This window comes from Blennius ocellaris (assembly GCF_963422515.1).
Source record: "Blennius ocellaris genome assembly, chromosome: 5".
Taxonomy (NCBI): domain Eukaryota; kingdom Metazoa; phylum Chordata; class Actinopteri; order Blenniiformes; family Blenniidae; genus Blennius; species Blennius ocellaris.
In genome coordinates this window covers 22,469,555-22,607,073 of record NC_137654.1, presented here as the reverse complement: position 1 = coordinate 22,607,073, position 137,519 = coordinate 22,469,555, and the positions used below count along the sequence as shown (strand labels likewise).

Here is a 137,519-nt window from a genome sequence, read left to right as displayed (position 1 = left end):
TGTGTGTGTGTGTGTGTGTGTGTGTGTGTGTGTGTGTGTGTGTGTGTGTGTGTGTGTGTGTGTGTGTGTGTGTGTGTGTGTGTGTGTGTTGTATGTGTGTACTCCTTCAGGAGCTCATTTAGTATCCCCAAAGGCCCCCCTTCCCGTGGCAGTACCCAGAGACGAGGGTTTCCGCATAAGAAACAACCAACAGCGTGGAGCTACGGACACAAAGTGCATGTCAGCAGCCTCCCGCAGCATCGCAACCCCGTCTACATGAATTCCAGTCAGTGACAAGGCCAACCGAGCAGACACCTGAGAAAATACAAGCCGTCGTCCTCATTGGTGGAGCGGAGATCACCTCACAGATGCACCCACAGACAGGCAGGCAGGCACTCAGTCAGCTCCAGCTTCCCTGCAGCATCAATAGCTGCTCCCATTGAGGGCAACAAAACAAGCATGGCAGGAACATTCGGTGCCCTGGGGAGGGGCGGTTTTATACTCAAACTATATTCCTTTGGCTGCACTGTCAGGTTATCAGAGGAACACAAAACTGCATGAAGTACATACAGACAGGGTATTAGGAATGGCGCATGTGCTATAACTCTTCCTATAAGGTTGTTATACGTTTACTTTAGACATCTGTTAACGGTCTGCAGGCTCGAGCCCTGAAAATGCTTCTCACATCCATCCATCTTCTTCATAGTCAATATGGGGTCGCGGTGAGAGTATACGTGGAGAACAAAGAAGCCCAGACATCCCTGTCCCCCCGCATTTTCCTCCAGCTGTCCTTGGGTGACCTCAAGCCGCTCCCACACCAAACCAGAGATATAATCTCTCTGGCGAGTTCCCCGGGCCAGCCTCGGGGACACTTCCCAGTCGGACGTGCCAAGTGAACCTCCAATAGGAGGCGACCAGGGGGACTCCTATTCAGACCCGGACCACCTCAACAAGCTCCCCTCAATGTGGAGGAGTAGAGCGGCTCGACTGAGGTCCTCGCACCGTCGTGAACAGTGACTCCCGTCACCCTGTGGAGAAAACTCATCTCAGCTGCTTTTATCCGGTATCTCACTCTTTCGTTCATGACCCGAAGTGCATGACCATAGGTGAGGGTGGGGACGTAGACCGACCGGTAAACAGAGAGCTTTGCTTTACAGCTCGGCTCCCGGTACTGTGACTGCTTCACTGCAACCGCCTGTCAGAATCTGTGGTGGATCACTCTTGAATAAAAAGCTTGAGGTACTTGAATTCCTCCACCAGGGGAAGGTGGATTAAAAGCACAGGAACATATTCACCCTTTTTTTTTTTAATGCTCATTGTAAAGAGACAAAGATAAATAGACTCATGTTTACATGTCTGCTCACTCAGATGAAATGTCTGTGGTGATGTGTATTTTCCATGTGGCTAAGCTTTCCAAATTGAGAATTTTCTCATAGAGTGTGATTAGTCATGCATTAAAATGCGACATAATCATGTTTACATATATACTTGATTATGGATGCATGCATGCACACTTCACTGGCACGAGAAGTGGCACGAGAAGTGACAGTGAAGTGTGAGTCATTTTGACGAGGCTCGATGCAGGGGAGTTGTTTTTTTTTTTTAGAGCTGTCGAGTGGAAGGGTAAACCTGCGTTAATCCTGTCCTGAAGCTGAAGCCGAACCTAAAGTCCTGACCCGACCCATGGTACCCATCCCTGCCTTTTGTGTCAATAAATCCCCTGCTTCATCCCCCAGGCTGATCCAACGCTGGATTGGATTGGATGCTTTCTTGATTGCCTGTGGTTGTATTTGCAAATGAAATCCTCTTTCCAGAGCCCTCGGTACACAACGCTTTATTGTTAAAACTTTGTGACTACACTGGCATCTTTGTTAAGATTTAGCAAGCACTGATGAGCCACCTTAATGAAATGATGCCACGAGAACAAACATCGGATGAATCTTTAATGACAACTGTTCTGTTCTAACCTGTTCTGCTTTGCTTTGAGACATTATGCTATTCTGACAGTGAAGCTACATACAAACTCCACAATGAAAATACCATTGAGCACTTTGTTGCCATACTGCTGAAAATGTTGCTTATAGTTTCTAAAAACAATGCCATTTACCAGTTTTATCATACACATACAAGCGAGCAAGCCCCTCGTTTCCTATTCAAATGGCGCTGGCACACCATGCAAGTGAAGGGATGTGCATTGGTGAATTTAATCCCTGTCCGGCACTGAAACAGATCAGTGATTATCTGTGTTGAACAGAGTCAGGGACCGCCTGGGTCAGTGACCTCAATGAGTCAGCATCTTTCACAGCAAATGTCTGAACGTCGTCAAAGGTAAAATACAAATAACCATGTGGCCTCTTTAGATCTAGCCATCATAGAAATACACACAACATCCATAGTTTTGTGTCCTAATCCAGAAGCCCTGCCATTTGTCAGACTGTCAGCGTTTTGACCCCAAACAAAACACAAAATAAAAAAATTAAAAATGCTCTTGAGCTGGACAGATGGATTTAAATTCTACAAACAATGACATTGCATTACCTACTTGGAAACGACCGTCAATCTCTTTTGGCTATATTTTAACAGGCCTGGTCGGGTCATAGCATTTGACAATCAATTACACGGCATCCTGTAAATCAAATCGGTATAAACTGTACTCTCCGGATTGATGGCGTCGACAGCTTCATTTAGGCAGAGAGGCTTCAGAAAAATAAGTGGCACCAACATGTTCTGCAATCAGACATGTCGTATAAATGAGAGCTTGCCTCGCACATTGAGATTACATAGATTCAAATATAAAGAAAAAAATTGAAATCCTCATCCATCATGGTTGCTGAGCAAAAAAAGACAGTCACCGGTGATTATTTCAAAGGGTATTAATCCCCTGCTTAACACAAATAGTGGGTTATGGTTATTTGCATGAAAGCAGAATATAAGGGAAAGTATACGTGTTTTTATAAGTGCATTTTGATTATAGCAGGTACCGGCACAATAACCCTGCCCTATTTATTCTTTTGCTTTATTTTCTTATACTCGACATTAAAGCACAAACAAAGCTTGACCAATCCCGAGTGGAGGTCAATCTGGCCTGTGTGCGCTGACACAGAAGCAGGCATGCTGTTGCTTTTTGCTGAGCACATAGTTGGTGGACTCAAAATATGGCTATAGATTTAACAAGCCAAAGCAGTGTTTCCAGAAGAGTGTGAGAGCTGGCGTGGAATAGACTGCTCTTTGTTTCCTGCCAGCACATACACAGGCCCATCACTGCTCTTTGTGCTACGCCTCTTTCACTGACAGACACACATCAATAAAAGGAGAATTAGGCCAGAGGGTTCTGTCAGTGAGCTTTGTGTTTCAGTGCATGCACGAATATGTGCGCGTTTTTCGTATCAGACAGAAACGGAAACCGGGAGGGAAAAAAAAAAGAAGAAAAAAAAAAAGTTTGCGGGAAATATGTTGTGTGGAAATGTGAATGTGGTAGGATGTCTGCATGCGAGTGTTTGTATCTGGTGTCTTTTACGAATGGAAAAGTGAACCATATCTCATTCAACAGCTGCATAATGACAGCATAGCCAGGAAACAGGAACAATCGTTATTGTATTTACGTGTGTGTGTGTGTGTGTGTGTGTGTGTGTGTGTGTGTGTGTGTGTGTGTGTGTGTGTGTGTGTGTGTGTGTGTGTGTGTGTGTGTGTGTGTGTGTGTGTGTAGGCCCTGCGAGACGGAGAGAATAGCACGGTTGTGTCAGCTGTGACAGTGAAGGAGATGACTTCAGCATACTGGACAAAGTGTGATAAGAGACACGTCTCTTTGTATCAGACAAGGGACGAGTAAGTGAAAGAAGAGAGACAGAGGGCTACAGAGGGAGTGAGAGAGGCCCGGACGTGGATCAAAGGCGTTCCGCGGTCCGTGCCGCGTTTCGCCCGGCCGTGTCAGGTTCAACTCCGGGTGTTCGGCGCAGGGCGTGCATGAATGAGGAGGTGTACCGCAGGTAGTTCCCTGAAAGAGGGAGGCACAACGCCCTATTGTGCAAGCTGAAACCCACAGGGAGGCCCCGAAGCCAGAAGTTGTGCTCAGCTTTCCAGGAACAGGACAGACAAGAAGATATGGTCAAACATCAACTCCCGCACATGTAGACATAGGGTAACACATATGTGTTTGCTCAGTGGCACCACACGTTTTTTTTAGGGGAGTCATGCACATTTGCTTTTTCTATAAAACTGACCTATTAAACAGTGCATACTCTTTCAGCGTGGAAAAGCAGTTTTGCTTTAATACGCTTTTTATTTCTGGCCATTTGGCTTACATAATAGAGACCATTTTAAGAGTTAAAAAAGAAAAAAGAAAAAAAAAAACACAAAACCACTCTCACAAAAGTGAGAAACAGGTGGTTAACTGGGAGTAAAGCAAATCTGAGTCATGCGAGAGTACCTCACACTTTGTGAGGTGGGAGGAGAACAGACGGACTGTGGTACTGATCTATTGTGGTTGTGCAGAACTACAAAAAATCGTGTTATTCTCGAAGGTATCGGTTACACAACTATGTTGGTCAGTAACACAAGGTAGAACAGTGATGTGAAAACTTAAGTTGAAGACCAGTCATGACCATGCTGGACCTGAAGCCTTACGCAGACAAGGCTGGAAGATTTCGTTGCAAAACTTTCGCATTAAATACTTGACATTGCTAATGGCACTGACACTGGTCCAGGTTGACAACAACACTGATCACACAAGACGAAGGATCAGATTCAAGGTGTTCACAGAGTTTACACCTCACCAGCCTTAAACATTAAAGATATCCTAACTCCATAATCACAATTGGAGTAAAAATGTCATTTGTGTAGCCCCATCTTGACGGGGAAAACCAGTGCTCATGAAATATTGGCTCAGAGAAATGCAACTGCTGTAAACAAAAGCTGCAACGATTCACATCTTTGTGGTTCAACTCCAATCCAGTGACTCGAAGCATCGTCGCCGGAACTGGTTTCTTGTCACGAGAAACTTTAACATAGTGTAAATATTGTATGTTTAATATTCTAAACAGAAGTATCATAAAATTTTGAAATATAAGTGAAATGTTTAGTTGGGGTTTTTTTTGCATTGCGTAAAATTCCTTTCAAAATTTTAAAAAAGCACAAGCTCCAGGTTGATGATTCAGCCACTGACAGTAATCCTTTACTGACCTGGTGGCACCCCAGGCAAGTCACAATCACTAGTACAGCGGGCAGATTTTGTGAGAATTCTTTCAAGTGAACTCTTTCCTCAGCAACACTTGATTTTTTTTTTATTATTATTATTATTATTCCTGGGGTTGGATTTACTAGTGTGGCGAACAAAAAAAACAAGCCTTCATGGATGTTGAGCTACAGTACAGTATACTAGATACAGGTTTGAGCCCAGATCAGGATGGGAGTCACTGCCCCCGGGGCGAGTATGTCGACAACTGATTTGAAAAGTGGAAGAGTGACCATGAAAATTCTATATCCACATCGCGTGCCTAACATGGGATCATGAGCTTTTGGATAACGACTGCAAGAATTACAACGCAGACACAAGTGGCTGAAACATTTGCTTTAAATCAATCCAAGATCATCTCGAGGAATTATTATCCTTCAGTTTGTGTGGAAGAGGTTTGGAGTCTCCTATGATGTCTGGACTTCTGCGCTCTTTGTAATGCCATTGTGACGTTATGTGGACTGAGCGGGAAAGAAGGACAAAAAGCGGAAGAAAAAAAATAATAACTGTACGCCATGTACAATATCTTAAGGCCTGTAAAGGTGGCCTTCACTTACTAACCTGACGGGTGTTTAAACAGCAGTCAGGCCTCCAACTTGGCCAACATAGCTCATATTCCTCAAGCCCTGGCATGGCATCATCAACTGTCAGCAGGCGGGAAACCACCTCCACCACACCAGCTGAAATCCCATCCCAGAAACCGCTAACGGCACACAGCCGTATGAAATAGGAAAAGGTATGCAGGTCACGGTTGGCGCACACTTTGTCACACAGAAGAACCCGCCAGGGTGCCAGGCTGGGGCTATTTACCTCTCGTTGGCGTCAGCAGGTGAGAGCACACACGTCAGACATGAATCACCCTCATCAGCACCTATTTAAATAACTCCTTAGTCACAGCTCTGGGTTCAGGTAACCAGACACCCCTCAAAGCCCACTACAGGGATCAGTGGGGGGATCGGCGCATCCAAGCGTTTGGGTATGAAGGATCGTATCGGGCTCACCGTGTAGGCTGAGGGTCACCAACAGCCAAGTCCGCTCTCTTAGAAAGCATTAAGGTTGGAGAACCTCGACAGAGAAACTCAAGTGCAGGAATGGTAGAAAATTCAACGCAAGCTTCTTAAGGAGTATCTTCGTCATAATGAACTTAGAATGTTTCAATATTGTAGATAACCAATATCTTAAGCAAACACAATATTTCAGTTTTCCATATTAGTTTTATCAAGTGAGTTTACCTTACAAAGTTACATGTTTAACACTACAGTTCAACTGGACACACTCCTAATTTAGACTCCAGAAACTTCGCGTAAGGCGGGAATAAACTTTAAACGGCAGATATATATCACGTCACTTACACCGAGACTGCATCAGAATGAATGAAAGAATCAATCAATGAACCATATTCCACTCTTTAAATACACACCTTACTATTGTTTAAGGCGACGGCTTAATAAGAAGCCGTCCATTTTCACTGGACCTCGGCCCAATTTTAAAGCAAACTCTTGAGACACTGTTGTGACCTCTGCCTTGTTTCAGCCTCTGCCTTTTAAGCAGGAAGGGATCAGAGGGAGGCAGGCAGCCCGTTGCCACGAGAAACGACAGCCTTTTTAGAGGAATTTCACCTTCACTCTGGAAGTGTGGGAGTCAGTTCTGTTTGGGGGGGTGGGGGGGGGATTGACCCGGTGTGTTCACACTCGCAGCGTTAACTGAATAAATGGATGAGAGAAAATTTTTAATCAGCATGTAATGCGTGAACTTCAATCTGCAGTAGCGTCAGGAAGAAAAAGGCAACATGCGAGGTGTGAATTGAGCTACACCTTTACATATCGGCTACGCTGTGGGCTTTCAAACTGCAAATCTGCTGGAGGCCGAAGAAGGTGAGAGGAGGAGGAGGAGGAGTGTGGCACAGTGAGCCAGAGCCAGAGTCATGGTTGACTGGAGGCAAATATCTGTCTGGGCGATGCTGAGATTGTTGAGACTCCGCGTAGCTAAAAGAAAGGGATTATCTGAATCCTTTTGAATCCTTCACTAATCATTTTTACAGCATCTGTTGTGGAACGAGAAACTTGTTGCGTGTCACAACTTTACGACGACAACCACAGACTGTGACTTCTTTCTTCTTTTTTTTCTACATTTGTAATTTTAGGTGTTTATGTTGTTGGTGTTAAGTTTGTGTTGCTACTTTTTTAATGCGCTTGTAGCTCATTGAGATTTTTAAATGAAAAGTGCATTAGAAATAAAAAAATATATATTATTCTTATTATTATCATCATCATCAGATTATTCTGTGCAGATTTTGCATGTTCCTCCTGTGTATGCATGGGTTTTCTCAAGGCACGGTGTCTAAAATCACGTTTGAGGATAAACTGTGACTCTCAAATGCCTTGCGTTTGGACTGCAGACCCTTTAAGGAAGTACCCTGCTAAGATTGGCTCAAGCACAACACAACCATACACCGGATAAGGCGGTAAAGATAAAGCATGATAGATGTATATTAGATCACAATATGTTCTCTATGAAGCTCTGCAGTTTCATATTGCTTGACGAGCATGGCGTGAATGAAGTGACCGAATGGAGTATTAACATTCTTACACACTTCACCATGCAGAAGTCATCTTAAAAGATACAGGAATGCATGAATGTACAATACTAAAAAGTTCAAAAGATAGTTTATTGCTCAATAAGCAATCGATATGTCCTTTGCTTGTGTTTTCTTTAGGAACAGTATGATGCTTTTTAAAAATTAAAACAATAACATTATAGACAGTTTAGGCATTAGCCTTTAGCATCGACCACTGAAAAAATAAGCATGAGTTGTACAACATTCCTCTTGTGAGACACACTTCCGTCCTAACGTCCTCACCAGCCAGAAGGACACTAGTGCAGCAACAAAGACGTGATCACTCACCAGCTTCCCACTGGCACACATTGCTGAAAGTACTGTACGGCTGCCAAGAACTGAACCTCGAGCTTTTGGAGGAGCCTGCCTCTCTGTTTCTGTCTCCACAAAACATACCGTGTTTTCTGCTGCAGTCGGTGATAAGATGGACAAACTACAACACATTTCCCTCAAGGTCTCTTTTCCTGAACAAATGTCTGCAGTTGGAATATTTTGCATGTGAAACTTCCTTTCATCCATCTCCTTTCCCACTCGTCCTATTCAGATGTGCTGAAGCTTAAAGCCTTTTTTGCACGGCTGCTTGTTGGCATGTGTACGGAGTGAGATGCCGGGCACAACATAAACACAGTACGGTGTTGCCCCGACAAGAGAGAGAAATCCAAGCATTTAAAGGCGACTTGAAGACTTTTCGTGACGTTGGGGAACACTAAATGAGCTCCACCTTTGAACAGAAAGACTATTGTGTCCGAAAAATGTTCATTATAGAAAACAGGAATACCTGATCCAAAGACAAATTGTGTTTTGTTTTTCTGTAAATATTTCCAAAAGTGTAATGAATCACATCAAAAATTAAGCTACTTTTGACATTACATTTATAATGACATTACCTTGATATACATCAAGATGATGAAAATGAAAGTAGTTTTGATTATCATAGTAACAGAAAAAACAGTAGTGTGATACTATCCCATCTTTGTTTGTAAACTCTGTATAAACTCTGAAAAAAAAAAAAAAAACATCAGCAGAAAAGAGCGTGTCACTTCTGCTCTTCGCGTTGCGGTGCAGTTCTAATTATAGGCTGGATAATTAATGAAGTTAGGGCTGTTGTGCCATGTGTGGGAAGGTACAGCTCTCTTGCGCTGGATGCACATTTAGACCCTACTGCTGCTTGATGCTGCAAGTCGCTGCTTTGTTTGGACAAAAGTGCCGCAAACAAACAGCTGGAAGCAACAGAAAGGAATATCAGTTTATGTTATTGTGTCGTCAAAAAACCCGCAGACGTTCATTTACTTTGTCTTCTTCACAGTAGATTTAGAATTCTCTTGGTATTTCAATTTGTGTGACTCGTGTAAAACTGTGACGTAAAACTGAGAGAATACATGTAATTCATTTGCCTATTTCCTAGTCAAATAGGACAAACCCAAAGTGAGGGAGATCCACGTTGAGCCTGCCTTTAGATTGAGTAATTTCTTTTTATTTTTTTTATAAAACCATACCCATCTTAAAGGAATTTTTATGTTAAAAAGCTCATGTGAGGCATTTCCTGGTTGGACTTGCAGGATTCTCAAGTACTTCAAGTCCAACAATTAATTTTGTTAGTTGCATAAAATGATGCCATTATGACTTATTAGACTTATGAATGCTGGTGGAAATTTGCCTGATAAAGTCTACAATGTTGTCCAGCTGTGAAAAAAACTTCTGGTGTTTCTACAAAAGGGAATAATGCAACATCGAAGATGGATGGCTTATTCCCAGTCTCCCACTGTCTATCAAAACAAATGAAGATTCTTTACAACACCAATGTCTCGTAAAACAGAACACATAAAAATCCTTCACACGCATGTCTTATTTCTGACCCGGTCTGCAGCTCTGTGCGAACAAACACATGCGTCCTATGCACATGGACAATTAATAAAACTCCTCTGACAGTCACAAGTAATCTTGTGATCTGATTTGGTATGAGGGCATCTTCATCGCATCCTATGAAGGAGGGTTGCGTGAAGCTCCATCATCAGGTGACACCAAGGTCTGTTGTGTAAGCACAAATACATACACACAAACAGCCAATTCAATGACGCTCCACTCTAAGCTCAGCTCCCGACAGGGAAGAAACAACGTGAGTGCAGCAGGAGGAGGAGGAGGAGGAGGAGGAGGAGGAGGAGGAGGAGGAGGGCAGCGTCATCATGGTGGTCTGACCATCGGAGTGAGACATGAATGGCTGTGTTAGCAGTGCCCTGAAGGGGCAGCCAAGCTCTCCGCCACTTAACAGCGTAACGCTGAACAGATAGAGGCACACATCATGTCATAGCAGACCCACATCCAAACCCCCGTGCCGCCCTGCAGAGATGGAAACAGTGATCAGAGCGGACGAGTAGAGTAAGGGGATGAAAACAAACCTTTCAGTCCATCGTAGTGATGCTGCCGTCGCGGCTTCCCATCACTGCAGAGGAGATAACAGGCTGCTACATCCAACCCGCGGGTCTTAGGTGGAGAAGAGAAAAAAGTGAGATGGAAAATGTGATCATTTAAATGCTTCCCTGGCACGTCTGTGCGCCTGTCTGACAGACTGTACGCCTGTTTACAGAGAGTGTGTGTGTGTCTCCTAGACAATGGTAATAACAAGCTCCAAAAAAAAATGCAAGATTATTAGGCTTCATAAAGAATAAAGCTTGAGTTATCCATCCGTATTGGCCCATCAGACTGCATTAAGCTTGGAGGGAGGGAATAAACCCAACTCAGTCAGGGCATTTTCAAACTTATCCAACATGCAAGGCACTGACTGATTACATCACGATGACATCCATCTGACAGCAACATAATGAGAGAGTCTCTCGCAATTTATAGTTTGCTCCACAAACAGAATATATTCCCAGAAGCCCCAAAACTGAAACTTTGCTGGTGTTATCTATAACAGCACAAAACTGTTGTCAACAACACCCGTCAAAAAGCCTCAACAAAAACAAGCATCGAGTTGACACCGTGAGACCTAAAGATAATTGAATAACACACAGATTGTACTTTACAAATACACAAAGTAACGATTCGCCAGCCTGCGCGTGTGTGTGATGAATTTACAATAAAAAAAAAAAAAAATTTAAAGACAGCAAACCAATAAAATCGGTAGAAACGTTAGTTGAGCCCGAGACAAGTGTTGTCAGTGAGCAGCAGCGGAGTGTTTAACGGGACTCAGGTTGACAGTCCCGTTACAGTGTCATTGTGCGAGGCTGCAAATACGATCAAATATCTACAAGCGCGCTCTAACAGACTCGATCTCCACGAGCATTACAAACACGCACAAACCGGCGATCAAAACGACCCCAGCCCCCACCCCCCAACTGGAAAATAACTGAGGTGGATATATATTTTGTCACTTACACGGGTGATAGCAAACTGTTGGAGCTGGCACAGACGTTGAGAGCGCGACACTCCTCCTCTGAGAGCTCGAGCGCCCGCCCCGGCCGTGTAAGAACCTCCCTTGCCCAGCGCCGACGTCATGACGTCAGACGTAACGTGACGCAAGCGCGGAAAGGACGGAGCGCAGAGATCGTGGCGCCGCGTCGAGATGAGTCACTCTTGGCCTGTGTCTGAAAACGAGGTAGTGGGAAGAAGTGCGCAAAAGCTCCCCCAGCACTTTAAAGGAGAAATGCAAGTTAAAAAAAAAATAATAATAATAAAGCAAATAAGCAAAAACTTCTTAGAAAAGAAGCCGAGTCCTCAGTTTGTTGTGTTTAGCTTAATTTAATCCTTTCTGTACCTATATTAGTCCCCATCAAGCCTTGTCAATATTACTATATAAAATTATTGATTTAATTCAGTTGTGGTGCTAATAAAGTATTTCTATTCTAAGCAATCCTATTCTAAAATATCAAAATTGTCCGAAAGATGCTGGAATGCGGGAAAATGTATATATGAAACTATAGAAGCTGTGTTAGTTTAATTTAAATTTGAAAGGTTCTTTGAAGCTCCAGATAAATTTGATTTGGTGGAAAATCTCAAAAATGCAGACCACTGTCCTCTGGACCAGTGGTTCCCAAACCCAAGCAAAGGAGATGTAAAACGCAAACGATGAAAATAAACCCTTTTTTTTTTTTCTTTTACGTTATGGAATACAGATGTCTCATCTGTAATTTGATGCATTTTGGAGATATGTTCAGCTTCCCTTGGCTTCATTATTCACATTTATATACATTTTGCCCAAACTTTCCATCCCCACTGTATAAAAAAATTAAACGTGTCAAAAACATAAAAATACTGCTGCATGAAGATGAGCCTTGTTAGAGCCCAGTATGTAACAAAGACTCAAAAGTGTTATAAAATATACTGTAATAAAACTGATGATTGGAGAAATATTAATGGATTACAGATGATAGAGGAGATAAGACTATAAATGACTTGGGCAACAGAAATCATACATACATACCATAAACTATATATAGATCATTGACGTGCAGTCGGGGCAGGCAGTGCCTACTTAAGGCTGAATTGAAATGAATGAAAAGTTGATTTTGATTATTTGTTTTAATTGTAATATGATTATAATTTATTTCTTAATTTCCGGTAGCTCAGAGCACCTATAGGTTAAAAAGTATCAGCATTTTGTGTTTTTCATAGCCCCAATGACTCGACACTGCTATTTACTGGTACGACAGTCACTCACTCCTGCACTGTCTTACTGTGAAGGCCACACCGTCTGCGAGTTGGAAGAAGTGATTATATGTAGAAAAGAAAAAAAGTTTAGGATGATCATCGTGAGGGATCTTATCCTTCGCTCCCATCCTTCAAATTGAACCCAACACGTCAACCTCTCAGTATGTTGCTGCAGCTTTATTTAGAGATTTCTTTGGGACTCCATGCAAACAGACTGGGGATTGAAAGTGGAGAAATTAAATGTCAACACAATTTATCCCAGATCAAAAACTAATTGCTTATCATACCAATCCTGGCACAACTTAAATATTTCCGCTGCTGCCTGCTGAGCGGGTAACACGCTGTGCTGGTAGAAACATTTCATCTCCGGATAATAAGTCTGAGGGCCCCATTCGAGTAACCGTGGTTGCTATGGTAACATGAATTGTATTGCAACAATCAGAGCAGAGAATTGTTCTTTTTATCCATGTGTGTGATTTCTGCCTTTGAGGTTTCAAGATAATGGGATTTGATGGAACACAGCTTTTCACAAGGCAACCTTTATAATTTACTGTCAAAAACTCAGTTTGTCACTTTAAATATAGTTTTTTATATATATATATATAGATCATATAGAGATCTTGAATATTGAGTTAAACATATTTGTATTCACAATGTCATTCAAAACTATTGGCTACACAATTACATTCTTCACTTACAAGAGAAGAGTCTCTTTTCCTATGTAAGATTTCAGGGCCTTTTATTGTGCAGTTTGCATGTTGTCCCTGTGTGCGAGGGGGTTTGTCTGCATGCTCCCGTTTCCATTCTTGTCCAGTTGGTCTAATCTTGGGTCACGATGTGCTGGAGCCAATATATTATGTAGAATTTAGGGTCACTGCTTGAGTACTTAGGGGAAATTCATGCCCACACGAGGAGAACAACATGCACACTCCGCAGAGAGAGGCCCAGGTCAGGCTCAAACCTCAATATTCTCACTCTGAGGCGATCACTCGACCAGTAAAACAGCCAGACCTCCTCACAAAATTATAAGACATACTTGGAAAGTCAGATTAGTGTCATTGATGGTTCCAGAGTATACCCTGCCTTTTGTATTTTGTTATCAGGGATCAGCTTCGGACTCTCGTGACGTAATAAAGCAGTTAAAGAAAGTCGATGAATGGTGGATGGACGTATACTTGATGCACTTGTTTCTGCTCCACTAGATGGCAACATTGCTGCAGGCCAGTTTGCAACTGCATCTGCTGATAACAGTCTGAAGCTTCTTTTCTTGTTCGGGTTTCTGAGACATAATTGAAACGTCCCGCATGTGCAGGCCAAATGCGCTCCATTTTCCAATTCTAAAGACTTCTGCTATAATTTATTCAATTAAACTGAGAAGAGGAATGTGAAAAATGAGGGCATGACGTGTAAGCTTGAGACACGTTGTTAGTGTCAGTGTGAATAAAACTGGAATTGTGTGTATTTCATTTCTCTCCCATCTACTGACTTGACTTTGTCGGTGGTTCGTATCTATAAATTTAAATAGTTTTACTTCTTTATTCAGAATTATGTTAACATATGCTTTCTGGTTCATAAAGGAAATATTTGGTTGTTTTTGGTTGTTTCCCCACTTCTATTGTTACTTATGCCATCCCCACCTTAAAAAAAAAACAGCTCTCAATTTTAATATGGCTTCTGTGTGTTTCTGCGTGCAAGAACTTTAAGATAAGTTCGAGAGGTCATGTGCGGAGCCAGGGTTTCAAATCTCATGCAAGTGTGTCTCCAAAGTTTATTCAAAGTATAAATAAGAATAGAACAAATTGATTGATTTGTATACCAGTGTTTAAGGTGTGTAGTATAGTGGCTTACATAGCTCGCTTAGATGCCAGCCAGGGATTGTAGAACAAGGGTTTAATATCCACCCTACCTCTTGCTTTTCTATTTTGCACATTTAATATAAAAACAGGCCTTCCTTAGAGAGATAATAAAAGCTAAACCAAGTCCAATACATATGTAGGTTCTGAGTGTTTCTGTGTACTATCAGTTAAAAAGAAGGACTGCGGCACTCACGGGGTAGTAATATGCAGGATCAGGTGAAATCTCTATCTATTTAAAAAGGTACAGCTTTAGTGTGATCCCTCCTTTCTATGTTGTAGTTTAACTATTGAAATACATTTTCGATGTGCAGGAATTATGGCCACACGACTTTTTACAAAAATAGAGACATTGAATATTTTTCATTGTCCGTTGGTTTGATGATAGATAGATAGATAGATAGATAGATAGATAGATAGATAGATAGATAGATAGATAGATAGATAGATAGATAGATAGATAGATAGATAGATAGATAGATAGATAGATAGATAGATAGATAGAAAGATAGATAGATAGATAGATAAATACTTTAATGATCTCCAAGAGAAATTCACACCCTATAGAAGCCCTATAGAACAACTGTTAGGTTTTTGTTTGTTTGTTTTTAAATGGCTTTGGTTTGTTTACCTTGCTGAGGCACTAAAACTGTTTGGAATTATTAGCTAGTGTCCTGCAACCGCGAATTAGCTAAAGTAGTGTAGAAAAGACATGGATTATTATTAAATTGAAATACCATTCTTAAGAAAACAGATAAGGCCAAGCACAAAAAAAAACATGTTCCCTCTTTATAACCTCTTGAGAAGTTATTCTTAGTATTGAATTTGCTGCTCAGAACTATTTCAGGCCTCATCTCGCTTTTTCTGCCCATAAGATCCATACGTTCTGCTGTCACTGATGACATGAAGGATGCCTCACTATACATTCAGAGATTGTAACCGACCGTGCAAATGATTATTAGCATGGTGCTGGTTGCTTTAATTCCTAAATTAAATGGTTAATTATCATGATTAAGCATTGAAATGAGATCATAGAGTGGTATGAATCATAAGGGAGCTGTGGCGGAAGATGAGCCAATAGTGAGACTCATACAGCAAACAAGGTGTTTATGTACAACTTGGCAACGGAAGCTCCTCGTGTCTGTTTGTGTCAGAGTTCCTCACAAACAGGAAATGCACTGGTACTAAATGAAGGTCATATATATTAAAAAAAAAAAAAAAAAAAACACCCCACAGAAAAAGGGGGCCTCAAATGTTGTCAACAAGTGTTTTAGAAGGGTGCAATGATGTTGTTTTTCACATGATCTAATCGGACCTCCCATTAGCCGGAGAACTCACACAAAGCTCATGGACAGTCACACATAAAAAAAACAGAGACGTGGACTGATGCAAGATACACATGAACTACAGGCTGTTTTTTTCCTGTTCCCACAGTAGCGCAGAGGATAATGGGGAAGATTAGTGTGAGCGGCTGATGCCTCGCGACCGTTTCTCTGAGAGCATCGCAGACGAGGATGCTGGCTCTCAGTGGCCCTTGTCAATTAGAGCGCACACTTGAGCAGGCCGGGCCTAATGAAGAGTCCGAAGCGTGGAAGTGGAGTCAGACGGGCGGGGATTGATCCCAGCCATATGAGGGCACAGCTGGGGGGCAGCACGGGAAAGCCTGGGGACCACTGCACCTCGATGTCTTCTGTGTTTATCATACATATAGTCCACTGAGAGATGTGGCTTCCTCTTTATCCGTCCTCTGTTTGACACCTCCACATCATTATATTCATTTGTTACACTGACTTCTTTTCACTTCAGACGTCGTCCTCCCTCTTCACATTCAAACCTCCAGTGCTGATGTGCGTCAACAGTGCAGAGCCTGCGCCGGTTGCTGGTGTGTCTTGTTGTGAAATCCCATGTGCCTCAGGCTTCCATATTTTAGAAGCAAGCGACTAGAAAAAGTGAGCTTGTCAAGTCTCTGCCCGTCAGAATAACCCTGACAAAGCAGTAATTGTTCATGTGGAGCAGGCGTTATTACAGCTCCTTCTTCCATTGTCTAATAACTAATTAGGTTGATTCTTTGAGTGACAGGTTGTCTGTAAGGCAAAGCTCCAGATTTTGGAGGATCTATTCAGTGAGTGTCGCATCTGAGGATTTAATTGTGAGACGTTCAGGGATGATTGGTGTCGTGTCACTTTTGCCCACTGGATGGCAGTGGTGAGCCTGACTCTCAGAGTTGTCACACTATTCAGAGATACAGTTATGAGTTTCAACACCTGTTTCATCCAGTATTGTTGGCCTGAAAACAAACTAGTTTACTATTAGTATCTGTTCAACCGTCGGTTCAAAACACAATTTTAAGGAACTTTTGTGACTGAGTGGCTCACAGGGATATAGGAGTGTTTGAGGGGTTGGAGTAAACAAGTTTTATACTTCTTCCTATACTCCTTTTCGATCATGCAGATATAGATCAGTGTTGTTTCTTTGATTTTGTTTTATTCATATAAATGTTATTTTTCATTTATTTCTTCTTCTTTCCATACTTGTATGTTCAAAATAGAGATTCAGAACTATGACTATAACTGTAACTAATGATTCAAGAGTGACTCGATGCACCATCTTGTGAAAGAAAGTAGTACTGCAGAGCAGCGCACATCTTTGAGATGGCTGAACGGATGTTTTCACACATTTAGGTAGTTCTTGTCATGCTTTAGCCAAGAAACAATGTACATATAATATACTGAATAAAACTGAAATTGTTGCGTGCATTGAGATTACTTTGTTGATCCACAAATTCAATCTCCATCTGATTTATTATGTACACATTCAAGGTCCCCAAAGAGATAGTCCCCTGTATAGCATAATCCTCTGACGAACAGGTTTACTGAACACCACACTCTCTTTCTGTGATAAATAAACAAATAAATATACACGTATTCCATATTCTAAACATGCCCACCGTGTATCAGTCTTTGATAAGGTCAGGAACCCTCTGTCTCCTCCTCTGTGTTTCCGCACCTCCGAAGTGATCGGCATGCTAATGGGGCTAATTGCCATTTGTAGTTGTGGATTAGCATTCAAAAGAAAGAGCAAGCGGGCAGAACCGACAGCTGTTTTATCACCGGGTCTAAAATGTGGACTCCAGCGGTCTTTATTGGCCACTGAAGCATCTCTTATTTTACTGGACATCCATCATTTGATGTTTCCCTGGACTGTAAAAGTAATAATATCATTTCAGTTTTCTTTGACGTGTGCAAATCGAATTGTGGGAACTTCAGGGCCAATAGAGTCTTGTGCCACATTTCTGTGGCAGGGAAGATGGAGGGTGGGTCTCACACACACCAGGTTGGGATATTTGGTACAGATATTCATATCTCCTTCAGGATAAGTGGGCCCTTCATTTCTCATCAAGACAGAGTCATCAGCCGTCACTTGTAATCTGTTTTTTGAGATCATCAATCGATGTCAAAGTCTCTGAATTGTCTCTGTGTGAGTTAGAGTAACCTATATAAATAAAAGTATGTAAATTGTTACAAAGATATGTAATACAGCTTGTACTCTTTCTGAAACACTCCTACTTTATATGAAGGAGCTTGTATTTTTTCTAGATTTCCAGCCCAATCCTCCCACTGTCTTTTTTTGTTGTCCTTTATCTTGAGCGATTATAGCAAATTTATCCCAGTATTTGTTTATTTATGAAAACAAACAAGCAAATAAAAAATAATTTTTTCAACAAAAACTTCTCAGAGCAGAATTTAATTCTCCAAGGAAATGAGCTTCCATGACATCAGGAGTCTTCCCAAATGATCAATTTTACTTCCAGGTTTGCTATGAGACACAAACCCGAGCTAAATATTATCTGGCCAGAGGTGAAGTAATTTATAGTCATGGAATAGAGGAGAAGAGGTTCGTGAAATATTTTGAGAAATACATTGAAGATTAGGTCTAATTGCTTTTCTGTGAATGTGATTTGCAGCCGCGGGTTCTTATGGTTTCCCCCGTCACCAGAGAAAAGCGGTGGGTTGTGATACAAACACTTCATGTTACACCGAGTCACACAGATCACATCCGAAGGTAGACAAGAGGGATTTCCATTAATGATTACTGCATAGTCCCCGATGAACGTTCGACGCAAAGACACAAACAAGTGTTGAACCACAACAGTCCCTTCAAACCAAAGCTCAGGTCTCAATGTGAAACCTTCTGAATCCAAGAGTCCACTTTCATAGCCCATCTGAAATATGTTAAAAATCGTTTTTTAATGAGGTTGGTAACATAACTTAACTTGGCTTATCAACGTTCATGAGAAAGTACATTACAACTGAATGTGTGTGACAGTGAGCAGTGGTGGAATCAATTGATCTCAGAAAAAAAAGTAACAAGACCAGAACTGATCTATATGGCATCAATACCAATGTATTGAATCGGCAAGTCAATGCAAATGGCTAATTTAACATAAAAAGAGATCCTATTTTTGTATTTTTTTCCCAGTGTACAGTTGGTTGAGGCATTCAGCTCGAAAAACCACAGCAACATGTTTGTTCAAAAACATTACATACAAAATAAATGCAAGTCACAATATGCCAGTATTTAAACATCGAGCCAGGACATTTGAGAGTTATCTTTACGGGGTATGTTATGCAAGTGACACGAGGTGGAACAATGGTTGTGACTCTTTCTTCACAGCTAGAATGTCATGGGTTCAAGTATCAGCCGGTCCTTTCTGTCCGGAGTTTGCATGTTCGCTCCAAGTAGGTTTAGGTAGGTTTCCTCTGGTTTCCTCCCGCAGTGCAACAACATGCATGCGAGATTAATTGGTGACCTTAAATCACCCCTCGGTGTGAATATTAGATTGTGTAGTTGATTGGCTGTCGGCCTGTGACGGACCGGTGACCTGTCCATGGTGTATCCTGCCCTCGCCCATAGTTATTTGCTACAGAGTCCCGTAACGCTAAATGATTTGTTAAATCCATGATTGTGAAAACTGTGTGTAAAAATGTGATTCAATAAAAAATAAAAAATGGTATTGGAATTTTGGAGTATTTTAATAAAGGCCTTACAGTGGGTTATGTTTATTTCTGAAAGCGATAACTTTATCATTATTCCCGATAGGTGAGGACACCTTTAAGATCTAAACTTAGATTATCTAAATATTAAATAAAAATATGTCAGTCAAACACAGTGAAAATTTGCACGAGAAAGGATAATGCCTGCTCTCGGTCTGCTTTACGATTTTTGGTCATTGTCTAAGTGACAGGCTCATTTAACCTAATGTGCTTCAGTCTGTGCCGGTGACTCACTGAGATCCCCTCCTTCTCTTTACATTGTGCTAATAGGACATGCCACTTTGACTTTCACCCACATTCTGCCTTATTAAAACTCCTTGCTGAGATCTTGCAAATCCTTTTAGGGTATAACGGTGTGAGCAATTAAAAACTCTATTCACAGGCTCTGAGGAAAACTTCTTCCATCAGCCGTGTCTTATCAGACTCATTCAAACATTCGCCATGATTACCACTCTGAACACTCCTATAGTGACATACACAGGTCCACATATGTCAATCAATGTAAAGATTTATTCTACGTGTGAAGTAATTACATGTCATTCCGCACTGTAGATTCCTTCAAATTTAAAAAAAAATGAAAGACACACAGTCAAGGGGCAAACAGACATTACACCACATCAAACATATACAGTGTACTCGTCTGTGGACACGTGCAAAACGACTGCTGACGTGCATGAGGCAGCCCTGACCTTCCCGGTGAAAGCACCTCTGCACCTTCTGCCTTATTAGTTGGTTCGTTCAAAGGAGGAGAGTGAGCTGTAAGGGCGGAATGCAGTTGTGCGCTTTTCTAATGCAGATCTTTTATTTACCGTACACACCTACACTCCTGGCTTGGAATGTTGAAGCTTGAACCACAGAGCTAAACTGTGGTGCTGTCTAAAAATGGAGAAACTGCTCTGACGAGCCTGACCAAACATACTGGAGCAGGTTACATTCTTCTCGTCATCCTGGGATTCATGGCCGAAGCGGTTCGCTCCAAGTAGACAGTCAGGAGCAGGTTTTACAATCATACACCACCATTATTACCACATTGAAAATGTCAGTAGGTTACTGTCATAAAAGTGAAAAGGTTGTGCTCAAGACCGAAGTCAAAGCTGTCGGGCCGTAGCTTCAGTCCAGCAGTGGATTCCTTCATCACCTCGGTGCCGCGTTGGCACAAATTGTTTCCAGGGCTTCACCTCTCATCCTGTCTTCCTCAGCTTGGCTGCATCATCAAAAAGGAGGATGCATGTTGAATATAAAAGTTGCTTCCACCCGATAAGCCTTCCCTTTGCAAGTCATCGTCTCGAGTGCTGCATTTTTCTCCCATAAATGAACCTTGCGGTCGGACGCTGGCATTTTAACTGTAAAAATTAATGCGCGTCCTACTCGTTCTGCCAGCATTGCCAATGCCAATGTCCAATCAACGCTGAAAACGGCCCAAAACAATGGATCCATTGGGAAACTGTGGACAGATACACAACCAGATACTAATAGTTGCATAAGCAAAAAGCAAGATCGTACCAATGTGTTCTATCTTTTTCTAATCTTCAGTGCGCTCTGTTGGGCAAAGCTCAGGGTTAAGATGGGCCTTTGACACAAAACTGTCCCAATACATTTTTGGAGGTAACTCAAGGAAGAATAGTTCAGGTAATTGGAGTCTCTTACCGCCATTCATGCACCAAGACCCAGTAACACACTAATACACAATGCTGTGCAACAAAAGGTGCAATATTGTTATAATTTGCCAGTTTTATTCATTTATTCATGAAATAGCTCCTTAAGGGGGCTGGAGAACGACCATCGGCCCAGAGATGAATTCGCTTATACAGAAAACCCCACTGAGACCAGCGGACTGATGGAGAGATGCGAGGAGAAGAGGAGATCAGGTGCTGCTAATGGGAGCCATTTTTGGTTATATAAGACTCAGCAAGGAGGAAGATGGGATAGGAAGTGCAAATGGGAGGTGCAGGTTGTAGCCTGTGTTGTTAAATATTAAGTGTGTGCAGTTTTGGAGACGACGTGCAGATGCAGGAGCGGGAAAATGCTCTGGAGGCATTTGTGAATGATGTTACACAGACAGATGCATCTTTAACAAGCTTAAAGGACCAAATGGATCATATTTAAGAGCTGCCTTAAGTGGCGTGACAGGAAAGGACTTTCTCATACAGTATATTTATCCTTCAACACCTTCGCTTGCCAAACGCTGACTGAGATGAGCTGGTCTAATTGCAGCATGCTTCATAGCGAAAAGGTCCCTCGTTGGAGTCTGGGTTGGGTTTTGGGGGGGCCTTTATCTGTACAGTTTGCACGTTTCCAAAGTTTCCTCCCACGGTTAAGCATTCAGTGTGACTTGAAAAATGCTTCGTGCAGTGCCATAGTAGTGAATGAGTGAGTGTGACTGTCTGTCTCTGTGTTTTGACCTGTGATGGGGAGGTGACCCGTCCTGCCCCCAGCCTTTATAAGCCGGCTGGGATCGGCCCCGGTTCCCCACGTTGGATGACCGCAGTGCAGCAGACAGAGGAGCGAGGCGAGCTGCGCAATTTCATTGAAACCGTCGTTACATATGAAACTGGGCAGGAAGAAGTAAAAGAAAAGCAGAGATGAAGAGGCGGGAGAGAAACAGGGATTGTTTAGGTAGAGAGGATAAAAGGAGGTGTGACTCTCCTCTCACTCCGCTGATTACAGCCGGAGAGGACTCTGTGGAGTTGTGCTGCAAGTTCCTGCTGCCTCACTGTTGAGTGTGCCTAATGCTCTCTCTTCTCCATTACAGCCCACGGCCCGCACACACACGCACGCGTGCACGCACACACACGCACACGCACACACACAGAACAACAAGCCCTTGCTATCTTTTTCCTTTAAATTTTCTCTTGCCGACGCCACGCCGTTGCCTTCGAAACAATGTGAGCTCCTGCATGGCCTTTCTCTTCCCTCTGCTGTTAATGTTAAGTAATATGTGGGCGACCATTGCTGTCAGGAAGCCCTAATAATTGTTAGCTGCGTGAAAGCATACCTTACACCAACACCACCAGTGAAGACCTTCAATTAGGGAAACATTCTTCCGTAGCAGACCTTGCGTTCAAAATCCCCAGATGACACCGAAATACAGAGGCGCACATCTATTTACTTAGTCGGATGTGTTTAAAATAAAGAAAAGAGTTCTGTTTTTTTATCCCTCATTGTACTCCTCATGGTGGACATGTGATGATGCAGCTCAGGCGCTGACAAGAGAACATTTATTCACACCTGCACTTGCTGTGAAGTCTGCACACAAGCCTTTCAGTGTACGTTTGATTCAGTACATTTAATGTGCTCCTGATAGCCCAAACCTGCAGACACACTTAATTACTGTGTGTTTCAGGTTTTTTTTTAAAGTTCTTTTCTGATCCTGTAATTTCTGATTGAGCATTCAATGTAACTGACTCCGATCTCGAGGCAGCAGGAGCTCGCCAATGTTCACATTTATATGAATTGCCAACAATAAAATAACTTAAAGTGGACTTTTATGTGCATTTGTTCTGTTACTGTCTATTTATCATCTAATACTGATTTCACAGGATTGATTCTGTGTAGTTCCAGTGTTCTGGCCCGAGAAAGAGACAAACACACCAATTCTGGCATGTAAAGTCAATAATATTGTATTTTTTTTGGTCATATCATCAGTTAATGTGTGGGAAATTTCAGACAGATTCAAAGTAGATGTGTCACAAGCAGTAAAAAAATGAGAACGTGACAGGAATTGAGCAAGACAAGATCCAAATGTGTGATAACGGCAGTTCTTGTGTGGTGTTTTAGTCTGCAGTGGTCAGTATCTACCAAAAGTCCTCCAATGAAGGAAAAGCAATGAATCTGCAAGCGGGCCAGCAGTGGCCAAGGTGCACGAGGGCAGGTGGTTCGATAAATGCCCCACCGTGAAAACGACAGCGCCGAAAGGCTCTGCTGCCAATACTATTATATCAGAGCACATCTTCTCAGATCGAATGGAGTTTGCACATCAATACAAGTAAATGGGTGACGTACATGCCACTATGGCTGAGTGAATATGAGGCCACTAACGTACTTGAAGTATGTATTTTCAGTTTTTGGACACACAGATGTTTTTTTTCCTATGTTTTGTACTTTGGGTGATTAAAAGTGTTTCAGAACAGGTGAGTCACCTCCGGCTGTCAGGCGAGCTGCCCCCCCCCCCCTCCCCCCGCCCCCCCCCCCTCCTCCATTAGTGTGGCAGCAGGCAGGCGTCTGTTGGCAGGATGGCGGGGATTTGGGACAGTGACAGGGGTGTCTGACAGAGAGCAGAGACTGGAGGCCAGGGAGGCACAGGCTGGTGCAGGAGACTGACCACACAGCAGCATACATTACAGGCCATCGCTGTCTGTGATAACAACAAGGCAATGACGTGGCTGATTTCTTTTTCTTTATCTAAAATCTTCAGGTAATTAAGTCAGATGAAAACCATTTCAATTTTAGTTTGAGTGATTTTTCTATTACTGCAACTCCTATCATAACTATCGCTGAGCCATCACCTCAACTCTGCACTCCAATGGCTCATAACAAAAGTCTAACAGAGTTTTAACAGAAGATGAAGAATCAATCAGTGGGAATGTGGCTGCAATGAAAGACTGGAAGTCTATGTTCTTGGAGCACTGGACCTGATCGCATGGCTATTACCGTAAGAAAGCAAATTACAGCAGTAAATAAGTTTAGCAGGCCTGTATCTCTCATAAATACACCTCAGTACGGCAAATTGATTTTTAACAAAAATTTCCTCCAACTTCAGGTTGGAGGAAAAAAAAAAATGAGACTCAGAAAATGATGAAGGAGGCAAAGCATGTGAGGAATACAAAAGACATTCCTCTGACAGAGTCAGTATTTATATTTAACTTGACATTTGAACTTTTTTCCACATGGGAATAATTCCATCACACACAGACAGGAGAATAGGTCAGCCACAAATAAACAAGACACCACAGACATAATTCATTTTGAGCATCAGTTTGAATCAAAAAATTGATTCTGGTGTTATTTAGAAACTGCTTTGATGGGGGGGGGGGAAAGGAGAAAAATCCGTCCCTCAGTCACAGCATCAATCTCGTGAAATATTATTTGTTTGTGAGCGTGTGTGCACATGTGGTGCACATGTGGTGTGCTGGTGAACAGTACAAACCTTCGCTGCTCACAATGAGAAAGCCACCAACACCACAATCACCACAGCATTATGTTTCCTTCAGAGGCCTTTTTTAGTCAAATCAGTTTACTTTCTGTGCAGCTCAATGGTGTTTCAACAACAACAAAAGAAAAGTGATTTTGTAATTCAGTTGACTCACATTCACTGGAGTCACATCTGTCCCACTTTTGCCAGTTAAGCTTCCCGTCTTGGACAAAAAACGTACACCCCTCATTCATCTGTTACAAAGACCCAGGATTATGAGGCAGTCAGTGAATGTTTTAGACACTCAAGTCCTGAATATGAAGATGATTGTTGTCACAATGAATTTCCAAAAGCAGGAATGCCCAGGAAGGCTTCTCATAAAGGACTCGACTGACCACAATCACTTGATTCATGCAACATGAGTTGAGTGATTGTGCCTTTCAGTATGGTAACAGTCTTGCTCTGTAACGGAGGAAATTGAAATTTTGCTCCTGTTGTCATCCTTATGGAAACTTTTTGTGGTGTGAACGCACAGACTGGGACTCTGCATTGGAGACAAGAGTACGGACAGTAACTGTACCATTGATGTAAATGATCATAAATGTTCCCAGCAGTAGCAAAGTAGCAGCCGAGAGAGACAATAACCACATTGAAAACATCTAAATCAACAACATTAAATACCATAAGACCTTACTAACATTCTGCATCTGTTTAAGGTGGCAGGGAGGAAACACCGGCTTTCTTGGTGCGAGAGGATGAGGTCCTGGAAAGCGCACCACCGACGGACTCCACGGTCTCACTGGGTAACGGGGTTCAGCACAGAAAAGGTTAGAGACCGTGCCTAAAAAGATTTCAGCTCTCACCTCTATGAGAAATTCTCCCAGGTACCAGAGGAGGTTGGAGACGTGACGTCAGAGAAGACCTCGTTCAAAACCTCCATTGTGAAAGTGGCTATGCACAGCGGTAGCCAGAAGCATGTTGTTACCCGTCATGGCAGTAATCCAAGGATTTATTGGACACTATTGGTCCAGAGGCTTTTAGGGTCGAGATGTCGCAGGGGACTCAGCAGACAGGTATCGGCGGGCTGAAAGGGCTGCGGCTGGAGTGGTTTGCAGAAGCAACATTCTGTGGCATGAGAGGAGTTTGGAGAGGCCATGAAGAGGGACTTTTGTTGAGATGTGTGTGACATTTTCGGGTGGAATTAGTTGTTACTGTTGTGGGGGGCTCATAGCAGCACGCCTAACACCTTTGTTTCGCTTTAGTTTAAAAGTCTGGTGAATCGGTGACTGAAAAGCGGGTTCTCAACCTTTCTGTAAACTGGCTGGCAGTGGCCACCGAACCACTGCACAATTTATATGTCACCTGATTGTTTTTGCTGGTTAGTAATGTTGTGTTTTCCACCTGAGTATTCTGGAAGTCAAACAAGGATAAATAATGCAAAATAAATAAATAAATAAATAAATAAATAAATAGGATCAACTCATTTGCTGTAGTTTTTTCGGTGATGAGAGAGGAGAAATGACCCGTTATTCCTGAAAGCTGCTGACCCCTGGTTTATAGCATGGATTTGCTCTCATTGACTTAAAAAAAACAACAACAACAACCCACAAAAGACCAACAAAATCAACCGCTTAATGTTTGTAAGCATAGCAAATAATTACACGGGCCATTTGAAGGAGGCCAATGGTTTTTTAAATGGAGCTGCTCTCCAGGCACTTACAGTTTTGGTCAAGTACAGCAATTTCCTGTAGAGTTATTTGACTGTTAATCACAAGAAAAGCCTGGGGGGTCCTAGTGGAAGTGCAAAACAACTATTAGCAACTCTACAAAAGCCAGTATTTATAGCAAATTAAACTTTAGTTTAGTTTACTTAGGATATTATGAGGTTGCAATTAATGGTTGTTGAATTTTGATTTGTAATTAGATGGATTATAGAGGGCTAATGATTATTGCAATGTTCCACTTGACACAGTTTAATGATTAGGCTCAGCATTGCAATTTTTTAAAAACATATTCTACTTAGAATTTATTTTGGATCTTCAGTTTGAGTATGTTTTAATTGAGAAAGTTAGTGTTATGAAAATGATTGGTCTGTCCTGAAAAAATAAACCCAATTGATAAGAGTTCAAACAAATTTAAAAAAACTAAAATTGTGGTTGTTTCCTGCTCAACTCCTTAGTCTGACCTTTAACAACCTCTCCAAACCTCTCAAAGAGGCAGTGCGTCTTCATCCATACCTGCGGACAATTAGGTTGGGGGAACAAACGGCCCTGTCACTGCTGCTCTTTACTGTAAACAATGGCTGAGACGCCGTCCCAGCAGACTAGTCTGATGTCAAAGTGATGCAATATGGCCCAAATTCAGATGGAAGGACAATGGCAGCGGGAGATGGCTGCGAGCCTCAACTGACCGCAACCTCATTAGTAAAGATAAAGCTGGAGAACAACAGCAGAGACCTCATGGGCTGTGCTATTCTTTGCCACGAACACAATGAAAACAACATTATTAGTACTGATATGGGAAGTATTGTTTCCTGACAGCAGTTACACCACAACTGACAGAACTGACGGGGCTTTTCCTCCCGCTGTCTCCGGGGGACGAGGTCAGCGGGGAGAATTACCACCTGCTGCTATACGAGGGAGGCTCCTCTCGGATTCTGTGTGGCCTTTACATGGTTACAAACCGAATGAAAATTTTGTTAAATAACATTTCCCATACCATGCCAGTTGAAATGTTGAGTCCTCAGTACCTCAGTAAGCCATCCGTGCAGCTTTACTGCTTCACCAGTCGCTGGGTGTTTGAGCCGATCTGGACAGGTCACCAGTCCATCACATGACAAACACTGAGAAACAGACAACTGCAGTCACTAACACACCCACAAAACTTACTTAAAATTAGAGACACAGATTTGCTTAATTTGCATGTCCTTAGACTATAGGAGGAAACTGGGATTCTTAGAAAAAAAAAACATGCAAACACAAGGAAAACATACAAACTCCACACAGAAAGGCGCCTGAAGGCGGATTCTAAAACAAGTGAGCTCATCCCACACCACCCTGTAGCTATTTACATTCTAAAAAAGAGAATGAAAATGTGTCTGTGTCTCCATATATATATATACATATATATATTTTTATCGTGACTTTTCTAAAAGTAATTTGAATTGACACGGTAAACGGGACAGGCCAATGCTTTACTGGAGGTAATATCAGGGTTTGAATGTTTGCAAATAATTATGGGTAACTTTTCTTTCAATCATGAACAAAAACCTTTTTTCTCCATCAAACCAGGTAAGAATATCGAAGGCCTTTTTTTTTTTTTTTTTTTTCATTCCAGCTGAAATTCATTTTGCTACTCATAATGGCTTCACAGAATCCTTTCATGATTCCCCCAGGGGGGGGGGGGGGTTTCTGATTGTTCCTGTCATTCTTTAGCTCACGCAGCCTGAGCCATCTTCGTCCACTGTGTGAGACCTAAATTTGGCCTATTCCAGACAGGGTGAGGGAATGGAGAGGAGTGTTGCCGGTCTTACGTCGGTGTGCCGCTCATCAAGCCCTCTCATCGCACCGATTCTCTCATTGATCACCGGGGCAGACATAAATAGCTGCAGGTACTCAACACAGCAAAGGCACAATCAAGCACTCCTCCGCATGGCTCCCTGAGGTCCACCTTCTGATTAAGAGCTCAAAAAGCAGGGGGGGAAAAAAAGTTTAATGTGCAAGAGAAGATAAAAAAACAAAACAAGAAGTGAGAAGGAGTCCAAAAAAACAGATCACCCTCTTCCTGAATATTGTGGTGATTTGTAACGTAAATACTATAATATCACTAATATCCTGAGAACCAAGAAAAAAATTAAGAAAATCTAGAGATTTTAATGCTAATTCTTTCATTTTTAGTCCATTTTATTGTAAACTTTTTTTTTTTATTATTCCTGACTTTACCCATCAAAGAGATGATGGTAACATTTTGAGTGACGAGGTTAAATTGCAGTTGTGCAGACCGACAGTGGAAGACTCTATACAGGATATCACTGCAGTGCCGCCCTGTAAAGGCACAAAGACTGAACATGTCTGAAGCTGTTCCGTCCATGAACTTATCCACACTTCCTTCAACCAATATATCACACATTGTAGTTTTGAATTATATAGATACTCGCCCTGACACTCGCTCCCTACCAATATAGTTCCTCCTTCAAGTACTAGCTGAAGTACTACGTGCTGAGGTGTCCTCCTCTGAAATCTTAGAGCAGTCTTTTGTGAATTACGAGCTCAAATTGTAGATAATAAAACAAAAAACAGGCCTCAAAATATGTAATAAAAAATATCTGCAAGTGTCACAATTTTAATTATATAATGGAGGGAAAAACTAACTAGTTTCATAATATGTTACATGCTTTTGTATGGGATTCATACACCTTTTGGCCACTTTATTAAGTCCTGCTGACGTAGCTCATGAGCTTCAAGAGTCATATATGTATCTATTCATCTACCTGGTTATTTGAGTTAATTTGACCTTTCTATCATCAATAACCAGTCTGGTCATTCTCTCCTGACCTCTGGCATCAACAAGACATTTTCCATAGAGAACTGCTGTGAACTGTGTATTTACTATGTAGATTATATATTTTTTTCTTGTGCACAATTTGAGTTACAACATAATTCACTATGTTAATATGTTTAAATAGTTGTGATTATCAATTTAACACAATAGTTTGAGTCTAATAACCTTGCATCAAAAAAGGCATAAAAGATCCATTTTCAAAGAAGTTCTTAGCTTATTATGCTTTTCTCCAAATACAGGAGAAAATAAAGTGTGTCCCACTAAAGATGGGAGCTTCTGGATTTATGTGAGAATTTTAGAACATGTCCAGAATTCGTGAGCTGTAAAACTTTTGAGAATCCCAGAATCTGTGAGCATTCATTAAACTTGTGATGAGCCTGATCTAGAAAAGTGTTTTTTCTTTGCTCGTGTGCTTCTCGCTGTGCAGACGATAGTGAGGGAGATAACCTCATTTGCATGTTGTGGCATTTACATTTGGGGATAAGTATACTTTTAATATGCTTTGCAGCTGCCTAGGATTTCCCGACAATTAGATTAACTACGCTGAAGGATGCGCGGCGAGGGATACTGCAGATAGGCTCGGTTGTGTGTCTGCTTTATCTCGGAAACAGAAGATTGATGCCCGCATGTGTCAGCCGAACACCTTGCAGCTCCAGCTCGCTGCATGTGCCGATACTGACACACCAGCAACATGTTGCCATTTTGTTTTTCCCACTCTCACATTCCCACACAGCCACCGAGTATCACATGGAGCTTAAGACAATACTGAGTGAGTTTAACTCCAGCACCAGGTCTGATGCAAAACTTGTACAGGGTGTACTTCTATTCTGCTTTATGGTTTGAACGTGTGAATCTCTGTAATATCAAGCAAACTAAAATATAGAGCTTACGTGCAGTTTAGGACCAGAGAAAGAGTCGCTTGCATAACCGCTGATAATAAACAAAACGATTTGCCTTCATAACTCATCTCTTCAAAGTCCCAAAATGACAACTTGTTCTTCTGTTACTCCAAATTTTAAATGATTTCTGATCAATATTTGGGTCTATTTGAAAAGGCACTTTCAGACACTCATTTATTTGCACAAAATACCTTCAAATATCTCAAACAACCAACAAGTAAATTAAATATTGTATTGTGTATTTTGTTTGGTAGAGAAATGTGGCGATGAAACAGGAATTTCCTCTATTTTAAACAAACTGATATCCATCATTAACATTGATTTTACAAAAAAACTTTTTATATTTTCACACTGTAAGATGCAACACACTCAGTCGTGACTTGTCATTTCAGAAGTCGTGAAAAATCATACTTGGTGCAAATTTTACTGAAGTAGAATAAGATATTATTACAGCAGTGAGAGACTAGAGGTGGAATGAATAGAATTAGTTTGCAGGCTCATTCGGCCTTTGTCTTTAACTTCTCAGAAAGTATGATATCTCAGGAAATGTCTTGCTTCTTCCTAAACAAGTCATTTTGTCTCTTATTGTATTTGCTCAGACGTATCAACAGTCTCTTAGTAATCGTCCATGTTTCTGTTGCGTTGGTACACAAAAGGTGAAAAATCTCTTCGATAGATCCAAAATTCTGGAAACAATTGAATTTATTAAGTCACGGCTCTGATGGTTTGCAGTCCAGTCTGACAGAACTGATTCCAAGCCAGGTGATCATTCCGTATTTACATGTTGGTATATTCATTGTCGATCCTTTGTGCAACTTCTTCCCTGAACTCTCATTCCCCTCGATCACCTCCGAGGAGTAAAACATTTAAAAAGCTCACATCTGCCATTTCAGTGGAGCGCGAGACTGAAAGATCAGCTCAATCTAGTACGATTACAGCCGGTCGCAGACACCACCTGACTGTGACGGAGGAGTGCAAAGACGAGGGAGGACAGACACGCAGGAGGAGAGAGGGAGGGCGATGATAAGTGAGCTGTAGTATGTGGTAGTAGTGCACTAATCACGCTCTCTGGCTGGAGACTCACACGGGCGCCTCGCAGGTTATTGAGAGATAATGGGATTCTCAAGGCAACAGACACACAGCTAAAGACAGAGATGAAATTTGAAAATAAATAATGCAAAATCCATCCTCGTTTTTCCTCCTCCTGTGTGTGTGTCTTTGTCTGTCCACGTGTGTGTGTGTGTGTGTGTGTGTGTGTGTGTGTGTGTGTGTGTGTGTGTGTGTGTGTGTGTGTGTGTGTGTGTGTGTGTGTGTGTGTGTGTGTGTGTGTGTGTGTGTGTGTGTGTGTGTGTGTGTGTGTATCGTCTCTTGACAAATGAGGATATAAGACATTAGCCAGTCTGGAAGCGTAGATTTCAGTGTCTCACACACACATGCAAAATAAAAACAAAAAACAAATAGAAGAAAGTTCAAAGTGATATTTAGAGACATTTATAGCTGCAACTTTTTGCATTCAGGACTTGCAAGGAAAAAGTGAAACTTTAGCAAAAGGGACTGACGATGGCAAACGGGCTCGGAGTGAGAAGAACACTAATCAAACGGTGTCTTCATGTTGTCGACACGCTGCCGCAGGAGCAGGGTGAGTCAGGTTCACTTCATACCACAACAGCCTCTGCAGCCATTTTGCAGTTGCACTGCAGGATTGTCATCACTGTTTTGAATGACACTCGACAGATCACGGTAACAACGCCGTTTGATAGGAGGCTGCACTGATAATTATCGTGAGCACTTTGCCTGTAGAGCATCCTCTGGCTATTTGAAATGTTTAAAATCAAAGATTATTCAGACAGAAAATCAGCATGTGAGAAGTCAGCAGTTTTTGCGAATCTACGACAGAATTACAACAGTAAAGAAAAAAACATTCCAGAAATAAAACACGCATTATCCGGAAAGTTTCCCCCTGAATTCCGGCCTCACATTAACATGCGAGGCAACAACAGCAAGCAGGTCGGTAATGCTGAGTCTGTCTTCCTGACCTGTGACCATCTGTCATTCATTCTGTGCCACAGTGACCCTGTCGGTCCAGAGTCTCTTCTCGGGGGCCCCCTGTTATCACGCCATCCACCCACACGCTCTCCTCCATTTGTTTATTTATTTGTTGGCGTCGCTTTGTTTTCTGTCTGCCCTCATCCCGTCCATCTTCTTCGCCAGCACTCCGAACACGCCCCTGCTGTCGCCGGCGACATGTCTTGTCTTTTAACTCGCCACCTCTGGCTGTTTACCCCAGAGGGGCACGTCGAACAGAAACAAGCTGAAATTCACCTTCCGGCAGGAAGTTGAGTTTCCCTCAACTTTGTAAGGATTTTTTTTTTTTTTATTATTTTAATTTTCATTTTGTGAAATCCTTCGTCCATGCTCAAATGAAACATCCTCCTGATTTCAGAGGCACAATAATAACAAACTCCAAAACATGGGAATTGTACAGGTTGCAGCCCAAATGAGGCTTTTATATTAACCTGCTAACAACACCCATGATACAAATGCTTCAAACTGCATCTGCATGCATAAAACAGCCAGTATAACAACAATTTAGATGCTTTTTTTTTAAGCTTTTATATCCTGTCATTTCATCTTTTTTTTGTCTGCTGGTCATTCACATGTTCTTTTTTGTTGTTTAATATAATTTATAGGTCACTGTCCACTCTACATCGCAAAAACAGATCAAATTTGATCATCTTTTGTTATGAATTTCCAGCAGATGAACTGAAATACATGAAGTTCCAGAGACAGAGACTGTTTTGAATGGCAGTGCAAAATATCAATAAAAAAAGAACATTTTAAGGAAAGTTTGTATTTCACAACACAAAAAAATAGATGTTTTCTTGGTAAAAACATTCCCAGTCCTATTTTAGCTGTTTGCTGTCCGTTTGGGCTATTTTAATGTTCTTCCTGTCCTGTGGCACTTTTCTTTTTTTTCTGTGAATTGATCAAATGAATTAATTTTGTTAGTATATATAATTGTTAGTTTATCTTCAAAATGTCAGATTCTTGGCTTCAGAATATTAGCGCTGATCTCAAACAGATACTTGTAATGAAAATGAGAACATAGCAGATTTCTCAGCCTAACTTTTGATGAAACACTCCAATAGATGAAAAGTGTCTATCAAAATTATGTTTCTCGTTCATAATCGATCATTTCAGGTTCTTCAAAAGACGACAGGTGAGAAAACTGAAGATGATCGTTTCAAGGGAGCTGCACAGAAGAGGCTGCGACTAATCATGTTCATTTGTATAGTTAAGTGGTAGGAAGAGTAAGACGAGTGGGAAGAAACAGAGAACATGATCTCCAGCTCAGCACAAAGAAACTCTAATTCTCATTCTTGCTCTGTGTTTGTAAAGTAATGTTCCTGATCTTCAGAATCACTTTTCTGTTTTACACACCAGATTTCTGTCTGTTTTGAGTTTCTGTCAATCAACAAAAAAAAAGCTGACTTTATGATTGGTAGCCATATGTAATAAAGTTATTTACTGATATAAATATATAGCCATCTGCTATTTGTCACAAGCCAAACCGAGTGAATATCGATTGAAAATTCAGTGAGTTATGACTATTTTCATGATGTGAAAACCTCCTTCCTTATTACAAGTAAAATACAAAGGAGATGAAGTGGAGACCCATCCAATATGGCAACCACACTGGCAAAGACCCCAGCGGTCAACGACTAAGACCCTCGGCAACAGTCGGCAGGATCTACTGACCACTGCTTCTATGGTAACAGTCACTAACAGATGCGGAGCAGTGATCCCATGGCAACAATCAGTGACAGAAAAGAAGAGAACGATATGAAAGGAGGGGGGGGTAACATCACTCATTTCTGGGAAAACTACAGTTGACGGAGGAGCCAGCCGAGAATATGAACATGTGACACACTCAGTCGGTCAATAACACACGGTAAATCCTGCATGAGAACCTCAAATATAATTAAGTAACACATACTCCAAGTTTGTTTTATGAAAGAGTACACTCTCCAAAAGGTCAAGTTAAATTGTAATAAAAAAAATATATATTTTTTTTTATACATTAAAATTGTACAAACATACACATTTCATTGGTGACTTCAACAGACATATTGATGCTTTGCAGGAACTGCCTTAACATACTGGCAAAGTTTCCCACCACTACAACACCAGCTAACGGTAAACAGAGAAACAGAGGGCGGAGGCTAATGAGTGTCATTATTTTCTCCCACCGCACACGGTGTACACTTAACCTATCCTCTTCCTTAGTACATGAGGTACATAATGCTGGACAGAATACTAATTGTTATGATTTCCCAGTTCTGAAAGGCAGCAAAGTGTTTTGTGAGGAGGATGAGCGAGAGTGAGTGAAAGGAATGGAGGCTGGATTCTAATCACAACCTTCCATTGTCACAGAGCAAATTTCTGCAATTCACAAGACTTCCCTAAGCACATGCTGGCCTTTTAAACTGCTTAAAATCCAAGTACACACTCTCTTGGGCTATTAATTGGTTCCTTTGGGCATGTTATTACACTGTGGCCTAATAGGAGAGAAGGGACCGACATGACACGTGTAAGGAGGTGGACGCCCATACAGATCAGACATGTCTTAATTGTGCCACTGTCACCTTCTGTGTTCATTTGAGGCAACGTGAGCACACTGTGAAAACTCACTGCCACACAGGGATTAGCCTTTGAGCTCACGAAAACTAATTCTCCCTCCTGAATAGAGTAACAGAGTTACACAGAGACTTTTAACACAATAATCTTTTGTAAAAAAAAAAAAAAAAACCCATCCTTGACATGCTTTTATAAAAAAACAAAACAAATCAGTTAATCACAAGCCATGATTGTGATTAACTGCCCATCCATGTCCGTTTTCTCCCTTACCGACACTAAAAATATAATTGGCAAAAATCAATCAGACTTCTCAATAATATCAAAATAAATTCACTCAGCATATTGAATATTTTGAAACCATGATATTGATGTTTTGGCTAAACCCACTTGAAGTATTGAACGTGACAGCACACTGAAAGCAAGTAATTATATCATTACACGGTCAATTCAATTCATGCTGACATTCAAAGCACTGACTGAGTGAGTGATGCTCAGTGGAGTGAACGGGCCGCGTCACCAACAGAGGTTCATCCTCAACAAAAGTGTAAATGTTGAGTTTTAGGAAATCTAAAATGCCCCCCCCCCCCAACACTGTACGAAGCACAAATATTCACACATGCATTTGCAATTACTATGCATTCATCTTCTAAAACCACTTCATCCTGCTCACTTTGCTGATGGTGAAGGTAGGATACACAGGGATGGGACACCACAACACACAGGAGGCACAAAGTCACACAAACTCACATATAGGAACTAATTAATCTCAAATGAATCTCAAACACATGTTTTGGGACTGAGGGAGAACTCCAGAGTATGCAAGCAGGAGATCATGCAAACTTGCGACTGAACCAGCAGAAGGTTGCATCTGTCGACCAACTGAGACAGATGCTGTGTGTTGACGTCTATGGTTGATTGATCACGTGTTATCTCAAGTGTCTGCACAGACAGCTTGAGAGCGGTCACTCCAAAACAGATAACTGTAGATATGTTCAGATCCCAAAAGGGCAGTCTGGATTGAATCATGATAACACTATGCAAAAACCATTGAGGTTACACTTGAATTGATGTTTACATTTTTTGCACATTTGGATTTTGAGGCCTCAAAACCTTCAACCTGTTTTAAAACACAAATAGGTTCAAACTTGGTGAAAACAGTAAATCAGAATGCATTGTCATACTTGCCTTGATGTAAAATTGTTACATTTAGTGGCTGTGTCATAATGGAAAATCACTCATGGGGAAAGAATAATATAGAAGTACAGCTAAAGATTGATATATAGTGATAAAATATGACCACTGGTTCTTTGTGAAAAGACAAGTAACTGGAGTGGTGCTTTCACTGGAACAAAGCAAATAAAGCATTAAAGTCCATATAAAACGTCACTTTATATGTAAATCTTGTGTCTATAGAACTGCTTTTAAAAGTGCTGTAACGTTTCCTGGTCTGGATGTTTCATCAGTCTCTTCTCTCGCTCCCTTCCATTCACTATGTAACTTAAATCCGCCTCTGATACGTTCAGACGTGTTGCGTCGTGCCCAGAAACCATATTACATACATTGCCTACAGCCGGAGAAGTTTACATGTGACCTTGCACTCTATATGAAATATTTTTTTAGGATCTCTGCAGCCTCTACTGGCGCCCTATAAACCATCATATTTTATTGTAATGATACTCGGACGATTCATGAGAGAGATCCAATCGAGAAAAAATAAATAAATCAAAATAAATGTGGACAATTGAAACGATGTGTGACAATGCATAAACGAAAGATTGCCCAATTTAAAGAAAAAAAATTAATAATCACGCAGTCTGAACGCCAAACGCATCGTTCAGTAATGGTTTTATCTCATCCAGTGGTGACACCTGTCGTCTATCTCTGTGCGTTATTGGTTTATAAATGACAAATAGGACAGTGGGCCCAGTGGTGAGATAACCCCCCGCATCCACTCGCGCACGACTTGGTGACATCAGTACACATGAGGGATCCTGAAAAGTTACTCCAGCGTCGGTGTGACGACAGTGTCCGACGAGTATAAATACTGAGACTCAAAAGTTTTACGATCACACTGCCCACCTTTAGACTTGGCCTCACAAGGGTCAATACGAACCTGCGAGAGTCTTGAGCGCAACTATCACCGCTGCCGGGGGGTTTGCTGGAAGCTGGGGACAGAGGAGAATTTGGACACTTTACCAGGTGAGGCTGATGCATTTCAGAACAAACCCTCTGCATGATCTCCTGTCGCGAAGTGATCCTGCTTTGGAATCGGAAATGTTGCATCATTCTGGAAATCATTCCAACTCACATTTTCAAACTGGCACAGTAGTTGCTGTTGTAATTTATATGGCACGACAACTTATTAAAAAAAAAAAATTATAACAAACAAAAAATCTACAACAAAAACCAGCTTGACTGAATCAATACATTTCTCAAAGGTTGCACCAGTGGCAAGATCATTAAGTGATATTTCGAACATTTTGTTTCAGAAAAATAACACTAAGACTTTTTTTTTCCAAGAACAGACTCCCTCTTGCAAACGTGCCTATTATCATCATATTTATCAGGTTAATTTCAGCTCTGCACTGTTTTAGTTAAACTGTCTTTTCTTTTTCTTTTTCTTTTTATTAACAGACGAGCAAACTAAATTACAATGAAGTCGACATGTCTGGTCATCCTGGCTTCTCTGACGATCTGCAACTTGGCGGTGTCTGGAGGACAGAGTATCTCTGCCGAGGATGAGACGGACCGCATGAGCCTAGACGACTTGGTACTCCAGAGAGCAGAGGGTCTTCTCTTGCGATCCATCCTCCAGAAACTGCAGGACGACGACGGGAGGAACGGTGCGTAAAACACAAATTGTGTATCATTCTTAGGCTTAAGGCGCGTTTTCTGACTGGATAGAGGCTGAGTTCCATTCCACTGTGCATTTACTTAATGCTTGTATAAACCATATAATTAATAATGTTGATACATGAACATCTGTGTTGAAGTTTAGACGTTCTTTGCAATCTCGAGGTCATTGCGCACTTTTCGAAGGGGGGGAATTATTTGATTTTGAGTAATCAAGACAACAATCGTTAAAATTTGCTCTTAAATGTCCGACGTTTGTATTTCACCAGTTTAAAATTGAGCTTGAAACAATTTTGCTCAGCATAAAAGACACAATGCCAAGAATGCTGACGACCACCGAGTTTTACGCGCATTTTTACGCACACGCTGCGAGGCGAGGGTTTGTCTCAAGTGTTGATAAAAGTAAACTTGGGGACTGTTGAAGTCATTTTTTTATTTTTTGCTTTGTCCCCTTTTCCAGAAGGCATTTCCTCCCAGAATGAATGGGTGATAAAACGACAGCACCCGGGTAAGCGATACAGCGAGGACTTGGAGAAGCGGCAGCATCCGGGCAGGAGGGAAGAAGACGAGGACGAAGACTTCCTGGATGTGCAAAAGAGACAGCACCCGGGTAAGCGCGAAGATGAGCTGCACTCGCTGCTGGGGCTCCAGAAAAGACAGCATCCCGGAAAGCGCTTTACGATGGAACACATTTCTGACAACCCCGACGTACTCTTCAGTGAATTTTCCAAACGGCAGCACCCAGGGAAACGCTACCTGATGCTGCACAGCAAGCGCCAGCACCCAGGTAAGCGCCATCCCGAGTTTGAGGACGGTGACTGGGACTGGGAGGTGGATGGAGAGGAGGACCAGCCCGATTTGGAAAAGCGTCAGCACCCCGGGAAACGCTCTTGGGATAACTGGAGCCCGGACATGGGCACAAACAGTCCGTGCGACGTTTTGGACCCTGCGAGTTGTAGCAAGGCGAGTCTGCTGCTCGACTTTTTAGACAACCTCAACAAAAGTCACGCGGAGGAGAAGAGACAACACCCGGGGAAAAGGTTCGCACCTGAGGAGGATTTGGTGGAAGGAGAGTAGTTTGAGCCGGTCTGGCGTGCGTCTACTTCTGTGTCGTGAACCAATAAATGTATAAATCAACTACCATGATGAATTATAAAAAGTGAAAAAAGAATTGACCTAATTTCGCCTTCTTCGCCACTGTATTTTGTTCTTCCTTTGACCAACTCTTTTCATTGCCGACCCGTGTTAATCTGTTTTCAAGAGCGTGTGCGTAATTATTCTCCTTAACTTTGGAGTTCCACTGGACCTTAGGTTTTCCGGAGGGGTCTGGTGCCATATATTAAAGAGTCATTATGATAGGTTAGTCTGTTAAATTGATTAGATTACGTGACACTCATTTGGTGTCCAAATATTTAAGGATTAGTCTTCTGGCTTCAGCGAGGTTCCCTCTGTGAGGCAACACACGCTTAGTTGTCGGTACAGTTCATGTTTCAGTTGAGGTGGCTAAACGTTTGCAGTCATGCATTTAAAAAAAAAAATCCTCTGAGCTGATTTGTGTTTTATTATTTTTACTTCTGTAAAATATAATGTATACCACAGCAAAAGTACAGTGTCACTGATTATTTTTCTACATTACTGCACGGGTTAAGTTCATTTAAGCAACTGTTGTAAATAAAAAAAGCTGCCTTTGCCTTAAAGTCAACCACCAATGTTATTGTTGGACAATAAAATGCATTGGTAAAAATGTATTTCTTGCTTTAGTTGTAGTAAATGCATGCTTTAATCACTGCACTATTAAACCGTTGATTCAACCCAACCAAGGTCTAATTAGTGTGTAGTAGTTCAACAAAATCCCAGTCGTTGTGCTGCAGCCGCTCCAAGCATGATTAATGCAGCTCGATGGCCGCACACACACACACACACACACACACGGGCACACACAGGCACGCACACGCTGATGAAGCTATGTGTCAGGTATCTACTCCTCTGTCTTTAATTGGGCTCATTCCATCAGAGCCTTTGGAGCAGCTGTCTATAGATCCGATCAAAATGCAAATTACTCCTCAAGTTCAAAATGGAGATGGAAATTCACAGAATTGTACATACAAGCTCCTTCTCTTGTTCTTTCTCTCAACTTTACACTCCATAACATAAGCCTGAGATTCAATGGACTGACTGATTGTTAAGCAAGGAAAAAGTAAATTACTACTTCAAACCAGGCTGCCCTCTCTGCGAATAAAATATATGTTTGACAGAACTAGTTGATCTATGAAAGAAAGAGACGTGAATGGAATAGAATAGAATAGAATAGAATGGAAGTTCTTTACTGACACTCTAGCAATGTTAAAACTATAATCTGCAAGGAGCATTTGTGGCTTCTGAGCTTCTTCTTATTTCCAATTGGTATAAATATTACAGTGAAATACTGTGCACTCCGACAGACACACAGGCACACTTTATTTACCATCCAGCATTTTTATTTTTATTATATTTTACGTTTATTTGCTCCTAAGATGAAGCAAAGTCAACCCTTGCGACAAGTTGTGACGTCAGTGTGGGCAATATTCTTTCACTTTTCAAGAGTTTTAGACACCAGGAAGCATATAAAATATCGAGGACATGCCAAAACATTTTGAGAAAGAGTATGCGTTTTTACTTTTTTTTAATCTTCGAAGTTTAAATCAAACCCCATGACTAATAAGTGGTCACGAATTATCCACGCTGCCCATGTTGGTGTTGATCTTTGACACCCGGACCAACGTTTTGTCTTTCTTGGACTATTCTTCTGACAGTGTCCTGGGGTTAAATGCCAGAAGTGAAGGATGCAAAGGACGCCACGACAACTGGCTTTTTTGTCCAAATACGTTGAGGCGGCAAGTTCAGGAGGGCCTCGTCTCTGCCTGCCATCTCTGATGCCCCTCCTCCTTTCTTTATGAAAGGCTTATGCCAGGGGTGTCCAAACTTGGTCCTGGAGGGCCAGTGTCCTGCATGTTTTAGTTCTCTCCCTGCTTCAGCATACCTGACTATAGTGATGATGTCATCACCAAGGCTGTGGAAAAAAAGCCCAATAACGAGCCCCTCATTGTAATCAGGTGTGTTGCAACTGGGAGAAGCTGAACCCTGCAGGCCCGAGGCTGGACACCCCTGGCTTGTGCCCTCTGATCCTTTGGAACTCTGTTGTTCATGAGGGTTCTCGTCCCTGTCAGCCTTTTGTCATCAGGGTGTCAAGGAGGTTGATCATTAAAAAGAACCTGTCAAAGAACAGGTTCTTTGACAGTCTGTTCCTAAGAGAACTGACTGTCAAATGAAGAACATTGCAAACTTGGAAAAGGTAAAGGTCATTGGAAAACTGCTTGTTTTCCAAAAACCTTTACTCCTGTATCTCTGAAGGTAATCTTGCCTTGGTAAACCAAAGTCGAATACGAGAACGGTTGGTGCAGCCATAACAAACATCTTCAATCCAGTTGGGTATGGGTGCACATACTGGTGCACTGGCCATCAGACAGTAAATCAAACCATTTGCCCGTTGATGCACAATTTACCTGTTCTTCATCAGACAACTCAATAACTAAGTTTCTAGCAACAATTTGCAGTAAAATGAATAACTCTTTTTTTGTCACAAAATGGATCAAATAACTGCAAATGTCAACTATGGAGGGCATTCTTTTTAACACCTAGATACCATGCTAAAATACAGTAATATAATTCAAACAATGTTGTAATGTGTTGTTAAGAGACTTAAATAACATTTCAAGCCAAAATTAGCTCAATAAAAGGCAGTATGTACTTACTTTTCCTCTTCCCATTAAATGTGTTTGCACTGATGGAGGCCATTTTCCTGAGTGAGGAAAACTAAAAAGATACCAAAGCCCCACCCCTTCACATTTGGTATCATTGAAAAGCCTTAAATGTCCTCTATAGATACCAATAGGAGTTCTTTCAGTAGTATGCAGTGGTTGGGAGATAGCCAGGTTTACAAATGTCCACAACGGAGGACAAATTTGAACTACTGGCTGTCAGGAGGCTATTTTAATACCTGCTTTATATTTCCTTCTGCGTGAACCTTTTGAGTTTGCGCGGTCGTACGTATTTTGTCCCTCGCCGCTTCCCGTGGTACCGACGTGTTGTTAATCACATGACCGGACAGAGTCGCTGCAGCTGCAGGCGGCGTCGAGCTGTCAAACCAAAATCCAAACTGTCAACAACACAGTTATTATCCGTGAGTATAAGTAATCGACTTTGCGGTTTCGAGTGGCAGCGGTTTCCTCTCTGCCGCTGGGGATTCGTTGTTGCTGTGCTTCGAACAGACGCGGGGGAAACGGGAGCATCTGTTAGCATCCGGATGCTAACGTTCAAATCTGTTCAGTGTAGCGGAGGGCGGATAAAGTGAGATCAATATCACTCAATAACAAGACAGGGCAGCTTGTTTTCACTCTCAAATGAGTAATTTCGCGCTGTAATTGCGTGTAAACACCTCCGTAACTGGGTGTGTTTTCTCACTCCGTTCATGGAGTCGGCAAGTTTAAGTCTTACAATTCAAGCAGTAAAATCTAAAATATTTGCCTTTGTTATTCCGGATAAAATTAACAAAACACCCACGAATAATTATTCACACAGTTTGTCTTTGACATGCTGCGCATTGAAGGCAAATGTAAATCTCGCCACCTTCTCCACGCCTTACAAGTAACACTGGGCTAAGACTGTGTAATAATAGTAATTATACCAGAAACTTTAAAAAGATTTATATGGCTACAATCATAAATGCAATCTCAATATGTGTCAGATCTTTTTTCTATAAGCTATGAGCAAAATTTTAAACATAATTCAGTTTCCATTGTGACTTCATTTAAAACACTAAATAAAGCTTGATATAAATATCAGCCATAGGATAAGAAAGGATTTAACATCACCTTGAGGTAATCTTCGTATTGCCACCTCAGTAAAAGTTCATATGGATACGAGGAAATATAATTTTCACTGTCTCTGTGGACAGTGGTGTCAGTAAACCTGTTTATAGCATTGACTCTCCAAAAGACTCCACCGTGTCTCATTCCAGTCAGATAAATCGGTTGTATGCTGTGCTCAGTTCGTTGACCTTTCTTCTATATCAATTTTATCAAATTGCAGCTGAGGGTGAAGGCAACGTATTGGACAGGTCACCGATCTGTCACAGGGAAAACAGATATGGACAACAACACACCTACAAAACACTTGTTGTTGGTACAGAGAACCGCAATGTCAGCTTTGCACCTGCTCTGGGATTTGTGAGAGAAATGACTAAACGAAGCAACAAAAGAAGCTTTTATTTTCTTTTGATTGTTTAAGAAAAACAAGTTTACTTCAGAGCTGATGGAGTAACCTGAGAGATTCAAAGGTAAGAGATTCTACATGAAGCTACAGCACAAGAGAGACTAAAGGGGCCTCATAAAGTTAGTGGCATAATGGTAACATGTGACTGTACAGGAGAATAAAGTGCACCGTTTGTGTGTGTGTCCCTGTGCTGCACTTTTATATTTTATTAGATCATTCAAGTCAATTTGTGCGACATTTTTGTTTGAAAGGTGCTTCATAAATGACTAAAGAATTGATGGCGATGCAAAAGAGTGGCATTTGTTTTGGATTATTTAGTCATGTCATAATCTGCAAACAATATGTTTTCCATTGATATTGGATAATATTCTCATATTATCATCCACCCTGAACATCTTTGTTGCGTGTTTAGGTCAGTCAGCACAAATTTAAATTCTTGGTGTGAGGCTCGTAAGCTCTGTTATGGATTTCTTCTCTCCGTTAAGTTTGGTCTCATTCTCTCCTTCATCTCCGTCTTCAGGTTCTCCGGGATCTCCTCGGGCGTCATGGAGCTCACGCGGCGTCGTCGGCGCCACACCCCGTAACATGCGGACCAAAGTAGGATCCCGCCACCTTGCACCTCTTCTCCAGGGACCCAGCCGCCTGTCGTCATGGCCTCCAGCTACCCGCCTCCGTTCGAGGGCACCGGTGAAGTGAAGGAGGGCTTCCTCTGCCCGCTGTGCCTGAAGGACCTTCAGTCATTTTACCAGCTCCAAGATCACTATGAGGAGGAGCACTCGGGGGATGACCGGCACGTCAGGGGGCAGCTCAAAAGTGAGTATTACTTTACTTTTTCCACTGTGTGTGAAAAAAACAAAAACAAACAAAAAAACACATTTTGTGCCAGAAAAAATGATCGAAGGTGACGAGGAAGGCTGGAGGCAGCCGATTAGTTGTGTGGCGATCCATTTGAAAAGAAGCGCATCCCCTCGTTGCATAAAAATCCAGATTCCAGGTGTGATTTCCTCCTAAAGTCTTGACGTGCGTTTGTGTTCAGGTTTGGTTCAGAAAGCGAAGAAAGCCAAAGATAAACTCCTGAAGAGGGACGGAGATGACCGACCCGACACCGGCACCTACGAGTCCTTCTACTATGGCGGAGTGGACCCGTACATGTGGGAGCCTCAGGAACTGGGTGAGCGAGGCATATTCACAGCACCGTTTCTATTCAAAAGTACAAGAAGAGGGGGAAAAAGTCATCGTTTTGTCAAATAAATGAACAAATGTCTCTTTCTTTCTCTTCTCTTTTTGCAGGAGCGACGAGAAGTCACCTGGATTTCTTTAAAAAGCACCGAGCAGCCAGGATAGATCATTATGTTATCGAGGTCAACAAGCTTATCATCAGACTGGAGAAGGTGTGCTACGTACAATTGCCAATGATTGCGGTCCTGATTTTTCCTCCTGCCTGCTGTTTTCTCAAATTAAAAGTGAAGTCGCCCTCGACGCAGTTTTTAATGAAAATGTTACGTTTCAGTTGACGTCGTTTGACAGAACCAGTTCGGACGCTGCTAAAATCAGAGGTTTGTGTTTTGAATCTCACTCTTGTGTGTGTGTGTGTGTGTGAGGCTATTAAATGTCATAAATCACGAGTGTGTATCTGCCTTTGCAGCCATCGAGAAGTCTGTGGTGTCCTGGGTGAACGACTCCGACGTGCCGTTCTGTCCCGACTGCGGAAACAAGTTCAACATCCGAAACCGCCGGCACCACTGTCGCCTCTGCGGCTCCATCATGTGTCGGAAGTGCATGGACTTCATCCCCTTGCCTTTGGCGCGTACGTATGAACAACAGCCAATAACTAAAATGACCAGGGGACTGTAAAGTTGATTGTCGTCGTGTGTTTTTTTTTTCCCCACAAGTTTTGAGTTTTTATTTCCTCTGCTTCTATGAATAGAGAAGCTGATTTGTGGCACTCGAGAAGCCCTGTGTGTTCCCGGGAGTCCCGGACAGTCGCAGTCTCCCTCAGCGGGAGGAGGCGGCGGTGGTGGCGGCGGCGGCGGGATGGGCTCGAGACGGGGTAGCATCAGCAGCCTGAGCAGCGTGACGTCCATGCTGGAGGAGAAGGACGACGAGAAGATTCGCTGCTGTCACCACTGTATGGACACGCTGCTGAAGAGACAGCAGAAGTTAGAAGAAAAGGATCACGTGCCAGACATCGTGAAACTCTACGAGGTGAATCTGCGTAGATTTTATTTTTGAGTCATTCCGTGCTCGATTGCGAAATTTGCCTTTGAAAACTTTTCATGTGTTTGTTTTAAATGACTTCACCAGGGGAGGGGCCATTTCCCCAAGTTGCCTCCTTCCTGTTGGCGAGTGTTTCCTGTTGTTAACTTGCTCGTAATTTGTCTTCCTCCTCAGCGGCTGAGGATGTGCATGGAGAAAGTGGACGAAAAGGCGCCGGAGTACATTCGGATGGCAGAATCTCTCAAGTAAGGGCAGTTTTAGTAAGAAAAATGAATCAAATGGTAACTTTTCGATCGCTGACTCTCGGCTCTGCAACCGTTCAAAGTGCCGGAGAAACTACGTACAACCTCGACACTGCCGGCGGACTGAGGCTCGAAGTGCAGAAATACTACGAACTGATCGACGCTCTGAGGTTCGGGTCACTTCTGACTCAGCGTTTCAAAAAGTAAAGTCGTGTGAAACGGGGAAAGATTAAACTGAGCGTTTGTTGTTCTACAGTAAGAAGATCTTGACACTGGGAGCGAAAGATGATCCACAGCCACACCCGAAAGTGCTCCAACTGCAGAGGATGATCCGCTACACGGCCACACTGTTTGTCCAGGTCGGCTTAATAATCAACCAAGAGCTCACAAATTTAAAAAAACCCACGTTCAGTTTTCTCACTCTGGGCGGTTCTTTGTGTCCTGGATGTTTCAGGAGAAGCTGTTGGGTCTGATGTCTTTACCCACTAAGGCGAAATATGAAGAGCTGAAAGAAAACAGGAAACAGGAACAAGAGAAGAGACTCCAACAAGAGAGACTGGTGAGACTTTGTATCCAAATGCAATAATCGTTGACTGGTGGCACTAATGCTTAATACACTGTAAAAACATGAGATGTTGAATTGACATTGTAAATGTCTCATTTATAATTGAAGGATATTGTGGATACGGCCACATTTTGTGATGCGACTTTAAAATGGCAGAGGCTCAGGTTTGCAGCTCGTCACAGTGTGTGTGTGTGTGTGTGTGTGTGTGTGTGTGTGTGTGTGTGTGTGTGTGTGTGTGTGTGTGTGTGTGTGTGTGTGTGTGTCTCGGTCCACAGGCGTCTCAGGAGACTCTGAAGCGGCGGCAGGAGTCGGAGAGAAACCGCCCGCCGGCCAGCACCAACGGGGATCTGCCTCAAGCCCCGAGAGCGCCGCGCATGACCAAAGCCGGCGGGTGGCTGCCCTCCGCCGACTCCCGCAGCGAGCTGGAAGACCCCCTCCTGCAGCAGATCGAAAACATCCAGTCGTTCCTCCGTCAGGCGCGCGAGGCCCAGCGGGCGGACGAGGTGGCCATGCTGGAGGAGAACCTGCGTCAGCTGCAGGACGAGTACGACCAGCAGCAGACCACGCTCGCCATCGCCCTCTCCCAGAAGCTGGCTCGGGAGGAGCGTCTGCAGCAGGGGGAGATCGATCGCCTGGAGGCCCGGGAGCGGGAGGAGAGAGTGCAGTGGGGCTCCAGCGTGAGTGCCGCCCTGCCCTCCATCACCTGGGAGCAGTCGCTGGACATCAGCCCAGCAGGGGGCTTCCAGGAGGAGGACGCCTCCGCCGCCGAAGAGGAGCTGACGCCTAAAGCTGGGAGGAGCCCGTCGTCTGTGAGGGCGTTCCCCGTTCCCACCAGCCAGGAGGAGTCGCCTCCAAGGCTGAGGAGCTTAGGAGGGCACGTGACGCCCCCCGGTGGCGACGGGCAGAACAGCAGCGCTCTCAACCCTTTCGAAGACGAGGACTCGACCCCCGTCGAAGAGGACCCGTCGAATCCTTTCTTTGAGGACATCAAGAGGGAGCACGAAGAGGAACCCGACGGGAAGAAGGAGTACAACCCCTTCGACGAAGATGAAGAGGACGACAAAGCGGCGGAGGCGGCACCCGGAAACCCTTTCGAGGAGGAGGAGGACAGCGACGCAGGCAACCCTTTCCTGGAGGCCTCCGGGACTTCCCCCGAAGCCTCCACCAACCCGTTCGACGGCGACGAGGACGAGGAGGCGCTGCCCGACGTGGACATGATCGAGGAGGAGCTGCTGCTGCAGCAGATCGACAACATCAGGGCCTACATCTTCGACGCCAAGCTCAGCGGTCGACTGGACGAGGTGGAGCTGCTGTCGGAGAACCTCCGGGAGCTGCAGCGCACGCTGCAAGAACAGAAGAAGAAGAAGAAGAAGAAGAAGAAGAAGCACTGACACCTTTCTCATCCCGATCACCCGCCACTTACCAAGTCCTGCAAGGCTTCGCTCACTTTACATGACTGATGAGCCCGGTGAGGTCCGACCGCACCACACATCGGATTCATCTCAAACTACAGTGCAGTCGTAGTTTCCCTACTTTCCAAATGTCTTTTTTTTTTTTTTTTAACCACTCACCCCGTGGGGGGAACGCAGAGAGCTGGATTCTGTGCCAGCATGCACAATTTTGTAAGCACTGAAAGTGAAAAGCATTTGTACAGATGTGTAGATTAAGACGCAAACTGAAAAGAAAATGAAAAAAAAAGTACAAACATGAACAATGGAGGATTGTTTATCGGTCACACTGGTACATCAGGACTTTTGGAAGTCCTGATGTACAGTTCAGCTCTCTGGTTGACGTTATGAACAAAGTCTATTATTGTCTCCGCTTGAGTTAAACATGTAGACGTCACTCAGCTTTTTACCGTCCACATAGAAAACTAAAAACACTGTAATTGTAGAATCGCGGTGATTGAATATCCACAGTTGATGATCAGAAAAGAACCAAGTATTTTAGCAGCCTTGCTGGAGTTAAAGCATCACAAGTGGTCACGGTGAAGTTTGAGACATTTTCTCTCTGATCGGTGTGAATGAATCGGGGCTTATTTCATTGCATCTCGTCTTTCGTGGGTTGAACATTTTGAATTTAAATAAATAAAGCATCTTGATGCCACAAAGTGAAGAAAACTGAGAAGTGACCCCCTCCTATCCTGCGTGAGCCTGCAGGTGGTCGTCTTTGGGGTTGTTTTTTTTCAGTTGGCCTGCATGCGTCAGTCCGTCTGAGGTGACGTTGAGCCGGTGGCCCCCCTCGTCTTCCTGCACCTTGTTTTTCTTTTTTTTTTATGAATTTGTATCTGATAAAAAGTCACTCTTGTGTCATCCTATCAGCCGCGAACTGTATGTGAAGCATGTTATCTGTAAAAGCTGGTTGTCGACCGTGCCGGTACTAAAACACTATCTACCGAGGAACTAACAGCTTAAAATCCATGTGTGTACAGAGATGATCCCTGTTTGTGCAGGTTTATTCAAACTTTAGGTCAAAGAAACATTTGTCAGGTATACTAACACTACGTGAATGCCAGCAAGTATTACCACTAACATGAATTAGCCGTCGTGCCGTCACAGTTCGCGTCATAAACAGTTTGTTGTCTTTTGCCTGCTCGCGTCGCGCCGCTTAATCGAAGGTCTTACGCCAAATCTGCTACATTAAACGTTCGATGGCAGCGTGAACAAACCGCAGGGCTTCATTTCAGTGACTCGTCTCCGTTCGCGATGGCGGCAAAATGAAAACATTTGACACACATTCATAAACTTTGGAAGATTCCATCTCAGCAACAATAAAAAAACAAAAAAAAACTTGTCTACAGTAAAATGTGTTTCTCGTTCTTCTGTATCAAATCTCTTACAATTTGCAATTTTCATAAATTCATGCTGTAATTAGTGGAAACTTTTAGTTATAAGCTTGTAACATAGTTTTAAGTTATAAAATGTTTTTTTAATCTTATTTTAGATATAATGGCAGCAACTGAGCGAAGAATAGTTGGAAACTGGCAAAAAAAAAAAAATGATTCTAGTGTTCCCAGATTTTCCCCTTTTATTATTTGCATTCTTTTGTCATTGTCAGCTGTGATAGAATCCAGTAGTGGATGGATGTCCAACAAAATGACTTGATCCCTCCACAGTTTGTACGGGAAACCACTGCGTAAGCACAGTCCACTGATACAAGTTCAAACTTTATCACGCAAAGAAGTGCGAGCACAGTCCAAGCAGTGTTTTTTTTTTTTTTTGCCAAAGCTCATTAAAATTTAACCGGGAAACTGTTCTCTCATCAGATGAATCAAAAAGTTTCAATACTTTTTGGAAAACACATCTTTCAGACGTGGAGGAAACCGTTCAAAATGAGCCAATGTCTTCCGTACTGAAGTAAAACATCAAATAATGATCTTCCCACGTCTGAAATAAGCTTTGTATGTAAATTTCAGTATCAAAGTAAAAAAAAAAAACTTAACAGCCAAACCTGTGTTTTATTGGAATATTCTGGTGAATCATCAGTGTCCGAGTTCCTCTTTTTAACCACGTTATGCTCTCGTGTTATCCGAACGCAGTCCAAAGTATCTGACGGCGTGCCGGCGGCTTGCTGCTCCTGGGAGCGTCGGCACTTTCATGTGGCCGTATATAAAAGAAAACAAAAACCAAACAAAAAGTCACATCTCTGCAAAAAAAAAAAAAAAAGACATTGAAAGAATCTTCAAAGGTCCGTTCAGCTTCACAGACTCTCACTCCTGCGACGCTGCCATCTGGGCCCGGTATTTGCCCGTCATCTCCCTGGGCAGCGGCGTGGTGCCAGGACACGGCACCTGGCCGTCCACCTCGCAGATACACTCCCTCAGACAGTACTTCTTTGGCCCGAAGTTGGCGGGGTTGGAGGCCTGCATCTTGGCTTGAGCCTCCCGTTGTAACACTTCCCTGCGGAGACGGACACGTAAACAGATCGCCCGGTCTCAGCGGGAGTTCGGGAAATTTGAAACGCGACAACGCCTGAAAAGGATGTAAATCGGAAAATCCATGCAGGCTTGAACTCGAACCAACCAGCGGGGGCGATGCTCCGCCCGCAAAGACGCGCTGAAACCGTGGCCACTAATGTAATGAGGAGTCTTTATTTAATACTCTTGATTACGGAAGATTAAAAAATGAAACGAGGTTTCATTGTGGTTAAATGAATTTCCTCTTCCTGTAACCTGTGAAACTCATTTTAAAAGCCATTACATTAAAAATGTGCAAAAAAACTAAAACATTCTTTTGAATGGACATTTTCTTAGAAGCCCTGAGAAGATGCAGGCGTCATCAAACATTTTACTTACTCTGATTTTCCCAAAACCTTCCGAACATGCTGCGAAATCTGCTTGTGGTCTTTTCCTTCGACATCCACCAGGACTTGCTCCCCGTCATCTGGATGCAGGCAGAACAAAACAAATCAGTACAATCAGTCCGATATAGATCGTGGGATATATCAGGAGGTTTAAAAAAAAAAAAAAAAAAAGAAACCCAGCAAGGCTACACACCCAGGTAGAACTTCAAATATGGTGACGGCGTCATGTTTTTGAACATCATGATTTGGACCCAGGGGTTTTTATACTGGATCTGAGGAATATTGAAAAACACAAACTTTCTGCAAGAAAGAGAATGACAGAGAAAATAATTGATCAATATTCAAGTGCATTCAAAGTTCCACCTATGCTGGCATTTCTATTCGTACTGTAGTATCGGTGGGGGAAAAACAGCTACTGTAAATAATTGTTGGTTGCACAATCACAACCACAACATAACGTGAATTGAATAAAATAAAATGCTATAAAAATGCAAAATAGTGCTTCTTTAAGACACACCACATTTAATTTCAGGCATTTGAACAATAAAGTGAAGTTTCAGGTCAAGTTTGAGTTAATCACCATGGAAACACATTCCTGGTGTTGAGCTTTTCTGTATTGTTTAATCTATAATCACCCCTCTGCAGCATCAATTTGTATAATGGTATAATAACACAAACAGGCTCAACACATGGATGAGAAACACATGAACCAACACTGTAATGAATTTCCATTCTATTCTATTCCATTTATTGCTGATCATGGAAAATTCTGTTATTTTGGAATGGTGCATTTTTTTTATACGTATTATTTTTTATGTTCTGTAAATCAATATTATAAATAAATGTCAGTTTATTAGTTTAAAAAAAACGTTCTAAAATAAATGTGGATCTCAGACTTTCCCATATAATGAATGTGAGGTTTACATATATCATCTTTACATACATATAAGTTCCTCTATAAGAAGAATAGCTACATTTATGATACATATTGACATCTGTTGTAATTTTTGTAAGATTTAGAGACTGAATGTGTTTTTTTGTCTCGATTATGCCTGGAAATACAGACAGGAACAATGTTAGACATGGCTACATGACAGTACAAGATCGATGATATATCGTTTGATCAGACGGCTCTGTCGATACAATAAATCCTCTAAGCATTGGTTGTCTTTTAATAAAACCCAGTCTCATGTGGTTATGCATCGGTTTTTAAACAGTTTAATGCGGATTCTTGGGTCTGACCTTGCTCCGTCGCTCAGCTCTCCCTGTGTGTTGTAGTTGACCGTCATAATCTTCACTCTGTTTTTGAAGATTATCTCTCCTTTCTGGAGATACTCCAGAGTTCTCCTGATCGGAAACCGTCCTTTCATCGGCATGTTATTGCTTTTATTTACAAAATTACCATCTGAAGTCAGAGGAAGTCGTGTCGCACGGGCACGCCGAGAGGACGCGTGTTGATGACGTAACACGTGTCGCAGCAACCGCCCGAGGAGCGAGGGGAGTTGTAGTTTGTTTTACAAGAACTACAAGCATGGTTTAAATTGCGTTCAAATTCAGTTACGAGACCAAAAACGTTACATTTGGAAAACAAAAAACAAAAAGCCGTCTCGTCACAACCTTGCCTCTAAATTCTTGGTCACTAACTGCACACTCTTCAAATTGCTTATCCGATGGCTCTTTAAAGAACATTTACCAGATGAAACTATAAAACTAGACCACGACAAATAGTTCTTTCCAAAAATATAATCACAAAAACAGAATTTTACCTGTTAAAAGTATTAACTTGTTGGCTTTCAAACTGCAGATGAGCTCATTTGAATGATTGTGAGAATAACTGTTCATGTAGTTTCTCAAAAATGAGTAAAATAAAAGGTACAAAAACAATGAACAGATGCAAGTGTCTTTTCCTCTCATCCCCCTCTTTCTCTTTTGTAGATTATGGAGCTGTGTGGTGTGTGTATGAGGCTCAGGCTTAGATATTGAACTCTAATTAATGTCTGACCTGGGGCATGAGTAATTATTGATTTAAAAAAAAAAATCACAATGAAAACATAACTGCATCATTCCAATGGAAGTAAATGCTATTTGAAATCTGTCTGTTTGGAATCAGTACATATTTTGTCACTTGTTGCCATTGTGTTTCATAAGAGTATCTGTCCGCCTCCAACATGAACAACTCAAGTCGAGTCCCGTTTCATGAATAACTGTTTATTTTTGTTTAAACTGTGCGGCTCCAGAGAAGCCGGCCTCAGAGACTGGAATGCTGATACAGGAGCTCAGTCGATAATACATTTGCTTTTTTTTATATCTTTGTCGGTGTGAGGTAGAAATGTAAGGTTGTGACCCACTTGAGTAAAACATGAATGCTGTTTTCAACTTCTCAATGTTAGAAGAAATACATTTTACATGAGCAGAAAAACAAAAGTACATTTATACAAGTATAAAATTCTAGTCATAACGTACTCGGCTCACCAATAAAAAAAATAAAATAAAATAAAAAAATTTAAAACAAAAGCTGCTCATGGTAAAAAAAATTTTTTAAAGCCACAACATTTAAATCGACACTTTCCATACAGCATTTAATAAAATGCGCTTTAAGCAACTTCTTCATGCACTGCAATGCACTATAAAAAATTAGAACAAGGCTCCTTTTTGGGGGGCAGACAGCCACAAGATTATAAAACCCTGCTTTAAAAACAACATGCACTCATTTTAATGAAATTACATGTACAAAGGTCGTTTCACACCAGTGCCTTTACAAACAGTCTGTTCAGGTTTTCAACCCAAATATTACACTTGACATTTATTTCACAAGACAAACTCACCGTCGACTTATTTACATCCCCGGTCCCCGGTCACGACGCCGTGGAGGCTTTTTCTGAAGCTTTCTGGTCGAGGGGCAGCCGATGCATATCGCCATACAGTCTTTTGAGACGTCAATGCACTTGAGACTGGCTTCCCAACACAACGTAGCGCTCTTTTTTTTTTTTTTTTTCTTTTGAAATCAGGGAAACCTGCCCAAAAGTACTTTAAGTACACTTAGTATGTAACAAGCAAATTTGTTCACAACAAAGAAAAGTTTTCAGGGAACGTAGAAAACACAAAGTTTTAGTCAGCGAGAACGCGGTCGAGCGCCACAGAAGCTGATTGATGTGCACGATAATACAAAAGCAAAAAAACAAACAAACAAACAAACAAACAATAGCGTAGCTTTTAAAGCAAAATCTTTAGGATGATCCGGTTTCTTGGAAAAGAATGAACTTCCATCGTTTAAACAGAGAAAATGAAAACCGGGGATCTTGACACAGATGGGACAACACAGAATTGATTGTCATAAAGTGAGGAGGCGATTAAACAGATGGTATCGGCAACGTGGTGACGGCGGGCTCGGAGCAGAGGTGGGCTCTGCCGGTTCTGTCTCCGGAGGCCAGCTCCTCCATCACGTCTGGATTTCATCAGAGTGTCGGTACGAAGGTTGGCATGACGACGAGGAGCCCGTTCACACCACTGAACATGAAGACGGGAGGAATCGCGCCACTGTGATGGTCGACGGACGTCCACTTTCAGAAATGTGTACGTGAAACATCCTGCTTCAAGTTTCAGTTGATTATCAGATTTCATATGTAGGTACGTACAGTGAAACCGGTTATTTTCAAAATCTGGTGTATATCACACACGAAATGTGTCTCCTCTTCACTCTATCAGTGGCTCTTTAAACATGCTGAGATGTAAAATACAAAATTTGGATAAACAAATTAACCAAAGCAGTTATTCAAAGATATCAGAGTATTGGTGAGAAATTTACTAAATAATGTTACTGAGATTTCTTATAACCAGATTAATGCAGTTTTCTTATAAGTCATATCAAATTACACTGTTTAAACGACTGATTAATGTGAGAATCCCAGAGAATGGATCAGTGTGCAGTGTGAACGGGCTCGACGATGAGGGCCCACCTCTGCTCCTGAAGTGCAGCGCGCGCGCGCGCACACACACACACACACACACACACACACACAAACACACACACACACACACACGCACAGACATAAAAAAGGAAACAAACCTATCAAAACGAACAGTGTCTGAGATGTTAGCAGAAGCAGCTAATGTAGCTCGAGAAATTGTGGCGGCGAGTTAAAAGTCAAAGTGAAACACTTGGTCGTAACAAGTTAACGGTGTTATCTGTGCCGGTTAACGCACGCAAACGGTCCAGAAGATGAGATCAGTCATTTTAAAACCGGCCTGCGGGATCAATCTGGTAAACTTTAACTCAACAATTCAACAATAACCTTCTACATCTTGGCACAAAAAAAAAAAAAAATGTAGTATAGTATTTGCTGTTATTTATAGGCTTCATGATGCTACTGATGAGTGGCCCGGCCGTTGAAATGAGTTTGACACCACTGCTTAAGAGATTCATGATTTAGCACTTTCACGTGAGTAATGTTGTTTTTCCAGAATTGCTGCAAAGAACTTTAAATCGATCTCAGTTGTGCAAAAATAAATTAGACATTCATTCAGAAATATCTCACTTGTTAAAGCCTGAATTTACCAACACCTTAAACACATCAGCTTACAGTTGACTGTGCTGTAAGATAATGGATTTATTCTCTAATTGTAAAAATCATGATTAAAATGGAAGAAAATAAAGCTGAAAATGCTGAAAATAACATTTCAACTTTATTTTCTATGTATTTAATACATAGCGGGCGCAAGTCAAGTTTAATAAATGAAACTAAACTTTCCATTTCTCGTTTTACTTTATATCCTGCCACGTATCTCGTTATTGGCATTGAAAGCAAAAAAGAAAAACTGATGGAGGTGATCAGCTTGGGCGCATGCGTGATAAGGCTTCGATACATCAAAAAGCAGTATGAAAGGCTGAGGTCAGAAGGTGATGTCATGTCGGCAGGAGTGCTGCACTAATATTAAAGGAGAAGAGCGCAGTCGCGAGCTGCAGAGGATTTTCCTTTTTCTTTTCATACGATACAGGAATGACTGGCGGCACCAGCTCCAAGAAAACATTCTCCGTCACTCGGGAATTCCAATGTCACGTTTTTTTTTACTAAATCTACTGAGAGTTCCTGAATGACGTTGCACCATTGCGGTGTCAGAAAACGAGAGCTGCTGCAGGGTTTTCGTACCTGAAGGTGGGGGGGGGGGGGGGGGGGGGGAGACCGACAGTTCTGAGCGACGGGCCGTCATTCCGGAGAGTCGCAGTCCTGGCTGTTGTACTCGGCCGTCTCCATCTTGAGGATGTAGGGAATGATGCTGTCAATGGAGACGTTTCCTATTAGGCCGGTGAAGAACAGCTCCTCCGTGATGCTGGAGCTCATCAGCCGGAGGGCCGGGAGTCGCGTCAGGATACGAGTCAGCCTGAAGAGAAAAACACGGTCCTGTAAAAAAAGTCGTCTTCACTTGTTTTTGTGAAGGAAAAAAAAAAAAAAAAAGCTTACATAAAGTAGCGTTTCATCTGACCCTATTAGAGCATGATTTATGTCAGGTGCCCAGAGATATACGTGTAACTTTACTGTGACCTCGTTTACGTACTGATTCACCTACACTTGGCAGATACTGTAGCTCAACAGTTTAATAACCAGGGTTGCAAAATTATGGGTTTTTTCAATGGGAATTAATGGGAATAAATCAGGAATTTACTAAATCGAAGTTTGGGCTCTTAATAGGGAACTTAAATATAGTTGGGAAAGCATATTTTTGCATAATACTGACTTTAAAAAAAACACGTTTTCATGCAACTACAGCTGAATATTGATGCCATTCCCCAATTCCATGCAAATAGCACAGTCTTGATACTACGCCTGCTCTGTGACTGTGCATTCCTCATCACTTGTACGGATGATTTGTACAACCATGTTGCTCGTAGTATTAGAATCTCAGTGGGATTATACCTGTACGTGTCCTCAGGGTAGGTTTTTTGCACATAGTCCTGCAGCTCCATCAGAGCCTTCTCTTGAAACTTCTCAATCTGCCCTCCGCTGTCCACGCCCGGATGATCTGACGGGTTTTAATGACACGGCAGACGTTCTCCATTATGTATATCCTTACCTTCATTTCCATTTTATCACACTGATAACCCAGTGCAAATTCTCAACACTCACCAGGGCTGAACAGCACTATGGCCTTCAGGTAGGCGTATTCATAGCTGTCCGTCTCCAGCCTCGTCATGCTGTTGCAGAACTCCTGAAACTTCCAGATGTGCTCCATCACCTGCTTGACTCTTTCCCCTGACAGCTTGTCTGAGATGGAAGAAGAATTCAGTTTGATGGGTCATTACTCACAGACGATACGTCTAATGTTCAAGCTTCAAAGACACAAGATGTGATCTTGAGCCTGGTAAAAAAGTCAACACAATAATGGCTGAAGATCTTGGCTACTACACAGTACCGTAATCTATGTGATATACCACATTAAAAGCATCTAATAGCGCAGGATGACAGTTGAACGACAAAAAAAAAAAAGATTTTAATATATTTTCATTAATGTCAGCAGTTTGTCAGATCAAGAAGAAAGAAGGAGCCAAAACTAAAGCCAGGACTGAGAGATCCTCCACACTGCCACCCAATGGCTGAGATGAGACATATCGAACACCGTCAGGCACATTACTGTCAGATGTGTCATCACAAGTATATCTGATAAGCTTTCAGATTTATTTTTTTTTCAAACCCCCCGTTTTTCTTTTCCAACACCTCAAAGATAAAAAATAAATAAATAAATAAGGACATTTCTGTACTCCTGCTAATGTGTTTGCCCTACTGTGAAAAGATGGCGAGGTCTGTGGTCCGTACCATCCTGGATGCTGCTCTGAAGGTGGTTGATGATGGCAGCCAGGATGGTCGACAGGTTCATCACGTGAGCGCATTGAGCCAGACCCAGAGTGAACAGCTCGTTCCAGCAGGCTCGCACCAAGCTGGTGTTCGCCTCCTGACTGAGGGAAAGACAGAGGCCATTAAAAAAAAAAAATGGGATGTTTTACTGACGGTGGCCCAAAGTCAGACCATGGTCATACTAAACAGGAGCTTGACGTGTAATTTGCTAAAAGTGTAACTGAGGCTTTCCCGTGTGGAGTGGAACCTCACCCGAGGGCCGAGAAGGCGGGGATGGAACGAGCCCAGTGCATGGAGAGGAAGAGAAGTCTGGACGCCGACTCACAGATGTAGTGAACGTTCAGAAACTCAGGCATGGGGCTGGGCATGGTCAGCTAAAGGCAAGGAGCACAAAACTAAAAGTTACTGATGAGCGTGAAGGTTTTTACCGCCATAATTATGAATATGATGACGATCACATCCACTAGACTTATTTTTGATAAGCAAACTGCACAAAACCTGTAAAAATGAAGCCATATTTATATATTATCACAAATTATGCTGCGGTGATTACATTTTGAAAGACTGTTTTCACAATGGTTTTCCATCAATATTGGATTATTGACAAAATATTACCAATGTAATACAAGGTCGTGAAACGGCTCCATTGACAGCAAATCTCTCCAGCAAGGTTTGTTTGTGTTCATAATACACTTAAAGGTCACTGTAGGTCCTCATGCATACTTTGAAATGTCATTTGACAAAACAAGTATTCGGTTGAGATTGCAGTCTGCAACTTAAACTGCCAGACACCCCAGAGTCATACAGTGTGACTCTTTAAATCAGTGCATTTACAAAAGTGAAATTAAATTCTTCCCTTTCCCCATGGACTGACAAAATTATCTGTATCCTTCGATTAACTGTCATTTTCACCAGTTCTGTTCCCCATTGGCTGGAGGAGTGGACTGCACCCACCTTGAAGCCGACATGGCTGTCTGTGAGCAGCGGCCCTTCTACTTCAATGATGGGCGTTTCCTGGTCTTGGCCAATCAGCTGGATTGTTGTTCCGCTGACACACTGCGACTTGTCAAGCAGACTCTGTCTCACCTCCACCTCAGGTGGGTTGAAGACTTTGGCCAGGGTGTCGAAGGCACTGAGGGAAACAAACGAGGTCCACTTTAAGAAGGTCAGTAACTGGACCGGTGACCAGGTTGCGGGGGGGAGGGTGGGGGGGAGGGCGGGGGGGTCGGGGCTCGCTCACCGTGTTATCTCACTGGCAGAATGCTCCTCGTGCTGGCTGTCTGAGGTGTCGCCGTTGTGCAAGCTTTCTTTCAGCGAATCACTCAGGTGGGCCAGTGATGTCACCACATTGGCGAGGGTCCCCAAGTCTCCCTGCCCCGAATCCATCTGACCGCAAAACAAAGACACATACTGATTTTTCACCTTCATAATAAAATGAATAAACCAAAACGAGACAATGAAACACACCAGAGAGGCCAGGTCAAAGCTGGGCTCAATGAAACTACATAATATGCAGTGATAAAAAAAGAGCAGAAGAACAGAGAGATGACATTTTGCTGCAGTGACTCGGTTAGGATCAGCTTCACCTTTGAGTCAGTCGCCAGCAGTAACGTCCCGTCGCTCTGGATCACAGGCTGCTGGATATTAACCAGCATCCCCTGGTCCAGCAGGCTGGATCTAAATATGAACAGAAAGTCACAGAAGATCGTTTAACAGATCAAACACTTGGAACTCTGCAGACGTGGTTCCCACCGACCTGGAGCCGTCCGTCTCGGTGTCAGATATGAAGGTTGGCGTGGCGATGAGTGGACTGTTCAGGTCTTTGCGGATGTAGATCTTTTGGGTGGAGGCAGCACAGTTGGTGTGTTTCTCTCTGGGCAAGATATCGATGGGCTTTCTCTCACTCTGCACAGCTGGGGGATGGACAGCAACGTCACTGTTGGTATTTTATTTATATTGATAAACTGTTTTATTCTTATTAGACTCGGACTAAGGTCACTTTTTACTGTTTCTATTGTGAACACACTCTCTCTTACCCAAAAAAGTTATAAACTGCTAATGGAATGAAAGACCTAATATCGTGGCTCAATAGTTCATCCATGTGGGATGTTTCACACCATGAAGTCCCTGAACAGTCTCTTGTTGGATCATTTGCTGTCACAGCAGTCTCACTTGATTCTTACACATGGCAGTCAAGAAAACAATAGAGATCTTGAACCTGATATAACCTTTGAAATAAAAAATATGTCATGGAATTTCTCAAGGGGAATTATTTAGTTGTCTTTAATGCAACTTAACATTTAAGTTTGGTGTAGATTTCTAGATTCTTAAAAAAAAAGGAGGCTCTGTTGTGTAATTTTCTTTAGTTTTATCCTCATTCTCTTATACTATCTGAAAGCAGGCTGATATCTGGGAGAGCACTTTCCCTTTGAACCCAGAACTTTGTAGTCCTTTCAGGCTCCACTGAGAAAATTGGCAGACCAAACATAATAGATAATATAAAACATGTAATTATTGTAGATAACTCACTTTAGAATTTAATTAAATTATTGCCTTGCTATTTCAATCGGTGCAGCGTCAAATATTATTTATATCATACGACTACATACTACTCATATCATACTAATAAACTTGTATTACCTTCAAAATTTGTCAGAATGGACAAAGCATGACCTGAAGTAATACTTCACAACTGTTCTTTGCTCCAGCACTTCAGTTTTATCCAAAACACTTCTTTGCGTATTTGTGTACTTCATGTTCAGTTTGGATGTGAACTCACACTCGGTCTTCATCCCCATCTTAAGGCATTTCCTCAGCCGACAGAACTGGCAGCGATTGCGATGGTGCTTGTTGATGACGCAGTCCTGTTTACTGCGGCAGCTGTAGGTCAGATTCTTCCTCACACTCCGCTTGAAGAAGCCTTTACATCCCTCACAGCTGACGGCTCCGTAGTGACGCCCTGCACACAGACAGACCAGGTGTGTCAAGGTGTGTGTGTGTGTGTGAGATTACGGACACCATGAGGCTGAACACAATCAGACATATCGGGCCGAAGCACCAGGTAAAGCGTGCTGTGGTACCTGAAGCTTTGTCTCCACAAACCACGCAGTACTCCACCGGCTGGGGTCGGTTCAGATCCCCCGACTGTCCTAACAGCCGTTCCATTGACACTGGATCTGTGACAATCTGAAACATTCAGGGCAAAACACAATCTCAAAATCCATAAGACAGCAGTTCGCCAAAGACACTGTCAGTCAATGTTTTATGGTGGTGGCTCCCAGTATCTGAGAAAGGCTGCGGACCCCCAGTGAAGCTAAACACTGTCAGATTGTCCTGAATATAGAGGCAGCAGACACTTTCCCAGATCTACTTCAACGTGTACAACTCTAGCGTCGACAATGTCCGATCAGGCAGAGCCTCGGCGTGCGGCGTCTGGACCGGGTCCGAGACCCCCTGCTGAGGAACCACTGACCTACAGGTGGCTATGAGAGGAGACTTGTACCTGTATCCTTCCAGGCATCAGGCTGTCTGCAGCAGTGAAGATGAGCTGCTTCGTGTTGTGACTGTCTGGGGAGGCCAGGATAACCTTGCCTGCCCCTGAGCTGTCGGCCGTCGTCAGAATGAACTGCTGCTTGGGAGCACTGGACGGGTTCATCGCTGTCACTATCTGGATCTTCTGGCCTGTCTGCTGGTCCGTGACAATCTGAGGGTGTTAGAGATGCAGGCGGTAACGCACAAAGACAGGAGGGGGGGGGGGGGGGGGGGGGGGGGGTGGAAACACACAAATGGGGTCTAAGTTTAGCAGAGGAGGGACGACCTTAGTCACTAATTATAACGTCAAGGTTTTCTAAAAGGAGGCAGAACACGTTGCATCAGTGAAGCTTGTTACCTGTATTCGCTGTGGTGCGCTGCTGGACTCCGAGGAGAGGACCTGAAAGCGCTGCGGAGACTCACTCATCACTGAGTCTGACGGAGAGGATGACACCTAAAGTCAGTTAAACGAGATCAAATCATGTTGATCAAGAAGTCTGGGACACAAATATATTTCATTTGAGTGGGTCTAATGCCTACGTCTAGGTAAATGCAAGTGGGAGCTGAAAGTACGTCGCCATGGTAACCGCACAGCTCCATGGAGCAGCACCGTGCAATTTTCAATTTTGAAAGACACTTTCCTATGGTTTGGTGGAAGCGTGCGGGCAGTACATCGTGACACTGTCCTCTGCACACTCACCTCTGCCTCCAGCTCAGCGTCTGCTTTCTGCTGAGAGAGCAGAGTCAGGTTGGTCGTCATGATGATGTGAGGTCATTAGTGAGGTCTGTTGGGAGAGATGCCAAAGACATTAATCAACCACAACACTGTTGCAGAGGAAGCCAACGCAGACATTTTTATACATAATCACAAGGCCGGTCAATCGTGGGTGACGCTCTGTTGCACTGACTTGCAAACACATGCAAACTTCAATAAATTACTGCAGGCAGTGAGTGGTGAGCTGAGTTCAGTCTGAACGTTGAGGGTGGGGGGGGGTCCCGGGTTTGGATCCTGGTAGTTTGCGACCCCCAAGGGGGAGGAAGAGACGACCTCAGATAGTTGAGCGAAGATGTTTTGCGGTGAATTAATCAACCAGATGTTCAAAACATCTTGCTCAATCATTTATCTGCTCAACTGCAACTTATGTTCATATCCAGGCCTCCAAAACAGTCCTCACATCACGCAGTCATCATCAAAATGCTCTTACTTCATACCAACACTTCATGGAAAAATCTGATCGTCATAACAGCCATTATTGCATTTAATTATATATGTCCTATGCAACACCTGTTTAGCAGCACATGAATGGTGATCTCTTTATTCATATCCCGGTATTTCACTACTGACTAACTCCAATCAGCCATTACATTAAAACCAGAGAGGGATATCACAGAATCTGCAAAGGACTCAAATCCACGAGGCAACGAGTTGACATTTTGTCCTCATAGCTGACATGATAGAAGCCAAAGAAAAGAAGAAAAAAGTGATGAATACACGACTGAAAAGCTTCAGTTCTTCCGGTGGGTTCACAGTCTGTAGTGATCAGTATCCAACACAACTTGTCCACAGAAGGAAAAGCAGTGAACAATCGCAGGGAGCTGAAACTCCATGATGTATGAGGTGAGCGAAGGACTTCCTCGTGTGGTTCGACCCAAACGATAAGCGTTGAAGAAGTTAATACTGTTTCCGACAGAAGTGTGTCAGAAGACACACTGCACTGCAAAAAGGAAATGAAGTTAAGACCTAATAATGGCTGGTCAGTGAACGAAACAGGATTTGGGTCCTTTAAACTGTCATTGTTCTTAATATAAATAGTGAAATGACTCATGTATACGCCACAATGTTTATTATGATGATTAAGCAGGAACAAACTGAGCACAACTAAAAAAAGACTTCAGTTTCTTTAATGTTATCTCTCTGTCCTGTGATTGCCCTGAAGATAAAAACCACTCCTGTGCATGTACTTTGAACAAAATGTTCACAAAACTATAATTATAACTTTGCTGAAAAAAAAGGTGGGAAAAAAGAAGACAAAACAAGGCTTACACTCTCCCCAAAGACAAAAGTAATACTTTTAATACCTATATTACAGCTTTTTTTTTTTCATGCTCACTGTTTTCATTTCTGGTTTGAGACACGTCGGAAAAACAACCCACAGTGCTTCTCTAAGTGCTGGTTGAGTTTGAAGTCGTATCTCTTCCGTCTGAAACTAATTATACATCCTTTAGAAATCCCTAAAACATGATGACTGAAAGCAGCATCAATCATCGTACAACTACCATACCACTGCATCAACAGCAGCTGCAGCAGAAGCTCCTTATATTTGTAATGAGAGTGCATCCACAGTGAAACGTTATCGGGCCTCTGCAGAGCTCCACGCTGAAGCACATTCATTTGGATCAAGTGTACCGGAGCAGAGATGTCAAGAACATGCAGGGCAAAGGGTATTCAAGGTCTGGTTTTTTTTTTATTTTATTTCTTATGATTTAAATCAGCTCTATAGGAACAAGTACTTGTTGCATAATTACACACCGAGTCAGGATTCAAGAAAAGATGCCTTTCTAAGCATTCACGAAATATGTATTAAGGTTATTCTCAGAAACGCAACTTCAAATAATGCATTTTCACTCAAATGAATCAGATTCGTTTTTTTTAAACGTCTAATATTTTCAGCGATTCTACATTTACAGCTTGCTGTGGTTTGGATGATACTTGTAAAGTGTGTATAGACTGTGGAAAAGTCCAACAAAAAAATTCCAATATGTGACTACATATGCAATATTTACTTACTTTATTGAGAAAAACTCATAAACACAATGGCATCTCCACTGCACAGCTGATTTTAATAAACAAACTTTACGTAAACGTATGAGCAAATCCTCATCTTCACTGTCACTTTGTTAATGTAAAAATGCATTTTCCAGCAGATCTGTGTTTGTGTGCTTCATTATATTTTTTGTTGAGCAAACTTTATTGAAAGTTGTGTAAACTGAAAAATACTGTATGAAAACGATTTAAAAATGTAGCTTTACAAGCTAATGTGTCTAAATAACGGTCACAAGGTTGATGGGCATGTCAGAGTATGCCTTAGATTTAGGATTAAACATAGTGTAATACTTTAAAATGGAATTTGGCTGCAGCAGCACAGGTTGCGCGGTGTTCAGAGGGAGGGGAGAGCGGCTGCAGGTTGGTTTAGTGATTGGTCAGACCCGGAGTCCGTCATGTTTACTGATTGGTCAGACCCAGTGTCCGTCATGTTTACTGATTGGTCAGACCCGGAGTCCGTCATGTTTACTGATTGGTTGGAGTCACTGTCCATCACCACCTCCGTCCCTCCACACATCACAACACAGAACAAAATGGAGATCTGGCTGTCATCCAAAAACACTGCAGACCTGCACTTATCATAAATATTATTCAGTGATTTTCCTTCCGGACAACAAAGTATGTGACTGAGTGTATTCTGAGGGGGGGAAGTTGTGGGGAGGGGGGGGGGGGGGGGGTGAGCAGCGGGGGATGAATAAAGCAGTAATGTCGCTGCAGTGCTGTCATCGCGATGGCAAAGGTAAAAGGGTCGAGTTCATCACGGCGAGCAGAGTAAAGACAAACACAGCTGCAGGGGAGTCCCGGACCCCCCCTCCTGCCCCCCCACCGGCTCATGCACGGAGCACTTCACGTCAAGTCCACGGCGGTAACACGTATAAAAAGCAACTTTAACGTATCGGCGGAGCTCCACGGTCCATGCCCGGAGCAGCCGGAGCAGCCGGAGCCGGGCAGGGAAGGACGGAGCTCCGCAGCGGCGAGCTAACGAGCTAGCCGGGAGATTAGCTGCGGTCTTTTTTTTATACGCTCCGGTATCCCGGACAGCTTTCTACTGTTTTCACCCCGGGACCGACACTTACCTCCGGCGAGCGGCGGCCGCGGGTTTCGGGCGCTGAGCTATTTTATAAAATATTTGTTTTGGTTTTCTTCTGTTAAAGGTCATAGTTCGTGACCCCGCACCAGCAGCGCGGTGATGATGGTTCAGCTTTTTTTTCCCCTCCTTCCTCTCCTCTCCCTTCCCCGCGCGAACCCCCCCTCCCTCCAACCCACGGCGCGAGCCAGACAGCATTGACGTCATTATGTCTGTCCGACTGTAGACTTCATTTAATTCACTTTAATATAATTTAATCTACATTAAAAAAAAAAATTTAAGTTTCATAAATGATCAAACAACCTACAAAGTGGCTCCGTGTGTCGGAAGTAGTTTCTTTTTTTTTACAGCACGTAATCTTTAACGTATGTACTCTTTGTACTTTTATTTTTAACTCCTATTTAGCTACAATTTAGTCTGGGAAATATTTTTTTATCAGAATTACTGAAGCAGAACAAAGACAAACAAAATTGTCGTTTTGTATAAGAACAATGAGAAGGTGTTCAGCTGCTCAAGCAGGAAGAAGAAAAAAGATTCCATTTAATAATGATGCAAATGAAAATTAATGAGCGCGTAATTGCACCTCCAGTCTTGGGTTTGTGTGTCTGTGTCAGGTGAGGGGATGCCACAATCACTTAAATACTTAAACACTTGAACATATGGACATTTCAATTAAATTAAAAATCTTGATTTTTGATGTTTGGTTCACCTGTAGCATTGTCAGTATTTGCTATTGATTTGCAACAATTTGAACTCCCTTATCGTTGAAATGTGCTTTACGTTTAAATGTTCCTTTCCTCAGCTAAAATATTGAAGAAGAAGAAGAAGAAGAAGAAGTTGGTCAAAAGAAACACCAATATAAGAATTTCACTTTGGGTCGTCATGTCATTTGGAAACCCCATGACGTGTATGTGTGATTGCACAGAACCTCCTCAAATCAGTTTGTATTCTTTGGAGCTACTTTTAAAGAAGACACCTCACCTTTCCTGTGCAATACTCTAATGCTGCACCTTAATTAACAGAAACAGTTTACAAATAATAAAAAAAAAAACAGTTGATGAACTGATATAAGGACGTTGATAATTGTCATCCAGGACTCTTTACGTCCAACTTCAGTGAAATTAGTGTTACCAGCAGGGGTCGCCCTGCTCCACCAGGTGTGGTGGGAGTGCAGAAAGACAATGGGCACACAGCAGAGCTTCATATTCAGAATATTGCATGATGATGAGCGAATACTCTTTCCGATGTTTTTGTTTCTTTCGGCCGCAGTCTCAACTGCAATCTTAACTTGATTTAATATCCCACATGGACTCCAATGCAAAAATTACAAGTTATGCATTAAAAAAAAAAATCTCCATCCCTGCAGGCAGGCGAGAGATGCTTCGCCATTATTGCCCTATTTTTCAGCTATGACCGCCATACTTGATGGTAAAAAAACAAACATCGATTGGCTATTTTTTGGTCTACAATTCAAGGGTAGGTCGGGTTTTGTGATGTAGATCCACGGATTTGCAGGGACACAATTTGCAAAACAAATGCACACAACAAAGGACAAGCCTCAACGAGGAGTGCGTTTGGGGAGAGGGTTGGAGTGTCCCAAAGTGTGACCCACTCTGTGACAGATCGACCTCCACACTGCTGCTGCTGAGGAATCGACCCATCCAATTGCGCAGCTGCATCAACACTGGACTTCCAGCTCCCTCGCTGGATCTCTGTCCTCCGGGTTGCAGCAGCTTGCACAATGGGTTGAGGAAGACGGAGAGTTGAACGACTGAGTTGCAAACAAAGTTCAGTCGTTTGCAAAACAATATAGCTAAATACAAGACATAAAATAGAAGAAAAATGTCAGAATGTTCTGTTGTTTTCTACAAATTAGTTTGAGGATTGTAGGAAAAGACATTACCATGTTAATCCTTTTTAGTTTTGTAAATATTGTCTATTATTAGCGGTTTTATTGTATCAACATTTAACTTTTCAAATTTGAGAAGTAGGCAATCAATTGAAGAAATGTGTTGTGTTGTTGGTTGTCAAGATCTGGATGGATAATTTATTCTATATACTTTATTCTATTTTCAGTTTTATTTTTCACGGTTTGGTTAATTGATTTTTTTTAATATACTGTATCACTTGGCCTGTCCATTTTTTTAAATTAATATTTGGCAATAGTGAAAAGTGTTGAAGTTTGACATTGGCCTTCCGATTAAGGTAAATATGTGGTGCACCTCCATCCGAGTGGAGTGAGTGACGTGTGTGGTGTGTGTTGGCGATGAGGATGGTTTGAAAGGAGGAAGTGCTGTGGTGAAAAATTTGACGTGATGGTGGTGTGCAGCATTAAAGAGAAAAAAAAAAAAGTACTTGACAACTCCTCTATCACATCTTCCACAAATGTCACGTCTTGAGTTGTTACAATGTGATTAGTATTCTTTTTTTTCTTTTTTGTTTTATTAGTAGAGGCCTGACGGAGTGTAATCCAATTATGTTACAATAAAACAACCCCCCCCCCCCAACACACACACACACACACATACACACACAATCGCGCGCTCCCATGTGCCCCCTCTCACTTTCCTCCCGGCCCCCCTGTCTGCCCGTGTAGCCGCGGCCCTGCTCTCTCTCCTCCGGCTGCTGCTGCTGCTGCTGCTGCGGCTATCTGACTCTGCGAGCGACGCAGCGACGAGCGGACGGAGGAGCGAGATAACGCGCAAATGGCGACGGGGTGTTTCTAGAAGACAGGAGGCAAGAAAACGGGGTGTGGAGGGGCGGGCGGCGGGGGATTTCCGGGGCTTGCAGCGGTCGTCAGGAGCTGCGCGGTGATGATCGGACGGGGACTGTGGATATGTAAGACCCGGCTCGGAAAGCGAGCGGGCAGGCTGGGGACGCTGCCCGTCTTCTGCGCGGCGGTGGCCTGCGCCGCGCTGCTGGCTCTGCTCTTCGTGGACTTCATCGAGTCATGGGTGACCTCCATGTGGATGAACGCGGCGGTGGAGCAGCAGCAGCACGCGGGCATCATCCCGCCGCAGAGCGTCCCGCCTGCCAGACCCGAGGAGTTCCTGCTGATGCCCAGTCCGCTCGTGTGCCAGCGCGCCAAGCCCTACCTCATCGTCATGGTGACCTCGGCCCCTGCCAATCAGAGGGCGCGCCAAGCCGTCAGGGACACCTGGGGCGGGGAGGTGGAGGTCAGGGGGCTGCGGGTCATGACCCTCTTCATGGTGGGGGTGCCCTCGGACCCCGGACTGGCGAAGCTGTTGATCGAGGAGGCCAGGGAGAAAGGGGACCTGATCCAGGGCCGTTTCATGGACACCTACTCCAACCTGACCCTGAAGACGCTCTGCCTGCTGGGCTGGGCCCGCCGCTTCTGCCCGCAGGCTCACTTCATGGCCAAAGTGGACGACGACGTGCTGTTCAACCCCAGCGCCCTGCTGCACTTCTTGAACAAGAGCCGCAACCCTTATGAGCAGGGCGACCTGTACCTCGGCCGGGTGCACCTTCGGGTGGCCCCGGACCGGGACCCAGACAGCAAGCACTACCTCCCCTCGGGGGCCTACCCTCCCTCCGTCTTTCCAGACTATTGTAGCGGTACAGCCTACATCTTGTCGCGCTCCGCGCTGCTGAAAATCTCCCTGGCGGCGTCAGCGTCACCTCTGTCCACGCCTCTGCCCCCGGAGGACGCGTTCGTGGGCCTGTGTGCCCGGACAGCCGGAGTGCTGCCGTCGCACTGCCCCCTCTTCTCCGGGGGGCCGGGCGTGCCGTACGGACGCTGCTGCTATCAGGCCATGGTGTCCATCCACCACATCCCGCCCAGGGAGATGCTGCAGTACTGGGCCGACGTGCATTCCTCGCCACCTTGCTCCTGGCTGAGCGTTCGAGCGTCTTTGGGGATGTGCAAAGTCAGGGCGATGCTGGGCCACGTTCTGGGCCTGCAACAGGGATTATGATGCTTTTGTTTGTGACGTGAAAGTGGACGTGCTGACCCTGCGCCTCGCTTCGGTACCGTGAACAGCACAAGTGCTCTTCAGGCTGTGACGCTACACTTTATGCGCTGGGAATAGCTCACTTTATTTTTTAATAGCTTTATTTTTTTAAAACATCTTAATCTATTTTATTGTTTTGGGTTAGTTGGGGTTTTTTTTGCAGAAAAGGGAATGAGCGCTAGAGTGAGAGAGTAATATTGAACCTGACTGTTATTGAATCCCATCCTTATGACACTGACACAAACTGTAGATGTAGAAACAAGCATGCAGATATACACCGAGCAAAGACAGCTACTCATGTTAATAACGCACATTGGACAATGTTATCTCTGACATTTCAAGGCTGCTATACTTTCATATATTTAACAGTTCTGCAGTTTGCCACAAAGTACCTCAATAAGATGCATGTCCCAAAACAAAAATGACAGTAGGTATCAAATCACAGGCTTTATATATACTCCAGTAGGAAATAATTATTAATCATCAATGACTGATTTTGTTCAAACTACTTTCTGGAAGATAATTTATTTGAGTCAACACAATAAACTAACTTCATATTGTAAAAAACCCCACAAAAACATGGTGTGCAGCTGTAAAGACACAGTTGTGAGGAAACTGCATCAGCAGAAGTTGATTTTCTCTCCTTGGGAGACAGGTTTCCCTGCATTTCAGTGTTCTACAAAGCAAAACCTGATCCTGAAACCGATGTGAAACAGTGATAATGAATGATAGTAAATAGTGTTATTTATACTTTTAATTTTTTCTCCCTGAAATCGTGAAACTAAACATCTTTGAGTGACAGCTTTGCACCAAAGTGTATACTGGGTTTAGTGTCTGGTACACCAGGCTGCAGTGACACACATTTCAAAAGATCTTTGACATTTTATCCATCATAACGACCCCGGGCTGTTTGCTTCGTCCAGAGTGCACGGACTGAAAGCCAGTGTGTGTTTACATTCGGAAGATGTGGAATTAATAGAATGACAACAGTAAATGGGGTCTGGTAACAACAGCAGGTCTTCTTTGTTTCAAGATATAATCAGTTTTTCTCTTTTACTAATTGAACATAGTTGAACTACCTGAGGACAAACAATAGGAAGAGAAACAGTGTGGATACTTAGTATTCAGTCAAGAGACAGAAATGCAGATATGGGTAAACTATTGACCTTGTTTCCTTGAATGTTGTTTTTTTTTTTTTTTTTTTTTTAAGAGGCCGACATGATTCACAATTTTAATCGACTGAAACAAGATAATAAAAGATAAACGCACACAACAAATCTGGGTCATTTTTCCTGTTTTATCACTTACTGGAATAATTGGTTATGAGAGCTGGTTTTTATCTTGTTTGATTTTTTTTTTTAAATGATCCTCGTGATATATTTGTTAGAGGTAACTGGTAGGACAGTGGTTGCCATGCAATCATTTTTTAACCATTTAAAGGGAATTTCTTGAATTACCACAGTATTATGTAAGGTTATCTCAACTTTAAAGTTAATCACACCTGTATGCCATTACAATTCATTTTAACATTTAAGTTTGATGAAACACATAACGAAAATAAAGGTTTGATAGTTTCTAACTTAAGTATCAAAAGTAGATGAATCTCTGAAATAAAATCATACACATGCTATTTAACACAGCAGTTTTACTGTATTTGCAAGAAAAAAATTGTTTAAAATGAATTACTATAATTATTTGGCATATGGTTCAAAACTTGGCATAGATATTTGTAGTTTTGTGTGTGCATTGCTCATCTCAGCTTTACTTAAGTATATATTTGATGTTTTTAGCTTTAGGTAAATTGGCAGGGAATTAAAAAACAAAAAAACTTTACAAGCAGCACCACCTGAACGTGCATCATGTCAGTGTAATCATGTATTTGTCACATTAATTTGAAATAAACGATAGGAAATGCAGAAGATCCCATACACAGCTTGATAAAGTGTTAATTAGAGGAATAAGTCTGAATGAATAACATCACCGTGTTTATTTTTGAAACAGATTTATACAAAAGCATGAGACTCGAGTTTCATTTCCTGTCCCAAACAGCCAAGCACTTTCTAAAAATGTGCTCACTGTGGGAAAAAAATAAAAGCACAAATTCAGCCAGCACTGCTGTCCACTGTGGCACCTCACATTAGCTTCCCATTAAGGCAGGATGAGCTCCAGGCTACAGACGTTCAATAATCCTGCAACGCGACGGCACTCGGCATTGATTACATGAACTTGATGTCCATCAGAATGCGAGATATCGTTTTCTGACTGCACCCAGTGTTTCGTCTTGGGTTTGTTCTTTTTTTTCCGCACTGGAGCAGAGTGTCCAGAAAATGTGCTCCTTTATTATGCATGGCTCAAAGGTCACTCCCACAAGCTGCTGGTGGTTTCCGCTGCACAAAGGGTTCCCCTTTTCTACTTCTTGAATCTTTCCAGAGCAGATTTCTGGTTAGACAGAACCGCCTTCTTCTTCTCCATTGCCTTTCTCTCCTTCTCCATCTTCATTTTGTCCTCCACAGTCTTCCTGATGACATCCTTTTGGGGGGGGGGGGGGGGGGGGGGGGGGACAAGTTAAGATGGATCAGTCAAACGTGTACAAGGTGGCGACGCGCAACAGAGCAGTAAGAGCAAGTACGGTTCGGTCATAACAGTTTCACTAGGGCTGAAAGCCACGTTAGGCAGACTGCGGCGCCCTGGAGGCAAAAGGAAACGATGCGCACGGAAGCAAAAGTAGGGCAAGCGAGCCGTTCATGTGGAAGGTCATCAAAAGCATCAGACAATAATAGCGGGGACGCACGACGCCCAAGAGTTCTCTATCTGCCCGACGCTCTCAACGGCTTGTACTTTTAAAAAAAGAAATCAGTACGATTAAATCAAATGTTGATGCACAACTCTGGATTACTTACCCGTTGGTCCTGATGAGCCACTTGTTTCTTGCGTCGTTCCACAGCGCCGGAGGAGCTCCGCCCTTTTTTCTTGTACCTTGGAACAAACCTTTCTTTGGCGAGCGGGTCGTAGCCCTGAAAGACGACAGAACCTGCTTTTAGTTTGGCATCCACCTGCTGGGAATTCAAATTGTGCCAATTTGTAGCTTGAATAGAATTTTAAGAGAAGAGTGCTTGGTGCATGCTGACCAGAGCTTGAACCCTATCCTGATGTCTTTGCTCGAAGGTGGCGTGGTCGACTTGTCCCAGCTCTGCGGGGTCCAGGCTGATGAGCTCTGGCTGGACCTTCTCCAGCAGGGCTTTGACCTCCCACTCCTGCTTCTGCTTGGCACTGCGGAACGGATTTGCATCCAGGCCATCAAAGTTCGGCTCACCCGCACCTGCGAATGGAATTGGGAGGATAAAAGTTTGGAGCGACTTGTGCACGTTTCTTCCCTCAGGACAACATGTCCTTTCAATGCATGAACTTCAGAAAGAAAGGTGTGGAAAGGCTAAATAGAGGGCAAACAGGCTGCAAACCATAACATATTGACAGATGCTAGCATGTGGCTGGCCTAACTAAGCAAATATTTGGTGTAGTGAGCTCCCATGTTGTTTTTAGTCCCCTCGGGAACTGGTCCACATGAAACAGAACCGCTATATTATTTGCCAAGCTGTCTATTTTGGCCCATGACCTATTTTGTTTGCACATCCTTTGTGAATGGCATTCTCTTTTTATATCTGATGGTAGTCGGTGAGGCGGAGTCTGACCTGGTATGAGCATGCTGGTAAAACCTTCTCCGTGTCCGACTCCAAGGACATCCTCGAAGGGACAGAAGTGCAGTCCCCAAACTGACCCCGGAGCTCGGTGAGCCATGTAGGGTTTAGTCACTGGAGCGCTCCACACGTCCCTGTACACCTGCAGAGACGCAATTTTTACACAGATTTGCATGGAGGGAAGCCTCGGCGGACATGTAAATAAGTGTTTTCACTTTAAAATGAATGGATCACAAATCACGTAGGCTTCGAAGCGTCATGATGGGTATTTGCTGTGTTGTAATATGATAAGAGCATTATGGTGCAAAGCACTTCTGGATGCAGCTGCACAATCAGGCATGTCTGTGCTTATGCACTCAAATAACCAGCAGAGCGTGCCAGGACCGAACGAGACCGGTCGGAGTCGCGGTTACACGTAGCAAGTTGACATATTTTCTAAATATTTGTAAAGTTAACTACATAAACAGTGGTGGGAGTGCAAGTAAGTCGAACCACTTGTGCTGGCAAAGCATTTCCTCGAAGCTACGATTGTGCTGAACTCCAGCGGTGCAGGAGCGCTGCTCCCCAGATAACAAGCGGCTGCTGTTATCAAGTCAAACGCAAAGCTAATACCCAGATCCCCAAGACACAGGGTCCAGCAGAGACGAAGCTCAAGTCCAAGCACGTATTCTTCCCTATAGATGAGCAATAACCTGCGACAGCAATAATGGTGCAATAAACATAAGGTGTGTCATGTGAAGCGTTGAATCGTATATCCTGTGTGCATGCCCTTAGTATGAAACCAACATTACAAGTACAACAGTGAGACTGTTACACTCGGCGATGAAAAACACATTTTAAAACGGGGGGGGGGGGGGGGGGTATAAAAGGCAACATTGATCACAGTGAGGGCGGCAACAACAACAACAACAACAAAAAAGCCTAAGTTCACTCAAGAACAAAGTCGATATTTATTCAATCTCAAAATAAACTCATTTGCAGTGCTTCAAATTGATATCTGGTTCACATCTTCTCTACCCACATCTGCATTAAAGTGATGCTCAGTCTTCTGGCTGAAGCCGCCTCCACCTCAAACAGTCCGACGGAGAGAAAGACTTTATGTTTACCACATGTAGTAGTAAGAGTTTGTTCAGTCAACCAAACAGAAAGTGCAACAATAAAAAGAAATGGAAAACAAACTGACTGAAGGGTTTAGGCTAAAGTTTAACTTTATGGAAAATAGTTTACAATTAAAAACAGCCATTTCTAATTATCATCATTATTCAATTTGATAATTTTTTTTCTCTGGAGTCATTGAAAATCCAATAACTTGTTTTGTGATTTGCTCCTTTCTACTTTATACGTGCATATTTGTATTATTCCATTATTGCATATTGTTCACACAATATGACATTAATATTTTCCACTATTGTTTCCGTTAATATTTTCCACTATTGTTTCCGTTAATATTTACTTATCTCGCATACTGTTTTTCCGACTGCCCGGCTGTACTTCTCTTTGTCTGGATTCATAGAGAAGAAAGGGACTATTCTACTTATCAAAACAATAGATTGTTTTGACTCACTTCATGGCTCAGGTGAACAAAGCAGGTCGCGGCCATTTTGTCAAACAAACTGCACGGCAACGGCCTTTTGTTCTGGGCCAATGATTTCCAGCATTAACAGGAAGGGTTTCACAACCTCTGCCTGCACAAACGTGCTCAGTTCACTTTGTTAGTTTCTTTGGTAATTTACTCAGTTTGGTTTGAAGTACATTCACCTCTCGGCATGTAAACATCCATGACACCCTTTTATGTACACAAAAAGCCTATTTCTCTCAAATATTTTATACAAAATTGCCTCAATCGGTGTTGGTGAGCACTTCTCCTGAGCAGAGATAATCCCTCCACCTCAAGTGTGTGAGATAAAGACGCTGATAAGACGGAAGGGGAAGCGATGAATAGATGGAAATGGTGATGAGGATCTGAAAACATGGAGCGGTGACACTACAATGGGGCGTTCACATCTGCAGTGTAGATCTGGATGACACATCAGTGTTCACAATATGTCACGTGCATGCCTCCAATGTGTGAGATGAAACCGGACGAACCGGAGAAACCTCACATAGGCGCGGAGAGAACATGCAAACTCTTTAGTGTCTCTCTTACGTTTGTCTGAGCTTCTTACGTTTCCCACTGAAGAAAAGAGAAACGTCTTTTCTGCTGATGGTGAGCAACGGATGTATTCGTGCAGAGAAAACCACAACTCCAACTGTCGAGATCCCCCCCCCGCTTCCTGTGTGTAGGCTTGTGTTTCCAGCGACAAATCAATATGGCTGCAGTGTGAATGTGACACCGACCTGAATAACGTCTGCGGTGGCAGCAGACAGAAGTCCCCTCTGACTCAGGGACAAGCAGGACGCTCCCGCGGGAAGGAAGTACGACTTGAGGGGTTTGAAGGAACGAACGTCGTAGACCTTGAGCTTTTTGTCCATGCCCGATGTCACCATGTATCTGCGGGAGAGACGAAGGTCATTACGCACTGCGCTCCACTCGTCGCCTCAAAAACGGCAAATAATGTATTTCGTCCCGGGAGGCGACGATCCCGAGGCCTTCGCAGTGTCATAGCATTTTATAAGCGTGAGCTTTCGAAAAGGAAAGAATTGAGGAACAGCTTGCCAATTGTCTTAAAAATATATTCAAGTTCCACTTCCTCCTCACCTAAAAAGAAAAGAAAAGAGAAAAAAAAAAGCCAACTGGCCTTTACACTTAAATAAATAAATAAATAAATGAAATGTTCAGTCTTTGCCACCGACAGATTTGATTAAATGTCGTAGATTTAATCAAATCTGAGATTTGATTAAACTGTTATCGTTTCCATCTTCAAGCATCAAAAACAAAGGTGTCTACAAATAGAGTAACCTCATTTGTTTATCATTCTAATCGCACACACGCAAATAAAAACTGTTTGAGGGATGTGATCTTGTGAATGATGCTCTGAAAATGCTTCCTTGACTCCAGAATCCACAAGTTGAGGCTTCTGGTCAGAGTCCCACATGGTTTCTACTTGTCAGAGTGGCGGCACATTGGAGCTTTAAGGCAGGAAAACATGCAGGACTGCGGTTTTCCCGGACCAGGACTGCCCACATTCTTTTGACAAACTGAACAATACGCAATAACGCCACAAAGTAAAGTTTAGAAATTTACAATAATCTGTTTTATCCTCTGAAGCCCCTCTGTATTTTATTTTATTTCTTAAAAAGAAAAAGCATTACATTTAGGCCAGTCTTACTCCACTATGCAAGTAACCCCGGCATGTTAGTGTGAGCGTGTCAACAAGATAAATTGAAATACACTTCCAGCTGACGCCCCCACACTCCTGACAAACGGCCTCCATTCAAACATCTGGAAAACATCAGGGCCTTTTTATTCAGCTCAACATCTGCTGCTATTTTCCATGGTGTGCAGCCAAGAACTGATCCGTGCCGCATTCGTGACTTAAGCCGTTATGAATTTCACTCTGTGTTTGACGTAAACACCAGTTTTTTGGGGGTTTTTTTTGCAGTGAAACAAATCAGTTTTTTTCCCTGTAATCCTACTGCAAACATATTGGTATTGTGTTGTTCATAGACAAATGCTTACAAAATAAAATGCATACAATAAAATAAATTATAAAAATAAAAGGCGACTGGAGCTCAGCTACTTCCTGCATCACTGGGAACCATTTTGAAACAAATCTATTATTTTTTTTTTTTAATCAAGTTTTTCCATGATATAAACTTTTTTCAGTCTCTACCGTGTTTTCAACCACAATGCTGTTATTGTATTCTTTACCGTCAATTTGGACTTTCCTGTCAAACTCCCTCCACATTGGACTGTTTGTTAATTAATATTCCTCTTTCAATGTTTCCTCCCATTGTTCATCTGTTCCCTCACGTTGTCATCATCAGACACACGTTGCAATGCATTAGACACTTTTGAAACAACACCTTTAGCCCCGTCTCCACCGCACACAAGTGCCGGGCCGGAGCGGAGCGGTTCGGAGCAGAGTGAAAAGTGGGCGGGGCTTATGAGCTCCGCAGAAATGTGACATTATAACAGAAAAGAACGTCGTCAGATGTAGATCTTATGAATCCTCTGTTGTTGTTTAAATTCTCCACTTTGCACTGTTATTTTTTGCAGCGGAAAAAAAAAAGTTACTTTTTGCAGCAGTAATTTTTTGCAGTGGAGAGCTGCAGCCGCAACTTCCGTGTTTGTTTTGAGAGAGCAAGTCGCTCGGCCACTTGCCGGGCGACGTGCCCCGCACTGAGCACTCGGGTGCGGGGCAAGTGGCCGGAGCGTTCCCCCCGGTTGGCTGAGGCACAGACACGGGAGTCTGAGCTTTCTGCAGGAGGTTCTCCACTCCGGCGCCTCCGTGTTCCGGCAGCACAGCGCCGGAACACCGCCGAGCTCCGAGCTCCTTTTCATCGCTTCCGCGGTCTGTCCCCGCGATAAAGCGCCACTGACCGCGGCTGAACAGAACGCTGACCGCCTCTGGGAAGCGGAGCTGCCGGAGCGTGGTCAGCGCCGGAGACGAAAGCTCCAGACTCCGGTGTCACGGACGCGCATCAGCGCCACGGCGAGCGCTATGCTGCAAACAGAAAACTCAAACGCGATGCAAAGTCCCTCCCCCCGGTCTCCCCCTGCCTCAAGTCCGCTCTTTCACAACAAACACTAAAGTTGAGCAGCAAAGAAAAGAAAATGAAAATAAAAACAACCAGTGCGCAGCTGACCACACTGACAGCAGAGGCTTCATCCAGCCAGCACATTAAAATATTGAGGGCGTGTAGTAAATCACTGACCAATCAGCCGACAGCAGCTCAACCTCAGACCCGTTCCATGGTCTCCGGCACCCCAATGGATGGGTAGCGGAAAAGCGGTCGCCTTTGGAGCGGTCTGGAGCGGTTTAGACTGCATTACATGTCGTGAGACGCGAGCCGGAGCGGTTTAAACCCGTCTAGGCTGGTACTTTCTGTGCGGTGGAGACGGGGCTTTTCTTTGTATCTTGTTCTACAAATTACATAAATACTTCCTGTTTCTCAGCGGGCTCTGCATAGGTTACCCCACTCCCTATGATTCCGTAGATCGCCTTAATTGTAAGATTTTATACATGTACTCATTCCGAAGTTGCTCAAAGGCTAACACAGTAAAACAAAAGACTTCATGTTTTGTCCTGTAAACAGCAGTCCCTTGTTTACCCACTTTCTTTACCCTGTTTCCATAATGTAGGGTACAAACTCTGGATTTTTAATGCACTTTTAGTACTTTGATTAAAAAAAAGAAGAAGAAAATGAGACAGAAGAGTTTGTTCTTATTCTTTTCTTGTCACAAATGAAAGAGTTACACAGCTTTTACCTTTCAGGACATAGTTAATGTTTGGTCAAATTCCATTTAAAGAGCTTGTCCTATCTGTATTTTAGGTTGTATAGATAATATGATGGCTGGAGTGGCTTTAACCTATGCATGTTGTGCAAGAAAATTATAGAACTGCGTTGAAAGGTTGACGGGAAGAATGGAAACGGCTTTCTGCTGGAATGAGAAACTAAATAAACCTTGAAATTCTGGCATGACCTTTGGCTGTTATACTTTTCTCCTGACAGGAGAGTTGGACTTTGGCTCTCGTAAATCATTTGAGCGGTTGTGAAATAAGTGTGACGTTTAAACTCTCCTGACAAAGCGGAACTTTACTGCCATCTGCTGGTTTTACAAAGGAAGGTTCAGTTGTGACGTGATTTCTTTCAGGGACCTCATGTAGAAGCTATCAAAAAAAAATTTTGTGCTACATGATTTACAAAGATACATATTTATATATTAAAAATATAAAAACTGATAATATGGGGAGAATCAATTCTTATTATTGAAGTTGGTTTCCCATTGGAACGGTGTTTCAACTTCCAAATCACAATGTGGGAAACGGACATCAAGTCAACACTAAGTGAGGTTGTGAAGGTAAATGAGGGATAATGGTTTCCATTACAATCACAGTGAGGAACATGGAGCGATCACATACTTTGCCTGACTAATTAAGTAAGTAAGTAAGTAAATTATATTTGTATAGCGCTTTTCCCACACTTAAGAGTCACAAAGTGCTTCACAGTAAAAACAAATAAAAAAACATTTAAGGAAAAAAAAAACACAATAAGTGAAAAACATCTTGAAAACACAGTAAAAAGCCGGTAAGGAAAACAGATAAGAAAAACATCCTAAAAACAAATTCATGTCAACATTCTAGAGATAAGAGACTTTACCACACACTAGTTTTATTGAAAGTTATAGAATTTAATGTTTTGTCTATAATGAAGCATACTTGTGTCTTAATTGTCACGAGTCCGTGTTGATAATGAGCATTTTCCATTTTCAGAATAAATGTTTCAGGGACATTCATCCTCGTCTCAAACAGATGGAAATATTCCAAGTTGGGTGGGCACCAGAGGATTTAATGGTTTTTAACTGGGCCTGGGCATTCTGGACTTTGGGAGTGGCTGCTCGAGCTTTGCAAAGAGAGAAATATTGACTTCAAACTGCCTGTAGGTGTGAATGTGAAACGAAATGACTTACGTGCCCGTCTGGTCCACGGCGACTGACCGCACGCCGCCTTGGTGACAGAGCATCTTGACGAGAGCTTCTTTCTGGTTGGGTGACCAGAGGGTCACCGTGCCGTTGGCGTGGCCCAGATGGATGATGGCATTGTGAGGGTTCTGGCACATCACATCCAGTCTGCCAGTCTTTGTGCAGATGGCCGTCACCTCCTTACCCACAGACACGTCGAGGTACTGCAGGAAACCTGTGGCACTCTGAGGACAACATCAAGAAGAAGAAGAAGAAAAAAAAACCCAGTGAAGAAAGCTTGAGAAAAGAGGTGGTTAAAACTGCAGTCGATTTAGCTTTTACCCTGTGTGTGAAAATACGTCCAAAATGGTCAGCCTGAGTAGGTCAAGCCAGTTTTTAAATAGAATTTCCCAGTTCAAGTTGGAGCTTAGTGGCAGTAATGTGTGAACTCTTTGTACCACGTTCAAAAGAAACGAGCACTTAAGGTCAACTGGGGACTCGATGTCGTCCATGGGTGCGAATGAGAGTGTGTCATCTTATTTCTGACGAAGATACGAAAGACGCCGACACGAGAACTCACCGCTGTGGCCAACAAGAAGTGGTATGGGAGGAACTGCATACGAAGCACGTCGTTGAATTTACGGATGCAGTGAAGCTCAATTCCCTTGGAGTCATAGATGTACAGCCATTTCTTCTGGGCCACTGCGTACATGGCCTCACTGTGAAGCCACCTACACATAATTGAGATTGTGGTTCAGTCGTTGGAATGCCAGCGCAAACATGAATGGCAACGATAACGGCGCGGCGCCAGCAGACACAGATGAACGACGTACTTTACATCATTGACAGACTCCATCACATTTATTTCACACTTCAGCTGTTTGGACTGCCAGTCTATACATGCCACATGGCCTCTCCTCCCACCAAGAAGCAGTTGGCTGTAACAAAGAACAAGTTGTGTAAAATTTTTAAAAAAAAGTCATACTTCTGTGATTCCCAGTTACAAAACAGGGAATGAGACTCAACGATTTTCTGCGTCATGAAACTCTACAGACTCAAAGGAGAGTTTAATACTCACCGCCCGGTTTTGCTGTAATCCACTCGATATGGTCCAAACTGGGATAGTTTCAGGTTGAAATACTGGGGGGGAGAAATGATTTTATTTAACATATCACATCAGCTTGTACTTTCATTCTTTTCCATGTTTTTGAGCACAAAATACCAATAACAACTTGTTTGTAAAGGAAAGCCTCTCAACGACAAACACAGTCACACACTGTGTTTTTCCAACTACTGTTTTCAATCATTAATGATCAACACAAGTAACAATTGTTCTTATAGGGCTAAATTTGTACCCCACTCATGCAGGGCCTGTCTGAGGTCCGTTACTGTTTATTGTTTAGCGATTCAACCAACCAGCAGGGGATATATGTTAACACAAGAGTGCTGTAGGTCCTGTATGAAGAAAATATTAAAAAGTATGTTTGTTTTCTGTACCTTTGTAGCAGATGATATATCCACAGCCTCTGCAATGTCCTCCTGTGAGATTGTACACGTGTCTTCATCTTCATCTCCTTCAAGAAACCTGAGAGGGGAGAAGCAGGACTTAACGTGACATCTATCGATACTTCATTACTGCTCAGCAAACAACTGTGACACAAAGTAACCCAAAAGCAATTACCCAGCATCCTCCGGGAGCAGGAGGTCAAACCGGGCCGCTTGTTTTTGGGCAAATGAAGAGGCTTTCTCTGAATGAACGATGAGGCCTTTCAGCTTGGAATTCCTTCGGTGAGGCTGAAACGGGAAAAATAAAGACATAAATAGAGACGAGATATAACATTTTTGGCCACAGATTAGGTTACCAGCGATGGAAGGTCCATAGGAAAGTGGGCTTCTTACCCTTTTAATTTTATCTTTCCTCTTGAACTTCTGCACCCTGTCCTTTGGAATAGGAGCAGGTCCTGGGAATGGGTCACTTTTCTATTCGAGGAGGATTGATTAGAAAGACTCAACAAGATGACGCAGGTGAAACACTACGGAAGTCAACTTAGCTGTTAATTCTGATGAATCAACTCACAACTTTATATTGAATTGCAGAACACAGAAAATGTACGACTAAGCACACCTCACCCAGAGGCTTATTGACACTCTTCATACTCATGAGCATTGTGTTGACGTCAGCTTGATATTTCCAGGAACAAGAACGAGACATGGCAATGCCCATGACAACTAATGCTTCTACAACACACACTATTATTCCTGATTATGTCATTTCTGTATTATCTGCCTGCAAGTTTTTCTGGTTCTAAAGCCTTCTTCAGCGTGAAGAGATGCCCTCAGACATTCAGTATACGGATCTTGCACTGCCACCTATTCCTCAGCAAACATAAACACCATTTTACATTTGAGAAACTTTGACAAATGTCAACGCAATTTGTCTACATAAAATACTGCAAATCACTCTAATTTTCCAGACAGGTAACATATTAGAGTGGAACGTCCATTTAGATTATAAGTTATATGTAACTCGATGTTGTTTTAGTCTTTCTATCACCACCAAAATATTCATGTTTTCTAATATGGATTTCCCTGTTTCAGGAAGGTGCTGATTCAAGTTTACAGTGAAACGATCTCAGCACTAAGGACAATTGTATTTACTTATTCAGCATGCTGCTTGACATTTCAGTATATTTAGCTTTGAACCAATACAACTGATAAAGTGCATGTGAATCAAACCTCCACTGACATAAGTGAGCAGGTTTTGGGATTAAGAAAAACTGCAAAAGAATAGATATGATTATCTTAAAGCAAGCAACCTTGAGCCAAATCAACAATGCCTTACCCCTGAAATGAATTTCTTTCCTCCTCTCTCATCCCCGTCTTGCTTTCTCTTGACACTTGGTGTTTGCTGCTTCTGCGATTGTTTAGTATGTCCATCGTGTTTCTCCACTTTGTTTTCATCTCCGCCCTCCGCCTGTGGCTCCTGCCAGTATCGAGCTGGGGGCTGACAGAGAAGCAGCGGTGAATTAACAGAACCAGGATATATATAAAAAAAAAGAAGAAGTCACCTCATCAGAAAAGCTTGTTTAACCAGAGGACGTTAAATCAACTCGTCCACATCAGCGCTGCTAAAATTAGCTTCCAAGTGTTAGCGACGGATACATCCGCGTGACTCGGTGTCCTTTTATTTGAACGTAATTCACCTCTCTGTCTGACTTAAGCTGCCAATAGCTTGGTTTAGCAGCTGAAAAACACAATTTATTCTCATTCACCTTCTTTTTTTTCCCCACGTGCACATCATTCACCGCTACCTCGCCGGGGGCCGCCATCTTTGTTGTGTTCATTTGTCACTTCCTGTTACGTACCTGTGACGACACATTTTATTTTATTTTCACAGAATTAATTGTTGTTGTTGACTATAATAATAATAATAATAATAATAATAATAATAATAATAAGAAGAAGAAGAAGAAGAAGAAGAAGAAGAAGAAGAAGAAGAAGAAGAAGAAGAAGAAGAAGGAGAAGAAGAAGAAGAAGAAGAAGAAGAAGAAGAAAAAGAAGAAGAAGAAGAAGAACGGGGTACTGTATGTGACCTTGTCTTGAGTTGTCAGTGGTGACTGTTCACGTACCCAAGGTTTACTCCTTCATTTCCTATTTTAATAACTTAAAAAAAAATTCTCAAGTGTGATGATTTTCTGATTTTCACTTGGTTGCAGCCATTTTTATTTAACAACCATCAAATTGTACAACACAGTTGTATGTGTTGCTCTTATTCCCTGCTTTGCAACAGCAAGTGTCTCTGGTTAATACTTTTTTTTTTTCCTTTTTGAAGATTGTCAACAAAGCTCTCTGTGATTCTGCAGGAAAAGTCTGTTTGACCCTAGTCTTCAGTTTAACATTGAAATTTGAAAAGAACCATACAGCATATTTTTTTAATGTTCTCCCAGTTCTGTGTGTGTATATATATATATATATATATATATATATATATATATTAGGGTGGCTGCTGGTATGGTGCCTGAGCATAAGACCGAAGAGAACTAAGCTGGGTGCCAATAGAGGGGCTTAGCAGCCTTAGAGGGAACATTAACAGATATTTGGGACAGAGACTGAAAGTTGGATAATGGATATGGAATATTAATATTGCTTTTTATTTAAGTATTTTATTTTCACATTTAGATGCAAGCATACTAGGTCATATAATGATGTTTTGAACTTTTGAATGTTTACAATTTTCATCACCATTATTTGTCCTTTTTCATACATGTAAAATTGTAGATGAAATTGCTTGATATCAGTTCTGATGTTAAAACTTCAATTTCAAAAATATATACGGTTTTTCCGCTCTGACTCCGCTGTGACTCTCATGGTCGGCCACAAAAGAAGATATTGGAGGAAAAGGTGGTTAACTAAGGTGGTTGAGAGCACCTTAACCAGCTGCATCACAGCCTGGTACGGCAACACTACTGTCGCGGACCGCAGTCGCCTGCAGAGAGTGGTTAAGACGGCCGAGAGGATCACCAGAACACCACTGCCCTCTCTGCAGAGCATCTACCAGCGCAGGGTCCACAGTAGAGCTGCATCCGTATTAAAAGACGCCACCCAGCCACAACACAGATTGTTCACGCTTCTGCCCTCAGGCCGGAGGTACAGAAGCTTGAAAAGCAAAACGAATGGACTGAAAAACTCTTTCTTCCCCGTTGCCATCAGACTTCTGAACAGCTTCTGACATGTTTACATTTTGCACATCTCACTTTCTTACTAATATTTTTGCACTGCTCTGTTATTTTATTTTATTTTTATACTTTATTTTATTCTATTTTTTGTGTATATACTTACTTATGTATGTATGTCGGCTACAGGGTAGACGGCAAAATAAGAATTTCATTCACTGTGAAACCTGGCTTTTACTGGTGATATGACAATAAAAACACCTTGAACCTTGAACCTTGAATGTCGTTGGGAAATAGTGTAGAGCTGCAGCTGACAAAGCCAGAGTGAAATCAACAGGAGTGAGACGCTGACTGACCACTGCAAAGGTAAGTTTAATATCCCTTGAATTAGAGCACATCACATCGCTTTTCGATTAAAGACTCAGCAGTTCATGTTTGTCTCTTATTGACCAGGTCATACAAATTGCTGAGAATGTTTAATCAAAGGTTTTTGTAATGCACAAAACAGTAATGCACGTATAAATGCAATTATATTCAATTACATTCTGAGCACTGTTTGTGATTATTGTTGCTGCAGAAACTTACAGTAAGTGTCCTGCAGGACATTCTGACAACTTACCCCTCTTTTTTGACATGAAGACAATGCTGCAGTTAACGCTCGTAGAATTAGGATGTTTACTTTTTTGCTTTGCTTTCTCATTTGGCTTTGTTTGATATTTCTTACTCTTAAGAAGATGGATGATCCTCGACCGGAGCTGTTGGATTTCCACGGCGTCTCAATGACCCGATATTTCACCGACAACTGGGAGAACATTCAAAACTTTAAAGCCAGACCGGACGATATTCTCATCGCCACATATCCTAAAGCAGGTCAGTCCTGAGTCCTGAGTCATTGCATGACGGCTCATAAAGACACCTGTGTAAAGGTGAGGGGTTGAAATAAGCTCTTTATATCTTGGCTTTGGTGAATCAGTATTGCTATGCTGTAGTAGAAAGTTGGGATTATGTAACTTTGTGGGAACAACAAAAACTGTGTGTTACAGTACTGGGACACTTTTTTGGGGAGGGCCAGGGCAGCCATCAGTGTTTGTCCTTCTCCGAAGAGTTCAGACTTGTTGTGTTGAGTTCAAGTGAGGTTAAAGTTAAGAACAAGGTGGGGTTACATTATGTCACACAGGTGTGTCTTTATGTAATGATTTTAATGAACCGTCGACTGAATGTTGAATTCAACCGTTCTAAATGATTAATGGCTCAAAACAAATGTGTGTAGAGGTGAAGGGATGATGGTCTTCTCTCCTCGTCTTATCTATCGACACAGTCGGGTCACGAATTGAGGGTGTGACTCTCTCTCTCTCTCTCGCTCTTTCTCTCTCTCTCTCTCTCTGTAGGGACGACGTGGGTTTCCAACATCCTTGATTTACTTTACTTTGGTCGGCGAGAGAAAGCCATTCCGATATATGAGAGAGTGCCTTTCATCGAGATACTTCACCCGGGATTTGGTTCAGGTTGACGACCATAATCAGGTTTTATACAAAACAGTAAAGCTTATCTGAGAGTCATTGTTACACCAGGCTTGCTTTTTTGAATTAGTTTTTCTTTTTCTTTGCTTAAATCACTATTCCATTTTTTTTTTTTTAACACAGTAAAACAAAAACAGTGTTTTGCAAGAAATAGGTTTTGTTGATGCATCTTTATTTCTTCACACAGGAACAGAGTACGCGAACAATCTGCCTACGTCCCCTCGACTCATTAAAACTCATCTTCCTATCCAGCTTGTGCCAAAGTCCTTTTGGGAGCAAAACTGCAGGGTACGATATTGCATGTGATGAAATAACAGATTTATGTCTTTAGAGGTAGATTGAGTAGATTTACAAGACAATTTTGTTCTCCTTTGTCTGTCAAGTGTCTCAGAGTCTCTTTCCTTGTGTCGTCTCTTCTACAGTTTATGACGCTCTATTCACAGATACCACAGGTTCTCACAGTAGCACGTGTATACACGTTTTTCAACAGTAGACGGAAAACTGTAGAACAGCTACACACAAGGAAAAACATGCAAACTCCTCACAGAAAGGCTCCAAAGCCCTTGAATTAGGGAACACAATGAGGCGAGCGGTTTTTTTTTTTTTACTAATACTGGTTTCTGTGAACTTCCTGTGGTCTGTGTGGAAAGCCAGACTCATTTGTTGGGTTTTGCTCTCTACTTTTTAAACTCAATGTGAATCTTTATTCATGGTTAATTGTATTTTTCTCTCTTTTTCTTCTAGATAGTCTACGTTGCACGCAATGCAAAAGACAATGCTGTGTCCTTTTTCCACTTTGACCGCATGACCAAGATCCAGCCGGAGCCTGGAGACTGGAGCAGCTACCTTCAGAGATTCATGCAGGGAAAGAGTATGTATTAAATATGAACATAAGGTTAATGTCACAAAGCGATGCATTAGTATCACAAACTGCTTATTTCCTATTTAATATATTATTCTTTGATCTCAGTGGTGTTTGGATCCTGGTACGATCATGTAAACAACTGGTGGAAGAAGAAAGAGACTTATACCAATCTCCACTACATGTTCTTTGAAGACATGGTTGAGGTAAGTTAGTTGTTTGTTCTTTTGCTATCCAAGTTTATACCGGTTCTCTCAATCCTTGTCTAAAAGCAATGACAAGATTGAACCATGTGCTTTCAGGACACCGGACGAGAAATAGACAAGCTCTGCTCCTTTCTTGGTTTGACTCCTTCAGCCGAGGAGAAGACAAGAATCGTAGGAGGGGTCCAGTTTGACAACATGAAGAAGGATGAGATGGTTAACTACTCAACCTCTGCGGTCATGGATTTCAAAATTTCTCCCTTCATGAGAAAAGGTATGGTCAAACATGATCGGTTGCAGTGAAATTCACCAGCACAAGGACCTTGACTGAGTCTCTGTGGTTCTGCAGGAAAAGTCAGTGACTGGAAGAATCACTTCACTGTGGCACAGAATGAAGAGTTTGATCAAGACTACAAGAAGAAGATGAAGGATACCACTCTGCAGTTTCGCACTGAAGTCTGAATGGAACCAGATGTGTAGATGTTGAATGATGGACGAGGAACTCCCGACTGGAGAGGAGCAGAGTGCAGATGCTGCAAGGCTTGAATGACGAATGAACACATGAAATCAAAAGACTAATCATGTATTAAAGTGAATGGTCCTGATTTGACAGTATAGTTTGGTGTGAGAGCGTTGGACCTGGGTAAACACATACCGACAACTGCATTGCTATTGCAAATAAACACCAACTAAAATGATCGTTGACACTTGCTCTTGATTGGTCCTTTACTGATTGATGACAGTCCTGATTTGTACTGCATTGAAAATAAAAGTTCAAGTCCCCAACCCCCGCTGCTTCGTGTCTCATTCTTCTTCTGTGCTCCCTCACCCGGATCACTCTTACGTGCTGGGGCCTGTGCCTTGCCTTGTGTTTGACCTCCATCACATTAAGAATCTGCTTATTGGGCCTTGTTTATATTAGTCTATCTACACACCAGTTTGATGGACTATCTTTTGTGCCCAGAATCCTGGACTAGAATTAACTGCGTCATGCATTTGGATTCTCTGTCTGATTCTGAATAACTTCAACATGAAAGCAGATCACTTATCACAAACTTTAATCACCACTTAGTGTGGTCATATGATAAGACTTGGCTTGACAATATCAGCTATTCTGTGGAAGCTTTATTTGAAGTTTATCAATGACTGCGGTTTTCATTACATTAAACGGTCAGATCATGGAGTTTACATTTTCTCCATGTGTGTGCATTCTTCCACAGTCCAAAAACATGCATATGACGTTAACTGGTGACCCTAAATTGACCCCTCGGTGTAATTGTGAGTGTATGTGTGTGGTTGTCTGTCTGTCTGTGTTTGTCCTGAAATGCACTGGACACGTGTCCACCTTTATCCTGCCCTCACCCATAGTCACCCTGCACAAGATAAAGCAGCTCCAAGATGAATAAATTTGAATACTTTTAAACCACAATTATTGGAAAAAACATCTAATAAATCATTGCTTTCAGGGTGTGGTTGAACTACTCACTCATAGACATGACTAATTAAAGTCCAACCTTTACATTTGAAGTATTTATAAAAGTTTCAGAGTTGATCTCCTACAAGTTTAGCCTGAAAGGGGTGCCAGACCTTTCAGGGTGAACATATTTGTAGAAAGAATGTACACACACATGCACACACACACACATGCACACACACAGAGCAGTCCAGAAATGTGAAAGGGAGGGAGGAGCGGCAGAGCTTTTAGAATTTCATCGGGAAGTGAGCCTCTGTTATGCAACTGTAGGGGGAAATCGAGGTGAACAGAAGAAAGTATTTGCCGCACAGGACAAACTTGAAGAAGACAGACATCTGCTGCCAACAGTGAGTCCATGAACCTTGTTAAGATATATGACACAGTTACTAATAATGGCTTTCTTTTTGTGAGCAACATGTTTTACTTTAAATCTGCCTTTGGTTTATCTTGACACGCAGACTTAATGGGCAGCATGTTCTCAGCAGCTTTACCCAGAAGATCTCTCTCACTCTTTTCTCCCTTGAGGACAAGTCAGTGTTTTGACAGTTGTAAAGTCTTCAAAAAAACAACAACAGTATTTCTGTGTTTTTAACTGGATTGTTTCTGGTGCAGAAACTGTCCAGTAAGACAATCTGATGTCACTGTCGGGAGCTGATCGCAATGTAGAGTCCAGTTCAGTCTCTTTTCCACTTCATGATAGTTGTTCATATCTTCTGTATGTTTTGAAATCTACTTTGTTTTTGCTGTTTTCTCTTTTGAAGATGGATTCGTCTACACGAGGAGTGCTGTTTGACTTCCACGGAGTCTCAATGACCCGATATTTCACAGACAATTGGGAGAACGTTCAAAACTTTCAGGCCAGACCGGACGATATCCTCATCGCCACATATCCTAAAGCAGGTCAGTCCTGCAGCCTGTGTTATTGCACGATGGCTTGTAAAATTATGTGTGCATAGGTGAGGGGTTGAGATAAGCTCTTTATATCTTGGTTTCAGTGAGTATGGAACCGTATTATTGGCTGTACAAGCGAGGGATTATGCAACTTTGTGGGACATTATTGAGTAAATGTTTTTAAAAATCAAGGAGGTTAAAAATTTGAGGTAGAATTATGTGGATGAGATCAGGATGGAAGATTATCAGGGTTATCAGATCAGATCAAATATTTTTTTTAAAAAGGCACTAGTGTCGGTGTGGTGGTGATACAGTGCATCATCTCATTTAAGAGAGTCAGTCAAATGCATTACAGAATTGATGGCGGCTCTAGTTCATCGTGTCTTTCTGTCTCTTTTCAGGCACCACGTGGGCTTCTTATATCCTCGATCTGCTCTACTTTGGTCAAGTGTCGTCAGAGCGTCAATCAACAATCCCCATCTATAACAGAGTGCCTTTCTTGGAGATCATGATCCCCTCCGTGGCTACAGGTTGACAGGCATCATTACCACATTTCTTACAAACATGATTAGAAAAAAGCTTCTTCAGTTTAAACCATGCTGAAAGGTTAATATTGTTATAGTTACATTAGGTGTTGTACATTTCTTACCGTATGAAGAGCTCGACTAACGTCATCTTCACTTCTTCACACAGGAAAAGACCAGGTGGACCAGATGACCACCACCCCTCGACTCATTAAAACTCATTTCCCTGTGCAGTTTGTACCAAAGTCCTTTTGGGAGCAAAACTGCAGGGTAGCATTCACTTCTGTGTTTTATCCGTACGCCTTATTTGCTTCACTTATGTGTATTTTTAACCAATGTTTTTTTTCTTCTTCTCTTTCTCTTCTTCTGCAGATAGTCTATGTGGCCCGGAATGCAAAGGACAACGTGGTATCTTACTTCCATTTTGATCGCATGAACATGGTCGAACCAGAGCCTGGAGACTGGAGCAGCTACCTGCAGAGATTCATGCAGGGAAAGAGTGCGTATGGAAAACTATCGTGACAACATGGCAGCTGTTCATTCCACACTGCTTCAGTACTCCTCTATTCTCTGGTCCCAGTGGTGTTTGGATCCTGGTACGATCATGTGACCAACTGGTGGAAGAAGAAAGAGACTTACTCGAACCTCCACTACATGTTCTTTGAAGACATGGTTGAGGTAATTGAGCTGGTTGTATGGATTTCGCCAATAAGACGGTATTTCTAAAGGTCTTTTGAAGTCGTTTCGCAGCGAAGCTAATCCACCGTGCGTTTTCAGGACACCGGACGAGAAATAGACAAGCTCTGCTCCTTTCTTGGTTTGACTCCTTCAGCCGAGGAGAAGACAAGAATCGTAGGAGGGGTCCAGTTTGACAACATGAAGAAGGATGAGATGGTTAACTACTCAACAATCGCTGTCATGGATTTCAAAATTTCTCCCTTCATGAGAAAAGGTATGGACAACTATGATCGGTTGCAGTGAAATTCACCAGCACAAGGACCTTGACTGAGCCTCTGTGGTTCTGCAGGAAAAGTCGGTGACTGGAAGAATCACTTCACTGTGGCTCAGAATGAAGAGTTTGATGAAGACTACAAGAAGAAGATGAGGGATACCACTCTGCAGTTTCGCACTGAAGTCTGAACAACCCTGTGTTTGTAATCTGTGAAGATGATCTCAATTAAGTTTACTAAGCTAATGAATCAAAGCATGAAGCACTTAGTATTGAACGTGGACTCCAGGGCCACATTTTTACAAAAGACAATAAATTGTTATTTTATCAGGCGATGAGAAGAGCTGATGTTTTGATTGTTTGCTTACAGCATGAGTTAAGTGCATTTTAAGGTGAAAACTATCACACACAAATGTGAATGAATTAAAAAACAATAAGTAACTAAGCCTAAACAGTGTTTCCCTGCTGACAGCTGCTGACTCACGGTTCAACCTGGGATCAGCTGGTCATTGACTTCTAATCCCAAAGTCCACAGTCTGATCTATTTTTCCCTGATCGTGTGTCTGAGCAATTTAACCCAATGTGGGGGGGTATACAACATACGGTGCATCTGGAAAGCCTTCGTGGAACTTAACTTTTTCCACATTTTGTTATGTTACAGCCGTATTTCATAATGTGGATTGAAAAAAAAAAAAATCAAGTGTTTTTAGAATATGATTTCACGAGCTTGGTACACCTATCTGGGCAGTTTGGTCCATTCCTCTTTGCAGCACCTGTCAAGCTCCATCGGGTTGGATGGGAAGTGTTGGTTCACAGATATTTTCAGACCTATTAAGAGATGTGGAATCAGATTTAAGTCTGGGTTCCAGTTGAGCCACTGAACGACATTCACCCGAAGCCTCCTTTGGTATCCTGGCTGTGTTTGGGGTCGTACTGCTGAAAGATGAATCAAGAGGACTCTGGAGCAAGTTTCCATACAGGCTGGTGAAGTAAACAACAAGCCCGTGTCCCTGTTTGGGCACCAGGTTATGAAGTAAACAACAACAGGTGTGTCAAAGAGGATGAAAAAGGACTTCGGTGATGCCTTCTTGCTTGCTGTTCAACCCGGGAGTTAGCGTTGCCAATCTGCTTCCTCTACTGAGTGTAGGATCTCGTCTCATTTTATAGAGGTCCAAATGCTACGCATGGACCTTCCAAATAAGGTATGAGTGACCGTAAAGTCCCATCTGGACGGCTCATCTTCGTCCAGGACCCGTTTTACAACCTAAGTTGACCGCAGAAAATGCAAAAAACTGACCCCAAAGCATCCACCATTTTTCACAGCTGTGAAACCATTCTAGTCTAATCCCACGGCGCCATGACCAAGGTGGCACAAAGTTCAGAAAAAAAGAAAAAAAAATTTATTCATGTTGTTGTTGAAGGGAAAAGGAATTTAGTGCATTTTGGAATAAGGCTGTAACATAAAATGTAGAAAAAGTTAATACTCCAGATGCTCCGTTTATCATTCTTCACAGACGATCACTTGCCAGCATGTTCAAGCAAACCGTTGAACTGACAGGAACTGTTATCATACAAGGCGGCAGGATGAACAGCAGTGGTAGAAAGCAACCAAATACATTTAGATCGATGTTAGGCGAATTAATCAGGATCAGAGGAATGGGTGAGGGTGAGATGGTTACTTTAGACAGACAAAGTGGATATTGCACTCAGGATGCGGGAGATGAAAACAGTAGTTTAGGCAGAAGATAGTGTGAGACGGAGGCAGATAGAAGCTCTAAGGTAAAATACTTTACTGGTGCCTTTAATAGTATATACTTTGACGCAGAGGTGCACTTTCCCTGACCAGACGTGGTTCACTGACAACTGTGTGGGACAAAGTCCTGTGGTTGTCTGGTGTCATGCTTAAACTGTGCATTTAAAAAAAAAGTACAGAGTAGATTACATGGGGACTTAAGAACTCTGATTTGTTTTCTATTTTTTTCTCATCTTTGAGCAACACTAATTACTGTGACATATTAGACTTCAAAAACTATCCTGTCATTTTAGTCAAATTAAAAAACAAAACTTTACATTGCATCGTCAATGTCAATACCAAAATAAAAATACATATTTTGATTGCAGTCTTGACATTACTTTCTCTGTGGAGTTTGTATGTTCTCCTCCTACAGTCCAAAGACTTTCATGTGGAGACTAGAAATCCACGTTTGATCTTTCTAGAAAGATGAATTCTCTTCTTCAGCACAAGTGATCACATATTTTCTCATTTTTAATCGTGAGGAAGAAATCCAGTCCCTCCAGTATCGAGCAACTCTGGGCGTGTCTCACCCACTCCTGGCACTTTGCCACTAACAGTTTGTATTCTTTGACTAGATAATAATAATCTGAGTATCGTTCAGACACACACACAGTTGAAACGGTTTGTTCACAAATGACAGGCACTCCTCAGGATTAATCTTTTATTACAGTCCAGGACAAAAACCACAACAACATATTTACAGTTACATAGATAGCAGACAAACAACTTCCACTCTTAACCCTTTAATTTGTCATTATGAACCGTCAATGCAAATAAATACTATTGCTGAACACGTCGTGTTTCTGAGCTCTGACTTGCTGAAGTGACCCTTCAGCGACTTGTGGGATTGTATAAAATGTAGTTTATGAATGTGTCTGTGTTTGTTAATAATAGTTTATTGTTGTAGTCCGAGTCAAGCTGAAGGGGAAAATTCATTAAAAAAATTATTGCACAGCTATCCAGACTGCTTATTGAAGCATTAGTTATAAGCAAAGTCTTTTAAAGGGGAAAACATCTAAATCTATTAGTCTCACTATGTGTTTTGCTCATTTTCACAGAGCAATGGCAAGAATGAAAAATGAATGGCCTTTCAATATTTTACTACTATTTTAAAGTAAAATTGGCAACATTCAGCTCTGATAAATGCATTCCACGTACATATTTATATATTTAAATTAAGTAGCACGAGATGCATCCACAATGGCTGACATAAGAGTAAAAAAAAAAAAAAATCAAGGAACTGCATCAAACGCATAACTAACCATGCAGGGAGGTCCATGTCTGTCATATCTCATACAAAACCAGTCTGACAAAGAGTTTAAGAAAAGTGCCAACGATATATCAAGAGTTTTGCTACAGAAATAAAGTTTCTTTCTTTCTTTTCTTTTTTTGGATAATTAAATCAGATTCCGGAGCCTGCTTCAGTAACAGAACATGCGTCGTCTCTTTTAAAAGCGGATCTATTTACAGCCAGGATGCTCACTCGTTTTAATTAATTTAACGGCCTCCGCTTTAATTATTCGTAGAACGCGGGTCCGGGTGTGACCAGGACGTCTTCGTACGGTGCGCTCTGGGACAGTTCCACAGCTTGTCGTTTCTTCAGCAGGAGGAAACAGAAGAAGGTTTTCGCAGCCTGTGAACGAACTCTTCCTCTGCAGAGCGCCACGAGGCTGAAGCTGGCCTCACCGCCGCTCTGGATCTGCTATAAAACACACACACACACAACATGAGTGTTTGGTTTCTCTTGTTAAATTTCATTTGGATTGAAGCTTTATTTAAGCTGTCGACGGCTCATGTGGCGTTGTGCTCGCTTGTGTATTTGATCGGAGCGGTTCTGTGACGAGCATAAAACTGAATGCAGAATTAAAATAAATTCAATGATTTATTAACAAACGCGATAAAAATTTTCTAGTCAAACAGCTCCAAACAAACTATTATCTGAAATGGGGGAAAAAGATGCAGGTAAAAAAAACAAAAACATTGGGCCACACCAGAAGTTACTGTTCAAGTGAACCTTGTAGAAGTTATGATTTTAAGTCCTAAACAAAGAAATGTAAACACTTCTTTTGAATATATTTATCTATTTATTACATTTTATCTTGAGCGATAATATAGACAGTTTAAACGTAGGAAATAAAATGTCTCAGATCTACTCTCCACACTAGCCGATGGTGCGGCAGTCAGTGGGTGCGCTACCTGAAAAGGTTATTTATTGCAGGTTAACTGCTCATAAATCTTGAGGAGAAAATGAAGGTCAATCCAACGGACTTCAGTGTTTTTTGACTGTTTGTTCTGACTTGGGGTGTTTGGATGCAGCGTTTTTCATTATGTGGCCTTATGTTAGAGTGTTTTTATATATAGTTGCCATATTCATGCTTAATCTCGATCTTATTCCTTCTGTCTTTATTTGGCAGCGTCACTCAGACGCTGTTGTTTAACTTTGTATAAACATGTGTTCTGCCTTGGCAGGGGCACTCTGACGGAGGCTGATAAGCAAGGACACTGCAACCTTGCCTCAGCTGACGTCTCGGTAGCATCCCACGCCTCCAGGGGAGACTGCCATTCTCTACAACTGTTTAGCATAGCAATGTGTTTTTTCTGTGTTGCATATCGTGTAAACCCTCCCATCTGTTAATCGAAATAAAAGCGCAGGAGAGTGGCAGGGAGTTCAGAGTGGGTCGGAGGTGTAACTTGGGCGCCTCCTGTTCGTTCTCCTCGCGAGTAAAAATCACCCTTGTTGTCTTGTTCTTTCTTGCAGATTTAATAAATGTCTATAGCCTAAACCTGACACCTTACAAACCAAATTCATTCAACATCAATGTAAATATACATCAGTGTTAAAATGGAAAGAACACTGGTCAGTGGTCTTGTGTCCTTCGCCAACACATTGTCAAGGCAAGAGGTTTGTTGATCCATATGAAAAGAGTCTTACTTTGAGAGTCGTCAGAAGCCTCTGGGCTTGTCTGGTGGCTCTCCTCTCCTCAAAGTCCTCGCCGGTCAGCAGAGACTGCAGACGAGACGAACGACACACTTCAGTCAGACTGACGCCGAGGCGGCTCATGACTCGTTTTTCGATCGGTGTCAGAGGCACCTGGGTGTGGAGCGAAGTGGACTGAGTATCTTGGGTCACGGTCGACGGATGGACGAACAGCGAGTCCTCTGACGGAGGTGCCGGAAGAGACTCGCCTGAACTGGGCTCGCCCTGTTGGGCAAAGACGGCGGAGATGACGTGACGGCAACAACATGGCGAAGACGCCTTTTCCTTTCATGACACGGTCGCCGGGGCCCATTAAGGCTCACCGGGTCAAACTGCGCACTGTCCCGGCAGTGGCTGTCGGTGTGATCGAGGACCGTCGGCTCAGTCACGTGGGATTTGTCGGGACTGATAGAAGAAACTTCACTGATGTTGGTGATGAAGGAGCTTGTATTCCTCTGCACTGCAACGTCACAACCCAAGATTATAATTATTAGAAATAATGATTTGACTGGATCACGAAAAAAAAGCACGTTTTCTACCTTCTTGCCCCTCTTGACGCATCTCTTCCACCTCACACACGCTGTGAGATTTCACCTGAAAGACTCTGTGGGAGAAGAACTGCAAAGGCAAAATGTTATTATGAGGCTTTTGTGCGGTGACATGTATCATGTGGACACAATAAGAACTGTGGTATATAGTGAGTCGTGTTGCGTTACCTCAAACGTCCTTAAAAAACACTTCAATTCACTTTATTATACAGCACAACATACAACAGTGATTGTAACAGAGAAATCCAAACTTAATGTAACAAGTTAACGTCTGTTTCATTGGGTCACCTGATAGGTTTTTTTTTAATAGATCCACTTTATCATGAAGGTGGCAGTATGAGAGTCAAACTGATTGATTTGAAGGAATAAATAAATATGGAATAAAACCAAAACTAAAACATGAGTGCTGGTAAGTTTATATACGACAGTCACTTCTTAACCATATCATCAGGTGCCATCTCTCGTATTTTGCTTGTCGAATACATCTCAACCCCGTGAAAGTAATTATCGTCATTTGAGTGAAATCCTTCGCCAGCACTGGATTGCAAGTCGTCATTTCAAATGACATCAACACCTGAATTTGATATTTCAGTTTCCTTTTCTCCAAAGGGAAGAATCAAACATGTTCAAACTGAACTTTTTTTTTTGTTTTAGACACGCGGCCATTCGTGTAGATCATTACCTCCATTATCCGTCGGCTCACCGTAACTGAACACGGCCGTGAAAACAGCTTGTCGGCTCCCCCGTTCTCCTTCCAGTGCATGAGCTCCGCCGTCGGGGGAGCCAGCTCCAAAGGGGCAACCAGGTCTGAATAGTCACTCAGCTGCTGCTCGATGAAGCCGTTGCTCAGCTCTTTGACGTTGTCCACCACCAACTTGCGTCGTCTTTTGCCTCTCTTTCTCGCAGACGTCGCTGAAGATGAGACGATATCGGAGCGAGTTTCAGTCTCAAGTATCCAGCACGAAAGATTTATTCAGTTGTGGAAAAATGCAAAAAAAAAGAACAACAGCCGTGATTTTAAGTGCTTACGAGTGACGGCGATCGGCTCCAGGGCAAACGCTTCTTCCTCATGAGCGAGCAGTGTGGTCTGGTGGCTTGTGGGAGTCTCCATCCCCACAACCCGTCTGCTCTCAGTTTCTGGAAATCTCATGGAGTCTTGTTTAAAAAAAAAAAAAAAAAGAGTTGCTGCTGTGACATCAAACAAAACCACCACTCCCGAGGTGAACATCTCAATCACCTTGTTGATCATTTTGTGCGTCGTGCTCCATAGTCACACTTCGTGGCTCTTCTGAGATGAAGTCCGTCAGCTCAGGGTGGTCAGCGGAGTTGGTCAAAAAGTCTGCAAGGTGAGGAACATGCGGTGTACAATAATTTTATTTGGATGTCATTTGAAAGTAGTGGTATAGTTCGGACCACCTCTCTGTCAATGTGTCAGACTCAAATTATATTACGTTCAGTCTTCTGTCCAGAATGAGTCGTAAGGTTTAAAGCCTGGGTTAGAAAATCTGGCTCGAGCTGCAATTGCAAATAACGTATGCAAAAAATAAAAAATCAGGAGAAACTACTCCAGTATTGACAATGAAAATGATTGCGAGTGGCCCTATAGACTTCCTCAGTACAGCTCGAATGAGTGATTATTGTTATTCAAATAAACCCAAATGTGTTCTGAGCAGAAAAAGAAAAATCGCAATATAAATCCTCTTTTACAAGTTTAGAATTAGAACGCTTGAGACCATCAAAAACTGATCGACATTCACGAATCCAGGGGATTCTTGATATTTGTGGAAGCCAAACACATTCTCCACGAATATCAACAATGTCACGCACCTACACGCTCATTTAAGAACCATATTCAGATGCATTATGTCACAAAAATGTCAGGATTAAGTTTAAAATGATGTGTAAACGCACCTTATAAATCAGTAAGCCAGAAATTGTTCAAATATACAACAAGACCTGCTTGTGGCCAATCAAACGATTACCAAGAAGATCCAGTTCTCTATCCTCGTCTCCAAATAGATCTCCAGTTTGTGTGAAGCTGTGGAAGCTTATGTCCAGCAGATTGTTTGTATAGCCTTGAGGCTCTTCTAGAGGACATCCAATGAAAGAAAAAGAGACAACAAAAAAAAGAAATAAAATAAAATCACAAAGTTAGTGTCGGACATTGGCAGGAAACCCCTGAACTGTTATAAATGTAAAATCACACGGATCATCCAAACAGTGGTTCCTTTTACATCTGAAAACATTAGAACTTTTAAAGGCGCTGCGATTTTAGGAAAATATTGAAAGGTTAAATGCAAGACAGATTAACAGTGAGATATAAAAGACTGAAAATCAGTGTGTTTCTTACCAAAGTCGTTGATGCTCAATAAGGTGGTTTCAAACTGCTCTTTCATAGTGATTTCCTCTGATCGACTCTGGTTCAGTGAAAAATGATCGGCAATGTCGATGTTGCTGTCGACAGAGTGAGCGTAGACACCATATTTCTTCATTGGGGTATAAAAATCATTCATCCATCCTTCACCAACCCATAACGCAATCTTCACTGTGATAATCAATCTGCATTTTATAATCACGATCATCTTTTTAAAAGCACCCTTCAACTGCTGTTTCAAAACGGTACCTGCTTAGTGGCAGCTGGTCGTCAAAAGTATTAAAACCTTCAACCAAGGTAATTGCTTTAATTGTTGCTTCGAGTCCCTCTTGGGGCAAATCGGTCTGTCCTGGAGACAAAAAGATGAAAATAATGCCGAAACGTTCTGTGTTCAGGAGTTTGAGAGGAACAAGTGATCCAGCTTAAGAGATTTAAAAAAATAAATAAATAAAACTATCGGCAGTGTTCTGTTATTCTGATGATGTCAGGTATGAAAATCACAATAGCTGATAAGAGATAAGAGAACTTCTGGCTGGAGCAGCCAAATTTGTCCCCTCCAACTCCACACCTACTTAAGACTCGAGGTGCAATGACCCACCAGACCTTAACTATTCATTCCTTTTTACTTTTCTTATGTTTTCACTGCCTTCTCGATCTGATAATCCATTTTGAAACAATAACAACGGAACAGACTGGTTAAGCGTCCCTTACACCGCCCCCTGGTGGTCGTTAAGGAAATCATTTTGGTTTATAGTGCAAATAAATTCTGAAAACATCTACATTCAGTTTCATGGTTGTTGTTTTTTTTTTTTTTTTTACAAAATCTGTACACGTTGAATAATTTTGAGAGAAATAACATCACCTTCACTAGTGTTCCATATCTTGTGATACAAAATATATATATAAAAAAAGTTCCATAAGCAGAATTTTGCCACCTTCATTATGCAGAAATTTACAAATGTAACTTCGCCTGAAAAGCTTAATATATCAACTTGATGCCTGCTTGTGGCTGTCGTAATGTTCTCGCCGCTGGAAAGCTATAAGTATCATTTCAGTTCAAGTGTTGTCAGCTCTTCCAACCGTCCAACACCGTCTCTGTGTGTCAGTCACATTTCAACGCTTGTTGGCGCCGACAGAACAAATGGGGTGTGTTACCTGGCCTGAATGCCAATTTAGCTCTGACCAGGGCATTGTTGCAGTCTTGGAGGAGGTAATTTGCTTTCCTCGAGTAGATTTTGACCACACCGAGGAGCAGATGTCCAGATGTCCTCAAGCCAATTTTCATCTGCAAAAGACAAGCGGAATTCACACGTCACAGCTTATTCAAATCAGTCAATCGATGGAAAACTTTTAAAAAAAAAATATTTATTTGGGTGATGACGGGACAATGTTGACGATCATCTTCATCGGTCACGGTTTCAATGCATCCGCTGGACCTTTTAAAGACCAGCTGCTACATTTGGGTATGATGAATAAAAGACGACGCAGCCTTTCTTTGTGCACAGGCAGTGCCAATCATTAAAAAAATACTGGCTTTGCAAAGGTCACTCCCTAAAGAACTCAAAACAACGAGATCCTCAGTTTCCGATGAACCCGTGCTCCACTCACCATGATTACGTTTGGACTGCACACCTTTTAGAAGACTATGAGGGTGTTTAAAGTGTACGGTTTTATACAAAGGGAATACAATAATTCAAAAATAAATACAGACATCTAATGTGTCTTAATTAGTCCTTGCTACTCATGTGCTGAAAGGAGGACGTTCCTACAGACTGAAATATCAGTGATTTCCAATTTAAAAAAAAAAAAAAACAAAGTTGTAAATGGATGTGTAGCACTATTAAAGACCATAACTTAAAAAAATTCCCTCACAGATGCTTCCTATATATAATACATCATGGCTGGCTTTGTTTATGGAGGCTGGGCCTACCTTTGGTGACAGGATGTCCCTGATGGTCGTTTCCAGGTTGCATTCGAACACGTTGGCTTTGGTGAGCTTCTTCTCCCAGTGAGCTGCGAGCCAAATCTTCGCTAATGAGCCTCGCTTGGACGTGAAGAGCTGAGTGTAAAACATCATGGACCCCTGTTGCAAAAAAAAACAAAAAACATCGGCGTATTTTAATGCAATTCAGCAGCATAATATTAAGGTACCTGAAATGTGGCTAAACGAGGTTGAGCTTTCAGGGTCGATTTTTTTTTAGCTCAAATGGTAAATAAAATAAGCCAGAGTTCCTCCGATATTGACATCAACACGAACGCCACATACTTTTGCGTGATATTCACGAGGCCATTAAAGCCTGAAAGTGTTTTTTGCGAACGTGTAAATAAAAAAGGCCAGCAGAAACGCGCCTACCGTAAATTTGAAAATGCCGCGTTTTGACTCGTCCAGCGCGAGAAGGCGGAACCCGGAAACGTCATTAAACACGAGACAAATATCGAAATATATATATATATTTTTTAATCTACATTTTTCTCAATTTTTTTAATACTTTATTGATATCATGCACACTTTTGAGTAATGTAATATTTATTAAGATTTTTATTGTCGTCTTCATGTGGTCTCGAACTAGATCCACAATGAAGGTTGGACGGAAGCGTCTTGTTTCCATTGAATTCTCAATGCAACTTTGACCGGAGTTAATATTTAATCAACCAGACTGACCTAGAATATATGTTAAGGTGTTTCTGGCATTTTAACAAACATTTAAAGGGGATGGCACGTTTTTAATCCTCAAATGAGTCAGCCTCAAGAGGAGAGCCAAAAGTCCAATGCTATTCTGATTGTGTACACTGGAGGGCATCAAGCACCAAGAAGATATAACCTGTACTGCCAAGTTGTGACAGTCTCACTGCTGTTATCCATCTTTTACAGTCAGGTTTGTGGATCTGGACCTGATCTAGAATAGAATAGAATATAATTACTTTATTGATCCCCCAAGAATTATATTAAGATTTGCAATTGAAAAGCTGCAATTCCAAAATTCAATTTGGCCAAAATGAAATTAGTTTACTGATTTCACTTGATCGAGGCTGAATATTTTTTAGTGTGTTTTCCATGTTTAAATAGCCCTTTTCTAGCTTTGCATTATTGTAAATCTAACAGCTTGCAGGAGTACACTCTGATAACTCACTGTGTTTCGATCAATACAGAACAGTGTTGTGCTGACGTCAGCCCGACGCCACCAGACGTGACTGCAGGCGCCTCAGACTGAAGGTATGGTGAAGAAGCTGAAGCCCAGAAAAGTCATCTGATGTCTTTGTTCTCTCTTTTCATATACCCATGGTTCTGACGCTCTTAAAAAAAAGGTTTTTGGAAAAAAAATAATTAAATTGGACATATGATTATATGTGTAAAAACATCATATGGGAGGGAACAATACTAACTGAACAATACTTATTTGTGAAGTCACTGCTGCAATTCAGCGTATTTATATATTTGGGCAAACTCCAGAAAAAGCGAAACATTGTACGCTGTAATAATGTTTACTGATCTCAAACCATCTGTCCCTCTAAAATCAGATTGTACAGTTCAGCATCAATACTCTCAAGTGATCATTATTTTTGGATTGGCAGTAGGTTTCAAAAAGGCTCTGGACCAGTCTGCCAGTTCCCACCAGTTTCTCACAATGTTATGTTTTGCCATTATTTTCCTTTTAATTCCTCCTGTGGCTGTTTCTCACTGCCTTCTTGTAGCGGTTGCCAATGAAACGCTTATCCATATTCCTGTTTTGCTATTCTTTTTTTTTTTTTTCAAGTGGGGGAAAAATACATTTCTCTGCATCTAAGTTGATCCTTCATGCGTATTTGCTTATGCACCCCGCTGGCAGGAGGTTCGCCTTTTCATTTCATTTCAGCTCTGCTAGAAGTGGATCACTTCAAAAGATAGCTTTGCGCCATATACATATACATATACATATACAGTTCAATGTTTTGTATTTTCTATGACTTTAACATATAATCATCTTCCCAGTGGGCTTCAGAATGCAAATGTATACCATCTTGTTCAATCAAGCATTAATCTAAACATCATTCGAAAGAATGGCTAGATTTGCATCAAAAACACATTTTTGTGTTTTTAATGTGAATAAATGATTATGTGAATTGGATGATTACAAAACCAGAGCAACTTCCTACTGTTTATAGTAATTATTCAAAGTGCTTTCATCAAAAATTGTGTTTTGTTTTTTTTAAACCTTTGTTGAAGAAGTGAGAGCAGTTTTCTTTTTAGCCTGGGGAAATGGTGCAGATCAACCAAGGAATTTTAAATGGAGACCGCTCTATGGTGCCTCCTGTAATGTCAATATACTCCTTTTTGTAGAAAATTAGATTGCCTGTGAATTTAAACCCGCTGTGCTCTCGAGTTAATGAACATTTTCCAAAGTAACACTGATCAGAAATAACATAATAAAAAGTGTCTTCTTTTGACAAAAGTTATTCTGTATCCACCTGCTGCAGTGTATTTTACAGCTTTTTCATGTCTGGCATTCATTCTAGTTTGAAAGGTTTTCTGGAAGAAAATGCAGCATTCTGTTCCAGGAAAAAGAGGGTTGGAAAAAAAAAAACCAAGAGTTACTGAATGTTTTTACATCTTTAGTAATTAAGGCTTCACAAAAATCAGTTTGGATGATGACAAATACATACTTTACGCTTTTCATATATACACATTAAACCACACAGTACAGTAGCACATCAAAGATAGAGCAGATCACTATAGCACAGTGCTGTTTGTGTTGTTAGAACTATTCTTGTTACTGACATGCAGGATAAGACTTGATTGTCACCGTCATTGATTTAAATCCAAAGAGGCAGTTTTCATTTCGTAACTATTCAAATGGACAGTTAATGTACAATTGTATAGGTTTTAACAGTAAATTAAAACTAAATTAAGGCTAAAAATTAATTCAATGAAAAATGAAATCACCTTTAACACTTTTTATGACCTCTTTTGCCTATAATTGTATTCCAGCTGCACGGATTTGATAAACATAGAATTGTCTAAAAGTGGGGAATGAATAAGTGCTTTAAAAAAAAGGATTTCTATCCAATGTCATTGAGAGTTTCTGTTCAGAAAGTCTGGCATGGTGGTGAATCTTGACAGTGATTGGATGGACTTACCGTGGATGTCCTGGGGACTATTGAAATTAATCATATATAAGCTATTGCTGGCCCTTCTTCTAGGGGTTTTTTTTTATATCTTCTTGATATTCTAAATTGTCTAGGAGTAATTTTAATATTGCATGGTAAAGCCTTTCAGCTGTGAAAGGATAGGAATATAAGAGTTCATTTAATGTAAAAGAGCTTAAGAAGTTACGCTCATAAAAAAAAAAGAATCAATTCAAAATGTGTACAGCATCAATAAGAAATAAATAATTGTGATCAAGGATCCTCATGGTGTTTAAAAAAAACATTTTCCTTTGTTCTTTTCTTGAAAACCAAGGATAGTACACTCGTTCCACAATCTGCAAAATCTTGTATTACAGTTACAGTAATTTCTCATCAAATCAAATTGAGCTGAAATCCCCTCAAATGCTAGAGATGTAGAGAAGACAGGGTCTAAAGAACTCACCCTACAGAAGAAAAGAAAAGCTGAAGTCCCATCGTGCAGTACAGGCGGGCCAGAAAGGTGCGCTAAGGCAAAGCGCCCAGACCCAACGCTATTGCGCGGTTGCACCAAATTTGGGAATCAAATCAAATAAAAAATTTCTGTCAATAGGTTTTTATATTTCTGTCCTTGGCATAGACAAATGACTGCTGGCTACATGTTCCAGGGAAGCGCTGCCATGCACTAGGCCTCTTCACTATAGTGGTACTCCACCCGAATCTGTCTTTTTGGTATCAAATCCTCGGGCCCTTGTCGTGGCTGCTAAAAGTTGGCTGTTTCACTCTTACTGGAGAAACAGTGGCTGTCAGATTGATTTCATATCTCTGTTACAATAGATCCCACTGATGACAAGGACATCGGTGCAGACAGTTGAGCCTGCAGGGGGCGAGTACATCGTTTTGGATGGAGTCCCACTCTACATACATATGGTTACACATGTCCTTCGCTTCCCTAGTCCCCTTTGAAATATTTTTCAAAGGGGACTAGGTGGTGAATCAATTCTCGTTTTGTTTGCTCTGGTGAGACATTAAACACATTTCACCCCGTGCTGCATACAAAAGTAGATCATTAATCTTGGAGCAGCAGGGGTTCCACAGTCATACCTTCTGCTCACCCAGAATTCAGTTAAATGACAGAGCATTTAAATTAAAGAGGAAACAAACCGGCATATCCTTCTAGACATTACAAATGTGAATTTCTGTGGCATATTTTCCTCGATGAAGTAGGCAGAGTGCAGATTTTTGGAATCCCAATCGTTTCCCAAGAAAGAGTCTTTCAGTTTCTCAGCGGAGATGCAATCTTAGATCCTTGTGAGTCTGTGTTGTTACCATGCTGTGGCATCTTGTGGAAACCACAAATTGTACTATATTTGTCTTTTTGAAAACGCGTCCCTTTTCGTTTGTGTCATGAGTAGCGGTGGCTGCGCCACTAGAGGAAATTAGCCTGTGGTTCGACTGAAAGGCGGCTGACTGTCACCTCAGTGTAGGTGGAACCAGTCAGGATGCAGGCAGTCCTTTGGGGCGGAGTCACATGACACAGTGCTCCGCTCTCCGTGCAGTGCAGACAGGCCCCGTAGCTCTCCTGCTGTCCATTTGAGAAGCGCGTGGAGACACTCGTGTCTTTGTTGCGCTGCGAGGTGGAGCCAAAACGTTCTTTGGGCTCCAACTGGGGGCTTCCCCTGTAGATCATCTGTCGTAACATGGACGAGTCTCTGTACAAGCACTCGCGGAAGTTGGGCTTACACAGCAGGTAGACCATTGGGTTGTAGACGGTGGAGGACTTGGCAAAGATGGCTGCCAAGGCGAATGCGACCGGTGGAACCTCTGTGGCGTCTCCGAAAGCAGCCCACATGGCCACCACGGCATAGGGAGTCCAGGCACTGAGGAATCCGATGCATACCGCAACCGACAGCTGTGGAAAAAAAGCATTCGCACACACACACATGGACACACATGAGTACACACATAACACCAAATCTGCTAAAAGACCTCAAATCACCCACATAGTATGGCTTTGGCGCTAATGCTACTTTGCTTTGCACTGATAAATCACCCAATGCTCAGTGTCAGATGCTGAAGAAGATAATTACTTCAGAATTTCGTCTTGGTCTAACAGAGATTGCTTCATATGCGTAAGAGAATAATACAAAGATAGAGAAGAGAATCAGCAGTACATTGTTATAGCCTCTGAAAAGTGTGTCGTCTCATATCTTGCTTATATGCTCTCAACTGTAAAACCTGAAGTCAGTGATGCCGAAGCAACGCGCTCATATCTTCTGACCTTGACAATAAGAGCGTGGGCGTTGCTGGTCTTGGTCTGCGGGGACACGTGCTGCTGGACGGCCTGACGGGACCCCCGCACTGTCAGCAGTATGAAGGTGTAGGAGAGGAAAATGACGGTGCAGGGCAGCGCATAGCAGAAGACGAAAAGGCAGATAATGTAAGATAAAGCCAGAAGCTCGTGGTTGGGCGCGTGCCAGTCGATGCAGCAGGCCGTGCCGTAGGGTTCAGGGCCGTAACGTCCCCACCGAGCCAGTGGCCCCACAGCAAACACGGAGGCGTAAAACCAGACTCCAGCCAGCAGGAGACGGGCGTGTGTTGAGGAGAACTTGTTTCCTAATGGGGGGAGAGGAGAAAGAGAACCGATTCTTTGGTTTTGTGCTGAGCTTTGTAACAAAATCTGTCACGTAGAGACATGGTCTGTATTGGTGCACTGTCTGGGAATCGGCTCAATGGTCGATCTTCATTTCTGTGGGGTCGTCGAGCCAGCCTCTTGTTATGCTCGGGAAAAATCATTGTTTGTGTTGTAATTTTTTTTACTGATCCAACTGGATCAGTAGAAAGCTGCCACCTCTGAGCCTGGTTATGTGAAGGTTTCTTCCTGTTAACCAAGAGTTTTCTCCTTTCCGATGTTGCCTGTGCTTGCTCCTTGAGGAGACGATGCTATAATTGGCACGACTTAAATAAAACTGAATTGAACTAGACTGGACTATAAAGAGATTGACATAATGTCTCTATTTTATCCTGCTGTTCACAAATAGGCCAGTACATGTGAGAGGGACAACATTTGCTGTCTGTGCATAATCTTTTTTTTTATTTTTCATTTTTTTGTTTTTTTTAACTAAAGGTCCAAATCTACATTCCTCTTTACAATGCAGCTCTGAACTGCTGCTTTCATACTTTTAGTAACCCTAACATGTGACTGTAAATTAGTTTTCTTTTTAAGCCCTACTACCCCCACACCTATAGGACTGGTTAAAAAAATAACACACTGCTGTTGAGTTTGGCTGACAACACTTGAATATTCAGGGATTATCAGCTCACCATGGCTCGGGAGGCAGACTTTAAGGCAGCACACTGAGGAAAGGACAGTGAGGTTTGTCAGGCTGCATAGACCGAAGAGCACTCCACACATAGCATAGATCTGACAGGTGGTTTCTCCAAACAGCCACCTGCACACACAGTCACAGGGCACAGGGCAAGATTTGGAATCTCACAAAACATTTGCTCATTATCGAATCAACTATTTGCTATGAAATTACCGAATCGTTATTTGTAATCGAAATAGTTTCCATTTAGTCAATCCGATGTTCTCAGAGAAATAATTAATTCCAAAGATGAGAAAAGAAAATTACTTTAGAGATACCTGTGTACAAATGCGGATGGTATAGCCAGCGGAAATAAAGTGAGTGTCATTCCAAGGTCGCTTATAGAAAGATTGATGATGAAGAACTCTGCTGGTTTCAAGGTTGAACGCTTGTGATAAGCAACAAGTAGCAGGATGCAGTTTCCTATGAGGGACAGTATGCCTGAGGGGAGAGAGAGAGAGAGAGAGAGATCGAGCCAGAGTCGAGACGCACCAAGTTAACATAAACACAAAGACAACAGAGGTTTGCTTGGCTTGTGCACTCACAAAACATGCTGTAGAGGGAACCCATGAGGAAGTCGTACTCCTTGGCGATGGTGGAGGCAAACACAGCAGATGTGTCTGAATCATTTCCCATCTAAAATGTAAACACAAGCGCTCAGATGAGTTCACTGTGAATAATGCTTGGTTTGATGGGAAGAACTGACCAAAGACTCACTGTCTACTCATGATAATGGTGGCCGGAATTACATTTGTTAGCGGAGAACAAATGTAGTGTTGAATGTGTGTTAAACTATGCTTGCGAATAACCAACTTGTCACTGTAAGGTTTCAATATTTGAAATTAAATCACTGCCAATTTTATTTGAAACACATTTAAGAACCTCTCTATTATCTGCAGTCTAAGCTGTGCCTCTCTACTGTCTCTGTTGTGCAATATCTCCAGCCAACTGGATCAGATGTACAAATAAATGAAAATGCTTTGAAGAAAATAATCGTAATCCTCTGCAAAGGATGAGCACCATTCGTATTAAATATAAAATATACAAAGCAGAACTGACAGATGGAAGGAATTAGAAAGACACTGCCCTTCAGGATTTACATCAGGATCATGAGAGACGTGCTGGAGAACAAAACAATTATGAGAAAGACAACATGCGCTGGAAAAACACATTGTGTTGCCACAGTGTGGGTCCTACGGGCTTCACGGGACGCCCACAGGCACAAGTAGATGTGCACAAATACAAAGCAGACCTGCAAAGTATAAAATAGGTTAAAAATGAGGGTTCTATTCGACTGAGACTAAAGAACTGACAGATGCTCCATTCAAGTATTTAAGAGAGATATTAAATTAACCAAATATATTGTTAGAAGGACTGTTAAAGCAGTGCCTTTATTGAAGCATGTCTGTGACACTCCTGTTCCTCGTTGTGAGCTGGGTTCGTTTTGGTTTTTTTTGTTTTTTTTCTTCAGGCAATCAGTACCTCCTTGCAAACAAGATGATGATTGCTATTCAGAGCTCCACTTTGCTGGATGGGAAAACGACCAAATGAAATGGAAATCGGGGGAGAAAAGTAGCATGCCGGGGCAAATCTGGAGCAATAGGCATGAGAGCTAAAAGAGGATCCAGAGGCAACACTGACTGTCAAGGACTCTGGCGAGCACACAGGATAGAGAATGAGACTTCATTAATATGCAAGTCGTCACACCAGTCAATGACGAAATGTCCAGTCAGTGTGAGTGAAGGAGACTCGGCACAATAGATATGTCCAGTTTTCATGACGCTCAATCCAAGGACGCCATTGCTGTGTCGGCAACAGTGATAGACCATGATCCACAATGAATCAGAAGAGCCGTCTATTTTATCTAACATTTAATTCGGATCCAACACTTAGTTTTCTCTTAATTACAGCAAAGAAAAGGCATAAAACCTTTGTCTATTCAGACGTGATACTTTCACTGCCTTCCTATTTCCATTACTTTGTTCACATTCATGCTGACAAACAACACGGCTGGTGGGTGGATCTGTCCTGCGCGTTACCTCTGCTTTATGGCATTGTGGGCTGAGATAGAAGTCAGCGCACTAATACGTTGCACAAAAGATGCTTTATCTCGCGCCAGCTCTGAGTGAGAAAGTCTCACGTCTGGAAGCGTTACAGCTCCCATTACTCAAAACAACTTTTGCATAGATCTAAGTGTGCAGATACTTCCCTCTTGAGAGCGCTGATTTTACAAGCTTCAGCAACTCCACAAAGAGTGAACAGCTTCTCTAAACAATGTTAGAAACCCACGCAGTAATTGATACGGCAATGTGTCTGTTCTTTTTTCTAATGGTAATGAGATAAATCACTAATGTTTATTCAGGCAAATAATATATTGGGGTGTCTTTTATCAACACTGACTGAGAGTGACATCATCTCGTCTCCAGTGCTGCATTGTTTCTGTGTCTGCAAACGTGGAAATCCAGCAACACTTTAAAGACAATTTGACTGTGCAGCTTTGCTTATTTCCTCAGTTAAAATAAACAACTTTACTTGAAATAGTGAGGCCATCTAGCACGATGAACTAGCATAGAAAACGAGTTACAAGCTTCTTTTTTTTCCCCACTTAAGTTTGAACAACTCTAATTGGAATGTCTGTAAGATATTAGAATGACATTTTGTGTGTGTTTTAAGTAGTTTTGAGTGGAATTGTTGAAGCTTATACAAGAGGCTGTATCTTCATTCCGAGAGCAGCAGGGGGAACAGGTGACAGCAGTGATTGTTAACACGGGTGGGTCACAAGACATTTTCTCCCTGGGTATTAAAATAATGTAGTGTCTATTGACATTATATACTGACTGTTGTTAATCTATTATTTTTTTAATGGCAGAAGATGAAGTGAAAGGTTTCTCTTAATTAGAATTCAGCTGATAGAACGTAAAGTATAATATTTCCCTCTCTGGTATTACCACTTCATGGTTATGTTGTTTTTTGTGTTGGCACACCATCATAGTCTAGTCATGACGTAGTGTTGTATTTTCAATTAAGACATTTTCCTGAATCTGTTTCACAACTTGTCATCGTCAGCTCGTGATTTTGGATCCTGAAGGTAAATGAGTTCATAAACTGCTCTAAAACGCAAGAGGCCAGAGTGTAAATATCTCTGAGGTGGGGTCGTATGTCTCTGCCACCCTCACCAGGTAATCCCTGTTCTCCACTGTACCTCTGACTCACCAACAGAAATTCATCAGCAGTGATCAAGAAATGCCTGTTTCAGCTCCCTGAAGAAAGACAGTGCACGCTGGACCTTTCCTCCTCATTAGAGATGTTTGTTGTTCCGCTTTCCGCCATCTTCACTCCCCCATATATGCAGGTGGGAGATAGTAGAGTTTCAAAAAGGCACACAAGTTTGTTAGCTGTTGTTGTTCATCTCATACCAAGAGATGTTAATGTGTGATCTGAACCCCAAAGAGCACAAAGCATTCAAGTTTCACTGAGATCACAAGAGAACCCAGTACAATATCGTACTTCAAGCTCTCAGAAAATGACGAGATACACATTTTATTTGTGCACTATTACCTTTCAGAAGGATTCCTAACTTGCGGTTCAAGGTGACAGATGTGATATTTAGTTTAAAGATTGTTTCAAATCATCCTAACATGCCATCAGATGATTAATATGAAGTTGCAAAATGCAATTTATTGGTAAAGTAACCATGATTAAATCCCAATTAAAAACAAGTCTTGAAACAAAACAATAGTCTCACTTAACTTCACAGATGTTTTGCGGCTCAAGATAAACTTTATTTGGTGTAAAGTCGCAAAAAATGGCTATTTTGGTCCAAAAAGTTGAAAACCCCCGGTGAAGGATAGCTAGTTTGTTTTTGCTGAATCAGGGAACTTTAACCAGCGAAACTCTGGCTTTGGTCTGCTGTGACAGACTGAGTATTTTGAGACGGGCTTAGCTATGACACCACTGAGCCTGCTTGAATTACTCTTTTCAACTGAGATTAATTGGACGCTCTTGGTATGAGGATTTCGACCTCCAGATGAAATTGTTGGAGAGAAAACTATGTGTGTATAGCCTGCTGACCTTGCCAGTGTCCCCTATTATTTCATTCTGATGTGTTTTTACATCGTGTCCTTTCTTTCGTCGACCCCGAGAAAAGTAATTTACTGAGTGGAAGATTTACCGTCATCAGTCTGCAGTTTACGGACGTCATCTGCATGAAGTGTAAGTTTATGACAAGTTTCCCCCCCGCTGCAAGTCTTCACGACTCGCGTAAGTCGTGCTTGCCAGTAAAACCAGAGCTGCCACTCACATCCTTTAAATGTCTGCGGTCAACGTAGATGAGCAGCCGCTTAAACGACTGACAGGAATGTCGGGAAATCTAAGTGCTGCAGCAAAAGAGACCACATGGATGAGCTCATGAGCTGTGACAGCAACAATGTCACAGTGTCTGCATGGCTTTCCCTGACTGACAGGCAATCTCGGTAGCTGACTTGTGTCTGAACCTCATGCATGTTTCCGAATCACCCCGCGCCTCATCGATGACCAATACTGGAAGAATAAGTTTGCCAACGGTATCGATAAAGATAAATCGCTCTCCACTGCATTCCTCGGTGATGTTGCGTTCGCCGCCACTCCACAGTGTTTTTTGCCTTTCACATTATGAATCATAAAATAATTACATTCTTGTATGCAAAGTGTCAAATTGTATCTTGTCTGCTTGGCTTGATTGACCAGCCTCCAGCGCTTACACAGATCCCATCCTCGCATTTAAAAGCTGGAATGGACAATTAGTGATGCCTTTTAATAATATACAAAAAAAAACATGCTGACAAATGACACCTGGTGGAGAAGCTGCTATCCTTTATGGATTTTGTGTACTTGTAATAGTGTTTGCCTTTTTTTTTTTTGCTTCACTCTGTTTGTGTAGTGCTGATTCCACAAGGGTACACAGATGTACAAAGTACTCTGCAAAGAATTGACAGTAGGGTTTAAAGTCAATACCTCACTGAAACTGTTTTGTAAAAGAGCATTAATTACGATACTACAATTACAATTATGATCATATTGAATTCATATTATATACTGTAGCTCTTCTCTAAACTTTTGAAAGTAACTTTTCAAATTAATACAAACTCGTGTTTTCACCATGTTGTATAACATTTAAATGCCACGCTTTAGAGCAGCATACATGTCACACAACATGGCGCGTGGCACATAACCCGAGGGTCCGTGTGCGAGGACGTTTGGGAGATTGAAGTGGACTGTATTCACCCTCTGCGTGTTTCTGCCTCCCGATCTGAGAGTGACTGACAGTGACAAGTAAATGCCTTCACGGTGCAACATTTACACAATGTTTTAGCCGCATGACAGTGTGGTTGGAGGCGACTGTGTCCAGCGTTGCGGGGCACTGCTCTGACATGTGTTACATAACCACTGGGGAGCACGGTCACATGGGCGGCGTACGCCCTGCATGGTGTGTTTAAGATGAACATTATAGCTTTATGGTATATCTAATGGTGACTCATTTGTCAACTGGAGGTTACAAGTCTTCAGGTTTGGACAAATATCAATATTTGTTGCATTTGTTAGGGGATGATCTTGAGCATTCCTCATTGTCTTGTCGCAAATTGTTTTCTGAACTTCACTTTCAGGAGATTTGTGGAGAATCTACAACAAATTGACAGATTCCATCATTGTTTTTTGTTGTTGTTGTGCAGAGATAATTAAAATCTATCTAACTCTGAATCTGTTTTCTTTTTAAGCTGAAGAGATAGAGACAGAGGAAATAAGAAGGAGAGATACTGGAGGATTTGGACGGTTTCTGGCACAGATGTGGCAGCAGAGCTGAGAGATTTTCATTTAGTTGATTGTCACACAGACATTTCATCACAAAACGTCTGGCCAAAACAGTAGCGACTGGGGTAGCTTGGCATTGCCTTGAAGCTTAATTGAACTACCTTTAATACAGACGCTCAATGAAAATAAATGTATTTATGTTACTTGTCATGTATTACCCTCAATGTCAACCAGGCTTTAAATTGTGCCTGTTGTATTCTTTTCAATGTCAACAGCAGGCACAAAATCAGCAAACAGCAACAATTCTGTCAGTAAAATGCAGTGACACATCAGTAATTCTTCCCATTTATGACTCAAATGTGCGGAAACGGACGTTTTCACGTCTTTGCCTTTGACTCTGAAGTTGAAGGTCACTCACTTTGTTAAATTATGTTGCGTACGGCAGAGAGACACCACACTTAAGCATCACAATCACTCTTTGTCCACACGTATCGATTTTCCGCTGCGAGACTAAAGTGAGAGAGCGCCAGTGAATGAGTTGTCACTCACAAATATGCCTGCGCAGACAACAGCCGGCAAAACGTGTGTCCTGGCAACTCCCGTTCCAGAGACACAATAACACACAGACAGAATCCTGAGATCAAGTCGACAGGCTGCGGTTGAAAACGGTCAGCACTGCAGCAACATCCACAAAAAAGATAAAGAGAAGCAGAGAGAGACAGAGAGAGAGAGAGAGAGAGAGGGATAATGAGAGGATCTCATCACTAATCCAGCCACAGATCCCACAAGTCAGATGTGAGGTCTGTGCGTTCATTTCATCAGCACCACAGACAGCCCAATCCATTTTCACTTTCTTGGTACAGTGGTTGAACCTTGACTGAATGCCCTTCAGTTTACATCCATTTAAGTAACCAGATGTTATCACAAGGAAAAACTGCAGTTCAAAGGAAAAAAGAAAAAAAAAAACATCCCAGGAAATAAAGTAGAGATCATCCATCTATCCATCCATTATCTACCGCTTAAAGTAGGGATCAAGATGACCGAAATAAATATTTCTCAGCCTTTCTTAGCTTTTCTGACATTCTGATTCAAGCAACCACAGGAAAGAAAAACAGCATGAGCAACATTTGAGAGCTCCCACAAATGCCTCAATATCAATAATGCGCCTTTTTTGTTGTTGTTGTCGTTGTTGTTGTTGTTATTGACAAATCTCTTTGTATTTTATCAGAAACAGACATCCCACAGTTGAATTGCTTACCTTCCAGGGAGGAATGGCTTGTCCCCAGTTAAACTCATGGAGGCCAGGTGAAGAACAGGACACACAGGAGAGGAGCCTGGGCAGCCACCGAGAGGGAGACGGAGAGTGGAGGGGGGGGACAGTCAAAGGAAGGAGAGAGAGAGAGAGAGAGAGAGAGAGAGAGAGAGAGAGAGAGAGAGAGAGAGAGAGAGAGAGAGAGAGAGAGAGAGAGAGAGAGAGAGAGAGAGAGAGAGAGAGAGAGAGAGAGAGAGAGAGATGAGCACTGGGTGTGCTTGAAGTTCCTCTGAAGAGTCCGGTTCAGGTGTCTTCCTCTTGTTCAGTGAAGCACACTTACATTCTCTACTGACCAGGTGGACGCACACTTGGTTCTGTCACACATGTTTATCCACCATCACTGTGGACAAGCACTGAATCCCACTGATGCAGAGAAAGAGAGAAAGAGAGAGAGAGAAAGAGAGAGGGGGGGATCAGCAGAAAACTGGCTCGAGTGTCACTGATGACTCAAAGTACCACTCCCCACCTCATTTCCTCCATACAGTCTTACTTTCAATTACTTTCCTGCGACACACATCCCCCCCCCCCCCCCCCCCCCCCCCCCGCTTTGATTTGTTGTCACACTTTGGATTATTCCCTTCTTCTTTGCATGCGAATGAATCATTCGTGTGAATCAAGCATGTCGGGTGGGATTTCCCACATCAGCCCTCATATTTATCTTACACGCAGCTGCTCACTCCTGGAAAAGGCTAATTTCTTTGTTTTTTTTGTTTATTTACATGTATCTGCACACGATTATCAATATGACTCGAAATGGGAGGTGGGGGCAGAAAGAAAGGCAGTTCATTATAAATTTATAGACGAAAATGCAACAGTGTCAAAGTGGAATTGATCGTATTTGAAAGATTTCCTCGTCAGCTGGTGAGATGGTTAAATTAATGAACAGCAGGTCACATGTTGGATCCTCACTGTGGTGACGAGGCTCCACAGTTGTGTCCTTGAGCACTTTGCTGCTCTTCTTCCTCGGAGAGGTGAGTGGTGTTGTTCCTCTTGAGTCGTGATGCATGGTAATAAGTTGAAAGCACACGACTCACTCAGCTGTCATTGAGTATCCGGTCGACAGAATGGAGAAAGAACATGTATATAACTATACATTCACCAAACTTTTCTTTTAAATATTGAATTATATAATAATGACTATTGAGGCAATTAAGAAAAAAGAAAAGAAAATCACAATAGATTTATTGTAAAAGAAAATGTTGTGTAAATATCAGAATAAAGAACATAGATATCAAGAAGAATCTTCATCTAATTCCTGTTTTTTTTGAATAAATGAAAATTTATGTTGAACAGCATCACCAAGAGTAAATAATTAACGTCTTTAACACAGATAGAGAGGACAGACCGAATACAATTCATAATGGGTCCCCATATGCTCTCAAACAAAAAAGTTTTTCTTTCTGTTTTGTTAATTTTTGAGTAATAATATTAGTAAGCACAGTAAAACACTATTATTAAACACATGTCTGGTCTGCAGTTATCGTAAAAAAACATGCAAGCTGAAAATCCAAGAATTCAGTATTGTACCATTTCAACAATATATATACGTCGTCCTTTATCTGGATAGTGACATTTTGGAACCCTACTGTGCTGCAAATAGCACAACGTGCCAGTACATGTCGTATATCACAGTATCTGTCCTGGAAATTGTGATATTTTTCCTCAGTTTAAGATTTGGATTTTGTTATATTTCAAATGGAGAAGAGTCATATGTGTACTGAGTTTAAGTAACTCACACACGTAAGACTGTATTTTTACTTTATCTTGAAATATATATTCAAATAACATTAGAGGGTTGAATATTTCCATTTTGAGTGCCCTATCACCAGCTATAGAGCATGTCACCTACTGACTTGTCTTTCTTTTTAACACCACGCCCTTTGTTACGTCGGACCTTTAATGTGTAATTTGCACCTTCAATGAGATTTAGTCGGCTGTGACTATATTTGCAAGTCTAAAAAAAGAACGTGACAACCACTTTAGAAAATAAAGTGTCATCTGCGGTCACACAGTAAATCCAGTCCCGAAAGGGAGCATTTGAACTGAACCTCGGGCGCTGTGTCATCCTACTTTATCATACCCACCCATGCAGTTTTGCTCGGAGCAGCGGCGCTCGCAGACTGACAGTCATAGAAAGCTGCTTAAGGGAGCGTGGGCTCACTCGCTGAGCTGTGCCGAGGCTGCAGGCTGTCAGAGCTGCGAAGAAGAGCACTGTCACATTAATACCTCGGCACAGGGTCCCCGCTCCTTCTCAGGCCACTCGCTCGGACGCGTCCAGATGAACTTAAGTGTCACGAGTCCGGCCCGCATGCACCGCGCGACCAAGCCCCGCCGCTGACTTATTGAAGCTGGCAGCGGGCGGAGGATGATCCCAATGAGCTGGAATTCGTTGGGAGATCGTGTCGAACGTGAGGGGGAGTCGTTTTCCACCTGGGCAGCGAGACGAGCCTTAGTGGATGACAAGTTAATGTTACGCCATGCAAGAGCGTTGCGTCATGGGTGCAGGCGTCGGGCAAGTTTCGGTGTAAATATGAAGAAAAACATTACAATCCCATGGATTCGCAGCACTGTATCTGTGATTTAACAAAGACATTTATTATTGTATTTGACACGACAGAGAAGATGCCAAATACTTATAAATACCAAATACCAAACCTTAGTCATTTATAACTCAATAAAGCTACAAATAATGGTCCAACGGTGTTGTAATACTCATTATAGTGCAGTTCATACATTCTATGGAATTTCTATATGTATTTATAGACACAAACCTATTTCTTCAAATAATAGCTTAGCGTTTCTGGTGCCGTTAAAGTGTTAAAAAAAAAGAAAGTATATTTACAGTCTAGTGAATGGAGATGTACATAAAAGTATTTTCTTATTCTGAAATGCCAATGACCAGCTGTTGTAGTCCAAAGATAGTGATGCATGGTATTTTCATATTTACTTCAGAGGTCAAATATCAGTGGGTCCTCATAGGTACTGTATGTTCAGAAACTGAACAACTGGAGATTTACTCGTGAAAGAGGTTGACAGACCTCGCTGTGTACAGTTATCCCTTTCAGGGACACATAAGTATTGCCTCTGGAGACGAGGCATTAAGCACAGTTTAATAAAGTGACCTTGAGCGCTGAAATCAAACGTAATGCTGTGATGTAAAAGGGCGATAATCCTTTCTTGTCCTCGTGGAGTTCAAAGGGATATTATCATCTATGAACCATGAAAAACAGCTGGAAGTTTCAAGGAAATCGAATGACAGAGACTTTTGTCCTGTTGTTGATACAAAGTCATCACAAGTGTTTGTGTGAGTAGATGTTAGAAATGTATTTGCTGTTACCCTTCATGAAGAGATCCATACACATCTGTAAGATATTGTGAAGGCATGACTTTTTAGGCACATTGGGTTTTTTTTCTAGACAAGGAGTCAAATGCTCCCAGCCTTCCTCCGAGTTAGAAGTTGCAGTTGAAGGAGGAAGCCGTCTTTCAACCCGCTAAGAGACGGGATTACAAAGCTTCAGGCAACAGAATTCATCTGATAAGCAACCGCAAAATGATTAATTGGCACTGCTGGAAATTTTGGCTTGCCTGCCGTCTGTGAATAATCTGAATGCTGAGTGGTAAACATCTCTCACGCATCAAAACATTATTTATTTTTCTGTTTTTTTATGCAGCAACTGTCATTCTAATTAGTGAAATCTCCATTCAGGCCAAAGATGAGTTGGAAAAAGAAAAATATAAAAGAAGTGTCTGTGAAAATAAATGTCTAATTAGTTCGTATTGCGTTATTGCAGTTTGTATCCATTACATGATAACGATGTCAGCATGAGAAATCTTCCTCTGATAATTAATGGAACTGCAGCTTTTTCTTTTTTTTTTTTTTTTTACCAGTCATACAAGTTACCATGACCCTGCACTATTATAACTATTCATAGTGCACTTACTTAACTTTTTCTTAGCCAAGACAGGCTGATGGCTGGATAATGAAAAATAAAAACGATGTTTTTACCATCTGCTTCTCTAAACAGTTCAAATATTTGCTTATTTACTTGCACACTGCGTTTTGGCTGGTTTCGACTTCGATGCCCATTAAATGGCCCTTTGGAGACTTTTTTGTGTGTGTAATGCTTCTGTGTAATGTTGATGATTCATTTATTGTGTCCCCCCTTTTACCTGGTGGTGAGATAATGAAAAAAAAAAAAAGAATTTAATAAAAAAATAAGCCGTGACCATAACAATGTGGTCACAGCAGTTCTGACTCATAGCACTAACACTGATATTCTCTGAACTGTTTATTTCGGGCTGCAAACCTCTAAGAGACTTTAACTTTGATAAAAATGGGTGTAGAAGGACTGTGATGTGTAAAAAAAAATCTGCAAAAAAAACAAACCTACTTTGCTCAAAATCTCACTGACATCATTAGTCTACATACGTGAGAATTATAATACAGACCAAAGCATTGAGCTTTTTCCTGACTTTTTGGGGAAGCTGTGGCTCAGATGGTGGAGCAATTTCTCCTCCGTGTTCACATTTCAAAGTGTCATTAAGCAATACACTGAACCACAAATTACCTCCAGCCCATGCAAGAGGGACACGTTCATGAATCTGACACAACGTGCCACGTACTCCACGTATATTTTGTGTCTTGCATCGTCTTTGTTGGCAGGTTTGATGAATCCGCTGACACGTGATGCTGGTGTATGGGTTATTTTCAGGCATTAGAAATCACAAACCAGCATTAAAAAAAAGTTTTTTTTTAAAAGACAATTTTTAGTCAAATACTATGTAAATGACTTTAACTTTAATTGCATGTTTGAAAGAGACGAGGCGATCTTGAGCTGATGTTTCTGTGTCTGACCTTTATGCACCTGATGCTCCGAACATCGATGTCATGCACAATGTAAATTATTAAGTCCGCCGATCTATAGTTCACTGACCTTTTGGGCACTTCCTGCTCATAAAAGCTTCATGTTTATGGAAAGATCTTTGCGCCACAGGCAGGAATTCCTTTCCTCTACATTATCCGCATTCATCCTTCAGATGTGTTGATTGCTTTGAGGAGTCGGTCAAACTGCAGTCAAGTTACTTGTGTCTCAGTGAAGACTCAGTATTTCACCTTCTTGACTTGAGTAGCTATTGTATAAAACATTCATAGTATTTTACAAGCTTTTTTTTTATTTATTTTTTTATTATTGTTTAGCTTCTCTGTCCAGAGGACAATAGAGGCAATACAGCTTCACACGCTGCTGCTTCCTGGAAACTGTCAGCTCCCGGGGCTTATTACTAAGAAGCTCAGAGTCCTTGATTTAAGGCAACAGCCTCCTGAGCGTTGTCCTGTGTGCGCCAACTGTAATCAACACCGTCCATTCTTTGGCCATCACTTTAATGAGGACAAAAGCTCTCCTTTCACCTTAAGCTTCTGCCAAGGGTGTTACATAGGATGATTCACATTTACACCCACCGCTGCCGTCTGCTCGCCCCCAAATATCCTCCGTCCTCTGGCTTGGTGGAAGGGCAGCTTTTGCCTTTTGTGATTTGGGGGCACGCTCTTAGTTCGGTGACAGTCTGCGAGCTGTGCCGGGAGTGTAAACTCAACATCGGATCCATGAGTGAGCAGCAAAGAGAGTCAGAGGAGACAAATTCACCAGAGCCCCGGCTGCCCTTTCTGCCCAAGTGAGTTGGAAACAAACAAGATTAATGCGTTGTTGTCTGGGCTTGTGTGAAGTTTGAACTTAACGGAAGCATTGGAGGAATACAGAAAAGAAAGTGAGCAAGCCAAAACAATGATGAGAGAAGTTCTGTGGAGACTTGTACCAAAGAGGGAGCAGTGATTCACAGAATATCTACAATTTGACACCTTCATCTGTTTGATCATGTCTCGTGACATAATGTGAGTGTGTGACTCTCTCGGCCATTGATGATCAGCACTTGCGCCCGATGACCACAAGTTGGGTGAAGTTGTTTGGGAAGATGGACGTTGATTATTTTCAACCAAGCCATGTGAGAAGGGGTAGAGTTTTCCCGTGTTTGTGTGAAAAGGTTTCTCCCGGAAAAAAACAGTTCTTATTCTCACGCTTCGTGTATGTGGATGCATGAACACGCATCATTATCTTGGCCTGCGTTTGCATCTTGAAATTTCTGCATCGCTCACCTCCTCAAACCGACATAAATCTAGCGTCTATCTCATCTGTCCTTTTCCGGCCTGGCATTCCCCTCGTTATTATTCACCACATGTCTCGGGCTGAAACGTTTTCACACAGCAGTGGGCTCATCTCCCACATAGCTGTCATTTTAATGGTTGTTTGTCCGATACGGGAACAGGAGCTAACGGGGTGGGTTATTAGCAAGGTCACCTCCAGTCTAACTGTATTGTCCAGTGAGAGTCGAGCAAAACTGGGTTCAGTTTCGTAGACTTTCAGCCTACAGAGAGAAATTACATGTAGTGAAGTGCTCCACTGCTGTCTTTCTTTTTCTTGATCACATTGGCAGTGATTGAAAACAAATGGGTCTTCTTCCAGCAGCTCTCTGGACTTTTTTTCTTCTTTTTTTTTTATTGTAAGATTCAATTGGCACATTTTAGACCACTTCCATGTCTTTATAGTTGATAATTTCTAATGTTTCTCTACTCCCCTCTAGTGGTTGTGCTACTACCATGCATTTGTGAAGTACAAGAACTTTCTAAAACATTGATAGTGGTAAAAGTCGAGCTTAACCTTCATGTTCTGTATGAACCGAGAGATCTTAAAAGTATTTTACTTTTTCTCCTCACAGAATCTTGAAAAGGTGTTAAATTGTACTAACAAACCAATTAGAAATCAACTATGTTCTCAGCAACCTCTGGCCTTATTGCCATCAGTATCTGCCAACGTATTATTGTACATTACTTTGAGTGAGTGTACTGTTATTATGGTAATCATTTTATAATCAATATTCATGTTAAAATTGATGAGTACAAGTAATGCTGGTACAGTACACATACTTGAATGCAATAGTTTTCTTCTTTGGTTTATATTTACATATATTTATGCATTTTAAAGTTGTTTTCTGAAATGTTTGTTAAGCAAGAATCAACAGTTATAAAGAAACGTGTTCTTTGGACTTTGAAAACACCTTGAACAAACATCAGGATTAGATATTGTAACATTTATTCAGAAGTACAAGTAGAAAAAAACAAATTCTTAAAAGTTGGGGTTTTATATTTAAAAAAAACAAACATATTACATCAAAGATATTTGTAGTCTAGACATAAAAAGAAGTACAAAAAATGTAAACACTGATAAATGTCCAAATCCACTTTTCAGCGACAGTACAGTTACACAGGTGCAGTTGGTTATTTTTCCTTTTCTCATCACTCCCTTTAATTGTTAACCAGTTCACCAGTTCACCTTCATAATCTCCATTTTAAGCTTCTGAATGCTGTCAGAAATAGCTGCCTTTATTGTTGCTGTTGGATATTGTTAGTTAACAAAAGCCAACTTTATTTCAGTGCAGGTTCAACATGTTTGCAAATACAAATATCAAAATGTTTTAGTGGAACTCCATTGGGGCCTGCAGAATATTCCCTGTCTCTTCTATGGTCATGTTTATAATTGATGGTCCTAATAAACTGAGCTAATTCAAAGTGAAGGTGTCCCCGCGCCTTTCCTCTGTCTCTATCTCGAAACTCTGCTGCGTTGGCTCGACCTTGGAGCTGCAGTTTCTGAGTTCGCCTTTCAGCTCCGACAGCTGCTGAGCGTGGCTGGACAGAGTCCCGTTGACCTGCAGCAGGAGGCCATTCGATTGTCTCTCCAGCTCGTCTCTAATCCTTTCGAGGTCCTCTGCCAAGTAGTTCAGGCCTTTACACTGGTCCTCCACACTGGCGACACGGCCACCGACCTCAGTCACCTCTTTTTTCACTACCATGGCAGTGCTGCGACACCCCCGAACCTCCTCAGCCAGACGCCTCCTCATCTCCTGCAGCTCTGCCTTGAGTCGGGTCAGTCTGCGCTCACCTGCGCCGAGCATGGAAGCCTGATGTCCAACCAGCTGGACGACACCCTTTATTTGCTGGGCCAGTCGAGCCTCTCGCTCATGCCAGGAGCTATTGGCTTGTCCCACCTGGTGAACCACAGCCCCAAGTGAGTCCTGGAGGACCTTCACAGTTTTGTTGACTGAACGCACATTGAACTGGATGATTGTCAGCTCCCCTTGAATTGGAGACTCTTTCTTTGCTTGTTCCTGCTGGTGCTTGACGGTCATTTTCTTTACAATGTTCTGCAGTGTGTTGTTGAGACTATTTAAACGGCCTTGTTGCATGTCCAGAACCTTCTTCATATTCTGCTCCGCTGCCGGGTCGTCACTCGTTGCTGCAGAGTCTCCCTGGACGGCAGACTTTTGGGTGGAGGAGCAGGAAGAGGAGCAGAGAACCTCGAGGTTGCTGAGGTGCTTTTGCACTCGATCCACGTCCATCTCGAATCTCCCTCGGAGGGATTCAAGCTCTGTCTCCAGAGTAGGGACAGCTTGACCCTCCAGCAGGGCGGGGGCCGTGGCGTTACCCAGCTCTTCAAAAGCTGTTAGTAAACGGCCCTCCAGAGCCTTCAACTTGCCCTCCAGCCTGACCTCCATAGCCTGTCCTGTCTTAGCTCTGTCTGGGACGCCGTCACTCCTTCGACAGTCATGACTCTTACCCTGCCCAGTCACATTGAGCTTGGCTTCGATATAAGCCAGACGGCCCTCCAACATTCCCTCTATGTGGTCTTTGTGTCCATCCAGCTCCACCCTCAGGTGCCCCTGGGACTGGTTGAAGCCTGCCACTGATGTTTCCAGCTGCTGCACCCTTTCAACAAGCCCACCCATCCTACCACAGCAGCTTTCCACAGCCTTTACACCATCAATATCTGATTTAAAACTTCTCAGTTCCTCTCTCAAGTCTGTTGTGCTCTTATCCAGAGCGTCTTCTATCTGTTCCTGCTGCTCACTTTGTTCCCTCTGGCAACGACGCCGCTCGTCACCAGCTTTCTCTTCACACCTGCTCTCTGCGCCTTCAACGTCTTTCTCAAGCCTACCAAGAATCTCTTTCCTGATGTCGCTTAGTTTGGCATCAATGAGCTTCTCCACGTCTCCCTCCAGATTGCCTGTGGAGTCCGACACAATTTCTGCTCTGGAGATCTTCATCAGCGCACCATCGTGTCCCTTCACTGTGGCTTTGAGTTCCTGTAGCTCTGCGGTCTTAGCGTGCAGCTCTGTCCTGAGCTCCTCCACCCGCCCATTCAGTCCTGTGAGGTCTGGGAAGACATGTCTACCATCTAGACCTTCTTTCTCAGGGTCTCCCCCAGGAATTTCAACAAACCCTACAGTGGAGGGATTTGAAGCCAAAGCTGGAGCAGGAACAGGACCTGGGGCGGCGTTGAGCAGAGCTGACAGCATCCTGTTGGCATCTTCTCTTAGAGAAGCTCGCAAACTCGCCTCCAGCCCGTTCACAGTTTCTCTCAGGGTCTCAAGCCCTTGGCTTAGACGCCGCACATCCTCTTCTATTTGGTACATTCGCTCCTCTGTCTCACTGTCAAGAGCCGGGCCTGAGGAACGAGAGATGAGGTGTTACAGATAAGAAGAAATACACGTTAGGAAAAAAGCACTCTGTTGGGACTACAATTCAAATCTAATTCAAATAATATCATAAGCTAGTCTTCAGAGATAAAAATGTCTAACAACATTTACAACAGTCAAGTAAGCTTATCAACAGGAAGTGAGGAAACCAGAATCATGATGTGCTATACTTAATTAAAAAAAACAAAAACCCATACACACACTGTGGCATTTAGTCTGTGATTAGTTCAACATGAGAAGAAGAAGCCGGTTTAACCACTGTTGAATGGGAAATATGACGGAGACAGAAGCTGCTGGTAATTACAAGCTAACAGCAAACTGCCAAAGCTCTTAGAGCCGGACAGAGAGCAGACTGAACATAGCAGTGACTCGCCATAACCACACAGTCAACAAGAGTGGAGGTGATTCAGTGTTACACGTAACACCTTTATTTCCACTTCTCAGTGGGGATTAAGAGTTAATGTTAGAATTAGAAATGTCAACCCACCCATGATCTCTTCATGGGGCTGTTCACCACCAGTGGGAGGAGGAGGAGGGATTTCCTCTGGGAGAATCTCCTCAGGTCCTTGGATGTGCTCATGTTCATGTTCTTGGCCATCCTCTGTGTGATGCTGCTCTGGCATTGGCTCTGGCATTGGCTCTGGTTCAGATGGATAAGATTCGAAGGAGGGGTCTGGATAGGGGGAGGACATTGGAATCCCAAAGTGGCGCATGGGGTAAGAGTGAAAGCTGCCAGTGGGAGGTCCTTTAGCCTGACTCCATGGGTTGGCTTTCATATCTGTGTTAATAGGTGGGCCCTTGAACATGGGACCTTTGAACATGGGACCTTTGTAACTTGGTCCTTTCATTGGTGGACCCTTGAATGGAGGCATCATCCTCATAGGGTGTTGGTAAACTGGATGCCCCTTCATGCAGCTGTAACCAGAATACCCGGGACAACAACGCCATTCCAGCTCGGTGACAGTTTTATGTGCCACCTTGAACATCGGCTTGTACATCAGACGATACCTGAGGGAAGATGAAGTCATGAAGTGTTTTATATTGTCATTGATATATTATCTCAAAACTCTGCCGTTTACTCACAAAAGAGTGGGACATTTCTGACCCCAGGAACACTTGTTGTACTCTGCTTTTACGTACGGCGCTGCCCCGTCCTGCATGGTGAAAGACACTGTCTTCTCAACGACATATGCACAGTGGTTCCTTTCAGAATAGATGAAAAAAAAAGATGAGAGAAGAAAAGCGTGACAAGTAATTATTAATTATCATAGCTTGATAAAGCTGAATTCGAGAGAGAGAGAGAGAGAGAGAGAGAGAGAGAGAGAACTTACTTGTGTCGACTGGTGGGATTTCCTTGATCATGGTGTGGAGAAAGCCCAGCTTTATGTGGTTGAAACTCAACCGGTCTGTAGAACTTGGTTTCAACCAGTGACAGAAATAAAGTCATCACGGTAAAAGTACTCACAGCCTTGGCAAAATGCATCTTTGAATATCCTCCTGTTGAGTAAAAAGGTTAGATGAAAGAGTCTTCACCCCGAGGTCACAATTAAATTGCAGCAACAAAAAAAATATTCCTCCATCAAAGGTAAGCGCTGCTCTAAATATTCCACTCCAACTAGTTCTGTCAAAATATCTCAAACCACATTGACTCAAAAAAAATGTCTTGAGCGTGGCTGTGCTATAAAGCAGAATGTCACCTTGTTGAGTGTTGCCCCTTGGTGCTGGCTGTGGGTGTGGTGGACTCTGTTCAACTGACAACGGTCCACTGTGAGTTTGGGGGGGGACCACAGACGCCACTAATAGGGCCCCACTGACCCCATCTGCATATCTCCTCCCACTCGGCCTCCTCAAAGTAACACCAGAGTGACACCGGGGGGGAGAGAAATGAGCCGTCATCGTCACAGCTGGGGTTATTCCAATGATGCTCTCTAATGCTCATCCAGTATAAATCAAATTCGTATTTCACGTCCAGTCTGAGCTGTGCTGCTTTCCTATAGTGGCATCACGGCAAACCTGCAGGGAAACACAGCGTCACCTCCGGTAAGCACAACATCAGGCCCTGTCCCAAAACAGACAGTGTGGGATGGAGTTATTTATAGCATGGAGGAAACGCAACCTGTGCTAGGTAATCCACACTGAACGTGAAGACATGAAGGAGTTATTACATGGAGGACAACGTAGTGCTTAAAATAATAGCAATGATGGAGGAACAAAATCACCAGTCGGCCTTAAAGTCTGTCACACTTCGAGTTACACTATTTGAATGCTGTGAACTATGTAATAGTTCATTTTACTGTTTGTAAAACTGAAAAATGATTACATGATGGTAATCGTTGAACTATTGGACTAAATAATTCAAGCCCACGGAAGCAAATAGCAAACCAGAACGTTTTTCCTGAAGGTAGAGTAAAATCTAGAAAAAAAATGTCTCATACTGAAAGCCCTCCATTACCAATGTTAAATCCGGCCACCCATCGCATATACCCTTACACCTCATGCAGTCAAGGGCACGACTGTCCATATCATGAATAAGCAATTACTTTTCCCAAAAGGCCACACGAGAAACGAGTTGTGGGGAGATGGAGAGGGCCGAGGCATAAGCTGGCTTCATGTCATATCACGTTAGAAAGCAACGTGTTTCATGATGCTGATGAGTCACTGCTCTGCCTTGAGTGTCTCTGTGTGTTTTGTAAAGCAATGGCATTTTACATTTCAACTCATTGAACTCATTGAATAGATAACCTTCACCTTTGAGGTGGATAAATATAACGTTAGACCTTAAGATCTCTGTAAAAAGGATAGCCATCGTCTGCTTTTCTCTCTCAATCATGTCTCACTGACCTCCTGCAGGCTGACAGAATGACCATAAACAGGACATATAATAGCTAAGAACATGCAAAATGCCCATGGAAAGGGCCCCCGGTCCTAACAATTTGAAATCTCAACTCTTATTGCTCTGCGGAAACGACGCAAACCGCTCAAGCTGTTCCCTTTTTTAGGATGCAACTAATTATCTTCTAGTTTATTTGCACCCTGGGGTTCCTGAAAAGCGTTGATTTCATGGCTTCATTAGCACTTTATTAACTGCCAGGCAGCGTAAGTCCATCATATGACCTTGTCATTGATAATTAGAAAACCTGAAACTGTAATCATGCTCATTTAAAAAAAAAAAAAAAAAAGGAAATAGAACAATGTTTCCGCATTGATATTGTGTGAATTATTGATAGGAGATTATGTGCAGGCCAGGCTCGTGTAACTATGCCGATATTGTACGAAGGTTATGTGGCAACCCGGACGTCTGTGAAGTGAAATCTGTAAAACATCTTGGGCTCTTTAACTTCACACATGCTCTCCCCCCTCCAACCTAACAGCAAACCTCCAGGAACGGGAACAAACAAAAACAAATAGGCTGTGTTAGAGGCTGTGACAGTACACACCCATGCCCAAGTGCCTCGCCCCACAAGCCCACTCATTCATTCACAACACGAGTCTTTGTGCGTTTTTTTCCCGTTTTTTTTTATTAAGGTCACCGCCACAGCTGGGACACTCTGCTCTTAAACGCCACTTAGATGGAGCCACATTTCAGGAGCACGCAGTCATCAAAATTCATTTACTGTCACAAGTTTCCAACTTTTTGGAGAGTGAAATAATAAACCTACAGTCTGGAGGACAAACTAAACTTTTTTTTCTTTTTTCCTTCTACATATAAAAGTTATTGGGGGTCATATAAAAGTTTCAAATTTAAAATGAGCCTTTTGACCTTCAAAACGTTATACATTTAATGTTCTTACTCATCTGTCCCTCCTTTTCTTTTTCATTCAGGAATGCTAAGCAACATCGGAATAGGTATGTGATTCATTTACAAGATTAAAAAAATAAAAACTCTCGTTATCATGTGACTCACGAGGTCGACTGTGACCTTAAACATAAAGCAGTGAGGAGTCATTTAAGTGGGGGGAAAAAAGAGAGAGGTTTTCTTTTTCATTAAAAGAAGATTGGTTTTAATGAAATAACATTGAAAAGAGTGAAAAAGATTGGGAGCCAACAGCTTTTGATTCTCTTCTGCTTCATTGAGTGACCTTTCAGAGGGAATCCCGGTGAGGATTGAGCTATCCATCCATCTATCACCTATCACTGAGCGAGTCACAGTGATAAGATTCCTCTTTCATTGTGGATAATCGTTTTAAATGTTCAGAAGAAGCCATTCGGGTGGGGGGGGGGGGGGGGGAGATTTGCATGTTCCCTCTGTGTCCGTCTCTCGTCTGGCTTCCTCCACGATCCCACAATGACTTTACTTTACTCGAATACCCGGATTCACCCTCACACTTAATGTAGCTCTCACCACAGGGAGACCCCTCCGGTCCGGTCGTCTTGCTGAAGGACACTCGGACAGAGTGAGAGGGTGATCAAACTGCCAACCTTGGCATGTGACGAGTGCCTGCTCTGCCGACTGAGCCACATCCACCTCGACTCTGCTCTGACTGTGAGTGATCGTCCCGGACGTTAACCCCTCACTGCACTCTTCACTGTGTGTCAGCAGCAATTGCCTGCAGCCCCATTTCAGCTCAATCACGAATTATCAACAACCCGTTAAGATAGAAATTCGAATTTGTTGGTCAATTAGTAGTCGAAATAGTAAGTATAAACAGTAAAAAAAAAAACTCCTGTGGGTGATGCTTCTGTTTACCGTTCACGCGTGACCCTGAATATTTTGAAACATCTTTCCACAATAGGTGGAAGGTGATGTTTCTGGAATGAGTTTCAGTTCCAAATTAACACTGTCCTCTATTTTATCTGGTCCAATGTCAGCCATGTAATTACAATTTCTCTCCGTCACTGACACCATGTTCTCCGGGCACTGTGTTTTCTTCGCCTTCCATATTCTGGCATCTTTTTATTTTGTGACACATTAATATTTGTTCAGTTATCAGTTAAGGATTTAATGCAGTTGTTTCTAATCCGTGCCATATGAAATCTATGGAAGGAAGAAGAATGAATCAACACTAAACCCAGGCCCGATTCTTATTCTGAATATGCAGGAAGTAAATCTTTAACGCCTGATAAATGACTGCCCAAAAACTATTCGAAGAAGTATTAGTACTTTGTTACCTCACACTAACAGATACAATTAAATTGCAGTTAAGAATCAATCCGTGTCAATTTTACACCTTTACGTTTGAAAAACGGTCAACACTGAGCTCATTATTTAGCTCTTCATTGGCCTGTTTTAGAGGCAGGTCCATTTCCTGAGTCCCTGTTTCTCGCAGCTCCTCCCTCTTTCACCTGGAAACACCCAGGTCGATGAGAATACACAACATTATGTGTATGTTGGCTACATATCATCCCTCGGCCCCCTTTTCCCCCTCTCTCGATTTGTAAACAAGCTCTCATTGTACCGCGTGAAACATGTTGCAGGGCCACGCGTTATGCGGCTCCGGTCCCGTGGAACAAGCGCGGCTTTATTCTGGCGGCTCCACCCTGAGTTTCCCTTCAATGGCGTCATACAGTCAGACCTGTTTTATCCTCCACTCACCTGCCCGTCACGACGCTTACGTCGGACTGGTGGTTTGTTGGTGGACTTCTCCGGCGGTGTGGGGTCGAGGCCCAGCCCAGCCCATGTGCCGGTGGAAAAGTGAACAACCCTGTGTGTGTGTGTGTGTGTGTGTGTGTGTGTGTGTGTGTGTGTGTGTGTGTGTGTGTGTGTGTGTGTGTGTGTGTGTGTGTGTGTGTGTGTGTGTGTGTGTGTGTGTGTGTGTGTGTGTGTGTGTGTGTGTGAGTCTGAGCAACATATGGCGGGCTTCATTGTTGTTTATCTCCACTTTGTTTCCGTTTAGTTTTGACACCAGCTCTCCACATTCTGAGCCAGCCTGCAAATCTCTTTATGTGTGTCTTCAGTTTTTCAGTCAAGTCGTTCCGTTACTGCACTTTGGCAGCACTTCATCAACAGCAGTGGCTCTTTAAGTATTTGCACATCATTTCAACATTGATTTGGATCCTGATCAAACGAACAGCAAAGTTGTATTGGGGGGTTTTTTTTTTTCCCCTCCGTTTTTTTTTTAATACTTGAGACAACCAATCCGATAATGTGAGCTTTATAAAAAAAAAAAAAAATCCAACTGTGAACATCTGACCCAAATCTCTGAGTGCTGCATGCTAATTTATCAATGGCTCTAACCTGACAGGCTGAAATGATGGTGCAGAGAGCTTTTATTTATCTGGGTTACTGCTAGTTTAGGAGCCAATGCGAGCCGAGAAATGGCTTTAATAGTTGACTGTAATTTGCAGCATTGTTTGTTTTTGACTGACCTATATCCGTCCCTGTGTGTTCACAGGCATGTAAAAGAACAAACAGCACCTCACGAGTTCTGAAACTTGTTTCCTGTGCCGGTAAACTCACAGTTATGTGCGCTTTAAAAGTTCTGCATGTTACTCCAGGGTTTTGAGCACACATATACTGTATATTGCTTCTTCTTCTTTCTATTTTTTTTTTTTTTTGCATTTGTGAAGATATATTCTGGAGTGCGCACAAGGAATGCATAACTAGATAAGAAAAATGGTAGTTTGAACAGGCTCAATTCAAAAAATGCCAATTAAGAGCCTATAATGGTCAATAATGGCAAAATGATTAGCTCTTTACAGGCTCTTTATTAGTTCTTTATAGGTGTTTTGTAGACTCCTAATAAGCATTTCATTGTCACTTTATAGGTCCTTTACATGTGGTTTATAGACACTTTATAAACATTTCTATAGGCAATTTAAAATGACTTTTTAGGAATATTGTTGGCGTTTTATAGTCATTTTATAGGATGTCAATAGGCATTTCATTGACATTTTATAGGTGCTTTGTAAACACTTTATAGGGTGTTTAAAGACCCTTTATTCACTCCTTAAAGGGAATTTATCAGCCATTTATAAATACTTTAACGACTCTTTGTAAATGCCTTTTAGCCTTTTAATAGGCATTTTATAGTTCCTCTTTATGATGTTCATAGACTATGCACTTTATAGACCATTTATAAGCACTTCATGTGTTTATATATAAGCTATTTATGGGCTCTTTGTAGATTCTATATTGAGACACATTAGAAGTTCCTTATATGCTTTCATACAAACTCTTTATAGGCACTTTATACATTCTTTATGAATTCTTCATAGGAGTTTTATAGACACTATATAGCCAGTTAATAGACTCATTATTTGTTCTTTTTTTGGTTCATTAAAGACTAAAAAGAACATTGTAACCTCTTTACAATCAGCCTCCAGGCACTTTTTTTGGTTCATTATCGGGGCCATGGCACACGTCACACATCAGCCGTTTGTTGTTGCCAGACTGATGCTGGTGTGTAAACATTTTAGATAAACAAACATTCTCACACACATTATGATATAGATACTTATGGGAATTCCTCTGCCCTAAGTTGGTGTTTCTGGATTGTTGTTTTTTTCCCCCCTCGGTCCTTCCTGCTGCTTATTTTGCTCGTCATAGACAGTCCTACATCCTTTATTTCTGTTGGGGAGTGTGGCAGTTTTAAGTTTTGCAATTCATGACAGGCAGCAAAAACTACTGATTAGATGTTTTATTGCAAGAAAAAGAATACATGAATGGAAACGAATAAGTACTTTCTTAATAGTAGTTTAATTATATACCCAAAAATCTGGTCCAACTTTATGAAAGACGCTCACTAACAGAAGAACATTTAAACACACAAAAAAGTAAAGATATTATAAGATTTTATTCACCGCACTGTATTTCATTCAAAGCTGAACAGGTCACTCCCCGAGTCACTGGTGTTTAACTATTCTGGGCTTAATCTGTATTTACTTGTCTTTACTTGTATTTTTAATGAGACGAGGCCAATACAATATAGTGAACATGAACAGTTCACAGCTGTTGCAATTGATCCTAAATTGGGAAAGTAATTTTAAAGCTTTAATTTTAAATTTACAGACCCAATCTTGAGTTGATAAAGAACTTCTCTCTATTAAATACATCTCACAGCTCAATCCAATTGTTTCCTTTGATTATGTTTGAGGTCTATGTCTTTATGTACATGTAGAACACATCTTTATATATATATATTTTTTTTGCTGTTTTATGAATTACATCATAATAATCCTGGTGTTCTTATTATCTGATGGATGGATGTTAAATGTTGAAAAACAGACCAACAAACAAACTAAAAAAAACAAAACAAAAAACACTGCGCTCAGTCTCTGCTTTATTTATTCATGATGAATTGGAAACAAAAATCAAACGGCTTCTTTTTCCTCTCTATATGTTCCAAATTTGAGCATGATGCAAATGCATGTAACACAAAAGATACCAGAGATGAGTGATTTAATTTGGGCAATAGTCTTACATGTTCCTGAGCAAAAAACCAACAGAACACACATCAGAACAGCAGCAGGCCTGGAGTGTGAGACGTGCTCACAGAACGATAGCGCCCCCTTGTGTCCACTGCACCTTACAACACGTCACCAGAGCTGCTTTGTCTCACCACACCTGTCAGCAATAAAACAGGCAGCAAGTAAAGAAGCACTAATAGTGTTCTGTAGCAGCTGCTTCACGGTCCCATATGTGGAATAGACGTTCCTGTTTTCCTCTGATGAATCGCAGAAATAATCTATGAAAATCGGATAATTGGTTAAACATTAAAACAAAAGCCAGCTGCTGAGTGCAGCCGTGGAACGTGGACTATTAATATTTGAGGCTCTTTCATGTTCTCTCCTGAGGAATCTGTTAATTCACGCCCCTTCCTTTCATCTCCGAGAGCCTCTAAACCAGGCCAAACGTGTCCCGGCTTAAAGTTTAGGACAGGGCCCCTGTGCTGCAGCATCACTTTCCTCACAAGCATTTTGCGGAAACTGGCTCCCTCAACCCTCGCAAAGCAAACTTACTCCAGTCAGCTGGGTCAGCCTGCGGTGTATCTTGGGTAATTCACACTGCATCTGTGTGAGGGCGGCAGTTGCTCGTGCAACATTGGGCAAATCAGTGTGGATAAACTCACAGCGTAGATTATGTTGTTGTCGTTGAATGTGCAATCATTTCAAATAATCATCAACGTTATGACGCAATGTCAAAAACAACAGGGGGGGGGGGGGCTCCGCCGTACATCCTTTCTTGGTATCTTTTGGTTCCAGTGAACCCGGGGAGAGTCGGTGTTAAATCAGGACACGCGGAGCATCGCATCGTTTAGCGCAAACTGCCTCACTGTTGTTGCCGTCAGCAACTGCTTTATTACAAACACAACACTTCACAGTTTCTCCCCTGAGAGTCTCACCTTCACCTCGTCTGCTAACCGCCGACTCTCCCGGAGCAGTAATTAAATCCTGCACTGTCCAAAAAAGGCTTTGACAAGTTATAAAAACAGAAAAAAAAGGTTTTATCTAAAACTTGAAGAAATACAATTACTGCTGTTGTTTGTTTCTGAACGCAACTGCTTTGTTTACACTTTGGGTTTTTTTTACACTCCACCACTCACTGGCCTTGTGAACTAACCACTGTGTTGACCAGCTTATGTCTAGTACTAAAATCATAGCGCCAATGATTTTAAAAAAAAAATTATTTTATTGTGTAACATTTGACTTTTTTTTTTTTCCAAACAGGTCAACACAAGTGATTTGCTGCATTTGCTAAATCTACCAACACATCCTTTTCGTGGCATCACTTTAACACTTTTTACATCTGCAGACAAGAATTTTAACTTGTTTTTTTTTTCTTTTCTTTTTGCTGTATTATAACAGTATATTGTCTTTGTGGAGCAGTTCCGAACAGTTTCAGGCTCTTTTTTTTTTTTTTTTAATAATCTTCTAGATCTGATGGCGGAGATCAAGATGTTTCTCGACGTTCAGATCAGATTTACCCTTCACTTCCCCCAGTTTTAGCTGGTTCCAGTTGTCCAGTACCCCTGACCCCTACTGTGACTCCACAGGCATGAATCGATAATAAATCTCAGAATGTCTCATCGCTGCTATCTATTTCTTATATATATAGTATCATTGCATGTATAAATCTTATGCCACCCACCCTACCAGTTAGTTTACACATCAGCCTGACCTACAACTTTACCAACTGCTGCCCCCTGATTGCTGCTGGGCGACAGTACTGCAGTACTGACCACTTCACCACTGTGCTGCTCTTCTCTCAGGAAGCTTGTAAGTATCATTATAGTTCTTCATACATGTTATATACCAGTTTTGTGCTGTACAACTATACAATACAAGTATTTTAGAGGTGATTCAGCTGTTTAATACCGATAAGTCGTGAATAAATAATTTGTTTATATACAGACTTTATGTATGTTTCTACTGTATACATGAAGCATAACCTTTATTTATTTTGAGCAATCTTGTTGTTTCTAATCTTTCATCAACATTGCACAGCAGAGAGAGTGAAAGAGAGAGAGAAAGCGCGCGAGAGAGAGAGAGAACCCCCTATCTGGTGTACTCATTTTAGTTTGATAACACAGCAGAGTCATATTTTTGTTTTTCGCCACTCGTTTGCTGATTCCAGCCAAATTGTTGTAAAACCAGAGCAGCCAGATATAAAAGATATAAAATATTTATAAATATATGGATAAGATCCAGTACATTTATTACAGCGCACGCTCTTTAGGGACAAGTAACTTCCAGCATCTCCAGTAAGGCTCATAGCGGTGAATGAATAAACACACCATCTTTGTTTTATGTATTCTTGCTTCAAGTCCACGTATGTAGCAGTGTGTGACTGACGTTTGCTTAATGGTCTTTAAAAAGAAAGCAGTGATAATGAATTCAAGTGCAAGAAATTACAAAATGTCCGTGTACTTCTACTGGAAAGTTGAAGAAAGTTTATTCCTCCTCTAACCTTATAAAAAATGAAAAACCTGACTGTGTTAGCCTCGGCTTCAAATGGCGTATGGGGGGTGGGAACTGCTTCTGTCCATGTACATGAAGAACAAACCCCGCTTCTTCTTTTACTTCCATTATCTGTGAGTCTGTATCTGATCTCTTATTTCCAACAATGTTTTCTCTCATTAGGGAACATCAATCTGACCATAAAGCCCTTTTTTATTTCAGCATTTCTCATTTCCATCTCAGCAATGTACTTCAAGGCAAAGAGAAATGGAGGAAGAGAAAACATCATGTTTTTTTTTTTTTACATTTTTCATTCTGAAATCTGTAGCAACATAAAAGCTGCATCGAGGAAATGAAAGAGTGTTTCACATAATTACATTTATATGAGGTATAGACTTGCGCTGTCACCTCATAACCTCAATCTGATTGCTGAAAACTACATTTTATGCATGCATGATTATCAAAGTGACTTTATTGGACTATATATTATATGAAGATGCTTTTTTTTTTATATTTTAAAGTCACTCGCTTTTTGTTTTTAATGTTGTTGTGAATTTTATGATGATGATTTTTGTGAATTACCTTTCACATCTGCTCCTCAATTAATTTCAACTCCTCCCTTCAGGCTGTTGTTAGAGAGGAGCTCCAACAAGGACAATCAACATTATTAACAAGGCGTCACGAAATGTCACCGTTTTATATGCTTGCATAATGATGTTCTGTGTCTTTTTATTGTGTTTTTATGCTTGATGATAATGATAATTTCTTTTTACCGCTCCTGCAGTGCATTTTTCTTCACTCTTGATTTTGATGTTGTCCTCACAGACTGTGCTACATCCTCTGACCTGGAAAAGAATCGGTCTGAGGATCAATGTATTGTGCTATTTATAAGAACGCCTTTGTCCCAAGTGCTGTCAAGGCAACCGATGAAAGTATGGTTGTGAATAGGGTTTTTGGCACTGCAGACTGGTGTAATGTACGATTATATTTACTGTAACAGGTTGTGTTATTAGTCCGTTTGATTGTTCTCAGTGGTGCTTCTCACGCACGTTTAATTAAAGATTATTTTGTGTTTGGGGATTATAGTGGTTTTCCCAGTTAAACTCGGCTATTAACCTTTGCACGAGATGAGTAGATCAGAAGCAGTCTCAAAATGTTCATTTAAATAGAGGCCAGTGAAATAGGCCATGTGCATTAAAGAGGGGGTGAGTGATTAAAATGCATCAATAGGAATCAACCTGCCCCATTTTGTTTGTTTTGGGGTTTTTTTTCCCCCTTTTCTCCGCCATTCTTTATGCACTCCTGAACTACATTTATTTTTTTCTTCGTTTCATGCGGAAAACAAATTGGATGAACAATTTAAGTGGAAAAGAACAGGATGTCATTTTATGGATTGGCTTATTGGTATGTCCAGAGCTTCTGTCTAATGAATATAGGATGTCATAGGTCATCTCATCCGCCAGCCCTTGTTAGTCCAGCTGATGAGCAAAGTGAGTGTAAAGGGCAGATGGGAGCAGGACAGTGCTTCTCTGCACAAACCCCACATAGAGGAGTCCGTCACAAGGGAGGGCACAGAGCTCCCTTTCTTTAAATAAGAAGCAGAGGGGGAAATCCTCACGGTGGATGCTGCAGTGAAGAGAAGCCTTTTCATCCGGCTGTTTCTTTTTCCTTTTCTTTTCTTTTTCTTTTTCTTTTTTCTCCCAGAGTCTTCTCCACTGGCTGCGTTAATTACAGGGCCCGGGGCTGCACTTTGAGCTCACTGCGCTCATGCATGCTCTTGAGAAAAAGACGCGCGTCTGATTCTCACGACATAAAAAACACACACACACAAACACACACACACGAATGTAGCTGCGCGCTACGCGCTGTTTCCGCGTCGCGCCGCGCCGCGCGGGCGCGTCATGCACGAGCCAGCAAAACCGGTCAGTCAGCTGCTCGGAGACATTCCTATCTGTCTCCAACTACCTCAGACGCACAACACCGGATATAAAACGCTTGTTTTGTTTTGGGTTTTTTTTTTTCCCACCCTCCACAGTTTTTTCCGCACATGAGGAGGACGAGGAGCGGCTCTCGTGCTGCCAGACCGCAGTGAAACTTTTGACCGCGCGCAGAGGAAGACGCAGGACGCGCAGCCTGCGCGCGGCTTCACCGAAGACGATGGGAGACCGTCACTAGATCTACTCCAGCACGGAAACATCATGGCTGTGGACGGTAGGAACGCTTTCTGAATGAAACGTTGTTTTGTTTTTGTTTTTGTTTTTTGTCTCCTTCTTCTCCAAAACACGGGTTTGTTTTTAAAGTCCAGAGTTTGCAAAGCCAGTTTTGTGAGTAAGTGGTCGCAGCTGCGAGCAAAAATGTCCCTTACAGGGTAATAAAAAAAAAAAAAAAAAACAGATTGTAGGATGTTAAAAACATCACTAAACAGCTGTAATTCAGACTATTTTATTAAATTACAGAGTGATATAATGTAGGTTGGCAGAATAACTGTAAAGTACATGGACACAGTAACATTAAAAATGTGTTTCTGAGAGACACAAAGGGCGCAGGGTGGTCTGGTGATGGACACTGACTTGGTGCTGAAGCAGACAGCTCACAGGAAGAAGAAGGGAAAAAAAACCCCACAAAACTGGTCTCATCTTATTACTCTGAAATCTTCAAGTTTGCCTTTAAAGTTCAGATTTGCAAGAAAGCAAGAGAGACGAATATGTTGCTCCTGGTGCCAGAGTCTGAATTTTTAAAAGACCTTATTAAAGATGCTTTAATCTGAAACTTTAAATGCACAGTACCCAGGCAGGCTGGATTCCTCACAGTTTGTTTAGTGATTTTTTTCGCCCCCTTCTTCTAATGAAAGTGTTTTCCCATCCGGCAGTTTATATGTGTGTTACTTAATGAGAATATTTTCTTCCCATTGATGGAAAAAAAAAAACCCCAGAGGCAATGAAAAGCAAAAAAGACTCAGACAAGTGGTCTTAATTATGCATATTAAATCCATGGAAAGGGCACATTTGTTTTTACAGCAGCTGCTTGAATCAGTAACACGGCAAGGAAACATTCACACGCGCACAGTTTGGGAGTAAAAATCCCAAAGACAAAAAAAAACAAAAAAACAAATCGCACAGCAAGTTTTCTTCATAATAACCTGGAGCTGCTGGTTCGCCTAGGATGATTGCAGGACTCGGTTCAACTCGGTGGGGAGATGTCGAATGACAGAAATGGAGAGACGACGGAAGAAAAGCGAAGACGCTCTCTTTCATCTCCTCAAAGCCCTCCCTCCCTCTGACAGTCTCTCCTGTTCTGTCCTCTTTTCAAATTCTCTTCGTCAACTCAGGACGGCGAGAATACACACACACGCACACACACACACACACACACACACACACACACACACACACACACACACACACACACACACACACACACACCACAGCTGTACACGTATCTTCAAACGCAGTAAGAAAATCCTCCCAATCTGGCACCATGAATCCATAATGACCGGTGGCTCTCAGCCAGAATCTGTGCCAGTAACAGCATGTTTACTGTAGTTCCACACTCTCTTTAATTACTGAATGTTGGGAAGCCACCTGCTGTTGAGTGGGCCTGGATGTCTGCCTGCAGGCCCCCTCGTAATGATGAGAAAGTGGCTTGTCTCGAAGCTCTGACATTGCTTCTCACGAAAGTAATCGTGGTACCCGAATGCTGAATTCGGGGTGGGTCTTTACCCACCAGCTTGTCCAGACTCAGAAAACCGAGCATTACATCATACGTGTTCAGTGTCAGCGTCGCAGGTCCAAGCTTGCATTTCAAAAAATGAGCTCATCCTCAAATGACAAGGTCTCTAAAAGGGTTAAACTTTGCTTTTTTTGTCTTCAAGTCACGCAGAGTGCAGTCAGGTCTCACCCTGTTTTTGTTTTGTTTTTTGTCTTTTGTTTTTGCCTTGTCAGCAGCTCTGGCTTGTCTAATCATTACACCTCCTGTCTTGATCTTTTCAGCCGCGTCAAGCTTCAGTTTCTGCAGGCCGGCCGTGGAGTACCGAGCCCTGCCCGAGGACTTCAAGCACCAGCTGAGTCGACGGACAGGTGGGAATCTAACCTGGCACGACGGGCGCGGGCAGAAAACTGCAGGAGGC

The 137,519-nt window shown here is 42.2% G+C and overlaps 12 protein-coding genes across 15 annotated transcripts in view; 6 read left to right on the top strand and 6 right to left on the bottom strand.

The window, feature by feature from the left end:
• Nucleotides 1-37,261: 37,261 nt before the first annotated feature.
• On the top strand, nt 37,262-38,538 carry trh (thyrotropin-releasing hormone; the record flags this gene model as incomplete). The annotated part of the gene is made up of 2 exons (XM_080496268.1): nt 37,262-37,451; nt 37,922-38,538. 2 exons carry the CDS (start codon nt 37,262-37,264, stop codon nt 38,536-38,538), a joined length of 807 nt encoding a protein of 268 aa, XP_080352394.1.
• Nucleotides 38,539-41,601: 3,063 nt separating this feature from the next.
• On the top strand, nt 41,602-47,221 carry rbsn (rabenosyn, RAB effector). Of its 2 annotated transcripts, none has more exons than XM_080497490.1 (12): nt 41,602-41,680; nt 43,292-43,584; nt 43,808-43,942; nt 44,062-44,162; nt 44,282-44,327; nt 44,417-44,578; nt 44,699-44,976; nt 45,163-45,233; nt 45,314-45,400; nt 45,487-45,589; nt 45,685-45,789; nt 46,071-47,221. In XM_080497490.1, the coding sequence occupies exons 2-12, from the start codon at nt 43,422-43,424 to the stop codon at nt 47,184-47,186; spliced, it is 2,367 nt and encodes a 788-aa protein (XP_080353616.1). In that variant the 5' UTR covers nt 41,602-41,680; nt 43,292-43,421; the 3' UTR covers nt 47,187-47,221. The 2 variants fall into 2 exon arrangements, with proteins under 2 accessions (XP_080353616.1, XP_080353617.1); XM_080497491.1 differs by lacking the exon at nt 41,602-41,680 and adding an exon at nt 42,795-42,835.
• A 22-nt stretch (nt 47,222-47,243) lies between these two features.
• mrps25 (mitochondrial ribosomal protein S25) lies at nt 47,244-51,533 on the bottom strand. The gene is made up of 4 exons (XM_080497492.1): nt 51,340-51,533; nt 50,291-50,397; nt 50,090-50,177; nt 47,244-49,694 (listed from the first exon to the last, which is right to left on the bottom strand). Exons 1-4 carry the CDS (start codon nt 51,471-51,473, stop codon nt 49,505-49,507), a joined length of 519 nt encoding a protein of 172 aa, XP_080353618.1. The 5' UTR covers nt 51,474-51,533; the 3' UTR covers nt 47,244-49,504.
• An 825-nt stretch (nt 51,534-52,358) lies between these two features.
• On the bottom strand, nt 52,359-64,505 carry nr2c2 (nuclear receptor subfamily 2, group C, member 2). 2 transcript variants are annotated; one of them, XM_080497142.1, is made up of 15 exons: nt 64,377-64,505; nt 61,177-61,261; nt 60,835-60,930; nt 60,448-60,648; nt 60,026-60,131; nt 59,725-59,904; nt 58,702-58,858; nt 58,532-58,622; nt 58,186-58,331; nt 57,900-58,077; nt 57,198-57,319; nt 56,907-57,046; nt 56,220-56,357; nt 56,010-56,115; nt 52,359-55,476 (listed from the first exon to the last, which is right to left on the bottom strand). In XM_080497142.1, exons 2-15 carry the CDS (start codon nt 61,234-61,236, stop codon nt 55,302-55,304), a joined length of 1,896 nt encoding a protein of 631 aa, XP_080353268.1. In that variant the 5' UTR covers nt 61,237-61,261; nt 64,377-64,505; the 3' UTR covers nt 52,359-55,301. The 2 variants fall into 2 exon arrangements, 1 of the variants encoding a protein (XP_080353268.1); XR_013936637.1 differs by lacking the exon at nt 52,359-55,476 and having other exon boundaries at nt 56,020-56,115; nt 56,875-57,046.
• A 2,673-nt stretch (nt 64,506-67,178) lies between these two features.
• b3galt4 (UDP-Gal:betaGlcNAc beta 1,3-galactosyltransferase, polypeptide 4) lies at nt 67,179-69,595 on the top strand. Its single transcript, XM_080497122.1, has one exon. The coding sequence runs from the start codon at nt 67,201-67,203 to the stop codon at nt 68,320-68,322; it is 1,122 nt and encodes a 373-aa protein (XP_080353248.1). The 5' UTR covers nt 67,179-67,200; the 3' UTR covers nt 68,323-69,595.
• A 741-nt stretch (nt 69,596-70,336) lies between these two features.
• wdr46 (WD repeat domain 46) lies at nt 70,337-81,947 on the bottom strand (the record flags this gene model as incomplete). 2 transcript variants are annotated; one of them, XM_080496022.1, is made up of 14 exons in its annotated part: nt 70,337-70,887; nt 71,259-71,372; nt 71,487-71,677; nt 72,048-72,195; nt 74,391-74,544; nt 78,628-78,863; nt 79,199-79,349; nt 79,452-79,556; nt 79,697-79,758; nt 80,116-80,203; nt 80,300-80,412; nt 80,518-80,598; nt 81,461-81,622; nt 81,891-81,947. In XM_080496022.1, the coding sequence occupies 14 exons, from the start codon at nt 81,945-81,947 to the stop codon at nt 70,768-70,770; spliced, it is 1,782 nt and encodes a 593-aa protein (XP_080352148.1). In that variant the 3' UTR covers nt 70,337-70,767. The 2 variants fall into 2 exon arrangements, with proteins under 2 accessions (XP_080352148.1, XP_080352149.1); XM_080496023.1 differs by having other exon boundaries at nt 80,518-80,559.
• Nucleotides 81,948-84,025: 2,078 nt separating this feature from the next.
• On the top strand, nt 84,026-86,483 carry LOC308130315 (cytosolic sulfotransferase 2-like; the record flags this gene model as incomplete). Its single annotated transcript, XM_080496601.1, has 7 exons — nt 84,026-84,161; nt 84,680-84,796; nt 84,999-85,099; nt 85,556-85,682; nt 85,782-85,879; nt 85,976-86,150; nt 86,226-86,483. 7 exons carry the CDS (start codon nt 84,026-84,028, stop codon nt 86,336-86,338), a joined length of 867 nt encoding a protein of 288 aa, XP_080352727.1. The 3' UTR covers nt 86,339-86,483.
• Nucleotides 86,484-87,596: 1,113 nt separating this feature from the next.
• On the top strand, nt 87,597-90,108 carry LOC308130314 (cytosolic sulfotransferase 2-like). Its single transcript, XM_080496600.1, has 8 exons — nt 87,597-87,697; nt 88,112-88,250; nt 88,643-88,771; nt 88,935-89,035; nt 89,138-89,264; nt 89,346-89,443; nt 89,543-89,717; nt 89,793-90,108. Exons 2-8 carry the CDS (start codon nt 88,112-88,114, stop codon nt 89,903-89,905), a joined length of 882 nt encoding a protein of 293 aa, XP_080352726.1. The 5' UTR covers nt 87,597-87,697; the 3' UTR covers nt 89,906-90,108.
• Nucleotides 90,109-90,602: 494 nt separating this feature from the next.
• Nucleotides 90,603-99,485, bottom strand: LOC308130523 (double-strand-break repair protein rad21 homolog; the record flags this gene model as incomplete). Its single annotated transcript, XM_080496926.1, has 11 exons — nt 90,603-90,650; nt 94,442-94,516; nt 94,601-94,711; nt 94,810-94,946; nt 95,026-95,104; nt 95,738-95,946; nt 96,064-96,189; nt 97,385-97,488; nt 97,658-97,757; nt 98,564-98,693; nt 99,339-99,485. 11 exons carry the CDS (start codon nt 99,483-99,485, stop codon nt 90,603-90,605), a joined length of 1,266 nt encoding a protein of 421 aa, XP_080353052.1.
• A 4,452-nt stretch (nt 99,486-103,937) lies between these two features.
• opn7d (opsin 7, group member d) lies at nt 103,938-106,512 on the bottom strand (the record flags this gene model as incomplete). The annotated part of the gene is made up of 5 exons (XM_080496279.1): nt 103,938-104,420; nt 104,790-105,124; nt 105,833-105,960; nt 106,155-106,317; nt 106,422-106,512. The coding sequence occupies 5 exons, from the start codon at nt 106,510-106,512 to the stop codon at nt 103,938-103,940; spliced, it is 1,200 nt and encodes a 399-aa protein (XP_080352405.1).
• Nucleotides 106,513-120,583: 14,071 nt separating this feature from the next.
• Nucleotides 120,584-124,004, bottom strand: emilin3a (elastin microfibril interfacer 3a; the record flags this gene model as incomplete). The annotated part of the gene is made up of 4 exons (XM_080496274.1): nt 120,584-122,526; nt 123,045-123,565; nt 123,641-123,760; nt 123,889-124,004. 4 exons carry the CDS (start codon nt 124,002-124,004, stop codon nt 120,584-120,586), a joined length of 2,700 nt encoding a protein of 899 aa, XP_080352400.1.
• An 11,376-nt stretch (nt 124,005-135,380) lies between these two features.
• samd10a (sterile alpha motif domain containing 10a) overlaps nt 135,381-137,519 on the top strand; it is a 10,707-nt gene continuing 8,568 nt past the window's right edge. Inside the window, exons 1-2 of the mRNA XM_080496280.1 lie at nt 135,381-135,604; nt 137,383-137,519. The exon at nt 137,383-137,519 is cut by the window's right edge and continues 45 nt beyond it. Coding sequence (XP_080352406.1) covers nt 135,592-135,604; nt 137,383-137,519 — 150 coding nt within the window. The 5' untranslated portion in view covers nt 135,381-135,591. The remainder of the gene's footprint in view (nt 135,605-137,382) is intronic.

Excerpts from the sequence above, each read along its gene's own strand:
- rbsn (XM_080497490.1), top strand. The coding sequence starts at position 43,422 with ATGGCCTCCAGCTACCCGCCTCCGTTCGAGGGCACCGGTGAAGTGAAG. Across the intron at positions 44,163-44,281 it reads TTATCATCAGACTGGAGAAG|TTGACGTCGTTTGACAGAAC; the intron begins GTGTGCTACGTA and ends GTTACGTTTCAG. Across the intron at positions 45,234-45,313 it reads CGGATGGCAGAATCTCTCAA|TGCCGGAGAAACTACGTACA; the intron begins GTAAGGGCAGTT and ends AACCGTTCAAAG.
- mrps25 (XM_080497492.1), bottom strand. The coding sequence starts at position 51,473 with ATGCCGATGAAAGGACGGTTTCCGATCAGGAGAACTCTGGAGTATCTC. Across the intron at positions 50,398-51,339 it reads GAGCTGAGCGACGGAGCAAG|AAAGTTTGTGTTTTTCAATA; the intron begins GTCAGACCCAAG and ends TCTTTCTTGCAG. Across the intron at positions 50,178-50,290 it reads ATATTTGAAGTTCTACCTGG|ATGACGGGGAGCAAGTCCTG; the intron begins GTGTGTAGCCTT and ends GCCTGCATCCAG.
- nr2c2 (XM_080497142.1), bottom strand. The coding sequence starts at position 61,236 with ATGACGACCAACCTGACTCTGCTCTCTCAGCAGAAAGCAGACGCTGAG. Across the intron at positions 57,320-57,899 it reads ACAGCCATGTCGGCTTCAAG|CTGACCATGCCCAGCCCCAT; the intron begins GTGGGTGCAGTC and ends CCTTGCCTTTAG. Across the intron at positions 55,477-56,009 it reads TACCCTGAGGACACGTACAG|GCTGACTCGTATCCTGACGC; the intron begins GTATAATCCCAC and ends TTTTCTCTTCAG.
- b3galt4 (XM_080497122.1), top strand. The coding sequence starts at position 67,201 with ATGATCGGACGGGGACTGTGGATATGTAAGACCCGGCTCGGAAAGCGA.
- LOC308130314 (XM_080496600.1), top strand. The coding sequence starts at position 88,112 with ATGGATTCGTCTACACGAGGAGTGCTGTTTGACTTCCACGGAGTCTCA. Across the intron at positions 88,251-88,642 it reads CGCCACATATCCTAAAGCAG|GCACCACGTGGGCTTCTTAT; the intron begins GTCAGTCCTGCA and ends GTCTCTTTTCAG. Across the intron at positions 89,036-89,137 it reads TTTGGGAGCAAAACTGCAGG|ATAGTCTATGTGGCCCGGAA; the intron begins GTAGCATTCACT and ends CTTCTTCTGCAG.